Source organism: Cryptomeria japonica, chromosome 11, assembly GCF_030272615.1.
Source record: "Cryptomeria japonica chromosome 11, Sugi_1.0, whole genome shotgun sequence".
NCBI lineage: Eukaryota > Viridiplantae > Streptophyta > Pinopsida > Cupressales > Cupressaceae > Cryptomeria > Cryptomeria japonica.
Window position 1 is genome coordinate 198,178,777 of NC_081415.1, and position 144,179 is coordinate 198,322,955.

The following is a 144,179-nucleotide window of genomic DNA, read 5'->3' on the forward strand; positions in this document are numbered from 1 at the left end:
AACCAATGAATCATCGCGCACACGGTTTCTAACCCTGTCGCTCGATTTTGCTCCTGGCCTATCCTGGGGCATGCCTCTCCCAATCCCCTGAAATGATTTAATATCAAAGTAATTGGGCTTTTTGCCCAATTCAAGTTCGGCCCATAATTTCTTCAAAAAATACATCGGGACCTCATGATTGGAGTGTGGTGGATGGTCAAAGACCATCCACCATCGCTCCCAAAAGTGGCTAGCAATGCCCGGGTGCCTACACCATCGAATAGAGATCTGTGGCTTCTTCGGATATATCTCTTCACCCGTCTTAGGGTTCACAAAATATTTTTTCAAATCTTTTTTTGTTATTTTTAATTCATTAACTTGTTTGTATGTGAGGCCATCAGCGTAAAATGCACGCAATCCCTCACGCCAACTACGATAGCTATCTAGCTCGCTATCTAATGCTTGCACAGACTGTACAATGCCTTGCATGCTGTCTGCAAGGTGTAACAACCGAGGAGGTGGATGAGGCTCACGCCTAATAGTATGAATATCTCTAATCAAAGCATCAATATTCATCCTAATTGTCTGTCTCAACTGATCGGGTGGAGGTGGAGGTGGAGGTGGTACTAGACCTAATAGCTCATCTATCTCAAACTCATCCATCATGTGAAAATAATCTGTATATATATACAAACGTGAAAATTTACAATTACAATTACAAACATGATAATTTACAAAATTGAAAATTTACAAATACAATTACAAACATGAAAATTTACAATTACAAACTATTTAATTTACATTTCACCTTCCAAAAAAACTTATAATTAAATACAATTTAGCAACTTAAATATAAAAAAAGGAAACTCACATAGATCTATAATATTATTAATAGGTGGGTAATAATAAGCATCATTTAAGAAATATTATCCACTTAAATCAAAGTATAAGAAAAATTCTACAAAATAAAACATCATAATGCCCATGCAACTCAAACAATACTTTTTAACATCTAAAGATGAATTAGGATAAGTTTCATCAAAATCATAAAAATAATCATAAGTTAAAGTCATTTAAGTTCTATCTATGAACTTGTCAATACATGTAAGTTACTTTGTTGTGTTCTTTTCTAGAATCATTGGATGATTTAGTGATCGCAACTAGTAGTACTACACTAAGTTGAAGCTTGAATAAATAGTAGGTTCTCTACTCTTGGAGGAGTTAAAACAAAAAAAAAACTGTATTGATCTATATTTGATTGTTATTTTTATTAAATCTGCCACTAGTGTGATTTATTGTCCTCTTAACTTAAATCGAGCTATGTAAATTTAAAGCCTTGTAACTTTCGATAGAGAGCATATTTTTTCATGCTTCATGTGGCATTGAAAAGGTGGTTCATAAATCTTCATAGATCACACAATTATTTTCTAAAATATTCCCTCGTATTTTATATTTTATTTTTTGTGATTTCACATTCTAGTCATTTACTTGGACATCTTGGCACTTGAAAATGACCGTCTTACATGAGATGAATTTGTTTGATATGTTTGATATGTATTGATTTTATTGATCTTTTAAGTTTTTATTTGAGGAGGTATCATAGGTTTCTCTATTCATCCTTTTGTGGTAAAATTAGAAAGGGATAACTATGATTCTTTTGTAAAATGGTATCTTGATAAGTTTTAGGTGGTGTAATCATTTTCCTTTTATGTATGGAGTCATACCTAAACTAGAAACACTAGAAATTATATAATCTTGGTGTAACATCATTGACCATGTAGGAGTGATTTGATCTAGTATCAAGATCATGATTCTATGTGTATTGCATTGGATATTGATTTCCCCCACACACTTTGTAATAGACTTTAGGAGATCCATGGAGACCCACATATCTCTCCATTCCTAGAGGATCCTATTGTAGATTGTTTCATTCCCTTTGTAGACGAAGATCACATACCCTTCGATGGTGATACTTAAGAGGAAATTTATTATATCATATTAAATAATTTATTTACTTAAGATCAACTTTTATTTACATATTAAATAATTTTCAAAATATATTTTAATTATGTACATCAATTATATCAATTAGAATAAACATTTGGTAATTTGAAATACAAGCAATTATCATAAAAAAATTAGAATCAATTCATTCTAAATGTAAAATGATACATACACATATAAATATATAATCAGTTTTCTAATTTAATATATACTTGGCAAAATAAATTTATATAGAAGTGTAAATTTTTAAGTAATTTAGTGGGGTTTATAATGAAACCTATCCAAGAAAATTTGTCATATATTAGAATAAGATATTTTATCTTACCATATAAATTAAGGATCATGACTCACAAGATTGCTATATATCTATGTGTTGTAAACAAAATATGTAAAATATGTGTACTAATAAAAAACATGTTTCTTTATAAAAGAAAAGATATGGACAATTTCCTATAAGATACAAATGAAAAAAAATACATAACTCATCTACCCTATATAGACACCACCCTCAACTCTCCCTTCTTGTTGGTTCTTATTTTACTATTTCAATTAATGCTTTCACATAATATAATACATTCACTTCCAACACACACTCTACTATTTTCATGTGCATTTTGCAAACCAACCAACACTTTACTAATATTGCTACAATAAGATTGCAATACCTCAAACTCTTGATGTACACCTTCTATTTATACTTTCTTGCTTTCCATTTGAGGCAAGTAGGTCACTAAGTCCAATCCTTTCAAAAAATCAACAAACATTTCTTAGACAACCCTACCTTGACTCTCCCTTAACAATTTTCATGTCCATAATTAAAAGGGAGTCTTAAGATCCATTTTCATAAGCCTACATTAATAATGAAAATAATTAGGTTGAAGAAAAACCCCTCTTAGATAAATTTTTTTGTGATGTTACCTACCTCCATACTTGTCTCTTCTAGTGCAACTTTCATGAATCCTAGAGTTTATTTTGATTTGTAAATAAAGATTTGGTTAAACCTTTTGTAAAATAAATTATTACAGGGTTTTTGATCCTTTCCTTTCTCTATGTTTATTATACTTATCATCCAATCCAATGGAAAAATACACTCTCCTATAACAAAAAAAACTAAATTTAACTCTAAAAGCTCCAATTAAAAACTAAATATATGTCCCTTTTGATACAACACTGCTAGGAAAAACACTGATCACTAAGCACCATTCAATACCATAAGCACCAATAACACTCCTTCAAATGTTATAGCACCACCTTTATTAAGTTAATCCATTAAATTAGCATTCTACAAAATGATCACTAATCTAATGAAATTAAAACCATTTATATTTAAAACTTATAATTCTCCTTAATAGAATCCTTATCAAACCTCAATAATAGTTAAGGAACATTAATCCATGGTGTCCAACTCAATTGCTTAGGACATGAAAACGTTAAAATTTCTGACACTAAATATAGCCACCATTACAAATGCTTAAGGTGGTTGATAACATACATGTTACTCTAAATGTTTTCTTGAGCTAGGAATCATGGTATATTGCCATTATTGAATCTTAATTTAATGTTGTATTGACCAAGTAATCAACCAAGATAGTCAAATTTCTCCTGGGACTTGTTCGTTTTTTTTTCTATTTAGGGTTTAGTGTTCGTTTTTTTCTATTTAGGGTTGTTTTTCTGTTCAGGGTTTATTGTCTGTTTTTTGTGTCTAATGTTTATTGTTCGTTTACGTTTTTGTTTTTCTGTTCAGGGTTTATTGTCCTTTTTTTGTGTCTAATGTTTATTGTTCGTTTACGTTTTTGTTTTTTGTTTTTTTCCTACGGTTTAAATACTATTCATGTTTTTTGTTTTTTTCCTACGGTTTTTACTATTCATGTTTTTTGCAATATTTGAAAACTAAAAACTATTTTAAACATGAAATAAAATAAAATAAAAGACGATTTTTAAACTTTAAAACATAAAAATTAAAAAATAACAATACATTAACATTTTTTTAATGAAAAACAATAAAAATAAATAAACTAGATTATAAAAAACAACACTAAACACCTGGAAGGAGGTAAAAATGGTCTAGGGGGTCAGCTGGGGTGAAAAAACGGGTTCCTGTGCTCCTTAGAAATGCCTACCCGTTTTCCAAATAGCGAAAATGATGGAAAATAGTTTAAAAAAAAGAAAAAATACATTTAAAAAATGGGTGCCCGTTTAGCTTCAGGCACTCGTTCCTAAACGGACGCCCATTTCTTTATGGTTCGGGCACCTGAAGCTAAACGGGTGCCCACCCGTTTCTAGCGGGCTCATTTTCCAATCCGCGGACTTCTGCGGGATTGGGACCCAACTTTGTGTGTTTACCCTTTTCTTGGTTCTCCAATCCCATAGTTCATCATTCCTACATCTATTCTATAGTGAGTACAATGCTTTCCACCCCCCTAGATTCTTTTAGCTCTACATGTTTCCCAATTAAGCTTGTTGTGGAAATCAAGCCCAAGATATTTGTAATGATTCACAACCTCCAACGGATTGCCTTCAGAAAGAAATTGATATTGTTTCGTTTGATTTCTTCATAAAGAAAAGATCATCACTTTGGTTTTGGAAGTGTTTACTTGCATCCCAACGTCTTGACAAAAGGTTTCAAGTGCCCTCAAGTGTTCCCTTAAGCCATGGGCAGTTTTAGAAATTAGGATGAGATCATATCATAGAGCAAAAAAATTATTACATAGCTAGCCAGTTGAATTCCTTCTCCGCTAGTCTTGTTTAACCATTCTTCTAACTTATCAATGTATAATCCAAAACAAGGTTGGAGAGAGCGGGCAACCTTGTTTGACGCCTATATCGCTACCAAAACATTTTGACATTCCTTCTGCAGTTCTGATTTTGGTTTTACCTGCTCATATAGCCTATGCATGACAGCTCTGAGCACATTTGGTGCTCCCAATTCTTCCATTCTATTCCATAATTTGTCACGAGGTACTATGTCAAAAGATTTTCTAAAGTCTGCAAAACAACAAAATGCTTCACCACCCTAGGTGTTCCATATTTTTTCAACTAAGAATCTAAGAGTAACACTGTGGTCAATAGTGGAGTGTTTTGGTCTTAAACCCGCTTGCCCTTTAGCTCTCTTTCCTTCTCTTTTTGCCCAACTACTAATCTTGCGTTCAACCATGCTTCCAAAGAGTTTCCCCATTAAGATATTAACCCTTATGGTGCAGTAGTTTGATGGGTTATTGATATCACCGCTCTTATGAAGAGGAATCACCACACTGGTTCTCCAATTTTCTGGAAGAAAGACAGATCACCAAGACTGATATAAGAAAAAGAAACAAAGAAAGAAAGAAGATTAATGAAATTAAATGGGATAGCCCCCCTTAGACACCTATGAATGAATGTGACCAAGTTAACTGTAGTAATAATGTGATACGTTAAGACTGATCCATAATTATTTTGATCCAATTTATGAAAACTCATAACATACGTTTTGATTTTTTGAACTTTGGGTGATCATTTGAGAAGAGAGCTCCTTATAATGTAATTTGTTTTGCACAGCATCTTTAATATAAACCAAAAATAATACAATCAAATATGTATTGTAATTTTCAATTAATTAATAAATACAGTCAATTGCCAAATGTCCATTCTGCTGGATAGGCAGGCGACCTATGAGACCACATTCCCAGAAATTAGGGGCTTAAAAATAGCAAGGAAAGAAGTCGGCACATTGATAACGTGCTGTCAGCTTGTCGGCTTTATAGTTAAGGTGTTTTTTTGGGAGCTGCTGCAGACAAATCCATTACCAGGTGAGCCAACAGAAGATATAACTCGCAGCTTTATAGCAATGGAGGCGTCTTTGCTTGCCGTTCCTCCTCGAAAGCTCGGAACGCAAGGATTCCAGGTAAATTGAATTCACTTAAAAGGTTCCATAATTCTCTATCTTCTCAAATCAGAGAATTAGCTGCAAATACAATTGGCAAATTTGTTCTTAATACTATTCAGCTTTCCCTATGATTTTATATAATGGCCGTGGAGGGCTTCTTTGCCTGCTGTCCCTTGTCGAAAGCTCGAAATCCAAGGTTTCCAGGCAATCCAAACAATTTAAGAGATTCCGTAAACTTAATATTCTTAGATCAGAGACGGATTAACCGTAAATACACATTTATAAAAGAAATTGTGGGTAAATAGACAAAATTTGTTTCTAATACTAGTCAGATTCAATAGATTTATAGATAATCCAATCAATCTAATGAAAAGTAATGGCTTCTGGTTTAAGACCTAATGAGAATATTCCCTGTGTTTTCGATGAGAACTTTAAGTCGAGGAGTGTTTGGATGTGAATTCTATATAGAGTAAATGCTACAGGCAAGACGTGTCATGCTTTTGATATTTTAACTACTTGTCTTTATTTACTAGTACCTGTTCCTCTTCTGCTTCTAACAATGTTGAAAAGTAGAGCCTTGATCCCATTAGAACATTAAATCATGGGCTATGTGGTAAATCGGAGCTTATAGTAGCATAGTTGAAACAAGCTAACAAGAACCCAATACTTACAACATCCTAAATTCAGGATACTAACAATAATATATATCTCTTAAATAGATACAAAATACTAAAATATAAGATATTAATAATAATATATTTAATTTTTTTTCTTAACGATTAAAGAAGATACAATTTAAATAACTTAGCCATTATATAAATAATTTGAGCTTCTGTAAAATAAGGGCTTAAAGAGTCTCATAGTGTCATGAACTTAATCAATGTATAACTTTGATTTCAAAGCAAACAAACATTATCAAGCATTTTTAATATTATAATCAATGTATAACCTTAATTTCAAAACAACAATTACTATCAAGTGTTTTTATGATTGCCATTCTATCTTGTAAAAGGTTAAATGGATAACTAGCCTTTAACCATCAAGTTAAATAAAAAATGGTACGATTTTCAAATACAATATCCATTGATATCTCTTGAATTTTGAATTTTCCACTTGTTTGTTGAACTAACTAATCTCAACAACAAACTATATATTATAAAACTTAATATGATTAAGTGATTGAATGAATGTTTTTAATGATGTCTACGAGGCCAAACAGCCTATGGGACCCATGGATAGCTAGCAAAAAAGGCATGCAAAACCCAAACAAATCCAAACTGTTAAACCTCTTTCTCCTTCTCCTTCTGCATCTTGGATTGTAATGATAGACTAAACAACAATATATATCTCAGGACCTATAAAGATATGATAGGTAATCTTCTAAACGTCTAATAATGCTCTTCAATTATAAAATATTTCAAGATATCTTACCGCACACTGAAACTGATGTAGATTTCGAAATCTCAAGAAATTCACTGTACCACCAAGAGTATGCCTAAAACCTACTCCAGAGTTTTTGAATTCTCTATACACCTTCAATGATTGCTTATCTCGGATGAGAGAATCTATCCCCAATGGTTTGTGTTCGATACATAAGACATTATTAAGAGTTAGATATATTATCGTTAGAATTGTGAATTTAGGATACTTTTAGTATTAACTTGTTAATTTGTTTCAACTAGGCTATTCATGGATTTAATTATTCATGTTATGTGAGTGGAATCTCATGTTGTTTATTTGTTGTAATCTCTTAGCCTATGCTTTCTTCTCTCCTCCCATCTCTTACATGGACTCTCTGTTTAGTATATGGCATAACTTTCTCAGAATTGATTTTTTTTTGTATCGCATGACTTTGGATTTTAGATTTATCACGTGTCTGGAGGTTGCCCATTTGAGTTAGCTCTCAATTTGTAGAATTACTTTAGATTGTAGATATTCACTTCCATTGCTGGAGTTGTTTTTTAGCACTTCTGATTTTCTATTGCAGTTTGCTTGACTTTTGAGCTCCCTTGATGATTAATGGAAATTAATATGATTTCATCTTTTTATCTTTTTTTCTTCAACCGTGAACAGAACAGAATTCATTAATGTCCTAATCAGCTGAGTGCTACATATCATATTTAACTTAATAGAAGACTTTTGTATGTCCATTCAGGATAACCACTTCTTTCCTTTGTCCATGTACAGTTACTATTTGTGTTGACTATGAATTTTGTTGAGTTTCTACTTATGTCATTCTATCTAGATGCATAACTATTTTTGTTTTGGCTTGTGAAATTGAAGGTTTCAACACTAGGTCTAGGATGTTCTGGACTTTCGGGGGCATATGGTGACTACGCTTCAGAGGAAGATGCAACTTCACTATTCCAACATGCTTTCAACAAGGGGGTCACGTTTTTTGACACGGCAGATATCTATGGCAGATTTACAAACGAAATATTAGTTGGGAAGGTCAATTTTCTAGTTTGATTTATACCTATATGCTCTTTTCCTTGATGCATGAAATAGTTTAACTATAAACCATTTCTATGAATATTGGGTTACAGGCACTAAAATGTTTACCAAGAGAAAGAATTCAGATTGCAACAAAGTTTGGAGTCCATTTTGATAGTAATGGCAAACCTGAAATAAATGGCACTGCAGAGCACGTCAGACGGGCTTGTGAAGCTAGCCTTCAGCGCTTGGGCATGGAGTACATTGACTTATACTACCCGCACCGTGTAGACAGACAAGTTCCAATTGAGGAAACTGTAACTCCTATATTTGCTTTAATGGACTTTGAATTAAAGCAGCATCCATTTAGCAGCTTTCAAATTTTGTCTCTAAACTATTTTTTTCTAGTTTAATTTTAGGAAAGTAATTCTACTTCGGTCCATGTCATCATTTATGAATCAATGCCTGCAGCTTAGATATCTTCTGATCTAAAAGACCAGGGTCTAAATCGCCTTGGTAGCTCATCTTGCTGAGGTTCCTTTTCCCTGTTCTTATACCTGGATGAGCTCATGTGATATAAAACTAATCAATAAGAAAGAAGTGTTGATCAATTCGTTTTATAATTTATTCTTTTATTTTCCAAGTATCATTGCTTCCCTTTTTAAGTGCCTACTAAACTCTCAAATTGCAATCCATCATTAGGTAGGCGAAATGAAAAAACTTGTCCAGGAAGGGAAAATAAAGTATATTGGACTCTGTGACGCTAGTGTAGATACAATAAGAAGAGCTTATGCAGTGCACCCAATAACTGCAGTACAGTATGAATGGTCCTTATGGTCTCGGGAGATTGAAGCGGAAATAATTCCTGCATGCAGGTACTACAAATTGTTGTGCATGATTTCTCCTTTACCTGAGAAAGTGTAAATTATATTCAATTACAACATGTATATGCACTCATATTTGTTTCTGTGAACTTTGTTAGCTAACTTCGAAAGGAATTCATTCTGTATATAGCCTTATAGGTCAACTCAAACAATTTAATTGATAGCTTTATCAGGGTGGACTGGACAATTTAAATGATTGGCTCCACTCCATGTATTCTGCTACCCTGACTCAACAATAAAAGATGCTAAAGTGCTGCCAAAATTTGTAGTTAGCAGACCAATGGTTTATCTTTAGACTGAATGCAACCATTTTTTTCCTTAACATTTTTAAAAACTTGTAAAACATCATGAAGGTCATCTCTTCCTATGACCACGTACTTTGGTTTTTGCAATAAATAACAGTTGTTTGTCCAAGGCACAAACTTGCAAAGCAAAGACACAGGAATAGTTTTGAGTGTGCACTTGTATCATTTCTACTAATCTACGAGGTCTGCATTATTATGCATGCACACCATTTGGTTCAAGCTGATAAATTTAGGGCTAAATTTGAATTGACCTTCAGAAAGCACATAAGTATAATGAACTTAAACTGACCTTATTTGTAGGGATTCATTGTTCTCTAATGTTTGAGTTGATTCTTGTGGAATCACTTTGCCTTGGAAAATGTCATAGTCTCCTCTATATAGAGCTTGAATTGCTCTAGGATAATTTAATCTGAGAAATATGGAGTAGAAATAAAAATAGCATACCAGCAGAGGTGGAAATCAACAAAAATACACAAGCCTGCATGTGGAAAAATGAATTGTGAAGACAGTTTTTGTGCAGTCAAATGTTTGTCATTGGTATGCTTTTGGTATCCAACTCACCACGGTGCCCAACAGTTGGTTAATTTTCTTAACCTCATTCATGGTTGTATTTATCTCACTATGAATCAATTTCATGGCATTGTTGCATTCATCTTTCTGCTTCTCGTATTAGAATGATGTTTGTACATTTTTGAAGTAATTACTCTGCTCTTGTGATCTTGTCCCAGCTGCAATTACAATCTAATTCTATGGCAATATTCCACTAAGTGAAGATCTCATATAGTCTTTTTCTAATCCAAAGGTGAGTGGAAAGCCTTCCTGTAATATGATCTATTGCAAGGACTTTAACTCCCCTTCCCTTTTGGTATGCCCTGGATATGTACCCAGGCGTTTGGGTTCACTAGGTACGAACCCAAGTACAAACCTGGGCATATCCAAAGGCGCTGAGCACCAAAAGATAACAAAAACAAACATTTTTGACCTTTTTTTGCATCCAAAAACCCTAAAAGCACCCCTTCCATTGTTGGGTTTTTGTCACGCATTTATCAATGATGAAGTAGCATACTATTAAATGTATTTAGTTTTATAATTCTGAATATTTCTCTTAATTTTTACATAATATGTATATATATATATATGTGTATGTAAGTATGTATGTATGTATGTATGTGTGTATGTATGTGTGTATACCTATGTTACCCCGAGTTTCTCGAGCAGGGGACAGCAGGGGATGGCGGGATGGCAAATTTTTTTGCCCATTTTGGGGATTGCGGGGGGACAACAAAGGGGATGGTGGGGGGATGGCAAAGGGGATGGCTATATAAAATATAAGGAAAATTTAAAATATATAGGGAAAATTTAAATGTTCATATGCAAAATATATAAAGCATGTATATATACATTATATTCATATGAAAACATGGATAAAGCAGGTATATGTACATTATAGAACCTTAACATACCACATTTGTGTTCAAAATTCATTGTCAATACTCAATATGCATTATAATTGAAAATACATTGTCAATATGCCAACACTTGTTTGCATATAGTTCATTGTTTCTTTCTGGTTGGTGGATATTTTGATAATCTTCCATTTCTATTATGACCAACAACTGCTTCTTTATGCACTACCAACTTTTGGGTGTTTGTGAAACTCTATACCAAGCTGTCATTCATAATTTTGAGTGCTTTTGTCTATGATTCAGACCTGTTTACCTTTCATAATTGTGAAAAGTCCAATATTGCAGACCTGCAACCACTTTTTTACACACTACCGAGTTCAAAGTGTTTGTGAAATTTATTACCAGGTTGCTGCTCATTATTTCTAAGTGCTTTTGGAAGAGATTCAAACATGTTTACCCATCATGTTAGTGAAAATCCAGTTTTACAGAACTATAATAAAATTAAAAAATGTTTTATTTGAGCATTTGAGTCATTTTTTTTTCAAATGTGCTGGGAAAAGGGGGACAACTGGTCGTCCCCGGGACGGTTAGGGGACGTCCTCCAAACATATTGGGGATGGGGGGATGTCCCCTTTGAGAATCATTGCCGTTCGCAAGTTTCCGGGACATTTCCCACAAACTTTGCATTTTTGGGGATAGCGGGGGGACATCCCCTAGCCGTCCCCAAGTCCCCGGTACGGGGACGGGGGATTTTTGTCTGGGGACGCGTCCCCGGGTTACGTAGATGTATACATGTGTATGTATACATACATACATACATACATACATACATCCATCCATCCATGCATGCATGTATGTATGTACGGATGAACCTGACCCACGAACCCAAAGGGCAAAAAGTTTTTTACCCGAACCCATGAACTGGGTTCGTGTACTTGAACCTGAGCTCGAGCCCGAACCCGAACCGGTAACTTAGACAAATGGTATATTGAATTAGGTGTTTTCCAGAGAGGAGTTTGAGAGCATTCTAGCAAACAGTGATTCTTTACAAACTCTGCAAATATTGCAAACCAGTAGGCCATGTGTGAGCAACACACTCTGTTAAACAATTCATAAGCCTTTGGGTTGCTATCACATTTTTCATGCAATTCATTAAACAACAATAACATCCACCACAAAATCTGCTCTCAATTAGTCTTTCAGTCTTTACATCCTGTTCTGAAGCTGCAATCATGAAAAACAGTGCAAGTAAGCTGCACTGATGTGTATTGGTATAAAAATAAAGTCATTTACACTTGTGAATGTACATTCTTGGCACAATTTTGATGCTAGCAAAGTGTGGCTTCATCCCTGATGATTGCATTTGCTTAAAACTTTTATTGCTCATCACCAAGTCCATTGAGTTTATATCTAGTGATGAATGTCATTAATGGCACCACATTGTTGAGACATCCTGTCAAACAATTTCTCACAAGGTCCCGTCTTGGCATAATCTGGAAAGTAAAGGATGCAGAATATATTGCACCTGCCACTTCTACTTTTCATGAAAACTCCAATGCTCTTTTAAAAAGCCTCCTTGTGCATATATTACAAGCATCCCATAACATTTCATTGAGTTAGTTTGTTGAAAAAAAATTGTGACTCCATATGCCTCCATCCCTAGCTGTGCACTCACAGCTATAACAATTTGTTTCTGAAGTTTAGGTAATTCACATCTTCTTCACATGGATGGGGCTGAAACAAGAAGGTGATCCTACTATTTGATTCCATGTTTTGCATATGCCTCTGTCCAAGCACTCACAAGTACAATGATTATGTTTGAAATGTAGGAAATTCACATCCCTCTCTATATAGATGGGGCCTGACCAAGAAGCTCTACCCAAATCTTAATCTAAGGAAGAGGTATCATACTCATAATTATAGGAAGAGATATCTTAATCTAAGGAAGAGATATCTTCCATGATTTGGACCATGTGAGCAAGGGATGCTTCCGTGACAAAGGGAGCAGCTAAGAGGATGTGCTTCTATTGATATTTGAGGATCTTGGTTATATTGGTTCAGAGGGAGTGGACCATGTCAAGATGGTTTCTCTAGTGATCAGTCAAAGTGTTTGCTTCACCAATAGAAACAATAACTATAGCTAAAGTCTCAACCCGAAGTTTGGACATTCATTTTGTGAAGTTATTTCTCCATAACTGAAGTTCATTTGTTTGTCAACCCAGGGACGTATTACTTGAAATGGGTCTGCACTATATATGCACTAAGTTCTTGCGATAGCTATTCTGCATTACTGCAACGACTAAACCTATTTGAAATAAGCAAGCAAGAATTATAACAACTGAATGGCTACAGGAAAACTCTGCATTAACATAAAACTCCAATTAAAGAACTGTTAACTAAGTCCAAAGCTGACAAACAGGAGTTACTTTGTTTGCTTTGGTTGCAGGAACAGTCACAGGATCTATTTCCAGTGGCTGCAGGAACAGTCAATCGCTAGATCGCCTACTGCAACAGAAAGGGAAACTAAATTTAACAAATGCACAGGAATACTCACCAAGTGGGCCCCCTTGGATGAGTGTATCCAGGCTTCCAAAGATAACTCTAAATACTCCAAATAGCATCATTTTATTCATTGTTTTTCAAAGGTCGATACAACACACAAAATGAAAGAAAGCTAAAAAATACTTTGCAACTTTATTTCTAAATCTTCTGTCTCTCTCTACTCTAACCTCTAAGAAGAGGTGCAGACTCTATTTTAAAAGAAAACTATAACAACTTCCTACAATCTAGGTCACGCCGATGAAATGAGGCGGAAAACATTTATGACAGAAAACAGTCGGAGTTAATCCACTAAAAACGTGGATCTCTACTAAACCACAACCAAGAATATAGCATGGCGGTATTACAAGATTGATGTTTACTAAAGACAAACATAAATGAGTCTTGCGCGCCCTGCTATTCCTTTGCCGCTCCTTACGCCCATTATTCTCTTTGTTGTTTTGAATTTTTAACCGCCCCTTGCATATCTCTAACTGCCTTTATGACGTGACACAATAACCGCCTCTGCAGCATCTTACTTATTCCTGCAATTAAAAAGATAGAACATACAAGCACACACATATATCTATTTTAATTAATCATAACACTTATACATTTCACACACGATATCGCCTATGATAATCCGCATGGCAACATGAATAATAGTTCAAAACAAAATAGGATTTAATGGGTTTGGTTAACATCTAGAATGCATACAGTAAAACTCTAATACATCATATGACTTAAATACTATCCCATTATACAAATTATAACATGGCAAAAACTTAAGAGTTTTAGGAATAAAAGAGCTAATATCTCAGCTCATCATGCCCCCCAACTTAGTGTCTTGCTGATCCTCCATCAAGAGGAAAATTTTTGATCCAGGCATTGACTCGTAAGTCGCCAATAGTTCCCTGTCCTGTTCCTCCTGTAGCCAAGTTCCAATAAAACCCCTTCATCTTTTCCAGTCTAGCCCATCTGGCTTCTTTTGTAGCCTCCTCATATGGTTTGTCTGCAACCCTGCATCCCATTAATGGCCACCTAAGGATAGGTGGCTGAAATATCAAGGGTAGCTAGTTATTGCTCTTCGCCCTACCCAAATGGATGTATTTAGGAGCTCTTTGTGTAGCTGCATGAAAATTAGGCAGTGAATGGGGTTCACCTGTTTAAGGTCTTCTGGAAGATTATTCTAGCGCTGAACCAAACATTCAATTGCAGCTTCATTTTCATTTTTAATCAAGTGTTCATATTCCTGGAATGTTTCCTCTCTTATCGGTAACACCTAGCTCCTTACATCAGGTCTTGCTAACAATTTCTGCCAGTTATAATAAAGAAGCTGTGGATTCTTGGCTTCAACTCTGAGTGGTAATGGACAATCAAATTCCAAATTTCTATATGTTTTAGCCTGAGTCCCCATGTTGATTTCATTTTGTATCCATGACATTAATGCCTTTATGTGAATGTCACCAATGTATAATAAGGGATTCCACTCATTGTCAGAAGTCACAGCATAATTATGCAAATAAAATTCACATAATAAATTCTTAACAGCTATTGGAGAGTTTTGATAAACATAAAATTCTTCTGGGGTATCTAGAGAAGGACTAAGATCCCTAACAATGCGGTTTAGCTTGAAACCTAAATACTGCTCTTTTAGATATAAAGCGTAAACCCTTGGAGAAGCCCTACATTGCATCAACTCAGGAACCATACTGGCAATTGTGTCAACTTTAGCTTGCAATTCCACAATCTGATTATCCCTCTTTTCAATTTCTTTCTGTTGCTTCTCAATAACTCCATGTAACCTAGCCCTTTCTATCTCCCACTACCTATAAAATGTAAGTGCAATAGATAAACTAGTGAGAGATGAAGGAGGTCTATTAGCTGTTACCTGAGGGCGTGAGATTTCTTCAACTGGTTCTCCAAATTGTTCTGCTACATGTGCCAGATTTAAAAGTTTGTCAGCTCCATGTTCTTCCTATGATTTAATCTCTGTTTGAATTTCATGCCCTTCTTCTGATGCTTCTACATAAATTACTTCCACTACATCCCCTGCTGCTTGAGTTTTCTGTTTACCCCGCCGAGTCCTCCTTGCATACATTTTTGGAGTGGCTGCAGGAACAGTTTCTGCAAGAGGTGTTGTTGCAGGAGAATTTTCCTTTAGCCTACTCTTTTTAGCTGCAGGAGAAACCTGCGCTGCTTGAGGTTCCACTATGGTTTCTCCCTCTATGTCAATTGTCTCTATTTCTTTACCTTTCCTTTTAAAAGATGCCGCTCCACTTTGAAAATGAGTGGAGGGTTGCTCAATATTTGTTTCAATCACGATTTCTTCTGCAACAGTCAAGGCTTCATTGGCAACAGGAGGTTCATTCTCTGTAGAAACCCTAGGAGATGAGTGCTCTCCGATATCTTCCTCTTGGGCTGCTAATTCTTTTGCAGTAGGAGCATTTTCCTCTCTAAATTGCAATATATCTTCGAATGCCCCCAATGCCATTTGAGAAACATCCCTAAGAGAACGTTCTACTAATATACTAATCAAGCCATGATGACTGACAGAACGATTTCCACCCTTTTGTGTTTCCTTTGCACTTATGGAAATAACGTGATACAGAAAATTGGGAACATTTACCCTTTGGCCATGCCGTAAATGACTAAGCAATTTAAAATGGACCGAATGCAAATTTGAGTACCTTCCATCACAGGTAATGTATTTCATCACATACAATGCCCTAGCGCTTCTTGCATCCTTAGATTCAGGAAACAATTCTCCTTCCTGCAGCAACCCAGTAACTTTAGCTATCCATTGCTCTGTGGTAATGACTCTTAATCCCTTGACAGAGGCCTCTCCTTCATTGAATGTACGCATGAATTCATAGGCAATTTCTTCATTGAAATCTGTTATTTTCAGAAAATAATCAATCCACCCATACATACAGAAGTAATGCTCACACTGGACATCCTGCGGCAACATGTCATGAATTACAGGTTCATGGTGGATAGGATCTCCTCCCATGACTATTTCGGCTCTCAAAATAATTTCCATAGTAGAATGAGGGACTGAAATAACTTGCAGAATTGAATATACTTGTTCCGAAATACCTTACTTACTTTTAGTCCCTTTCATTGATTTCGGTGGTAGGATGAACTGCTCACTCATGCCAAAGAATGTCTTATTCAAAAATAATGTTAGGCAAATCAAAGCAAATTATTGACAAGGATGGATAATTACTTGACTTGGAAATCGGACCATAAAACACCCCCCCAACCTATGATGACACGTGTCCACACATGCGGTAAAGGACAGAGGGAAGGGTACGCGGATTTAAAATAGGCAATAATCATAGAAAAAAATAATAAATGCATAATTAATAAAAAATAAACAATGTACATACTTGCAGTCGTACAAATAAATGCTGCATGAAACGATTAGCTATTAAAAAGGGGTGAAATGAGATGATGTGACAGGAATGAAGTGATAGACAGAGATATGAAATGGGATGATGTGTACGATTTTTTTTTTAACGGAGAATAATATTTCCATTAGGCATGGAAATATTTTTATGAAAGCATGCATGAAGAATTTATTGATTGCTAAGAACACTCCCTGTAGAAGCTGTAGGAACCGCACCCTTAATGTCTTCTCCAGTTGCTGCAAGAACTAAGATAGGAGTATATTCGTCAGATGCTGAAGGAACTTCTCCTGTTGCTGCAGGAACTGTTGTTTTATCTTGGCTGGTGAATTGCTGTAGGAATTGTTCTTTGGTTGCAGGCTTATGATACAGGCCTAGTCGATGACCATTGACTAGAAGTTTGAATCTGACTGTGTTGTCCTCATTTTTGTTTTAAAAAATGAAGGACCATTACATGAAATTTTTGTGAAAAAATGAAAAAAATTACTCTATGGCACGCTTCCCGAGGCAGGATTTCGACTAATCCTTGGACTGGCTTAATCCTTAGTCCATCCTCGAACTACGTTTTGAATTTCATCAAATTCTGGGTTCGTTTGCTATGTCTTTCCTTCAGTCGGGTTTTAAAACCCCAACTGCAGGTGGAGAATTTTCTTCAAACTGCAAGTTTTAATGATATTCATTGTTTTGGTCTTTGTAGGGGAATTTTTGATCAATTACATGTGCACTTTTATTTCAAATATGTTACTTGTAATTTATTTTAAATTTCCCCTTTGTTGTTTTTATCTTTTTATTGTTTTTTGGTCATTTTTAGTTAAAATAGGGATTTTTTGGCTCAACTGCAAGTAAACTTGCAGTTTGGTCAAAAAACCCCTACTTTAATGGTTTTCACATGTAATAGGGATTTTAAATCCCCATTACATATGTGCAAGTAAACTTGCAGTTTGGTCAAAAAACCCCTACTTTAATGGTTTTTGTATGTAATAGGGATTTTAAATCCCCATTACATATGTGCAAGCAAGTATAACTTGTTGTGGGGATTTTATTTCCCATTTACAAGTATTTAAAACTTGCAGTTTGCTCCAAAAAACCCGATTTTGCCTTGTAAATGAAAAAGTGACAATTTAAAACTTGCACTTTGGTCCAAAAAACCCGATTTTGCTCATAAAGTGCATTTTTGACATTTTAAACTTGCTATTTGGCCAAAAAATCCCGATTTTGCCTAACATGTTGAAAAAGTGAAATTTTAAACTTGTCATATCCTCCAAAAAACCCGATTTTCATTGTTTCATACATTTTAAACTTGCTATTTGTTCCAAAAAACCCGAATTGCAAGGAAAAACATGTTTTTTGAAGATTTTTAGCAAATTTTTGTGGAGATTTTTTGGGAGATAGAAGGCGTTTTGGATTCCTTCCTATTTCCATGCATTTTTAGACACCTTTCATGCCACATGGAGGTTAAGTTTGCTGGTTTTTAGGTTTATAACAGCAAACACGTTTTTGCTAAAAAACCACGTTTTTCTTCATTAAAAATGCCACGAATCAGCAATGTTATGAATCGTTTTGGCTTGGTATGCTAAGGTATTGAGGTTAGAAAGAGTCTTGGCCATTTTCCATGCCATTTCTCATGCATTTGCTGCCACATTTTTCAGTTTTTGCCATTTTTTCAAAAACGTGGATAGGGTTTTGGAATACGGTTAATTTCTTTTTAAGAGATATTCTTCTTTATTTCAAAAGATTGATTATCTTTTGGAGAGGCATTTTCACATTGGAGCAAGGTAAGATTTATTTTCTTCTTGTTTTTTTTTTCTTGTTTTTTTTTTTTTTTTTTTCTTTCTAGTTGTAAATTTGTAAATGGTTGGTTCTTCCCCAAAAATCAGATTTTGTGAGAGAGATTTTCCCTTTTGTAAAGCAATTTTAGAATTGCATTGTTCTTCCCCATTTTCCCTCTTTACTTGTATTCGGGATTTTAAATTCCGATTACAAGTTGGATGAAAATCATTGTTCTTCCCTTACGGATAAAAGATTTAACCATCTTTTTTTTGAAATCCGGGTTGCAAGTTGAAAGTTCTTCCCATTTTTGCATTGGCAAAGTTCCAAGTGATCTTCTTGAAATTCATTTTTACCTATCCGCTTCCAATTCCTTCATCCGTACATACCATTTCATCCACTCATTTCACACCTTCATTCATTTTCCCCATTTAAAGTCTACTTGCAGTCAGCCATCCAGAACCCGAAATTGGTCCAAAATGTACTCAAAAAACACTTGAAAATGAGTTTTAAAGGTCCAATTACAAGTGCAAACTTGTAGTTACCCATTACGCATATGAAGTTGCATGTTTGTTCCCACACTTGCAAGTTAATTCTCTTGTTTATCCCACACATGTAATGCAACTTCCAAAACCCGAAATTCACTTGTGAGCCCATTTTTGCATCAATTTCTCTCTTCCCTTGTCAGTCCGGTTTGCACACACGATCTACCAAATCAATGGATTAAGGCATGGGCCTTATTTTGCAAGAAGATTTCAAGAATGAAGGATGATACAAAGAAGAGATACAACAACAATTCATGGTTGAGAGCATAGAATGCTTTCAAGACAAAGATGGTCATGACATGAAAAGAGGAAGGCAGCCCGTTCCCTCTTGAAAAGCTAGTACTACCCCAAGCAAGAAGACAAGGATGCAAGTTCCCGTTCCGGTTCAAGATGTCTTTACCAATCTATAATACTTCAAGTTCTAGCATCCTGAAGCGACATGAAGATCATCACAGACAAAGGATGATGCAGTTAGAGTCGTGTCTTTAGACACATGGAATAGTTTTAGTTATGCATTTGTAATTTCGTTTTGACAAGTTACATGTAAAAATATTTTTTGTAAAATGCAAGTTACACATTACTTGCACTTTTGTAATTACATGTAAGGCAACTACAAGTTGTGTCCGATTAGGACTGTAGTTGGAATAAGTCTTAGTTAGTTAGAGTAACTCTTAGTTAGTTAATGAAGTCTCAGTTAGTTATTGAATGAGTCTTGATGGTTGAGAGAATCTCTCAAGTTAGTTAGGATCCTCCCACCTTTTTCTCAAGGCTCCTCTTCTATAAATACTGGAGGAGTCTATTGAAATATATATCTTTTGGAAAGCAAGCAAAAACTCTGCCAAATTTACAGCAAGAAGTCTTTGAGCTTATGTATGTGAATTGAAGGTTTTGAAGAATAAGAAAGAAGGATTACTCAAGTTTTGAGTCTTTGAGCTACATGTTTGAGTTTGAATCTTTTTATTTCTTCTATGCAAAGTGTTTCTAAAGGAGCTTAGTCCAATCTGATTTGAAGTCTTTGAGCTGCAAGTAGAGAAGATTAATTAAAATAGGAAACCCTCTTGAAGGAGCAGCAAGTCTTTGAGCTTGCGTCTATTCTTGAGGAAAAATTACTGTTTGATAAGAAATAGCAGCAAGTCTTTGAGCTTGCATTAGTTCTTGTCTTTGTGTTAAAAGAATAGATTATTTCAGTCTTTGAGCTCTTATCTTTTATTCGTTGTAAAATTTAGTATAGCAAAGGGTAGATAGGACTTCCAATAGTCAAGTCTTTGAGCTTGATATTGCTGTCCCGTCCCGAAGGAAGTGACGGAAGTCTTTGCGCTTTTAGGAAACTTCATTTCCTTTCTCTCATTTCACTTGAAAGTAGTTACTGCTGTTCGTTTTCAATCGCTATCCTTTTCTGTGAAGAGAAAAGGATATTGTCTTTCTTGAAGAAAGAAGAAAGATTGTTGTTCCATCCCATTTTATTTCAGTTTTAGTTAGATAGGGGGAGCCTTCCCTTAATTAGGAGAGTTTTTACTCGTGTGCTGTGGTTGAAACCACAATTTTGTATATTTCCCCCAAGTGTACAAAATTTTCAACCAACAGACTGGAGTGGTCAAGCGAACTGCTCCATTTGTAAAAACTTCATCTATTTCATATGGGCCTAACCATCTTGTTTGCAACTTTCCCATAGTATCTTTATATCTAGAATCATATAGTAGTGCCCAATCGCCTGATTTAAATTGTCTCTCCTTTATGTACTTATCATGCCATTTTGCTCGTTGATTTTGAATAAGTTCTGTATGTTGGACGACCAACTTCCTCAGCTCATCCAAAGCATTTAATTGTAGAATGCGGTCTCTTTGTGCTTCAGAGAGAGTCATATTCAATTGAAGAGCTATTCTAAGAGTTTTGTGCTCAAACTCAATGGGCATCATTGTCGTTTTTCCATACACTATTTCAAAAGGTGTAAAACCAATTGGTGTCTTCCATGTTGTTTTGTATGCCCAAATGGCTTCAGGAAGTCTATGTGACCAATCTTTCTTATGAAGAGCTACTGTCTTGGTAAGAATGGCTTCTAAGTCTCTGTTTGTGACTTCTACTTGACCATTTGCTTGTGGATGATATTGGGTAGACTTCCTGTGCCTAATATTATATTCATTAACCAATGCTACAAATAATGTGGAAGTAAACTGTGGTCCTTGGTCTAAAACAATCTCTCTCGGAACTCCATACCTGGTAAATACTTCTTCATAGAGAAATTCAGCTACTTTATTATCTCTTGCATATGTCATAGCTCGCGCTTCCACCCATTTGGTGACATAATCAGTGCATACTAGAATATAAGATTTCCCATTTGAAGGAGGATCGATCGGCCCAACAAAATCTAATCCCCATTTATGAAATGGTGCAACTAATATCTGGGAATATAAGGGCATTTCATCAGATCTGGTAGGCCTACCCATGCGCTGGCATCTATCACATTTTCTAGTATATTGTGCTGCATCCTTCTATATTGTTGGCCAATAATATCCTGTGCCAAGTATTTTAAGTGCTGTTCTTTTAGCAACAAAATGTCCTCCACATGGCTTATCACGACATGCATGAGGGATATCATGTCTCATCCTCTCTTACACATCTTTTCACGACTTGGTCAAGTCCAGTATAAAATAAACAATAAAAAATCCATGAGAAATTAAAGCTTTTCTCAACTAACAGTCTTCATTCTTTAGGAGAAAAATGAGTTGGCATCTTATTAGTAGCTAAATAATTTGCAATATCAGCATACCAGGAAGTGTGTGCTTTTATTAGGAACAAATGTTCATCTAGAAAAACATCATCTATGGCTGCAGGATCATCTTGCAATTGAAGCCTAGAAAGATAATCTGCAACTACATTGGATTTACCTAGTTTATCAACAACTGTAATGTCAAATTCCTACATCAATAGTAACCAACGAGCTAATCTTCCTGTAATTGAAGGTTTGTTCATGAGATATATGATTGTTGTATGATCAGTGTGCACAAATATCAGATATCCTGTTATATAATGCCTGAATTTGTTGAGTGCATATATAACTGCTAACATCTCCTTTTCGGTGACAGTATAATTAAGCTCAGGCCCTTGCATGTTCCTGCTGATGAAATAAATTGCATTCTCCAAATTGTCAATATTTTGTCCCAAAATTGCTCCTATGACACAATCTAATGCATCTGTATGAATATGAAAAGGTAAGGACCAGTTCGGACCCTTGAGCACTGGTGCTTGAGTCAATGCATGCTTGAGCTTCAAGAAAGCTTCATTGCATGAGGAAGTCCAATTAAATTCCATATTCTTGGTCAAAAGAGAATATAAAGGTCCTGCAATTTTGCTGAAATCCTTGATAAACCTCCTATAATATCTAGCATGACCAAGGAAACTTCTGACATCCTTTTTCTTTATAGGTGCAGGGAGGTTTTGAATGACTTCTATTTTTGCTGGGTCAACTTGTATTCCATTTATAGAGATATGATGACCAAGAACTATACCTTCCTGCATCATCATGAAGCACTTTTCACTGTTCAATGATAAATTGTAGTCTTCACACTGCTGCAAAACTTTCTTCAGATTCTTCAATGCCTCTTCAAATTCTGAACCATAGGTGGTAAAATCATCCATATAGATCTCCATGTTGTCTTGGGAAATATCTGAAAATATGCTTATCACTGCTCTTTGAAAAGAAGCTGGAGCATTACATAACCCGAAAGGAAGAACAAAATATGCATATGTTCCCCAAGGACAAGTAAATGTAGTCTTTTCCTGATCCTCGGGAGCAATTTGAATTTGGTTGTAGCTACTGAATCCATCCAGGAATGAGAAGTATCACTTCCCTACCAAGGAATCTAATACCTGATCCACAAATGGTAATGAAAAATGATCTTTCCTGGATGCTAAGTTTGAAGCTCTGTAATCCACACATACCCACCATTTACCTCCTTTCTTTGGAACTATGAATAGAGGTGACACCCATTGACTATCCGATATAGGATAGATAAATCCGGTATTTAATAATTTCTGCAATTCCTCTTTAACTATTTGTCTTAATGCAAGATTAATTCTTCTTTGTGGCTGTCTAAGTGGTCTACAACCCTCTTTTATGTAGATACGATGGGTACAAACTGTAGGATCAATTCCATGGATATCTTTGTAATCCCACACAAAAGCGTGTTGATGACATTTAAGCAAGTCAACCAGTGTTATTCTTTGAGTCCCTGTGAGTTGATTGTTGATATTCAAATATTTGTTTAGATCAACTTCCACTTTGACAGTAAGATCAACTTGAGATGCTTCAGAAAGATGAGAAGTGCAGACTTCCTGTGGCAACAAGGTATGCAGTATATCAGTGGCTGCAAGAAAATCTAATGCTGAAATATTTGATACTAACTCCTGCGACTACTCTTGTCTTAACTGATTTGCAAGAATTTTATAGAGGATTGAATCATCATCATGAAGTTGTATGAATGGTTCTCTGGACTCCTTCCTCAAATTCTTCTCCCACGATAGGCCAAATGGCTTGCTGTTGATCAAGTTGGGGTTGAGTAGGAGAATACAGAGCCAAAGTTTTGGTAGTATTTCCATCTGAAATAGTCATATCCCCTAACCGACATCCAATATATGCATCGGTTGTAGCAAGCCAAGGTCTTCCCAAAATAACCGGATATCCTCCCAATGTGGCTTTAGGAGACAGGATCATAAAATTTGCAAGATATTCCCAGGAATCCAAAGTAACAACTACATCTTCAATCATACCATTAAGCCGAACCGTGGAACTGTTAGCAAGTTGCAGGACTGTAGGTGTAGGTCTGAGACTGGTTATGTCAAGTTTCTGCATAATATCTCTTGTCATTACATTGATGGCTGCTCCCAAATCTATTAAAGAATTCTTTAGCTGAGTGTCATTGATGACTATTTTCACAATAGGACTATGAGGATCAGCATATTTAGGAATTGAAACCTTTCCTAACATAATATTAGCCAATTGACCCATTACATGCACTGTTTGCGGATCCTTTTTTCTTTCTACTGGGTTTCTTTAAACATGCTTCCTTAATTGCCTTACCATAAATAGGGACATCCTTCATAGCTTGAAACAATGGAATTTTAACACATATGTGTTTCAGCTGATCTATGATATCAAAATTTAGTTCCTCTTCCTGTAGAATCTCTTTAGTTTGCAACCTCTGAGGAAATGGGGGTATTTGCTGATTTTGAGGTATTTGGGTTGCTGGGCTAGAGATTTCTTGTTCCTTTTGTATCTCAATTATAACTGGAGGAGACGGGTTGGGTAAAGTTGTCCCAGATCTGAGGTGAATATCACTTATAGAAAGAGAATAAGTTTGGTATTGATTAGGATCAGCTGAATAAACTTGTTGTTGTTGCTGAGGCTTGTTATTAGGATTTGGCATTGGTTGAGTGGGCAGTTGTGTAGGTTTAGGTGGAACAGTATTGGCGGCAGGAGGAGGCATTATTGCAGGTTGTTGTGGCTGTTGCATAGGTTGCTGATAACCAAATGACTGATTTGTCCATGGCTGACCTCCTCTCCATTGAGGGGCAAGTTGCCAATTCCCTTGGAATTGTTGCCATGGTCCCTGAGGTTGAGACCAATTTCCTTGTGGCTGCTGCCACTGTGGAGTTTGATTGGCAAAATTCTGCCCTTGGCCTTGAGGATTATGTCAATTTTGATAATTTCCAAAATGTTGAGCATATGGAGATTGCCATTGATTATTTTGTGCGTAGGAATTTCCACTATAACCAGAAAAAGAAAGTGGATCGGGAGGCATACATTGTCTTGGAAAATTTGGCCTCCTTTGAGCAACATAGAAAACTTGTTCATCATCACCTTGTATTGTCTTGAAATCAGGAACTTCAAGATTTGCAACCATCTTACATCTGCAGTCTCTTTTCCTCTGTCTACAATGTGGGCAAAATTCTGCAAGAGCTGCATCAGCTTCCTCATGTTTCTTCTTAACTGAAAGTGTGTCTAATTGAGTAGCCATATTGTTTATGATATCCTCCTTAAAATCCTTCAACAGATGGCTAAGCTCCATTCGAGAAACTCCATTACTAGATGTTGATGAAGAAATTCCCATCTTGAAACGCCTACTCTTCTTAGAAGAAGATCTGGAATACTTCTGACAAATTTGTCTAATGCCATTCAAGGTTGATTGTGTTATGTCACCTCCTCCCATAAGATCCAAAGCATCTGTGCATTCATCATTGATTCCTCTTAAAAATATTAACTTAAGAGACTCTTCATTTAGAGTACTATGCTTGGACTTCTTGACACTGAATAGAGATCTCTCTAGATAATCTTCTAGACTCTCATCTTCTTTCTGTGTCATTCTAAAAATATCATCCCCATGGCGGTCAGTCCCTCTACAATAATCCTTGTATTTCACAAGAAACAATCGTTTCATCTCATCCCATATAGTGATTGTGCTACTCCCTAGACTCATAAACAATCTCAAAGCTGTCTCTTTTAAAGTGGCAGGGAATATTTAGAGTCTATGGGCATCTGTAGTATAATCAAAACTCCTACAGAGGACATCAAACTCAAACAAGAATGTGTCGGGATCTTCTATCACTAATCCATAGAATTTAGGAAGGGAAGAAGCTGGGATGTTCTTGAGATTAGCATTATCATGCTGATCAGAAATAGGGAACTCAAATGTTGGAGTCACAGGTGGAGGTGGATTATTCCCACCAAGGGGTGGATTTCCTTGCATTGAGCTTTGAGGAGTTACTAAATGAAGTTCCTCTTCAGAAGGTCCAAAGAGAAAATGGAGGTTGTTCTTAGGAAGTTCAAATTCAGGAGGGTTCAAATTATCTGGGGTTTGGTACAGTGTAGCGAAAGGATTTACATCTGGGGGTTCATATGGATTGAGTCTTGTATGATTAGGACAGTTAGGAAGGAATCTACCTTGAGCATCTCTTCTTCGTCTATGCATGCAGATTCATGAGAATTACTTTAAACAAACTGAGTTATCAAAAACAACTATATTGAAAGCTTGAAAATTAATAACCATAACAGGTTCTTAGTTTGACACCATCCTTGGCAATGACGCCAAAAATGTTTGTTTCACCAATAGAAACAATAACTATAGCTAAAGTCTCAACCCAAAGTTTGGACATCCATTTTGTGAAGTTATTATCTCCATAACTGAAGTTCATTTGTTTGTCAACCCAGGGATGTATTACTTGTAATGGTCTGCACTATATATGTAGTAAGTTCCTGCGATAGCTATTCTGCATTATTGCAGTGATTAAACCTATTTGAAATAAGCAAGCAAGAATTATAACAATTGAATGGCTACGGGAAAACTCTGCATTAACATAAAACTCCAATTAAAGAACTTTTAACTAAGTCCAAAGCTGACAAACAGGAATTACTCTGTTTGCTTTGGTTGCAGGAACAGTCATAGGATCTGTTTCTAGTGGCTGCAGGAACAGTCAATCGCTAGAATGCCTACTGCAGTAGAAAGGGAAACTAAATTTAACAAATGCACATGAATACTCACCAAGTGGACCCCCTTGGATGAGTGTATCCAGGCTTCCAAAGATAACTCTAAATACTCAGAATAGCATCATTTTATTCATTGTTTTTCAAAGGTCGATACAACGCACAGAATGAAAGAAAGCTAAAAATACTTTGCAACTTTATTTCTAAATCCTCTCTCTCTCTCTCTCTCTCTCTCTCTCTCTCTCTACTTTAACATCTGAGAAGAGGCGTAGACTCTTATTTAAAAGAAAACTATAACAACTTCCCACAATCTAGGTCACGTCGATGAAATGAGGCGGAAAACATTTATGAAAGAAAACAGTCGGAGTTAATCCACTGAAAACGTGGATCTCTACTAAACCGCAGCCAAGAATATAGCATGGCGGTATTACAAGATTGATGTTTACTGAAGACAAACATAAATGAGTCTTGTGCGCCCTCCTATTCCTTTGCCGCTCCTTACGCCCATTATTCTCTTTGCTGTTTTTAAACTTTTAACCGCCCCTTGAATATCTCTAACTACCTTTATGTCGTGACACAATAACCGGCTCTACAACATCTTACTTATTCTTGCAATTAAAAAGATAGAACATACAAGTACACACATATATCTATTTTAATTAATCATAACACTTATACATTTCACACATGATATCGCCTCTGATAATCCGCATGGCAACAAGAATAATATGTCAAAACAAAACAAGATTTAATGGGTTTGGTTAACATCTAGAATGCATACAGTCAAACTCTAATACATCATATGACTTAAATACTATCCCATTATACAAATTAAAACATGGCAAAAACTTATGAGTTTTAGGAATAAAAGAGCTAATATCTCAGCTCATCACAAAGGACTATGATTCATGAGATGGAGGCCCATTTATGTAGGTTGGAAGGCCTTTATGCTGACTTCTAGATCATTGTATTCTTGGATAGATGAATACTTGGTGAGCTTGGAATACACCAAGAGTGATGCAGACTGCAAGCTTGTATTTCATGAAAGGTCAAAGCATGAGGAGATCAAGTATCACTATGTTAGAGACATGGTGGAAAGGTATGCTATTCACTAATGTATTCTTCTTTTCAAAAAATGTTTTAAATTGTAAACTCTTGTGATTGCATTTCTCTTTGAGAGAGACTTAAGGATAAAGCCCTTATCTACACCCTTTGATATGGTTTATGGTGGATGTCATGTGTGTGACTCCATGACAATTTTGGTTTAGTGCTTGATGAGCCCCTATGAACATTATTGTGAGGTGACGATCTCTCAATAGTGAACATTTGTACATCTGATCATTATCGTAAGGTGAGGATCTTACGATATTGATTGATCATACCATTATGATGGATATCATGGGACGTGATATCTATGGATATGTCATAATGGTTTATATTTCTAGTAGTAATATCTATGGATATGCCATAATGGTGGATATCATGAGATGTGATATCCATGGATAAGCCATAATGGTGGATATTACATAAAGAGATATTCATGGTGGATTTCATGTGACGTGAAATCTGTGGACATGCCATGTAGTAATATCTTTAGATATACCATAATGGTGGGTATCATGTGAAGTGATATCTATGGATAAGCCATAATGGTGGATATTACTTGAGGAAATCTCTATGGTGGATATCATGTGAGGTGATATCCGTGGATAAGCCATAATGATGGACACCACATGACGTAATGTCTATGGATATTCCATGTTGTTTGTTATCATAGTGAAGTGATACCTTTGTGACTTAGATATTGAGTAGATTACCTCCCTAGCTAAGAGGGAGTGTTGAAGATTAGCATCAGTCAGTAATATGATCTAGCAGTGTAAACTAAGTTGTCTATTATGTGACGTAATATCTGTGGACATGCCATGAATTACTATCCTTAAGATGCCATAATGGTGGATATCATGAGACATGATATCTGTGGACAAGCCATACATTATGTGGTTATGGTGGATATCATGTGGCGTGATATCTATGGATATGCCATAACCTGTGATATCACCGTGAGGTGATATCTTTCTCTCACACAATTGTTGGAGCTATTGTGTTTACTATAAGGTGTTATAACCTATTGAAGGATAGAAGGAATTCCTCCCTTGCTAAGAGGGAGTGTTGAAATTATGTAGCAACGGTCGGATGACTCTAATCGTTCAAATGTCTAATTGGCCTAACGGCCTTAGACATTTGTACGATTATTCCTTATTCCTATCCTTCACTACAAATTAGCATTCTGATCACAGATTAGAATATTGTATGATAATCGATTTAATCATTGTGATGACAATCAGATTCTACATATAATCGATCTTATGTATAATCAGTAATAATTTAAATTACTGATCATGCATAGCATCGAGTGTATTATATACTGATCTGTGTATATCCAATGATTAAATATTGTCTTCATAATCTATTATTGGTTTCACCAATTGCCAATGGATTGTTTATACTATGTTTATCAATCGGTTTAGTTTACCGATTGTGTTTGCATGTAATCCCAATTATACAATCGTTTTTTGATTGTTTGTTATACGTTGGTGATTATTGGTTAGCATGCCTCCACATAGGAGTCACGACTCTATGTGGAACCATGTCGGTTCCACATAGAGTCTTGATTCTATATTAATCGCTATGCTTATAAATCATTGACTATCACATTAAGTTGACAATACATATACAACGAACAAACAAATCATAGTACACAGTCGACATAAAGGAGTCGATACTCGTATATATCTGTGCGAAGGCAATATCATTCAATATATATAGTGAAGCGATCTGCATTTCATAAGTCTGTGATACTGTTGGGTGATCGACAGTACTTGACTAATATAATCGAACTGTGGATAGTTCGATATATAGTGTAAACAGCATTATAGTATATATATATATACTGCTGAGTATAATTCAACATTACATTGCAATCTGAAAATTGTCAAAGACATCAGTGATCCATTCTATATATATTCTGCAAACTGAAATATATAGGAAGTTACAGTGTTAGAATAAAACTAAGTGACTATAAAATATTGAAAATTACCACACACACACACATATATATATATCTGATCCAACTTTAGCATAGACAATATCTATATCACTCTATACAATTCAAGGACATTAGGTTTTGGAGGAAGAAGCCTGATAGGTCCAACCGAAACTATCCGCACACTAAGCCCAAGAGCGGTCACTTGCCCTCTTGGCCCCAATGGCAGGCAACATGGACAACCACTCAGGGTGGTCTACCTAGTGGGGTGCTTGTACCTGCTTTCCTTATCCATGCCTCAGCCTCTAAGGTGAATAATCAGTCATTGTAGAGTAGGAGAGGATATCATAATAGGAGGCCTCTTAATTGTCCTATCTAAGCCCAAGAGCGGATCTTTGCTCTCTTGGTCTCAGTGGCAGGCAACATGGACATCCACTCGGGGTGGCCTACTTAGATGGCAATCTCATATTTACCCCCCTTTCCTTCCCTGCATGATGGGGGTTTACAACAGATTCATTAACAGACATGTATTTTATATCCAATCATATGTACATATATAGATGCATATAAAGACAAATAATGCATAAACTAAATATGTACCACGAGCAATTATTCAAATTATTAGATGCTGGTTATAACAGGTCTGAATTGGATTAGTGAGAATCTGATCTTGAATATGTATCTGCTGTTTACACATTTTCTGATTCTGATTATTGTCTACTTTTGCTGATTCCTGTGATTATTTGATGATTCCTTGGAGGTCGATCTTGTCTTTTATATCTTCTTACCGAGTGTAGAGGCATGTTTCTTCTCATGGGCAATGATTTGCAAAGGGCCCGTCCCTTGTCTTCGTGTCTCTTGTCCCTTCACTAATCTTGGATAACTCGCACCTCTTGGAGTTAATCCTTGCCTTGATTAATCTTCATTGATCTTGTTCATCCTTCCTCCACGTGTTATGTGATAGACTGCTGTTGATCTGTAGTGTAGATTCTGATAGGAAATCGTGAAGTCTTGGATCAAGACGATTTTCCTTCAGTGCTGTGTCGGCTCATCTATGGTAGGGTTGTGACACAAAGCTCTCGTTTTTCTATATATTTGAGATATGCAGTGTAATGTCCCTACTAGTTAGAGATCACTATCTTGCAAAACAGATTGTTAGAATACAACAAATATATATATATATATATATATATGATTAATCTAACTTGCAATTTAACTTTAAAATACTTAATTAACATAATCACAATTCTCATCTAATAAAAAAGGATACGAATGCCATACGGAGATATGTCCTTAGGTGGCCGTGAAGCTCGCCTTCTTGGAACCCATCTTGGTTCCAAGCCATCCAAGAAATTGAAGGTGAATTCGATTCCTGTCTTGGATGTAATTTCTTACATCCAAGCCATCTAGGAAATCAAAGGTTAATTCGATTCTTGTCTTGGGTGTAATTTCTTACACCCAAGCCATCTTGGAAATCGAAGGTTAATTCGATTCCTGTCTTGGGTGTAATTTCTTACACCCAAGCCATCCAAGGAAGACCCTATGTCAATTCCTTGCCTTGGATGATGCATCTCATCATCCAAGTCCTCAGAGGGGACCAGCCAGATCCGTCTCTTCTTGGATGAACTTAGTCAACCAAGCCATATATATGCATATAGATATTCAGTATATATACTGCCTTAGGGATTACCATAATCCCTCCCTTAGACTAAGGGAGTTTCTTCCCTATAGTCTCCAACATGTAATCACATTTCTAATACATTGTTGCATTTTATTACTATTTTCCATTCCATAATCCACATTTATATTCCTGATTTAACATTTATTCCCTAACATTCATAAAAATGTTCATTAACCAATATTCACATTTATTTCTTAACATATATTCCTACTCTTCATTGATATGTATTTATTACTTATGTTCATACACATTCATTAACATCTAAGAACCTTTCATTAACATATGTATTCAGATGTTCATTATTTATATTCATTAATATATATATTAAATATTATTACTTTATCTATTTACACATATATTCTGGGACACCTCTTACTTTTCTGCACCCGCAGTCTGGTCTCCAATCTGCAGTTCCTTGTGGTCCGCAGTTTCCTTTATACCCACGCTGTCTTCCTTTCCTTATTCCCCCCTTGACCCTGCGGATTGTTTGGGTTTAATACCCGTGGAGGGGAGTGATCGTGTCCCTCCATGGGGACCCTTCTGTGGGAAGGGATGTGACAGGTCGCAGCCTAGGCTGTGACTACCGTCACATCACTTCCCTTCCGAGGGGAGGGGTGCGCTGCGACTACCATCACACCACTTCCCTTCCGAGGGGAGGGGTGTGACGGTAGTCGCAGCCTTGGCTGCAGCTCCCCGTCCCACCACTTCCCGCAGGGGGGGGGTCCACTTAAGTATGTTGAACATATTTACTTAATTAAATATAAGTATATTTAATATAATACAAACACATTAATTATTAATTATTAAATATAAAGTGATTCCTATTTCCATTTAGCATAATTTAAACATATTTACTTAATTAAATATAAGTATATTTAATATAATACAAACACATTAATTATTAATTATTAAATATAAAGTGATTCCTATTTCCATTTAGCATAATTTAAACATATTAATTATATTAAATCAATTAAATATAAATATATTTAATTAACTCTTTTCGAGTAATTTATTAGTATTATTTCCTTTCTAATATATTAACACTATTTGATATATTACATCATTTCATAATTGATTCTATCATTATTTGTGTTTAAAAGGCTTACATCATGTGGTGAGGTAGGGTTATCATAGTCCCTCCGTCTCAAATTTGCTTGTCCTCAAGCATTTTTAGATCCTCCTCTTTTTCGCAAGTGGCATCTTCATTTGCGAGATTCCTCCATTTTATCAGGTGTTCGGTAATGGTTCGGTTCCCGAGCTCTCTTTTCCATGTATCCAGAATGATCTCTGGGTACAATGTGAGTTTCCCTTCATCATCTAGGGGGGGTAGTTCGCTGCAAGGAACCAAGTGTTGTCTGAGAACCTTCTTAAGTTGGGAAACATGGAACGCATTATGTATTTTATTGCTTTTGGGAAGTTCAATCTCATAAGCTACTTCTCCAATCCTTCGAATTACCTTGTAGGGTCCATAGAACCGGGGTTTCAATTTTTTGGTCCCATTCTTTTTGAGGGACGATTGCTTATATGGTTGTAATCTTAGAAACACCAGATCTCCGGCCTTAAATGACCGTTCTGTATGCTTTCTGTCGGCATAGATCTTTTGTTGATTTTGAGCTTGTTGTAAATTCTCTTTCAAGGTCTTCATGATGTCCCTATTCTGCTAAACAAAGTCTAGTGCTTTTGGTACTTTGCTTTCTTGGGTTATTAGTTCCCCAAATTTTGTGGTCTCATAGCCGTACAAGGCTTGGAAAGGACTCATCCCTATTGACATGTGGTGTGTCGTGTTCTAACAATGTTCTCCTAAGTGTAACCACTTAACCCAAGCAGTCTGTAGCCCTGTAACATAATTCCTTAGGTAGCCCTCTATCCATTTGTTCACTATTTTAGTTTGCCCATCAGTTTGAGGATGGTAACTGGTGCTAGGGGTCAAGACTGTTCCTGCCATTCTTAAGAGTTCCTGCCAAAATTGGCTAATAAACTTGCTATCTTTGTCACTGACAATATTTAGAGGGAGCCCGTGGAGTCTGAAAAATTCCCTGAAGAATAGATCTGCTATTTGGTAGGCTTTGTATTCAGTGGAGACTGCAAGGAAATGGGCATACTTCGTGAGTCTGTCTACCACCACAAAAATGCTATCCTTCCCTTGTGCCCTTGGCAACCTAGTTATGAAATCCATAGAAATACTCTCCCACTTCTGATTAGGAATAGGTAATGGCTGAAGCAACCAAACGGGGTGGGTGAGTTTAGTTTTATTGCGCTGACATGTTAGGCATTCTTGTACATATTTTTGGATATCTCTTTTTTGGTCTTTCCATGCATATCGTTCCCTAATGTGTTTATAAGTTTTGTAGTACCCTGGGTGTCCTGCTAGGGGGTTATCATGAAATTCTTTGAGGACTTTGCTTTTGAATCTGGTCTGAGGGGTCAAGTATATCCTTCCTCTATACAAGATGAGATTTCCTTTAACTTTAAAACCTTCATTTGGAAGATTTCCCTCCAAGATTTCCTTTGCTTGTGGATCTTGGTCATATTCATTAAGGATTTCTTCCTTCCAATCTTTTGAGATACTGGTGATGGTATTGAGATGAGCCCTTCGGGATAATGCATCTGTTGCCCCGTTGTTCACTCCTTTTACATATTCTATATCAAAGTTGTAGGCTTGGATTTTGCTCACCCATTTTTGTTGCCTATCATTAAGATCCTTTTGGCTCAAGAAGAAGCGTAGACTGTTATGATCAGTTTTCACACCAAACCTCCCACAGACAAGGTATTGGCGAAATTTGGCCAAGGCATGCATTATGGCTAGCATTTCTTTGTCATAGATAGAATAGTGTCTTTCTGCGTCGGTAAGTTTTCGGCTCTCAAAAGCTATGGGGTGTTTCTTTTGCATGAGTACTGCCCCAATTCCCTCCCCGGATGCATCACATTGTAGTTCAAAAGGTATAGAGAAGTCGGGGATGGCTAATACTGGTCAAGTGCTCATGGTTATTTTAAGTTGTTCAAAGGCCTGTTGGGTCTGGTCATTCCACGCGAAAGCCCCTTTCTTAGTTAGATCGGTAAGGGGTGTTGCAATTTTGGAGAACCCTTTTACAAAACGTCTATAGTAGCTGCATAGCCCCACAAATCCCCTTAATTGTGTTAAGGTTCTAGGGGTGGGCCATTCCTTGATGGCTTTGATCTTTTCTTCATCCACACTTACTCCGGCCTCACTAATTTTGTGTCCTAGGTAGATGATTTCTCTCATCCCAAATTCACACTTGGTGGCTTTAGCATATAATGATTCAGACTCAAGAATATTTAATACCTCTTCAATGTGCAGGAGATGTTCTTCCCATGTCTTGTTGTAAATGAGTATATCATCAAAGAATATTAGAAGAAATTTCCTCAACTGTTGCCTGAATGTATGATTCATGCATGACTGAAAGGTGGCCGGGGCGTTAGTTAGACCAAATGGCAGAACCAAAAACTCGAAATGTCCATAGTGACATCTGAATGCTGTTTTGGGAATATCCTCTTCCCTCATTCTAATCTGATGGTATCCTGACCTTAGATCGATTTTAGAGAAATATTTTGCTCCGTGGAGTTCATCCATTAGTTCATCAATTCTTGGAATAGGGTATCTGTTTTTTATAGTCTTTTTATTCAGGGCCCAGTAATCTATGCACATTCTCATTGTCCTGTCTTTCTTCTTGACCAATACTACTGATGAAGCAAAAGGGTTGCTGCTTGGTTGGATGTGTCCCATTTCTAATAATTCTTTTATGGTTTTTTCAATCTCCTCTTTGAATTTGTGGGGTTGGCAGTAAGGAGTGGTAATGACAGGTTTTGCTCCTTCTAATTCAATGGAATGCTCAAATCCCCTCTTTGGGGGTAGACCCGGAGGAATGTCCTCGAAGACTTTTTTGTGTCTCTTAAGGATGGGTTGTATATCATTCTGAATGATTTGACCTTCGGTAGGAGATTTATCCAAGACCATACATTGGGTGACCCACTTTCCTTGATCATGTCTAAGGATTTTCTCCATTTTATTGCATGATACTATCTTTGGAGAGCCGTCAAGAATTCCCTTTAATGTTATCTCTCTCCCTTCATGTTGGAAGCATATCTACCGATTTGGACTATCCATGGTGAATCGTCCCAATGAGTTTATCCATGGCATCCCCAAAATGATGTCATTCTCTAGGTTCACCACAAAGAAGTTACTTGTAATTGTATGCCCCCCCAGGGTGACTTCCAATTGAGGTATAACTTTAGTGCACCTATCTATGACTCCCTTGCCCATGATCACTTCAAACTCTCCAAACTCTTGAGTTTTTAACCTCCTCTTTGCTGCTAAGTGTTTGTTAATGAAGTCATGTGAGGCTCCTGTGTCAACTAATGCGATTACTTTTTGTCTTTTGATAGCCCCTTTGAGTTTGAAGCATCTATTCTCTTTTCCTTGAGTGATGATTGCCAAGGTACTTGGTTCATTGTTTTCAAATCTGGCTCTTTTATAGGGTCTTTCCTCATCCCGTATTTCTTGTGTTATTTAACTGTCCTCTTTTACATTCATGGCCTTTCCCCCATGGGGCCTTGCATTTGAAACATAACCCTTTCTCCATGAGTTCTTCTCTCTCCTTACATTGGTGATTCAAACTCCAAGGTTTCTTGCACAAGCGGCAAGGCTTTTCCCGGCGGTCCTCTCTGGGGTCCCTCATTCCTATGTGGTGTTTTGGTTGAGGTATTCTTGGGAGCACTAAATTCGACCATCCTAGTTTTCTTAATGGCTTCTCCTAAATTTTGTGGTTCCAGGGGTTTTACAAAATTCTTAATAGAGTCTTTCAGGCCTTCTAAGAACATGTAGGTAAGCCTTCTCTGGGATAGGTTGGGGACCATTACTGACAAGTTTTGGAATTGTTCTATATAGTCTTCAATGGTTCCTAATTGCTTAAGGTGTGTTAACTCTTGGAAGTACCATTCAAAGTCTTTCTGGTCAAATCGACTGATGAGCTTTTGGGTATACTCATTGTAGGTGGAGACATTTTTGTGTCCTAGGGTAATGAGACTGTTACGCCACCAATTATGGGCTACTCCGGTTAAATGTAGTATGGCAAATTTTATAGCATCTCCTTCGGTCATGGGGCTGTATGAAAGGTATGTGTCTAGTTTTTGTACCCAAGCTTGGGCGACATCCTTCTCTGACCCATCAAAACATGGTAGGGACATTTTGTTGACTTTAGCTTTGAGGTCATTACCCATAGGTTTTCTCCTTCTACCTTCACTAGTCTTGGACTCACAGAAATCCCTGAAGGACACCACCCTCTGAACTTTTGGTTCTAATCTAGCATAAATTTGGGCGATTTCTTCCACCCCAAGTGTGGTTGGTTCCTCTTCCTCCCTCACATGTTCCTCTCTAGGAAGAAATTCAAGAATTGTTTGTCTAGAACTCTGAGGAGATTGTTCGTTATCGGTGAGATTAGAGTGTGTCTCTCTTCTAGGGTTTGACATATCTCTATTGTTGTTGTTTGTACTTTGGAGGATTAATTGGCTCATTCTTTCAAATTTCTCATTGGTTTGCTCCATGAAAGTTTGAAGCTGTTTGGCCAATTGATCGGCCATTGCTTTCGCTCCTTTCTTTCTCTGATATGTGATCATAAACTAAGAACCCTTCCCACAGGTTGGCAGGATTATGCTCTGATACCACTGTAATGTCCCTATTAGTTAGAGATCACTATCTTGCAAAACAGATTGTTAGAATACAACAAATATATATTTGTTGTATTCTAACAATCTGTTTTGCAAGATAGTGATATTTGTTGTATTCTAACAATCTGTTTTGCAAGATAGTGATCTCTAACTAATAGGGACATTACAGTGGTATCAGAGCATAATCCTGCCAACCTGTGGGAAGGGTTCTTAGTTTATGATCAATCTAACTTGCAATTTAACTTTAAAATACTTAATTAATATAATCACAATTCTCATCTAATAAAAAAGGATACGAATGCCATATGGAGATATGTCCTTAGGCGGCCGTGAAGCTCGCCTTCTTGGAACCCATCTTGGTTCCAAGCCATCCAGGAAATCGAAGGTGAATTCGATTCCTGTCTTGGATGTAATTTCTTACATCCAAAGCATCCAGGAAATCAAAGGTTAATTCAATTCCTGTCTTGAGTGTAATTTCTTGCACCCAAACCATCCAGGAAATCGAAGGTTAATTCGATTCCTGTCTTGGGTGTAATTTCTTACACCCAAGCCATCCAAGGAAGACCCTATGTCAATTCCTTGCCTTTGATGATGCATCTCATCATCCAAGTCCTCAGAGGGGACCGGCCAGATCCGTCTCTTCTTGGATGAACTTAGTCAACCAAGCCATATATATGCATATATAGATATTCAGTATATATATTGCCTTAGGGATTATCATAATCCCTCCCTTAGACTAAGGGAGTTTCCTCCCTATAATCTCCAACATGTAATCACATTTATAATATATTGTTGCATTTTATTACTATTTTCCATTCCATAATCCACATTTATATTCCTGATTTAAAATGTATTCTCTAACATTCATAAAAATGTTCATTAACCAATATTCACATTTATTTCTTAACATATATTCCTACTCTTCATTGATATGTATTTATTACTTATGTTCATACACATTCATTAACATCTAAGAACCTTTCATTAACATATGTATTCAGATGTTCATTATTTATACTCATTAAAATATATATTAAACTATTCATTATATTCATTAATATATATATTAAATATTATTACTTATATCTATTTACACATACATTCTGGGACACCTCTTACCTGTCCGCACCTGCAGTCTGGTCTCCAATCTGCAGTTCCTTGTGGTCCGCAGTTTCCTTTATACTCGTGCTGTCTTCCTTTCCTTATTCCCCCCTTGACCTTCCGGATTGTTTGGGTTTAATACCCGTGGAGGGGAGTGATCGTGTCCCTCTACGGGGACCCTTCCATGGGAAGGGATGTGACGGGTCGCAGCCTAGGCTGCGACTATCGTCACACCACTTCCCTTCCGAGGGGAGGGGTGTGACGGTAGTCGCAGCCTGGGCTGCGGCTTCCCGTCCCACCACTTCCCGCGGAGGGGGGGGGGTCCACGTAAGTATGTTGAACATATTTACTTAATTAAATATAAGTATATTTAATATAATACAAACACATTAATTATTAATTATTAAATATAAAGTGATTCCTATTTCCATTTAGCATAATTTAAACATATTTACTTAATTAAATATAAGTATATTTAATATAATACAAACACATTAATTATTAAATATAAAGTGATTCCTATTTCCATTTAGCATAATTTAGACATATTAATTATATTAAATCAATTAAATATAAATATATTTAATTAACTCTTTTCAAGTAATTTATTAGTATTATTTCCTTTCTAATATATTAACACTATTTGATATATTACATCATTTCATAATTGATTCTGTCATTATTTGTGTTTAAAAGGCTTACATCATGTGGTGAGGTAGGGTTATCACATGCAGGCCAAGATTGTTGAGTTTCTCTTTACACCTTCAAATTGCACTGTGTCTCAAATATGTTATTTGTCTGATCTTTGATAACGCTGAAATAGCCTAAGATCTGACATAGATACGTTCATCTCTTTTAATTCTAGTAGACTGTTTGAATCTTGCCTCTCAGTAATGACTTTGAAAAGGATACTCTCCAATTTTCTTCCTGAAGAGCCAATATTTTTAGACATGTTTTTAGGGCATCCCTTCAAAGAAGCATCTCTTTAATGCAGCCATTAGTCCTATGGTAACATGATTCTTTCACTTTATCTTTTTGGGGTTTGATGCTCTAGTTTTGAACTGCTAATTAGGATTGTGAAGATTAGGTTTAGATGCTCAAGCCTTAATGTATGATTAATTGCAAATAGATGGTTTCTCAATGCATCATCCAAGCTGAGTTTGTTTCCCAACTCATCCTTGAGAGTATCTTTAAGCTTACTTTCTATATTCACAGAATCAAATCTCTGGGTGACTCAACTTTAAGTTGGGAGAGGCATGATTCACCCTTTTTTCTTCCAAGATGACTTACTTATTGGGTCTCATTGACCATTGACCTTTTTTGTATCTTGAAAGCAATTTTCCTTCAATCTATTGGCATCATTGTAGATCAACCTCGTCCATTCAAGTACTCCTTAGGTCACCTATTTTTCCCACTTCGTTCAAGGAAGTTCATTATCTAGGTTGCAATAAGCAATATTTGATAGAATATTCATGTATCTTATGTCTCCACAATTTCTCAATTGCAGGATGGTTTTTCAATATCTTACGCACAAAATTTCTTATACATTATAGATAACATCATTATTCAACATTACCATCTCCAAAATCATTGGTATCTTGGTTTGAGGATTACCCTTAGCCAACCAAGGGTGTGCTCTCACTAGTTACATGATGAGACCGGCCATCATATTCTGTGGGGCAACAAGATTTGCCCTCTCTTGCCCCTCTAAGGGATTGGGTCTGAAGAGAGTGTATTAAGCTCTCCTATCTAGGAGTAGATAAAGGGAAGAAACCAACATCTATACAAAAAATTAAGTGGTTCTTTATCCATATTCTTTTAGTGCCCTGATCAGAGCAGCTTGAAATTTTTCTTCAGGAGGCCTCCATTCTTAGACAAAGGTCTTATAGGGAACCCTATGAATTGTTCTGATTGCTTAATTTTTTAATCACTAAAAACAGTAGACATTGTAAGTGTTTATTGGATATAACAGATTCACTCACAAATAGGGAGAGATCAGCTGGCTGATGTTTGTGTTTCCATAGTAATACAGAAGAATTTGATATCACTCTATTTCAATCTAGGTGGAATCGACTTGCTTTTTTTCAATAGTGAGTTCTTCCCTCTTGCTTGCAACTAGATCATAGATGCAGGCATGCTTTAGTGGTTTTTTGGCCTTTTTCTCTACCACCAGAGTTTCATTAGTTGCCAGTGTTAGAAGAGATTCTAGGGGAAGTGCCTAATTTCTCCCTAGAATTGTACGTACCCATCAGCTCCACACATTCCCCATTAGACTTTCTTAGATCCCGTGTTGGCCCTTTTGCAGTCAGTGATGATAATGTCAAATATCCTTGAGGCTTTAGCCTTGCTAGAAGAATGTAACATTATTAGTCTCTCATTGTTGTTTCCCACTCTCCTATTGAAGAGTTCCCTGCTGTACTAAGGGATGGTTGTCTCACAAAGCTATTTGTACTTAGATTTTATGCTTTGAATATTAAGCACTATTCCCCTCTTCTTATATTTGCGCTTCTTTACTTTAGCATTTAATTATTTTTCACAACCTTCTATCCCTTTACCTTAGGACTTCTCTATTGTGATTGAATGTACTTCTCGAATTCTGCTGACTTACTTTTGATTATCTAAATCTTCTTTGAATTTTAACTTAAGTCATAACCTATGGCCTTCCCTTACATGATTACTGGGGAATGAAAGGTAAGCATGCCCATGTACTACTACTAAATAGCCTTTGCTAGGCTGTTAGATAGTAAAGATTGAAGGTTTCTCTACTCTGTATCTGCATAACTTAATTTCATTTGTCACAGAGTTTAGGCTGCACCAACATTTCTATTAAAGATCCTTTTCATTTTGCAATTCCTTATAAGCATGATAAAAGATACCGATCCTCTGCAAAATTGCAAACTTAATATCAAAGTAGCCGGAAACTCCTTTGTCCCTCCCTGGGCACGCATATCCCCATATCTGTTCCCGTATCCGAAACGGATACATATCCGATACAACCCAGATACATGTCATATACTGTACCCACGCATGCCCAAAAAACCTTGATTTCCAACCTTGCTAGATACTATGTGATTTGATTTTTTAAAAATTTGATGTAAATCTTCCTAAATTTAATTTCAAAAAACTTCATTCATGCATTTTTTTAATAAAAATTGGTATAAACAAAACCTACACCAAATGAGAAAGACAAATGAAATGTTTTTCTATTTCAGTGACCCATTTTTTGGATAATCTTCCAATGCAACTCTACTAATTTTGCATATTGCAAAATGTCAAATCAGCTTATCATTATTTATGTAGCAATTATGTGTCTATATTGCTTTTGAAGTAATAAAAATCTCCTCGAATAACTTAGAAAATTGTGTTAAATATATGTGTATGTGATTTTTTTATGAATGACATATCTAGCCGTATCCATATTGGGGGTCTTAAAAAATGGCCGTATCCGTATCCGTATTTGTATTTGTATCCGTATCCATGCAACTTTGCTTAATATCAAACACAAACACTGTGGTCTCTGTTGAGACATGGACCAGCTAGGACTCGAACCTAGGACCTTCCATATACTGCTGGAGTGCTCTACCACTGAGCTATTGGCCCCTCTTGGACCAGTGAATCGTCGGTTCGGGTGTGGCTTATTTCCAACACCAACACCCCCCCTTAAGCCACACCTCTCGTGTGCTTGGGACTTCTAGCCTGGACCTGGCGCTGATACCATGTTGAGACATGGATCGGCTAGAACTCGAACCTAGGACCTTCCATATGTTGTTGGAGTGCTCTACCACTAAGCTACTGACCCCTCTTGAACCAGTCCATCGTCAGTCCGGGTGTGGCTTATTTCCAACACCAACAGTCTCTACATCATTATTAGTCCCCAAAGGAATGTTCAACAAGAAGGCACTCATCAATACTCCTAAACCTCATGAAACAACTAACTCTGGCAAGGTTTCTATCTGAGGCCCCTTTTAGAAATTTTCATACACTCCTGGGATTGTCACTTCCAATTCATGGAGGTAATTTTTTGGCCTATTTGTTCTTACCTCTTTATCGAAGGGAATGAGAATGGAATTCTTTGTAGGGATTCCATTTCCCTAAGCATTTTCAAAATCAGAGAGGGTGTCTTCAATTTTAGTAAAAGACCGGCAAGGGCTTTCTCTCCTTCTTGAAAGGTTTTAAGGTTTCCATGTTTCCATATTTCCAATATGACCAAATTAGGAAAGGCTTTTCCGATTAATTCAAGAGTCCTTTTATTTCCTTGACTTTCCAATGAAGAGAGCAAAGAGAGAATGTCTTGCAGTCAGATTCATGCTTCCCCAATTTTTGTTTAGAGTTAGGCGCAAATTGTCAATACTACTTCACCATGACTAGCAAGTGCTTAGCTGTTTCTTCACTCTTATTACACATCATATAAACACGGGCTCTACCATCCCATCCTCTTGACCGTGTCATGGGTAAGGATCCACTTTTGAGCTGCCATCCAGGTAAAGGTATTGTGTAAGAACCTCAAAAGTCCCTCAACTTTGACAACTGAAGTTTAGTTGAACCTGTTGCGTTTAAAGTTTGTTCTTTGCAAATTTTTGAACAAGAAGTATAATTTTGACTATTACAAGCTCAAAAAGCAACTATGGGGAATTGCTAGAAATCAATTATAATTCGATAGTAAACTGATCAAACCCTTATTACATTCATTCAACTTTTATTTATCCTCAATACATAAACAAACAATGCTAGAGAGGAAACTGATAAATACCAAGAAATTCTGAAACCCCATATTTCCTTCTTGCTGGTCATACACAGTCCATTATGACAGCATGCTGTAATTTATTCCAGACTAGCCCGAACAACTTGCATGATAGCTTAATGGAAGAGTCCAGGCTAGGTGCACCTTCTACTTATTTTTAATATATTTTTGCAACCCTCGAGCATGCAGATCGCAGCCTCCTTCAGGTGATTGGCGCAACTCCCAAGCAACCGTACAATCCTCATAGCCACCTAATAATATCCTCTTTGTGTACCTGGGTTTCCCTCTCACTGCTGCAAACAAAACACTGAAGACTGACGGTGACTCTCTGATTAATTAGCACAAACTTGGTCCTTGAATGAAACCAACTCAATAAACAAGATCAACTGATATTTCACAGCCTCAGATGTTGTTGTACAAGAACCCCACGTTTTCCTGCACCGATACCTCCGATCACTGCAGAAGAATCTTTTGTTGAAACCCTTGGCCAAAAACTCCTCTCAGAGCTCAAATCCAAAATATCAAAACTCAACATAATGAAAAGACCTAAAATCTTCTTTTACCTTCTCCACTTAGGGTTTGGCGCAATTCCTAAGAAAGGTGCGATTTGGCATTAAATGATGTTTTAACTTTTATTATTTATTTTTGACTATTGAAGTGTCAAAAATAAATCACTTTCAATTTAATATAAAACTGGCCCCATCTGATGAGAAATAGACCCTCACTTAAGTTATAACTTAAAGTGACTTTTAAAATATTAAAACATTAAAGTTCGCCAATTAATATTTAATTAAAATAATAATTAAATATTAATATCTCTCTAAGTATTCATCAGAATTGCCTACCGTCAGAACTGGAGATTGCCAAACCATACTCTGCCCCTGCCCAACCCACTGGCTATAAATAGCACGATTGCTAAAAATAGAAAATATCTCAAACGGAGTCCTGGAGACCTCAAACGAAAACCAGTCCTGGAGTGCTCACTCTAAAGATGACGAATCAAACTTCGGAGGACCCTCTAACCAACCTCATCAGCCTACGAGGGTCAGTGATAGGCTAATCTACTCAGCTGACAGATGTTAACTAGAAGGGGACATCACATATTGCCCTTTGGCAAACCTTTTCCATTCCAGATTTTAAAATATTCTACCTAATGTTGAATAGCAGAAGGAAGTGGCAACTTATTCTGATTTCACAATATAACACACGATTTTGTTATTGACCCAAGGACATCTCAACCTAAACATCGTGTTCAACAACTCTTTTCCCGAGAAACCCTTTTGTTGCAGTGTCTCTCCAATCTTTTTTTGGGCTTCCTAGATCCTTGATTGTTCACCAATAATTCTTACCCCCGGGCTCTAGACAAAATAAGATAGTCTGTTTGTAGACTAGGGACAAAAGACACTAGCCTTTTTCACATCCACGAGTTCTACCAAAAATTCATTGTCCTCCCATCTATTACCTTCTACCTTTAGTATTCTCACATCGAGTTTCTACAAATTTGGATAATGTTCCAAGTTTAGGATATCTGATGCGCCAACTTGGATGTGAGGATTTAGATGGACTTATATCATCCAGATATTTCTTAGTGATGAATTTAATGGGTTCATCCTCCTTATATCTGCTCTTCCAACACTTTTTAGTCTGCATACCTATTGATGTGTCTTTTGTACACGATCAAACATAAAATAAAATACCCAAAGGTACCTTATCCTCTCTTGAACAAAGCTTCTCCGAATGCTGAAGATTTCGCCTAAGGATCAATGGGAGCAACTCCAAGGTTCTAATATGTAGGTTCTCTACTTGTGGATAAGCACCAGTGTTCATTGTGTTTGTTGTTTCATCAAGGGGCCTTACGTACTTTCTATGAAAGTTGGTTCTTTTAACTACTTTTCCAATGAGGAACTGGATTTTCCTAATACTAACCGATATTTCAAAAAAAAGGCAAAAGATAGGGGATTCAAGAAGGCTATGCTAAATTAAGCCTAAGAATGACTAAATGAAGGGCGATCTTAGTGAAACTCTACCAATCTCAGTATTGCCATGAAACACCATCTCTACTGGAATCGGTGCAATCTTCTAAGGGAATTCAAAGATTTTCGAATCATTAATGAACATAGATACTATCAATAGGATACATATTAGTATTCAAATAATGATTGAACTCTAAACAATTTCAATATCTCTAGTTGACCACATAGGGCACACTTACAATCAGTAAGAGGCTAGTGGTTTGAACTATGAGCTTCACTAAAAGGTCAGACACAACATTTATCACTCAATATAACTCTAACATCTAAATACTATCTTCAATAAGAGTGATTCAAGAAGATGAACAACCGTGTAAGAAGCCACAAAGATTACAATAAAACACCATAACTTCAATATTTCATTGATCTCATGGCAAAATAAAACAACAATTGTTCAGCTTTCTCTCTTCACCAAATTTGTATAACTACTATTCTTCTCTGCTACCAATAAAAACTTTTTCTTAATGAAATGAGTGAGAGCTTATATAGCATTCCCAAATACAATGAATGGCCCAGATTTAAAGAAGATCAAGGGCTGAGATTTTGACACCTAAACCCTAATTAGGGTTTGCTACAAAAATAACCCTAATCAGATAAGCATTATCATAACATAGCCAATAGAAATTGGCACAAATAACAAGGAAACATCGTCCAATAGGAATTGAATTGCCACATCATTTCATAACAACTTCTCATCGAGAATTTTGTTCCCTTTCCCATGTTCCTTTCTAGCATATTCAATGAATCTGGACGTAATCCTTTCAATCTTTGCAATGGGAATCTCAGGCAGGTTCTTCATTCGCTCTTCCAAGTGAAGGACCTCATCAAAGGCTGCAAGAAGAGTCATCTCCCATCCATGTTCCAACTCTTTTGTCTTCTCAATCATGAACATACTAGTATACATCTGATCTTGCTGCTCTTTTGTGATTATGTCTTCCTCTCTACAAAAGATGACCTTGATCCTATCTTCCAATTCTTGGATGTCCACATCTGTTTCAATCTCTATTCTTCTATTAAGGATTGCACATAATACATCAAACACCTTATCCTGAATAGATTTGGCTGCATCTACTATTGATGTCCTTGAATAGAACTTCCTTCATTTGGAGCAAAGTTGACCATTGTAGAAGATTGTGGGTTCCTCCATCAATTACTCTCTCTTGTGCTAAATCCTGTCTTGATGTCCTTCTTACCACTTGCAATACTGGGATGACAATGTCTCTAGTGTGAGTGAATGCATCAACAATCACCACTAGATTATGAATGATCTCAAGGAATTGGATAGCTCTGTGGATTGTCTTCATCATTCTTGCTACAAATTCCATGGCTACCTTGTAGGATCCATCAATCCATGTATTCATGAGTGGGGCTAAGTTCTTAATCTTTTCTGCCTGATTTATTGACTCAAGTGGGAGTGCCTGCAAGGGTGAAACTACTAGATCCTGTCGTCTCAACAGATGGTTAAGGTGGCTAAAATAATTCCTCCAAGCATTAATCTCCTTTTCCAACCTTTTATTCTTTTCCATTTCTTCCTTTAGTTTATCATTAACTGCCCTTACTGAATCAGTCGCATCTTCCATGGCTTGCTCGGAGGTAAGTGGACCAAGGTTAAATGTCTCTAAATCATATTCTTCTGCCATAATCTCATTGTCGTACTTGTCCACTGCTAGTGTAGCTATCTATATCTTTCTGGATCCTGCATCATCTCTAATTACCTTTGACATCTTTGTAGTTTTCTTCCTTTCAATCTCCTCTTGAGAATTGCCTAAAAGGCTTTCCAAATCAAATACTTGCGCTTCATCCTCAACCACAACTACCTTTGTAAGTCTTTCTCTAAGCCAATCTGGAATGGAAGACTTTCCTTCTCTTCCTTGCACTTCCTCAGGCAATGGCTTCTCGCCTCTAAAGGGAGATGTTGCTTCATCATCATTCTTTCCTTCTTGTTGTTCATTAGCACCAACTTGAAAAGGAAGAGACTGGCTTGATGAGTGCTGAGGTGTCCTTCCTTTGTCTTGTTTGTCATTTTGTACTGTGGATTCCCTAGACTTATCTATCTCATACACCTTCTGTCTTTGATCCTCTCCTTGACTTATCTCCTTTTCATGTCTAGAAGAAGCACTCGAGGGATGATCAGGTTTCACTTTCTGTCTCTTCTTGCACGATTCTCTCTTTTCAAGTCCCTCCTTTCTTTTCGACCCCTTAGAATGAGAAGTGTTCTCACTTGCACTCGCCTCTCCTTCTTCCGTTCTTGTTTCTAAGCTGAATGCCATAGCTATGTTTTGTTCCTTCAACTTTTGATGTTGGACATCCACCCATCTGCGAGTACAACTCAGGACTGGATCCATCAATGCTCTTAAGTCTGCTACTTCTTGCTCATCCCAATCTATCTTCACTTCTTTGTCTTCTTTCTCATAGGAAGATTGAATATATTTGCCACTGTCTTGCACTTGATCTGCTATTCTATAAACTTTGCATTTCTTGATAAGATCTAAGGGCAATTGAGAGTGCATCTTTCTTTTTACCTCTACATCATCCTGAACATTCATCCAGAAGTCCTCCACTTGAAATACATGCTTGTACTTCTTCCCAACTGTTTCTTCCATATGACCATTAGGATCAAATTTTTCTCTCGAGGCAAAAGATGTGAATGAGTAGAGAGATAGTTCCTTTACTGCATCTTCAGCTGCTTGAGAATTAGGACATACTTCAATTGAATTTCCAAGTGAAATAGGTATAGGGATACCATTCCCATGCTTATGTCTTGATGCCTTAGCACAAGCTGCCAGCTGTCTAGTCACCTCAAGTAGTACTATTCTATCCGTAGGATACCTTGGCAACATATAAGGAGGTGAAGGACATCCATGGACCCTGATATAGGTGAATTTAGGAAACTGAATGAAACATGCACCATGCTTCTTCACTAGCTCCTGTGCTTCTGGAGACAATCGATGGTGAATCCCTCCTTGTAATGTTCTAGTGATATGCATTGTGAAGGTGTCATTGACTAGCTTGTAGTAATTCGTAGGCGGATGATGCAATTGAGCATAAGAATCACATACTCTAATCTCTTAGGACCCTCTCCCAACAACTCCTCTATGTGGTAGCCCTGCATACTTGAAACATCTAGCTAAAGAATATATAACATATGAACTCATGTGGAATGACTTAGTAGGGACTAGCCTCCTCAACTGCACATCTAGGTTGTTGCTAATAATTTTGGCCCAATTGAACATTCCTTTTCCTTGAACGATCACTTGTATAAAGAAGAACATCCACTTGTCGAAAAAGAAGAGTTGAGAGGCACCTACAATTCGATTGAGCATGGTTATCAAGTCCTTGAAGTCCTCTTGGAAATCAATTCTATGAGGTGTATTGGGTATCTTATTCAAGCGAGGCCTACATTTGAGTAACCAATTCTTATTGATGAAGTTCAGACAGGTGTTAGGGTAATCTTCGTAGATAGACTTAGCACCTTCTAGGCTCTTGTAGACCATATCCCTCTGTTCCGGAAGATGAAAAGATTCACTTATAGCTCCTTCTGAGAGATAGGCGAGGATAGTTCCATCTTTGGCTATGATTGTCCTTGAATGTGAATCATAGTGCCTAGCACATTACATCATTAGCTCATGACATTTGATTGCGGGAGGGAAGCCTGCAGCCTTGATGATCCCACTCTCAAATATCTTCTTGGCTATGGGCGATGGCTTGCCTATGTAGGGTGCTTCTCGAAACTTCTTCACATTGAAGTTTCCTAAGTTGGTGTCTCCAATATTGCTCCATTTGGATACGATCCTTGTCTCCAAGTCGTCACTCTTTTGATCTTCTTTAATGAGAGCTTGTCGGGTAGAGGATCCACTTGCCTTGGGGGCCGCCATTTGCTACCTACAAAAAAGCTTAAGTTAGTGTTGTCCTCATTTTTGGATTCTCAAAAATGTGACAACCCCACAAATTTTTGCCTAAAAAGTGTCATTTTTGTCTCCAAGGCATGTTTTACGAGGTACGAAACTCACATTTGATAGTGTCAAATCATTGGGGAGTGTCTTTGCCATCATTGTCTAAGTTTTGGTGAGTTTTGGTCTTCCTTTTCCTAGCTTTCTGTGCAATTTCGGGTTTCAGAACAATCATTGCAAGTTGAAGATTTTACTCTATGACACGCTTCTCGGGGCAGAATTTCGACTAATCTTTGGATTGGCTTAATCCTCAGTCCATCCTCGAACTAAGTTTCAAATTTCGTCAAATTTTGGGTTCGTTTGCTATGTCTTTCCTTCAATTTCAGGTTTTAAAATCCCGACTGCAGGTGGAAAATTTTCTTCAAACTGCAAGTTTTAATGATGTCCATTGTTTTTGTCTTTGTAGGGGAATTTTTGGCTTATTACATGTGCACTTTTATTAAAAGATGAATACTTGTAATTTGTTTTAAATTTCTCTTTTATTGTTTTTATTATTTTTATTGTTTTTTGACCTTTTTTAGTTAAAATAGGGATTTTTTGGTTAAGTTACAAGTAAACTTGTAGTTATCTCCAAAAACCCCTATTTTAATGGATTTTACATGTAAATAGGGATTTTAAACCCCTATTACATATGTGCAAGTTATTAAAACTTCTTGTAGGGATTTTATTTTCCCTTTACAAGTAATTAAAACTTGCACATCTCTCTCCAAAACCCGATTTTGCCTAGAAATGAAATAAAGTGACAATTTTAAACTTGCTATTTGGTCCAAAAAACCCGATTTTGCTTATAAAGTGCGTTTTTGACATTTTAAACTTGCTATTTGGTCAAAAAAATCCCGATTTTGCCTAACATGTTGAAAAAGTGAAATTTTAAACTTGTTATATCCTCCAAAAAACCCGATTTTCATTATTTTATGCATTTCGAACTTGCACTTTGTTCCAAAAAACCCGAATTGCAAGGAAAAACGTTTTTGAGGATTTTTAGCAAAATTTTGTGGAGAATTTGTTGGAGGAGGAAGGCGTTTAGGATTCCTTCCTATTTCCATGCATTTTCAAACACCTTTCACGCCACATGGAGGTTAAGATTGCTGGTTTTTAGCTTTATAACAACAGCCACGTTTTTTCAAAAAACCACGTTTTTTAAAAAACCACGTTTTTTTGCCATTTGGAATGCCACGAATCAGCAATGTTATGAATCGTTTTGGCTTGGTATGCTAAGGCGTTGAGGTTAGAAAGAGTCTTGGCCATTTTCCATGCCATTTCTCATGCATTTGCTGCCACATTTTTCAGTTTTGGGCATTTTTGCAAAAACGTGGCTAGGGTTTGGCATCTTTGATTGTCTCTATTTATTGGATTGTTTTCTTCATTTCAAGATTGATTAATTATCTTGTTGAAGAGGCATTTTCAGATTGGAGCAAGGTAAGATTTCTTTTCTTCTTGTTTCTTTTCTTCTTGTTTTCTTGTTTTCTTGTTTTTCCTTTCTAGTTGTAAATTTGTAAATATGTTGGTTCTTCCCCCAAAAAATCGGTTTTGTGAGAAAGATTTTCCCCTTTGTAAAGAAATTTTAGAATTGTATTGTTCCTCCCCATTTTCCCTCTTTACTTGTATTCGGGACTTTAAATCCCTATTACAAGTTGGATGAAAATAATTGTTCTTCCATTACGGATAAAAGATTTAACCATCTTTTGTTGAAAGTTCTTCCCATTTTCTTGAAGATGATCTTCCCAAAATCTTTTCATATTCATTTCCATCATCCGTACATACCATTCATACCATTTCATCCACTCATTTCACACCTTCATTCATTTTCCCCATTTAAAGTCTACTTGCGGTCAGCCATCCACAACCCGAAATTGGTCCAAAATGTACTCAAAAAACACTTGAAAATGAGTTCTAAAGGTCCAATTACAAGTGCAAACTTGTGTTTACCCATTACACATATGAAGTTGCATGTTTGTTGTTAACTTTAGTGATCAGATTGCAGAGAACAATGTGAATGCAAGAATACAAAAGAGACAAGACACAACACATACCCTGGGAAAACCTCCCTCTTGGAGGAAAAACCCAGCAACAAATCAGATCTAGATCCTTTTATTAATTGTAGAATACAATGGCAATAAAGATCAGATTACTTATCTGATATAACTGTCAACCTAGGGTAGAATTAGAGTTACAGTCGTAACCCAACTAGGGCACAATGTAACAGCAGAAGATAGCAGACTTATCTCTTTCTTATATAAGAATATCATCAGCATACAACTTCCAGCTCTTCGTAGTTCTTCACTGAAGATTGCAGACCTAATGGTGTTTGTAGACCTTCAAGAGGAACTCGCTATCCTCTTCAATGTATTCACTGTCCAAGATCGCATGTATGGCAAATGCTGATGGCAGAAGTAATTCGCTGATTCCTTGATCAGAATTCGCATTGACCTTTTATTGCAGAGCACAGGGTCTTCACATTGATTGTCTAATATTCAGATTGCTTGATTGCATTTTCGACTAGTGATATGCTTGTGCATATATACAAGAGGTGAGCCCTATCTTGGGTCGGCCCAATCCATCCTTGGGGCCAACACTATAAAATTAGTTCCACACGCCACCATAAGCATGGGACCTAAACAATATAGTTTCCATGTTACAAGAGCCCACGCTACATAGAGATGTGCTAAAATAAGATATAGGACCATACGTTTGGAGAAGGGATGCATCCTTTTAATAATACAATCATTTGGGCCCAGCCCATCATAAATGATCAATACATAAGACTATACGCCACAAAATGTGTGTGCTGGAGAGCCGTCCACACGTTGGACCTAGAGATGCGCCCCTTTACATGTTAGGTCCAGCCCTTAATGGTTTTACACATTACATATAAATACAATAGATAGGGCCCTGCCCTATAAGGATTCGGATGATGCCTTAAGGCAATCCGAATCCTATTTATTTTCCTATCCTAGTTACACAAAAAACCAACATTTGTTCTCCACAATTGCAAGTTAATGCTCTTATTTTTCCCACACATGTAATGCAACTTCCAAAACCCGAAATTCACTTGTGAGCCCATTTTTGCATCAATTTATCCCTTCCCTTGGCAGTTCGGTTTGCACACACGATCTACCAAATCAGTGGATTAAGGCATAGGCCTTATTTGGCAAGAAGATTTCAAGAATGAAGGATGATACAAAGAAGAGATACAATAAGAATTCATGGTTGAGAACATAGAATGCTTTCAAGACAAAGATGGTCATGACATAAAAAGAGGAAGACCGCCCTTTCCCTCTTGAAAAGCCAGTACTACCCCAAGCAAGAAGATAAGGATGCAAGTTCCCATTCCGGTTCAAGATGTCTTTACCAATCCAGAATACTTCAACTTCTAGCATCCTGAAGCGACATGAAGATCATCACAGACAAAGGATTATGCAGTTAGAGTGGTGTCTTTAGACACATGGAATAGTTTTAGTTATGCATTTGTAATTTCGTTTTGACAAGTTACATGTAAAAAATAACATTGTAAATGCAAGTTACACATTACTTGCACTTTTGTAATTACATGTAAGGCAACTACAAGTTGTGTCCAATTAGGACTATAGTTGGAATAAGTCTTAGTTAGTTATTGAATAAATCTTGGTGGTTGAGAGAATCTCTCAGGTTAGTTAGGATCCTCCCACCTTTTTCTCAAGGCTCTTCTTCTATAAATACTTGAGGGGTCTATTGTAATCTTTATCTTTTGGGAAAGCAAGCAAAAACTCTGCCAAATTTACAGCAAAGAAGTCTTTGAGCTTTCATGTGTAAATTCAAGAATTGAAAGGAATAGAAAGAAATTGCTCAAGCTTTGAGTCTTTGTGCTACATTCTTGAGTTAGTGTTTTATATTATCTTTCTTGCAAGTGTTCCTAAAGAGCTTAATCACTTCTGATTTGCAGTCTTTGTGCTGCAAGTAGTTGAGTTTAATATAGATTAAATTAAATATTTTGTTGAGAGAAGTTGCAAGTCTTTGTGCTTTCACTTGTTCTTAAGAGAATTTAGCAATAGATTTTGTGGGAAATAGATGTGAGTCTTTGAGCTTACACTACTCATTGTTTTAAAGAAGAAAAGAATAGTGCCTTTCAGTCTTTGAGCTGTTATAACTTGTTCTTTATAGCATTAGTGTAGAAAAGGGTAGATAGGACTTCACATAATCAAGTCTTTGAGCTTGATATTGTCGTCTCGTCCCAAAGGAAGTGACGGAAGTCTTTGCGCTTTCAGGAAACTTCATTTCCTTTCTTTCATTTCATTTGAAAGTGGTTACTGTTGTTTATATTCAATTGCTATCCTTTTCTGTGAAGAGAAAAGGATATTGCCTTTCTTGAACAAAGAAGAAAGATTGTTATCCCATCCTGTTTTATTTTCAAAGTTGTAGTTAGATAGGGGGAGCCTTCCCTTAATTAGGAGAGTTTTACTCACACACTGTGGTTGAAATCACAATTTTGTATATTTTCCCAATTGTACAAAATTTTCAACCAATAGTTAGGTTTAGGTATAGCAACCTAGATAGGTGATTTGAGATTTTTAAAGAAATAATTGAACTTTAATTTGAAAATAAAATAATAAACCTTTAAAATTATGAATTTTCAAATTGATATCAGTTATGAATCAAACCATATTATTGAAGACTTAACCCCAAAAAGATTGATAGAAAATTGAATCAGATCTTCAATACACCTTCAAAAATCAGATTGTACATACCTTAATCTTGATTTCTAGCTATCAACCTGAAAAGATGGGTAAAAGGGGAGATTGCTGCTGGATTTGCCTTCTTTCCAAGTCATGTTCAAATGAATTTATTCTGCTAAAAGCTTCAGGTCTGCACCTCAGGCTCACCCTTGCTGATTTTCTGAATTGCCCTTGAGAGGATCAGGTCTGAGTTTTGAAAGGTTAAATCTGCCTTGACCTGCCTTCCTAAGTCCAGAAATTCGCCTATACCTGCTGGAATTCGCTTCTCCAAGTCTGCTCCTTGAATTCGCTTTAGGAAGAATGAATGAATGAATGATTAATGGTTCCAAAATCCACCTTCCTTTATAGGGCGCTTTCACCTTTCTCCCAAAAGGCCGACCTTGCTAAAATAAATAAAAAAATTAAAATTCCTACTCCAAGCTGGCTGACTTATCATTAAAGTTTTAAAAAAAAATACTTGGGCGCCAAAGGGTGAATTGTTTGATTTTTTATATTTGATAAGTGTTTAATCAAGGCGAATTTGCTTAGTTATTCAAAATGATGTTTGATGAGCGATTTAAGAGGAGTAATGTGTCTTGAAGAAATTCGCTTGTGAACCCTTTGAAGAGACATAGGCGAACCTAGGAGATGTTGAAGTTTCATCAATATTTGATGAAGGCACACTTAGTCTTTTAAGGTTTATGATGCTGGAAAGGTTTAAACCACCTTCAAGGAAGCTTGATTGGACATCGCAACTAGCAAAACACCTCTCTTCAAGAAATTTCGCTCTGGACCCTTTGGAAGGGTCGGGAGCGAAATTTGCCATTTTGCTCCATTTACTCCACATTTTCATCATTTCACAATCTTGATTATATCTTTCAATCCTCTTGCCATCATGATCTTACAACTAGCCTTTTTCCTAGCTCAAAAAAGGTTAAAATAGGGAGTTTAAAGGATTTCGCTTTGAACCCTTTGGAAGGGTCAAGAGCGATTTTCATGATTAGGTCTAAATTCCATCATTTCCTTACTCCAAATTGCTTCTCAAGGAAAGTATATACTAGTCTTCTCTCCACCAATGCCAAGGAATCCATATCTTGACCTCCATCATGAGCAAATTAGATTTTTTCAAGAATCTCGCTCTAGACCATGGCCAAGGACAGGACCCATAAAGAATTTCGCTCTGGACCCTTTCGAAGGGTCAGGAGCAAAATTCAAGTTTTAGGCTTAAAATCTTCACTTTTTGTGATCACAACCCATTCAAATGCATGCCTAGGGGTATCTTCAAGTTCAATTCACCCCCATCAATGTTTGGCTCAACACCAAATCGGAAGAAAAAGGAGGTTTTGAGAATTTCGCTCTGGTCCCTTTGGAAGGTCAGGAGCGAAATTCAAGTTTTAGGCTTGATCCCATCACTTCCTTAACTTCAATCCACCTCAAAAGGCAAGAATACATCATTCTACCCTCAACCACGCCATAAGAACTAAGGTTTTGACCTCATACAAGGAGAAAATAGGTGTTTTGAGGAATTTCGCTCTGGACCCTTTGGAAGGATCAGGAGCGAAATTCATCCTTTGGGCCAAAATCCTTCATCTCCTTCACTTTCAATCACTTCAAAAGGCAAGAACACATCACTCCACTTCCAACTATGCCCAAGGAACAAAGGTTTTGGTTTGAACAAGGAAGAAAAGGGTGCTTATGGGAAATTTCGCTCTGGACCCTTTGGAAGGGTCAAGAGCGAAATTCACACTTTAGGCTCACTTCACACTCCTCTCCTCAATTCACTTCAAACTTGATTTATCCAAGTCCTATTTCCATAATCAAGGCAGTCCACCACCAAATTAGCCCAAAACAAGGTCCTTCTAGCGTTTTAAGCAAAATAGAGGGTCTAGCTAAGGATTTCGCTCTAGACCCTTTGGAAGGGTTAGGAGCAATTTTTGCATTTTAGGTCCATTTTCACCACTTCATTGCTTCAAACTACTTTTCAATAGGAAAGTACGCATCAAATCCTTCCCCATCATGCCTTAGAAGTCAAAAACTTGATCATAACAAGGAGCAAATAGGGTTTATGGAAAATTTCGCTCTGGACCCTTTGGAAGGGTCAGGAGTGAAATTCATCCTTGAGCTCATTTCACACCTCCTTTACCCTTTCCTTGCCTTGGATATAACTTCTCAAACCTTCTCCTATCATCATTAAGTCATCTTGCTCTCAAAGTGGTGTTTTACCTCAAGGTTTTGTGAGGAAATAAGGTCCTTCAAGAATTTCACTCTGGACCCTTTGAGCTCAAATCTTGACTTCATCTCCAATATTTCTTTATCCAAACAAGTTATTTGCCTTTAATAATGCCTGGGAATGAGTTAGTTCTTAGTTTTGGGCAAGGTAGAATGCCCTATTGAGAAATTTGCTCTGGACCCTTTGGAAGGGTCAGGAGCGAAATTTCTCCTCTAGGCTCAATTCACCTTGAATTTGACTTGACTTCGCCCTAGACTCAACCCTTGATGCATTTCCTTCCAGAGTCTTGCAAATCAATCCAACCATTCAATGACTTAGGTGAAATCTTAGGTCTTTGGGAAATTTTGCTCTGGACCCTTTGGAAGGGTCAAGAGTGAAATTCAAGTTTTAGCTCACATCCTTAACCTTTTCTTCAAATTTTCAAGTCAACTCCTTATAATTACATCTCTCCAAGCTTGTTCATGCTAGCACTCGCCTTTCGAGCCTATACTTTGATCACTAGCTTCATTCAATCGACTCTGACTCGACAGAAGACAAGACTCTGGCCCTAAAACTTACAACCTTGACCCATCCTGACTCAAACTTTTCAACTTCTTTGCAAAATATACATTTTTCATCCTTCAAAGGCAAGATCCCTCTAAAATTACATCAGGGCTCTAGGCACAAAACAAATGACTTTCCCAAGCCCAGGTCAAATTTGGCTTTGAAAGGAACCCTAGGCAGGCTCTGTGAAGGAAACTCTAACTTACCCAGCCTAGGCGACCACTAAATCACTCAAAACACCTAGCAAGCAGAGAAAACTAAGCTAAGAGAAAGCAAGACCAAAAAAAGAGAGGGGGTCCCCATTTTGATGGGGCGATGTGTGAAATGGTCACAACAATACCTTCTCCCATATCAAAAGAGGAATTTATCTATCCTTTAAGATCCCCTGTCACTAAAAGTTCTGCATTATAAATGTCATTATTGAAACGCCTATCTTAAGTGCTTTTAAATAGGAGAAGAGACATATACAGGCTTATAGCAATAATTGTAGCGTATAAGCCTCAGAAGTTGCAATAACTTCATTCAGATGGATACCTATATTTATTGCTTGGATTGTAAACTAAACGCATTTGCTTATAGGATTTATTTCCAGATTTATCACTTTCAGTCATTCATATAAATTATAAAAAATGTAATGATAACTATGGTTGGCTGATATTCTTTAGTTATTCAAAATGTTGAGATGTGTTGGAAAAGGGTTGGTTCCATGTAATCAAGTTATTTAGCTTATAACAAATAAAGATAAATTCTCTGACCTTGTGTTATGGAGGCATAGAAGAGCTTTGGAGTTTTTTGGTTTCTTTTGACTGTGTTGCATTTTAGATCACATTATTGGAATCTGAAGCAACATCAATTGTTCCTTTTTTTCGCTAGGGAACTAGGCATTGGAATAGTGCCCTATAGTCCTTTGGGTCGTGGTTTTTTCTCTGGAAAGGTTTTCAAAGCAACGACTTACGAGAACACGCGGTGGGTACGTTCAGCTATTCCTTTATTTACTATGGTTTTTCCTTTCTTACTGCATTTCTGATGGATTATTTATTTTTGATTCAGTTTTCTGATGGAGAAATATTTTCTTTAAATCAGGTACTGTAGTATTTTAGATCTAAATGTGCAAAAATAATTCATCAAAAAAACCCACCTTTTACGAAGGAATGAAGGGGAGATTTATCAAGGAAGAGATATTCATCCCACATATTCTAAAAGGACAATATCTGCCCTTTAATAATTAGAAAACCAGCATTTCTCCAAGTTTTAGGGATACAATTTTCTTTCCTGAATTTCAGGGACAATGTGGGAAGGGCTTGTAAAATAATAATTAAATTTTTTAAATACCGATAAATAAAAAAAGTCTAAAAATAATATAAGCAAATCAAAAGAAGCTCAAATTTTAAAATAATCCATCTGATACGCTGATCGTAATAGACATAACATGAAGCATGAGATGTATGGATAGATCCCTTATAAGGAAATATTTTATCATTAATAATACTAGGTTCATTGAGCAATAGGCTAAGAAATCCAAGTCATCATCCAAATGATATCTTGGAAGCTGCTCCTTATCCTCCTCTTTTGGTGAATGCAGCACAACAAAGGGCATGATTTTAAAAATTTTATTTGGGTTGGGAAATCTTGTTGGGAATCTCTTTTATGGTTTTCCTTGTTTTAATTTTTTTTTTCCAAATAGACTAAAAATGGCATGACCTCAAAGTTTAAAAAATGGTAGGGAGAGAAAGCCCCCTCCAAGTTCGTAAGACATCACCCAGACACACATGGATGTGTCCCTATGAAACTTTTGAGAAAACAGAGTTGTAGATAGAAAAAGCAAGATAACTTACCAAAAACTATGATTAAGTTATTAACCATGCTTCTTGCTATATCCACTTTGAGAATTTGTTTCCTTGCAGAGGGTTGCAAAGCAAAGCCTAATCAAGCACAACCAAGGCATCAGATATGGAGACACTTTCTGAAATTTCAAGTGAGTTGAATATCCCCACCTTTTGAAGAAGTTGGTAAGAAATCATCACATCCAACGACAGCAATTGCAGAGATAGATGGTCCTATATCCTTAGGAAGCAATGGATTGGTTTATAGTTGTATGACAATTTGGTTTCTTGGGCAGATTTGATCTCCCCACCTCTATTGGAATGTGTGATGAAGCCAAGGGTTTAACTTCTTTTGTTTGTCATTTACAACCTAATGAAATATTTCATCTCGAGAACATTTACGCAATGGGGATACTTTTTTCCTTAAGTTTAAGGGGAATGAGTGGGAACTCTAAAAGCCTTTTTTTTAGTGCAAGCTGCTATCATCTTCACATGCTCATTGTAGATGGGGCATCAAAACACGAAATTCTCATAATGTAGTTGCTACGTTCATCATTTCCCTCTCAATTTTTGGATAGCTTTATTAGGAAGAATGTTGATGTCTATGAATAGTTAATGCACATCTTTCAAGTGTGTCTTGTATTGTCTTCAGTGCAGTTCGTTCCAAATACAAAAAAGGAGTTGAAGGTTATGGATCTTGATCCATAGTCTGATAGGTGTGAAAATATTGAATTGAAGAATCAAAATGTAAATTAGGGGTCAATATTTGACCTTTAAGGATCCTCCAACTATCATTAAAATGTTTGAAATTGCACAAAAAGAAAAACCTTTGAAAATTAAATTTGTCTCATAATTCCTAAATAATTATGTGCTTTGTGGCCTTAGTTTTCCACAATTGAGATTCTTGGATAAAACACATTGAATTTACAACTTAAAGCCATGCCAACAAATGTGTACCCATATGAGATCCCAGATCATGTTTGACAACTATGGAGCATTAAAGACAAAGTGGAATCACCCCATCAAATTTAAGAGGACTGCGTTTTTCTATGGAGAAGATTGAAGCATCATATTCTTCTGAAATAATTGTGGGAAGAAAACCAGAAATGCTTAGGTGCTTTCTCTGTTTACTTCCTTTCTCAATTAAATTTTTTCATAAGTAGTCAACTTAATAATGATATAAATAAATGGAGGATTTTAGGTCACTTCCAAGCTAGACAGCAATCTGGTATATGAAACCTCACTAGACAATCTCATAAGGGATTTGTTTTATCATATACCTTATATAGTTCAAATTTATACCTTTTTGGATTTCAACACGTTAAGCAATCATGTGATAATTCCCAGGCCCATCAATCCATCTAAGGTCCTTAAATTATATGTGTTCTTTTCTATTCTCCAGCTCAAATGGTTGAGTTTTACATAAAATGATATGCTCAACCATCCACCATTGTAGTATATTGTTCCCAACCTAAATGACTATTTGATCAATTTGTTGAATTTAATTTCTGTGAATGGATAACTTTTATGTTATAAAAGGGAATTAAAGAGCCAATTAGAGATAAATATGGTTAAGATTGACTCCCCATGCACCTCAAAAAGCGGTTTCTGTAAAAATAAAGAGCCTAAAGTGCAAACAGTAGACCTTGAAAGCATATAGACCGGATCCAGCTTAGCCTCTTCAACCATTCGTTATAGAATGATCTACGTTAGAGGGCAAAAGAATCCAAAAGTACATTCATTAATTGTAGGAGGAGATTGATCATTGCATAATGAACTTGATTCAGGAAAACTATTGAGAAAAAGGGAATTGCACGCTTCATTGGAAGTCAAATACAGTGGTCATGCAAGATACATGAACCTCAACACATGGGTAAATTATTCCTTCCCTTGCTTAATTTTCAGAAGGAAAATTGAAATGATCCTGATTTGGATGCATTTAAATTCATTTATATAGACATACCAACCCCATCATATTGGTGGGATATGATCCATAGAGTTACAAGGTTGATGAAAAAATGAGATGATTGTTGGTGTAATATTTTACTTCGCATTATTTTTTTGATGGAGGTCCAGACCTGCAAGCATGACAGCCCAGAAAGGGCATGAAGCCCTCGAGCTGCCAGCCCAGCGAGGGCCTTCACAAAGTATTTTTTGCCACCTAAAACGGGGGCACGAGCCAATAGAGCCAATTATGTTTTTTTTAGACAAATAAATTTTATCATAGGCAGCTAATAACAAGTGTCTCTAAAATCTAGGCCCATTATGAATTTAAGTTAATACATATACTATAATTGAGATATATATTATTAGGGTGGTTCATTGCTAGAGTTGGTATGACAAGGGTTTGGGGGTTGTGATATATAAGTGCTTTTAAATCAAAGATTTCCATCAGGTGATATATTTGTTATAACTCATCTAGGTTTTCTGTGTTTAGGCTTTAATGTAAGAAATGACAATCAAAATTGGTTTGGAGTCAGACGTAGATGTGGGTAGTGCCCCTTAGCGATAGGGTACAAATTGTAAAGGATATGAAAATGTATCAAAAAAGGAATATATGGATATCTAATGAAAATAGGGAGTTATTTTAATTATACTAATATAGACAGAGGCAATTATCTAAACCATAAATTTGAGGGGTAGAAATAAAATTAAAGGTGTTTATTAGTACCCTATGAATGCATATATTATGTCATTGGTATGCTAAGTGAAGCTTCCAAAGTATTTAGTTGCAAAAATGCTATTCTTTAGTTTATGTGAGAAAATTAGCAAATCAATAAAATTTTATCATTTTCATTATCAATGGACATATATATTAACCCACATTAAAAATTAGCATCTCTTTATAGTAAATTGAATGTCCTTACTACTTGGAACAGTCAAAATGTTGGCTCTTTCTTATTCAATTTTTTTTTATATACATAGATAATTGGCATCTTTATATATTAAATTGAATGTGCTTATCACTTGGAACAGTAAAATGTTTGTTCCTTCTCATTCAACTTTATTTATATACACCCACATGGAATACTCAAATGTTGATTTGTTCATGTTCACGCAGTAACTTTACATAAATATCTCAAGGTTTTGTATTGCTCTTGTAATTGAAATATTATCACAATTAATGACACCTTGATTGGATACCTTTTGCCTTTGCAATCATCTTATTTCACTTCAGCTAGACGTGGGGAAAATTTAATTCAAATTGGTTTTGGTAATGGAAAATGTTTTGTTCACCATACTGGGCTTGAACAAGTTTATAGAAAGGGCACTTAAAAGGACTTACACACTATCATAAGCAATGCATAGGCGTCAAGCGTATGGATTGTAGTTTAATAGTATTGAAATTTCCTAATTATAGGACGCAAATCTAATGATTTAATAATCAATGGTCTTTTGAAATATCAGTTACATTTACATTGTTATTAGCTGTCTTTCGCTGAAGCAACTAGTGTTCTTGTTAAAAGCAAGATTTACTTGAATAAAAAATTGGCAAGCTAATTGACAATCATTAGTTTAAAAAAATACTGACATAGTAAGTGTTGGCGTGGCTTGTAATTGCCAACTACTAGGTATTGGACATTTTGATAGCAAAGTTTTGTTGAGTCTGGACAAAATTTAGAGTGCTATAAGTAAGTGTTGTCTATATCAAAGGCTATTGGTGAGGTGACATTAGTGTTTCATACTTAGATTGCAAGGTTAAAGCAAAATCAATGACAAGTCTCTTCATTTTCAATTGCATATCGATTATATATATCTTGATCATTTGAGCATCAACATGAGACCAATACAAGATCCTTACGAGTGGACACAATAGAAATCACCTATAGAAGACCAAAAGTCACTACTTAGAAATTCACTTTTATTTAGAAACCACCTCCACGATAGAAGCCAACTATGGAAGACCAAGAGACAACTTAGAATTTCACTTTAGATGTCGCTACAGAGAATTGAACTTAGATCTCCACAATGAAAACTCAATGTTTTAACCAATTAAGGTCAACCCCTTGGACTTTGTATTTTTTAATATAGAAAGTATTCTTTTCTTATTGGACCATAGGGAACAGGGGATGCCGTAGCTGTTCTAGAGACAACAAGGACTGCTAGCCATCCCCACGATGGCTAGGACAACCATTTCCTGAACAAAAAAGACATCTCAGAGAGTGTTACCTACAATTTTTGTAAATCAAGAATGTCGGAGAGATGTTTTTGACTTGTCCTCACATCTCTAGAATATCGTGGAAATGGCTATCCAGCCATTAGGATGCACCATGGCACCAATGGTTGGATGCTACATAACTAAAGTTTTTACTTCTCGTTGATGAGGACTGCTGTTATTCATTTGAAGCGATTGTATATTGTGAACAAGCTATAAACAATCCTCATTGATGAGAAGCCAAAACTTTGATTATGTAGCATCTAGCCATGGATGTCATGGTACATCCTGATGGCTGGAGAGCCATTTCCGAATATTGCCTATAAAAGACGAGTCTAAAAATACAGGTGACATGGCCCCAAGTGCATAAATAATCTCATTTTTCTTGTATGGAAACTGCCATAAATGATGCTTCTTGCATTGCTAAACATGCATCTAAAACTTGTGCTTAACGAGAGAGTCAAACTCGTAGATAAAAATTCATGTTCATACAAACATAAATAGTTAAAACAAGTTTGTCATTCTCACATCAGTAACAAATGTTCAATGGTAAAAACGGAGTTTTTAAACCTAATGTTTGCAAACCATTATAGCATAACCAAATTCTGCATACCAACTTTACAGATCCATATCGTTCAAGATTCTAGAGCTTTTATTGGAACTGTATTTTTTTCTTTGCTGCTCTTCCGGTAGAGCAAAGTCTTCACGTTTCTTTGTAGTTTTTTGGAGAAATAATAGTAGACTACAGTTTCATGAAGGAAAATATATTTTCCTAGCAGAGTTACTTTGCTCTTTAAGAAGTGTTTCTTGTTGCATTGACGTTAAAACTATTAGTTTCACTAATTAGATGTTCTTTATGATTATAGAGTAATCGCTCGAGGTTCCAGCCAGAAAATCTGAAGAAGAATGAAATTTTATTTGAACGTGTCTCAAATATTGCGAAGAAGCATAATTGCACAACAGCTCAGCTAGCTTTGGCATGGGTTTTCCATCAAGGAGATGATATTGTACCCATTCCAGGTAAATGAAGTCATTGATACAGACCATCAGAAATAGCTCATTATAATTGGGGTACCACTAAACTCACAATCATTTTATTTGTACAGGAACGACTAAAACGAAGAATTTGGATGATAATATTGCATCATTGAGCATAAAGTTTTCAAAGAGTGATCAAGATGAAATTTCAAATGCAGTCCCAGAAAATGAAATTGCAGGTTTAAAATGTAGCGAGGAGGATAAACACTCATGGAAAGTTGCCTTTACACCTCCATGTGCATGAGCATGCATCAAGTTTATTGCCCATTACAAGTACATTTGTTATAATACATTTATTGCATGACGGACATATAGATCTTGACATATTCGAGGCATCAACTGTCGTTGATCATCCGACTCAAACATGTTGGTTTCAAATATTTGTCAAAGTGTATCTTTATTATTTACAGTTCTACTAGTTATCTTTCTGACTTTGAAGACGATAGATAGAAGTCGATGGTGAAATAAGAACTTATGCACTATTTGAAGTACTACGGAGTTTCAAAACGTTTGAATTGATTGCATATTACTCTTCACCAAAATCCACCAGCGAGTGGAATCAGTACCTGATGAACATTTCAAAAGGATCTGATAATGAATAACTTAAGCCTAAAAATTACTAATGTAACAATGTTGCACTGAATATCTGTAACTTACGTTGAATAGAATGAAATTATATTAATTCCCATGGATACATCACCGGAACTTGAATACATAACCAGTGAAACAGAGAGCTAAGTTGAGATTGAGAAAGACAAGATTTGAAAAGAGTTGGGCTTTTGCCAAGGTGTTTGAGGCTCTGACCATGTTCATGGCAACGATCACTTTAATATAGTCATCTCTGTTGAAAAATATGTAGCAACGTGTCGGATGACTCTAACCGTTCAAATATCTAATTGGCGTAATGGCCTTAGACATTTGTATGATAAATTCTTTTATTCCTACCCTTGATCCCACTTCACTGAATATCCGTATTCTGATCACAGATCACGATTTGCTCCATAATCATCTATATGACAATCGGATTATACATATCGATAATAGTTTATATTACCGATTATACATAGCATTGATTATACTTGTATATCGATTAGCAAGTGCGATGATTAAATGTTGTTTATCAAATCATAGTATCGGTCACACTAATTATACCGATTACAAATTATTTGATTAAACGTTGCTTATTATTATCGATAGTTATCAATGGTCATTGCTCCACCTAGGAGTCACGACTCTCCACATAGAGACGTGACTCTATGTTGACCTTAGAGTGCATATATCATCGGCTCTATTCCATTCGATTGAAACATATGAGGTTGATATTATAAAGTATGCATTCGTTATTATTAAGAGTACAATCGACATCATTGTGGCATAAGTGAGTGATCTGCAATACACTAAGTTTGTGATATTGTGCAGAATATTGTGTGATCTACAGTTACATAAATAATATAATTCAAACTGTGAATAACTCAATATATATAGTGTAACCGGGTTTAAAGGAAATCCCGATTCATATATACTACTGTGCATAATTCAATATTACATTGCATTCTGAAAATTTATCGAGACATTTGTAATCTATATTATATTCTGTAATATAGTATTAGATTAAACCCAAGTGACTATAAATTTGAAAAGTATCATATATATAAATCTGATCCAACTTTAACATGGTATCAGAGCAGGATTGAGCAAAGATCAAGATCAGATTGACATAAGCAAGATTATTTTCTATTATTGTCTACAAGTTTATCTATTTCTATCAATGTCAATATGGTGTATGAAATTAGAGCTGAGAACAAACTTGAAGGAGCATTAAACTTCGTATCTTGGAAATTTAGAGTTATGATTGCCTTGGGGGAAAATGAATTAGACGAATTCGTGAAAGATGTCATACCGGAACCAAAAGAAAGAAAGATGAGGAATCAAATGGTGCTCCTACACACAAAAGAAGGAAGGACATTTATGAAATCCAATGCTTTAGATGTAACAAATATGGTCACTACGTAATGAAATGTCCAACCAGGACTATGCCTCAAGCCTCCATTGTGGATGTTGGTGAGACTATTCTACAAAAAAGATTTAGATGGATTCATATTCTGATTTGAAAGAGATAAGTTTTCTTTTGGTTGAATAATGTTCATGAATTTAATATGTAGTTTTTTGTTAATTCATGCAATTATATTATGTGTGTTATTTGTGAAACAACTTTGTCAGTAGATGTTCGCTTATGACAAACTGCATTTGGATATCTTGTGTTTTACATTTCTTCAATTTACTATGAGAAATTTTTCCTTTACATTTAGGACATCTTTAGAATCACAGTCTGTTGCTTTTTAAGCTATGGAGTTTTGAAGTTCTATTTGTGATTGAAGAGATTAAAATCCAAGAGGAATATGCAGAGGACTTTAGTGGAGATTTTGAGATTTTGCATTTCCATTTTGGGTTAGTGCAGGATCAAGGGGGGCCAAAAAGTGGCGATGTGAAAAAAATAGCCTTCTTCACTTGCTTAAAAATGCGAAAATCCGTGTTGACTTTTTGCTTGGCCTGAGTGTCAGTACACCTTGGCTTGGTAATTACCTATGCAAATCGGATATCTGATTTTATCGGATATTCGATTTTTATTTGTAATTTTAATTTAAAAAATATATTATATGTTACATATTATATAATATATAATCTATTATTATATTATATAATATATATATAATATAATATAATATAATATAATATAATATAATAATGTAATATTATATTATATATAACATAATAATATAATATAATACAATACGTATTATATAATATATTATTATATTATTGTACGTTAGGAAATAGGGAATCATCACAAGCAATATAAACATAAATCATTAGCTCAATCACGGAAGCACATTGCAATGATCAATCCTAAACAACACTCAATAGAGACATGAAATAAAAACATTCAAAACTAGAAATTAAGCAAACCAAGGGTATGCTTTGAATGCTCCTTTCATGCGGCTCCATTGTTCTTCTTTCCTCTCCAAATAGCCTTTGTTTGTGGATCTCACCTTCAAGTGCATACACATGAGATGAAAGCAAATAGACAAGATTATGGCGCAAGAGTACTCGAAATGTGATTGTTTTGACAAAGCGATTATTTCGACAAAGTAATTACCAATTGATTGAAGAAAAATCATCCAATTTATAGAAAAATTGGAGAAAAGATCAAATTAGCATGAAATGGATATTAGAAGCAATTGATTTCAAAATGGCAAAATTGAGTGAAAAGAAGAAGGTTATGACACCTTCTATGTCATGAATTATGACATATTGCCAATACAATGGTTAGAAGACTAGAGGCTTATGACATCTTGCTATGCCAAGAGTATGACGCATGAAGCACAAAAATAGGGAGCACTAAAGACAAATTAATTAGGTGGAAATTGAAATTAGGAAATTAGAAAATAGGTGGAAATTAGGAATTAGGAAATAATGAAATTAGGAATTTAGTGAATTTCATAATAATTTCTCATTTATTAATAATTGACAAAGAGGAATAATTAGCCAATTAAATGAACATTTAATTGTAATGAGAAGACTTAGGATAAATAAACAATTTATTAATCTTAAAGGAAGAAATGACACACACAAGGTTAAATGATTAAATCACGAAACCCTAGAAGATGAATTAGGTCTTGAAGGATAATTGACTCGATTCGATTTGATTTTGGATTGATAACTGACCAATGTGATAAATGATTTGATTGATAAAATGCGCCAATTGACGAGGAACAATGACTAATTGATCCAAATTGACACGATTAAGAAGGATGACGATCGATGACAAATCGATCGCGAAATGACAAGATTGACAAAAAGACAAGGATTGATGACAAAATAAGTTGCAAAACGACAGGATTGAAAATGACCACGACTGATGACAAATCAATCGTAAAATGACAAGATCGAACATGACAACGATCGATGACAAATCGATCGCCAGATGACAAGATTGAAAATGATAAGGATTGATGATAAATCGATCGCCAGATGACAAGATTGATAAGAGGACAACGATCGATGACAAATCGATCACAAGATTGACAGGAGGACAAAACCCTAATTAGGATTGACGATGTCCAAAATGATGACAAATGAGTACGCACATTGATGCGACAGGATAAAATTGATCAAAATCATGATTGGATAGTATTGTCGATAAGACCAAATTCGAGAACGAGATAAATGAAGAATGTAGAAGAATGACTCGATGCTCGCAAATGATAAAAACCAAGTGCATGACATAGGAGAAATGTTAATGCGATGCAAAAACCTAAAATGAGGCAATGCGCAAATGTTAAAGTATGACTCCGCAAGCGTTGACCATTTTTAGGTGTCTACAATTATATATGTTATTTAAAAATAATTTAAGTATAAAAATCGGATATCTGATTTTCTGAGACTTTTATATTTTGACAGTGGCAGCCTGTGAGTCATTTTTAACTCATGGGCCGCGCGATTTCATCACAATCCGATATCCGCTCCATCCGATATCAATTTTTTTGACAAAAAAATTGCTAAAAGATAGATTCAGAGGTAAGAATTTTATCGTTTTGAATTATTTTCATTCATTTTTTGTAGTTTTTGTTAATGTTTATTTGATTTTTCATTGAAAATATGGTTTTTTTAATGGAAACTAGGTCTTTTTAAATCAAATACCTAATTGTTTAAGTTTGTTAACTAAATTTAATTGTTTACATTCAATTAGGTTAAAAATGGGGGATAACAATGAAAACACTGACGAACACCAACTGCAACAACCAAACCCTCATTTGCCAAACCCCCCCTCAATTCAGGATTTGATTGCACAAAATTTGAATGAATTGAGGGGGATTGCAGAAGTATATCGTAGGATCCCTCGTCTAAACCCAATGTTTGATCCTCTCACGTCGATCATAAAAAGTATGGAAACCATGACTGAGGAGCATGATGCCGCCCTTTTGTGGTGAGATTCTATGAGGGAAAAATATGCAGATGGCTTGTCGTATAAGGATAGCAAGGATCTTGAGATATCCAAAGCCGAAATCGCCTCATTGTTTGTCAATCCCCGTACTGGTCAACCCGTAGATCCCAAAAAAATAAAACTATCTATTAAATGGTGCACAAATGATGGGATTGTGAAAAACTTTTGGGATCGTTGGTGGATGGTTTTCGACAAACCACCCAACAACAATCTTGATATCCCCTTCTATTTTATAAAAAAATTGTATGTTGAGTTTGTTTTACACAAACATGTGAACTACTTTGACATCCAACCTTTCCAGGGTGTAGGTTTAGGTATGCCCCAAAATAGACCTGGGGCAATCAGAGTAGTCCAGAGTCGGTATGTCCCCCCTCCTCCTGTTGATCCCCCACCTGCAGTGCAACATCTCGATATCATTCGTGAGGTGGCTTCACGGACCATATCGGCTATTCACTTTTTGAGTAGCCTTTTGGTTTCTCAGGCCGCGTCAGTAGCTCAGCCTACTATTGATGGTAGTCGCGCATCCGGTGGCGTTGACACGTCATCCTCGGCTCCACACATATGTGTGCCCCATAGTTGTGTCATGTGTGGGCACGTATGCTTGGGTCCAGTAGGACAACCCGTCGATCATCCTGTGGACAGTGCAGATTATGAGGTGCATGAGATGCATGATGCACCAGATGTTATTACACAAACTGGAGGATACCCTGGGGAGTCCTCACATGCTAGAGGCGAGGAGGCACCGTTATCATACATTGATGATGTAGTGGTAAGATTTGTATTTTCACAGTTCATGTTATATTTTAATTAAATATTTATAAATTAGATAATATTAAGTACTAATTTTTATTTAGATGGTCTATTTAACAGTTGATGATCGAGGATGAGTTGAGACAGATTCAGGAGGGCACCTTGTCGGCCATTTCATTTGGCCTTGATAGCTTGACGGTACATATATTATTGCACCTAGTCGTTTGTATTTTGTTGTACATACATGCTCATCATTTATATTGGTATTAATTAGATTATGTAGTAACTTGCATGTATATCTTATTTTACTCTTGTAGGGCACAAGCAGCATGAGTGCAGAGCAGTGTGATTTAGGATTTGGTAGTGCAGTTGGAGACAAAGGAAAGGTAATTGAATGCAAATATGATTTAATGAATAGTTTAAATAACTTATAGTGATTATACATGTCTAGACATAGATTGATAGTTTCATATACTTGTTGTGTATATATACAGAGAATCCTTGGCTTCACATCCTTGATGACTACACCTAGTATACCTGAAGAAGAAGAAGAGATGCCTCGAGTAGATGTGTGTTTATTTTATTTTTTGATTAGTAGATATAATTTGTTATTATCAGTGACAATTATATGCTAACTTGTATCAATGTCATGTTTCTGAACATATGTAGGTTGTTTATGAAAATATTCAAAACATACCTCCTCTACTGAAGACATACATCAAGAGTCCTGCAAAGCTGAAGAGAAAAAGTGGAGATGAGGTAAATATGAATAGTTCAATTATAGTTCATTTTTATGTTAACTTTTCGAATGTGAATTATATAATATAACTAATATTAATCGTGGTTTGTTTTTCTTGTGCAGGATCCTTCAGAGCCGAGCAGTGCAGCGAAGAGGATCGATTTTGATGATCCATCAACAACTTAGGATGTTATAGATAGTTTTGGGATGCTTACATGTCTAGTTGGCATGTATATTTTGTATATGGACATACATTCACGTATTTAGACATACATTTTGTTTCAGTTGGCATTTATGCCATATTTGTGTATGGACATACATTTGTAATCATTTGACATTTTTATATATATGGAAGTTGATATTCTATCATATAAATTGTTGCTCATCTGTGCGTGGTGTTATCATGGAAATCTTTAATCTTCATTCCAATAATTAACAATGGTTAATAATGGCTATTTAATGAACAATACAATTCATTTCATCATAAGTGTTGTTTTTATAATGAACAATATAATTCATTTAATGAACAATACAATACAATTCATTTAATGGACAATACAATTTATGAACAATACAATTCATTTAATCAAGAATACAATACAATTCATTCAATGAACAATACAATTCATTTAATGAACAATACAATACAATTCATTTAATGAACAATACTTGATACAATTCATTATTACCCTATGCATGGTCCTATTTTGCCCCCCCACCTCGGTCGAATGTTCGGAGTTTTATTAGGGCAGCAATTTTTCGGTTGGCAAAAAAATTGTCAGTCTCACTCAATGGAATGTTGTCGCGTGGCCGATTTCTTGTTCTACTCATCGCGATGACGAACCATCGGCTCCGACATGTCTAGTTAGGCATTATTACCCTACGCATGCTCCTATTTTTCCCCCCCACTCGATCGAACGCTCGGGGTCATACCCTACGCATGTGACATCCATAAAGGGATATGAAAGGATATTTTGTAAACAATCAGAAACCTTTAATGATAATCAAGTTGAAGCCTTGAGATTTATGCAATATGGTTCAAGTCCAAAACTATACCTTGAAGCCACACACTCTTCCCTCTCCCAGCATACAGTAATGAGTCACAAGTTAACATAGAATTTGGAAGGATTTGACGAGAGTGTTTTGATTTTACTTACTTCTTGTGTATTATAATATAGACCAATTTGCCAATGTGACATCTTCATATGAGAGAAAAGCTTCATTTTAGCTTTGCTCTCAATATAGTCGTACCTATTTCATTATTAGAAAAAATAAATAAGTTCTGCACTAAACTGTAATAAATAAATTAGTATCCTCTATATTATGGATTTGAATTGATGTTCTCGATTAGTTATTATTCCTACACCTCACACTCACAAGATTAATAATGAAATGACATTTATGATTCATCAAATGCTGACAAAGTCTAATCAAAGTTCAACTTCAACATGTATACAACATATCATATTCAACTTTAAGATGCATACAACTTACCATATTCAAGCTCATGCCAACCACCACTTGGATATTGTTATATGTCGATTAAAGTACAATATATGTAATAAAACCATATAGTCTTACAAAAAAGCCATCATAGACCATCTATGTCGATTAAAGTACAATTCATTTGTAACAGGGGCACACTCACAATGTGAAGTTGAAGCATCAAAATAGAAATTTACTAATCTGACTCATACTACTGTCAAAAGCATCAAAGATGCTACTGCTAGAGAACACCATGCTCCATTGTGGAGAGAATATTAGGTGCATCTGATGTCAGCGTTTGAAAATGAAAGAATGTTATTCAATTGCCAAAATCTAACCGACTTTATTTTATAAACCATTAATGAATAAAAATAGACAAGGTTACCTGAGTGAAAGTTCAATGACCACCTTGACTAGTCAATGTCAAATGTTTGATTCAATAGATCATCTGTCATGATAATTTGATCCACTGCAAATGTGTCCTGGCCACATGCATTTGAATCATCTTCATGATAATAAACACAACAAGACCCACAATTTAATCTCATTAATGCACAAAGGAATATGTACCATCACCAAGAGAGGGCCTTGTCAACGACGAATGAGCTAGCATGAACTTGTATTTTTAAGAATTGTTAGTCTACACATAAATTGCATGGATGAACATAAGTGGTGTTGCAAAAATACGTCCCTTCCAATTATATCGAGTGTACTCGCTATGTGCATGCAAAAACCGTGTTGCCCAAAAAAAACATTCATCAATAGACCTGCATTTTGAACACATCCTTAATATACACGTAACAAACTTGAACATTAAGGTTTAATGATCATTGTTTGAAATGAAATGCATGATAAAAAAATAAGGCACCATTAAAGACCTACTACTCAAGTGTGCCTAAAGGGTCATCTCTTTGTTTAAGAGTATCCAGTATTGCTTCATGATCAACAGTAGTCACTGTTCATAGCTCTTTGGTCTTTGGTTTTGCTTGACGCTTCAACAAATTGACATTTGTAGCTATAATAAGGTGTGAATACATTATAATGGTTTTGTGTCTCTCATAGTCTTCAAATGCAGGTATGCCATTCTTTCTAATCATATATGTTCGCAACCAAGTTCCCACAACAACAACTGAACCTGTAGGATATGTGAACCCATCATCATCTGTCACTGGTTATGTTAGCTTTTGTTTTCCCTGTACACACCGTGTCAACCAATATTCTGATCTCTCTTCATTCCCTTGCGGTGCAACAACTGCAAAAACATGTCCTGGCTGTACAAGATCTGATAGACGATCATACTCAAGTGAACTTTCCATGTCATCGTTTGACAAGGATATTGTTTGAGATAAAGGAGTTAGATAGTGGGGAACCCACGTATCAACCCACTCACTTCACTCGCACTAATCCCAATCACACCGAAGACAACTCTGACAAAAACAAGCCAACGCTCATGTCCAAATGGTCCATATACTTGCTTCTGAGCTGAGAAATGAATGCATCTTTGAAGAATCTTTAATTGTTTGACAATCCAATCTATCTCCCACTGTTCCCTCCTCAACCAACCAAAAGAATCTTCTCACTACTGAATCAAGAGTACCTCCATGTGACAATGCTGAACTACACCAATCAACAATAGAACGTGCATCAGAGAAATTTGCACCTGAAATCCTCAATTGCTCCTTAACTAGAGCTCTCTTCAAACATGCACCTACTCCATCATGCTCTCCCTTCCCATGCCCTGCCTCAAAAAAACACCAAATATGAGGTATACGCCTCTCCACATGCATTCTACTCAACCAATAAAACATACAGGCATTCTTGAATTGACTCGTAAAGTTATCTGACCATATTATATGTCGTTCAATTGCAATATCTTTCTCATGCAAGAACTCAAAAAAATTCTCAAAAGAATGTTGCACATACTCGGAGGAGTGTGATCTATCATCACTCATATAAAAATGATACTCTTTGATTATCTTCCTGTCCTCTTCTGTACTATCAGGAGCATGTATATATGTAATGTGGCAATCTGGACTGAATTGTAGTACTGAGACTGTACCTCATTCTGTGGTTGCAATGTATAGTTCTTTGCAAAATCAACCACCGATACAATAGTGCCAATCGGGAAAGAGTTCTTACACATCCTGAACTATTGATCCAACCACTGAGACCTATGGGTGTGCCTTGCATACTTGTAGAAAATATTTTCCTTAAAATCCAAAATAAAATCAGCAATACTCACTTCTCTTGAGACTAATTCGCATCTAGAACCTTCACCTCCACTCTTCAAATTATATTTCATTGTCTCGTATCTTTTTTTCTCAACATAATTATTTCCAAACTCGTGTTTGCTACCCTCATGAAAACATGAAACAAACTTTGACAACCCACCGCATTCTGAGCACTTCTCATTCAAACAATCATTTCTATAGAAATAGCAGCCATCATCTCTAGGGCATAAAAATAGATCTTGCAAGTCTCTTGATGATCTCGGAAATAGCATTGCACCACACTCCTGCAACATCTCATTAGTATGCATCGTAGAACGAATATGACATAAAAGTTCATGGTACATTAAAAACTCCACATGGTACTTGCAACAACAGGTATTGCGAATCTTAAGAGGAACACAATAAAATGGTTTCAAAGATTCAAAGGCCCTTTGTGATATTTGCAAAGTTGGATTTAATTCACAAAAAAATTTGTACAACATTGTTTGGCTTGATTCCAAGAAATGTTTGGGATGCGGTGTGCGGTCTCGGTTGCCGATTCTTAATTTCAAAACGTCCTTTACATTGGGTGACACTCTAGAATTAGAGTGCCAAAATTGTTGAATCTCTTCCTTCACATTGTCAGTCAACTTTCTATCAACACGTGGAAGCCTCCCACCAAATGCCCATGTATCTTGTTGAAGTGGATCGTCAAGTCTTTGTCTGCGTGCAAGTGCTCTATCCAAAGTTTTACGGTTTATGTTAAAATCAACACAAGTTTGTCTCATTTGACGAGCCTTCCTCAATTGATGGCTTACTAAGGAGGTTGTAATCACTCTTCGAGCGGCTCTCTTATCTCTTTCTTTGGTATTCTTTCCAATAGAATTAAGAGCGTCAAATAGATTTTTTGCAATAATAGAATTTATCTCCGTCTTCTTGTTCATATGAATCTTCAATTTGTTTAGCAATGGTCTCATCTTTATCATCTTTAGCAATTGAACAAAGAGTTGGCATTGCTTGGTCAATGTCTTATTGCTAAAATTTTGATTGAAAAGTTCTATAGCCCACAATCGAACAGTTCTTGTTGACCTCTTGCCTTCAAGATTCGCAATAATGTTCTCATCGATTTCAAATAACCATTTTGGGGTTCTTGAAGGTCTTGGATTTGGAATTTGTCTTTCATCCATGAGAGGGTCTTCATTTCTAAAGTAATTAGGTGTTACATATGGTTCACTTGGTGAGGCAATTCCACCTTCAATGTTAAAGTTTTCCACATTTTCACCTCCTATGTCAAAATTTTCCACATGTTGAGCATTTTCATTATCACTTTCAACATTTTCAAAATTTTCAATATTTTCACTTTCAAAATTTACATTTTCATTTTCAATAACTTGTGGCACATTTTCAATTTCAATTTCCTCTTTAGTTGAAGTAACATTAGCAATATTTAACATACCTTGTCTTCTCTTCCTATGACATTCTCTATCTCTTTCTCTATACACTTCAACTTGGTCATTTGAAAGTTTTCTTTTGCGTTTAGACTTCCGATGACTACTACTCCCCATTTCCCTCCACACATATGCTCCTTTGTGATTGACAATGTAAGTTTTCACTTTACGAATCTCCCAAAAGCACAAATTTGTCTCTAGCTGTCTGAAACCCCGTGATCCTCGACAGAAAACATAGGACCCAGATTGTCATCGTTGGAATCTACAGAATGGCCCACAAACCCTTTTTTTCTTGGTTTTTAGTACTAAAATCAGATTTTATCCAATATCCGATTTTTGTACAAAAATATGTGGTCCCCAAAAAAAATTCCTGTTGTCGCCATTTATGAACTAAATTGCCACATGGTAGAAATCCGATATCCGATTAAATCGGATATTGGATTTTATTGGTCATATTTTAGAGAGAGAGAGAGAGAGAGAGAGAGAGAGAGAGAGAGAGAGAGAGAGAGAGAGAGAGAGAGAGAGAGAGAGAGAGAGAGAGAGAGAGAGAGAGACGAGGAGAGGGAGAGAGGGAGAGAGAAGGAGAGAAGGAGAGAAGGAGAGAAGGAGAGGGAGAGAGGGAGAAAGAGAGAGAGAGAGAGACGAGGGGAGAGAGAGAGGAGAGGGAGAGAGAGAGACAAACACAATATGACCCCTAATGTTATGATTTGGTGTCTTAAGGGGTCCTATGGTGTCGTTAGGGGTCATATGGTGTCTTGTGACACCATCGGACCCCTTAAGACACCAAATCATGTCGTTAGGGGTCATATTGTGTCCTACAACCTCGTAGGACACAATATGACCCCTAACGACATGATTTGGTGTCTTAAGGGGTCCGATGGTGTCACAAGACACCATATGACCCCTAACGACACCATAGGACCCCTTAAGACACCAAATCATAACATTAGGGGTCATATTGTGTGTGTGTCTCTCTCTCCCTCTCCTCTCTCTCTCCCCTCGTCTCTCTCTCTCTCTCTCTCTTTCCCCCTAACGACATGATTTGGTGTCTTAAGGGGTCCGATGGTGTCGTTAGGGGTCATATGGTGTCCATAGGGGTCATATGGTGTCCCATGAACCCTTATGACCTCTTAGGACACCATATGACCCTTAATGGCACCATATTGGGTTGCTTTGGGTCATATTGTGTCCTAAGGGGTCATATTGTGTCTTAAGGGGTCCTATGGTGTAAATATGACCCCTAATGAAAATCATGTCGTTAGGGGTCATATTGTGTCCTACGACCCCGTAAGACACAATATGACCCCTAATGACATGATTTGGTGTCTTAAGGGGTCCTATGGTGTCGTTAGGGATCATATGGTGTCTTGTGACACCATAGGTCCCCTTATGACACCAAATCATGTCATTAGGGGTCATATTTACACCATATGACCCTTTAAGACACAATATGACCCCTTAGGACACAATATGACCCAAAGCGACCCAATGTGGTGTCATTAGGGGTCATATGGTGTCCTAAGAGGTCATAAGGGTTCATGGGACACCATATGACCCCTATGGACACCATATGACCCCTAACGACACCATAGGACCCCTTAAGACACCAAATCATGTCGTTAGGGGTCATATTGTGTCCTACGACCCCGTAAGACACAATATGACCCCTAACGACATGATTTGGTGTCTTAAGGGGTTTGATGGTGTCGTTAGGGGTCATATGGTGTCCCATGAACCCTTATGACCTCTTAGGACACCATATGACCCCTAATGACACCATATTGGGTCGCTTTGGGTCATATTGTGTCCTAAGGGGTGATATTGTGTCCTAAGGGGTCCTATGGTGTCCCAAGACACCATATGACCCCTACGGACACCATAGGACCCCTTAAGACACCAAACCATGTCGTTAGGGGTCATATGGTGTCCTAAGGGGTCATAGACCACAATACCCCTTAGGACACAATATGACCCAAAGCGACCCAATATGGTGTCATTAGGGGTCATATGGTGTTCTGAGAGGTCATAAGGGTTCATGGGACACCATATCACATAACTATCATTAGGGGTCATAGTTATCGGTCGTAAGACACAATATGACCCCTAACGACATGATTTGGAGTCTTAAGGGGTCCTATGGTGTCCCAAGACACCATATGACCCCTAACGACACCATTGGACCCCTTAAGACACCAAATTGTGTCGTTAGGGGTCATATGGTCTCTCTCTCTCTCTCTATGACCAAATCCAATATCCGATTTAATCAGATATCGGATTTCTGCCATGTGGCAATTTACTTCATAAATGGCGGCAAAGGGAAATTCTCTGGGGACCACAAATTTTTGTACAAAAATCGGATATCGGATAAAATCCGATATCCGATATCCGACTTTTGTACTCAAATTTTCAAATTTCAAATTTCGGCTCGGGAATGCTTTGGTATTAGGCTTGGAAGTGACAAGCCTGGAAAGTCAACTGAAAAAACGTGTTTTTCAGTATTCCTTGATTTTCCAAACTTTACACTGGTGGTTGACGACTTTTTTTGTAGCCAAAATTGATAAAACGAAAAGGGTTTTTTAAGGACGTTCCTAGCTTTCCAACAATATAAGGCTTGTCTTATTTTGACTTTAGTAAATAATTATTATTTATTTTCTAATTGAATTCTGACAATAGTTCTGATTGATATACTGATTGAAAAACACTCATAACTTTCAAACGGTATAACATTTTTTGAAACCGAAACATGCGTCACATCCTATGCTTCGTCTACTATAGGGAAAAATTATTAAAAAAAAAAAATTCATAAGGTTTTGACCAAGTTAAGGTGGTCAGACGTAGGAGTTTCTGAATTTCTGAAAAGCTGTAGTAAAAAAATCATAAATTTTTTTTAAAAAATATGTGTCACATCCGGACATGAGTCTAATACTTATATTATAAATATTATAAAAAATAATTAAGATTTGACTGTGATTAGGGTGGTCAGACATACGTCTACTTCTGATTTTTTTCCTGAAATTTTAGTACCATTGCATTGAAATTTGAAATTTTCATCAAATAGGATTTTTTTTTCCCAAAAAACAACTAGTAGCTTAGAAACTACATTCAATTTTCTATATATTCGCTTCTTACATATTTTAAAAATAATGTTCACAACTTATTCAAATTTTCATGTCAAGTTGCATAACTTTGATTTTTCTGAAATTTCATTGCCACTTAAGGGCCTGTTTTGGCACACCATGATCCTGCACATACCCTTTTTATAAAACAAATATCTACCTGTAGAGGAGCAACAGTTCACTTGTGAAAGCCATAGAGGCACTTTTTCTGGTAATGATATCATCTAGGGTTACATAGCCAAGATTGAGACAAGAGGGCTCTCTCAGTGAGAGGGAGCATACTGAAAGGGAATTTTGTTCTAAATCTCAAGATGATCATATTCCTACCTAGGGCTTGATCTTATGATAGTAGATCCATGGCGGTTTTTAGATCTAGCACTTCCAACCATATGAGAATCATACCAAATGATGAGAGTCTCCTAAAGCAAGATATCTTCCATGATTGGGACCATGTGAGCAGGGGATGCTTTTGTGATAGAGGGAGCAACTAAGAGGATGTGCTTCTATTGATATCTGAGGATCTTGGTTATATTGGTTCAAAGGGAGTAGACCATGTCAAGATGGTTTCTCTAGTGATCAATCAAAGGACTATGATTCATGAGATGGAGACTCATTCATGTAGGTTGGAAGGCCTTTTTGCTAACTTCTAGGTATTGATATTCCTAGATAGATGAATATTTGGTGACCTTAGAATACACCAAGGGTGATGCAGACTCCAACCTTGTATTTCATGAAAGGTCAAAGCATGTGGAGATCAAGCATCACTATGTTAGAGACATGGTGGAAAGGTATGCTATTCACTTAAGATACTATGTGAAAGGCCTTCTAGAGACATGGTAGAAAAGTATGCTAATCACTAATGTATTTTTCTTTTCAAAGATGTTTTAAAGAGTAAACTCTAGTGATTCCATTTCTCTTTGAGAGAGACTTTAGGTGAAAGCCCTTATCTACACCGTCTAATATGGTTCATGGTGGATGTCATGTGTGTGACTCTATGACAAACATCACATGAGAGAGTCTGTGATGATTTTCTTATACTTGTGTGTTTACCCTTTGTATGAGCCATGGTGAATATCATTGTGAGGTGACGATCTCACAATGATGAACACTTGTACATCTCACCATTATTGTGAGGTGATGATCTCACAATAATGGTTGATATCACATGAGGTGATATCTATGAATAAACCATAATGGTGGATGTCACATGAGGTGATATCTATGGATATGCCATAATGGTTGATATCACGTGAGGTGATATCTATAATGGTGGATGCCACATGAGCTGATATCTATGGATATGTCATAATGGTTGATGTCACATGGGTGATATCTATGGACAAATCATAATGGTGGATATGACATGAAGTGATATATGTGGATATGTCATAATGGTTTATATCTCTAGTAGTAATATATATGGATATGCCATAATGGTGGATATCATGAGACGTGATATCCATGGATAAGCCATAATGGTGGATATTACATAAAGAGATATTCAAGGTGAACTTCATGTGATGTGAAATCCGTGGACATGCCATGAAGTAATGTCTTTAGATATACCATGATGATGGATATTATGAGACATGATATCTGTGGACAAGCCATAATGGTGGATATCATGTGATGTGATATCCGTGGATATGCCATAACTCCTGATATCACAGTGAGGTGATATGTTTCTCTCATACAATAGATGAAGCTATCGTGTTCACAATATGGTGATATGACTTATTTGAGGGATAGAAGAATTACTTCCTAGCTAAGAGGGAGCATTGAAAAATATGTAGGAATGGTCGGATGACTCTAACCATTCAAATATCTAATTGGCCTAATGGCCTTAGACATTTGAATAATAAATTCTTTTATTCCTACCCTTGATCGTACTTCACTGAATATCAGTATTCTAATCACAAATCACAATATTATATGATGATCGATTTGCTCCATAATCATCTATATGACAATCAAATTATACATATCATCGATTATATGTATAATCGGTAATAGTTTGTATATATTTTTTGATAGATAATGGGTCGTTGGCTGAATAATTATACTAATTGAATGAAATTACATAAAGTTTACGACCCGATTCAGTGTGGGCACCTGTAGGAAAGAATCAAGTGAAGAAAACCTCCGATCTTGTCCAAGGAAAAAATTTCCTAGAAATAATCAGATAATATACAATAAGTGGCCAATTGCCATTCCAGAACAATAGATTTGATAATTCATGTCAAATACATCATACTAATTCCAGCGATGATGGTTGCACAATTTGACTGCAATAATGCCATATTCTGATAATGTTGGGATGGGGCAGTTCTGAATAAAACATGTCGAATACCTCCAACTGAATCCTGCAAAACTAGATTGCCAAAACAAACTACGCATTCTTCCTGCATACTGTTAGACTAGTCTCAATAAGAAAGTAAATGCAACTATAACCAAACTTGTTAAATTCCCCTGTTTTATCTAAATATAAATATTTTCCATAGCTTTCCAATGTGAAAACGCACCAAAAGATTGCCCATAAAAGATCATATTACTCTCGAGCCAACCTGACCAATTCTAACCAACAGATAGAAGAGTAAATTGAGGTAAAGAAAGACTTAGCTAGTAAGAGCTGTTGAATCTAAATAAACAAAGCATAACCCAGGCCATGACAATTGTAGACTAATTTAAGAATCCTAGCCAAAGTAATACTGACAATGTGTGTGTGTGTGTGTGTGTGTGTGTGTGTGTGTGTGTGTGTGTGTGTGTGTGTGTGTGTGTGTGTGTGTGTGTGTGTGTGTGTGTGTGTGTGTGTGTGTGTGTGTGTGTGTGTGTGTGTGTGTGTTTGTGTGCGTGTCTATATATATATATATAAATAAGAATAAAGAATAAATCTCTGAGCATAAACAAGGATGAAGAGCAAACAAGCAAACAAGGGAACAAGAGCTAGAGCAAGTGTCAAACGGATGGATGAATTTTGGAAGAATGAATTAGGGGTGGTACTTGGTTTGGAGAATAGAGATTTGTAGAGAAAGGATGAAGAGGACAAATTTTACCATGAAAGGAGAGACTTATCCCTACAATTGATGTAGAAAGGTTAGCCTTCCAAATCCCGATTTGTTAATTTGATTTTAAGTTTGCTTTTGATTTAATATTCCATTGGAGTTAACTCAAACTTAAAGGCTTTACTTATTAGAAAATCAATCCCATGTGATATAATTATAATGTTGAACTAGATAAAAGAGTGTGTTATTAACATTGTTCCACAATCAAATTTTAATATTAATTTTATACTATGGACATGATATTCAAGTAGTACTTGAATGACGAATTTTATTAACTTAAGCATTACAATTATTAGCTTAGTGAGGTTATGTCCACTTTGTATTATTTTAATTATAATATAGCTCCAATTAATTAAAGATTAAATCCAATTTGTGCACTTTAGTGAGTGAAACTATGGTATAACTATTCTTATTTTGTTGTGACGTGATTTAATTATCATATCTTCAATCGAACAATACATCGTTGGAGTCAATAGTCATTTGTTTTTTTGGAGTTGTGTCGTGTTCACATGTGTTAAAATGTGGGCATGACATGCTCAACAAGCTATCCAAGCTAATTTCCCAAATCTATGATGCTCACATGCACAAATTCATGAAGGCATAAGCATTTGGAGTGGAGAGTTGAATTCACGGCCTTATTGTTGTCTATAACTAGAACGTGCCACTAAAAGTTCTTGACGATATATCTAAATGCACTTTCTCTTTCTACAAAAGAAGATAGACCTTGTATATGACTATGAAATTAATTACATAGTTCGTACATCATAATAACTAGTCCATAACATGTACCCAATCAACATAGAGAATAACACTAATACAATTTGAATTTAACTAGTACTCAGTGTTTATAGAATTTATCTTCAATCATCTTCTTGTTATTGAAAATAATAATTAATCATATGTAACCTACATTACCTGGGGACATGTCCTCGAGCTAAAATCCCTCTTCCCCATACCGAGGACACTTTGGGGATGACCAAGGGATGTCCCCCCGTCGTCACCAGAATTGCAAAATTTATGAAAAAAGTCCCAGAAACTTGGAGATGTTGGCGATTCTCAAAGGGGACGTCTCCTCATGCCCATTATAGTTGGGGTTGTTTGTGACGTCCTCTAATTGTCGCGGGGATGACCAGTCGTCCCCCTTTTCCTAGCACATTTAAAGAAAAAAAGACTCAAATGCTAAAAAAAACAATTTTTAATTTTATTGTAGGTTTGTAAAACTGGATTTTCACTAATATGATGGGGTATGATTCAGACCTGCTTACCTTTCACATAAGTGAAAAGTTCAATATTGCAGACTTGCAACCACTTTTTTATGAACTACTGAGTTCTAAGTGTTTGTGAAATTTATTACCAAATTGTTGCTCATTATTTCTAAGTTGTTTTGGAGGTGATTCAAACATGTACTTGGTAATGAATTTCACAAACACCCAAAACTTTGTAGTGCATAAAGAAGTAGGTGTAGGTCATGAAATATCCTCCAACCAGAAAGAAACAATGAACTACATGCAAACAAGTGCTAGCATATTGACAATGAATTTTCAATTATGAATGCATATTGAGTATTGACAATGAATTCTAAATTATGAATGCATATTGATTATTGAAAATGAATTATAAATTATGAATGCATATTGAGTATTGACAATGAATTTTGAATACAAATGTGGTATGTTAAGGTTCTATAATGTACATATACTTGCTTTATCCATATTTTCATATGAATATAATGTATATATACTTTCTTTATCTATTTTTCATATGAACATCTAATTTTTTTTTATATATTTAAAAATTTTCCTATATTTTATATAGTCATCCCCTTTGTCGATCCCCCACCATCCCCAAAATTGGCAAAATTTTTTGCTGTCCCGGAAACTCGTCCCACCGTCCCCTGTCGTCCCCATCCCAGAAACTTGGGGTAACATAGTATGCAACTTACCACTTGGCCTTACCTCAACTTCACCCTTTAACTTAGTTTCATCTAAATCCACTCATACACGTGTATGGTCAATTTGCAATCCTCTTTGAACTATTAAAGATTTTCCCCAACCTCTTTCTCTTCTCCATTGTTTCCTCATCACAATCAAGTCAATGCCTTAGTAAAATTCATTAACCAAGAATACCTCCAAACTCTTTTCCTATCCACTAATTCTACCCACCTTATGCTTTTGTTTTCTATCTATTCTCAATTCACCAAGAATTGCATTCAATTACTAATTCATTGACATTCAATAAAGTATAATAAACCATATCAACTATCAATGTCTAGTTTATAAACCCAATAATTCTAAGACATAACCATTTAAATTTTCAACACCATTTGAATATGAATTGTATAATATAAATTTTATAGCTAATAATTTAATGCAATCATTTACACAATTAAAAATATCATTTTCAACATGGTAAGAGAGAAATTAGGAAGTATACCTATATAGTTCACCAACCCATATAATTCATCAACATGATCCAAAACACATCTTGCCTAAATAGGCCACACAATTCATTACTAAAAAGATCTCTTGTAAGAGTTGATGCCCTGCAAAAATGGCACAAGGTTAGCAAATGATAAACAACACCAAAGACACAAAAACCGTTAGTGTTAGTCAATCAAAAACTAATCTATGAAGGCATACCAAGAGAGACACTAAAAGCATGCTAATGTATCTAATAAACGAAACAAAGATTATGAGGCATCTCCAACTGCCTCTTAGCATAGCCTTAGCTCCTTCTCCCTTGTTCCTCTCCTCTCCAAGTTCCAAAATAGTGTAGCTCTCAGCAGCTTTTTGCACTATGGATGCTTATGGAGGATTGAGATTTAATATTAAGCTTCAAATATGAAATGAAAAGCTAAATACTATGCTATTGATGCTAAAATGATTGATTTTACCAAAAAGACAAGATGTTAGATTGCTTATGCTAAATGCTCTCTAAAATGTCTATGGCCTAAATGCATACAAGTTTTCAGGATCTGGATTATGAAGGAATGGGCTCTATTTATAGGAAAAATGGAGCAATGGATGGCCAAGATTGAAGGGTTTAATCAAGGGTGAAGCTTGAAAGTTGGGGATCCATGTGCACAATCGGCACCAATAAAATAGTGACAAGTGTCAACACAGAATTGGGTTGAGAGAAGAGGTTGGAGGCATTAAAGGCCTGAGAAGACCTCATGGTTATCTAAAGGCTAAGGGTCAAGTCTAAATTAGGATTACCCACTGGATTAGGAGTTAATGCAAGGATAAACCTTTGTGCAAATGATTAAGAGATAATCATGGTCAAAGCATTAAAGGCCTGATGAGACCCTTGGGTTGGGTAGAGGTTGAGTCAAAACAAATGTTTTAACCATGTGGGAGGGTTTGGGTTAACCATTAATGGTTTTTGAAGACTTTGTGGATTAAGTGGTTGAAGGTTGGAAGCTTTCAAAGGTTATCCAAGACTTTGAGACATTTGGTGGTTGAAGGTTGAAAGCCTTTAATGGTTATCAAAGACTTTTAGGCTTTGAGAAGTGACTCCATTTTGTTTAGAAATGTGACAATAATTAGGGGATGGATTAGACTAATTAGGAAGGGGTTAGAAGAATCTAGAAGGGGATTAGATTTTGCAAGTGGATTTGGTGGGTGAGGGAAAATAGGATTTTATTTAAAATAAAAATTCATTTATTTCAAAATGCGTGCAAGTTGCATTTGTAGGAAAATGCAAGTGGGGTGGGGATAATGATTTAAATAAATGTTTTATTTAATTTATTTAAAAGAGGAAAAGGGAATTTTAATTAAATAAATAGATTTTATTTATTTAATTGAATGGAATTTGATTTAATGAATTAATTAAAATAAATGGAATAATTTATTTAATTAATAGAAGAATGTTTGGAGATGAATTAATTAAATATTTATTTAATTAACTGATGGCTAGTGGATTTTTAATCAAATAAATACGAAATATTCATTTAATTAAAATGGACAGATTTGTGTGACTACATTTGCCCTTTTTTGAGACGGTGCGGTTTATCACGTCGTTTCAAAGAAAGAAAAATAGGTGTGAAGAAATGCCCCATAAAATGTTAATTTAATGGGTGGTATGCCCCCTCGAGAGATGGGCCGAAAAATTTCGAAAAATCGGGCGATCTCTCGAAAAAGAATGAAAATTGGTAGGGTGGTAGAAGAGAAGAAGTTAGCAACAATGGTGAAAGAATGGAAAAAATAGAGTGAATATGGAGAAACAACAAGCCAGTGAGTACCCTGAGGTCATGCAAGAGATACATAGTAGATGTAGTGTGGGGTTTGGATTGATGCTATACAATTGATCAAAATTGGTTGGACAATCTGGTGCAATCGGTTTAATTGCCCCGGTCAAGTCAAAGTGTGACAGTTGATGTCAGTTGGTCGCTTGGACATGATAAAGTCTGAGTAAGTGAATCAAAGTGACCTGATGTGACTTAGACAATTGATGTAATTGCCCGATGAAGTCAAGGTATATGAAGCAAAATACTCGTTGAGACGTAGACAATTGATGTAATTGTCTGATATGATTGTGTTTGATTGGTTGATCAATTGATAGTGTGTGCATGTGATGGATGGTTGTGGGGAATCATGGCAACCCCGTTGAGACTAGGTCATTATGATAAATGCCTGATGTAGTCTAGGATTACCATAATCGATTACCTGTTGAGACCCGGAGATACTTGATCAGAGTATCTGTTGATAGTCTAGGTGTGTGGGAGTTGATGTACCTATGTAGACAGAGTAACTTGCTTGGCTTATTGGATAATTTAGCATAGGAAACACAATCCCTCCTATTTAAAGATGGATGGTGACGAACGTGGCTTGATTGGGTGGATTGGGAAACGATGTAGGGTATGTGATGCTGATTATCGAGATGGGGAGGGTGAGGGGGGGGTTCGATGTTAGATAGAAGAAATGAAGAACCTATGACTCATTCCTATGGAAGAAGAGGAAAATAGAGTATGCATTATTATGACTATGTATGCATGATATGCAGCTATTATGAATGTATGGATGGGTGGAATGCAATGAAATGCAATATATACAGATGAGATGAGATGACGATCCATAGTGCTCTATTTTCATCATTGAGCTTTAAAATGTTGTAAGAAAATACAAGCAACTTGACATAAAGATTCAAGATGACCAGAGTATTTCTTACATGGATTTGATATAGCAAGTTAATACAAGCAACTTGATATAATGGATCAAGTTGACCTGAGTATTGCTTGCGGAACAGACAAGGATTATCTCCTTTCATGCATGACTTGGATCGTCCTCCTTGATCTTTAGGCTGATCATATCCTGAGACAAGTGCATATCATACTAAGAGATAAAAACCTATATCCAGTTTGGATGAGGTAGGAGGAACCAAAGGAAGAGCATTGTACCTGCAAACAAACAATATATACATAAAGAATAAAGAATATGGATCCTTGGTAATGGTTCATGTCCATATGGTCGAGGTATACGCTGTAGTCAACAAGCCGTAGTGATCTATGACTGTATTTGGCATAAGATCACGTAGCTTGGTGAACTTCCCACGTAGACACCATTAGTACATGCCCCAGATCTTCATCGGAAATAATGCGCAAACGATACAAAACAATGCTGCAAGATCCTAATACAGATAAACGAACGATTGTACTCACAAATCAACCAAGTATTTGATAGCTTAACATAATTTTCTTGTCAAAGAAAATGTCACTTTTCTTTATTTTGGTAAGGAAGGATGCATCCTTGTTGAAGACAGTTTTGATTGTTGATGTTGATTGTGTGGTCGATTGATAAGTGGTCATTGTGTGAGTAGTTTGTCAATGTTTATTTTGGTATCTGCATGGATGGGTATGTACAAGGTGTTGCCATGTTTTTGTGTGATTTTTCAATGGTTTTGTCGATGTTTTTGGATTTTGAATTGTTTTGAATGTTTTTGGTATTTTTGCGAGATATTTTTGAATGTTTTTGGATTTTTGAGTCATTTTCCAATGTTTTTGAATGTTTTTGGATTTTGATGATTGCTTGAATGAAGAACTTAATGAATCATAAGACAATGTAGAATCCACTTCCATCAATAGGTTAAAGGCATTGCCCCCAGTTTTAGACATGACTATGAAAAAGCGGGATGCTTAGACGCATGAAGTATTTATCATAATTGCAGAGAAATAACAAGCCATGGTTTTCGGATGGATGGATGTATGTATGAAGTAAATGTGATCGCAACAAGCCTGAAAGATACTGGAGCCATTGCCTTTACGAGTGGCGCCTGTTTGCCAGGTTTTCACCACCGTACTTACCCAAGGTGCCACCGGAGTGGTTGTTCACCGTTTGGATGCATGATTTTTCTTTGAATGTTTTTGTATTTTCTTCAGGACATTTTCTGAATGTTTTTGGTATTTTCTAATATGTAGGGGAGCCTGATGCTCTGTACACCTTAGGTATAAAACCGTTTGAGGTGCATGCTATGATTGGATCTGCAAGCGGTTCTCCTTCTGATGTAGCCAATTGATATGCCCCAGACCCGAACACAGCAGTGACAACATATGGGCCCAGCTAGTTTGATTCAAACTTGCCCTGATGTTCTCGGTTTGGTTGGTTGCGAGGATTCTCTCGAAGAACAAGATCTCCTACCTCAAATGTACGAGGTCTAACTCGGTGATTGTAGTTTCTGCTCATGCGCTACTGATAGGCTTTGAGGTGATTATATGCAGCTTGTCGTTTCTCATCAAGTAACTCTAAGTCCTGAAGACGTGAGACTCTGTATGCTTCATCATCGATGAGATTGTGCAAGGAAACCTGTAATGATGGTATCTCAACCTCAATAGGTAAGATAGCTTCAGCACCATAGACCAATGAATAAGGAGTTGCACCTATAGGGGTTCGAATGCTAGTTCGATATGCCCATAGCGCTGGATTCAATTGAACATGCCAATCACGACCGACATCATTGACTGTTTTCTTGAGGATCCTTAATATGTTTTTATTAGATGCTTCGGCCTGACCATTGCCTTGTGGGTAATAGGGGGTGGAAAAGCGGTGTTGGATATGAAATTTTTCACAAAGTTCACGGACATCCTGATTTTTGAAAGGGAGACTGTTATCTGTGACGATGGACATGGGCACACCATACCGGCAGATGATGTAGTTGAGGATGAATGAGGCGATCTGCTTGCCGGTGACTTGGGTAAGTGGAACAGCTTCGATCCACTTTGTGAAATATTCGGTGGCGGTAATAATGAATTTGTGGCCATTGGATGAAGATGGATGAATCTTACCCACAAGGTCAAGGCCCCATTGACAAAAAGGCCATGGTGTTGTGATTGGTTGCAGTTCCTGAGTTGGTGCATGTATCAGTTCGCCATGAACTTGACATTTCTTGCATTTTCTGACAAAGTAGTAAGAATCCTTTTCCATAGATGGCCAATAATATCCAGCTCGCAGGAGTTTCTTGGCTAGTGACGGACCACTTGAATGAGTCCTGCAAATTCCTTCATGTACCTCTTCCAAAGCCTTTGTTATCTCACCTTGTTCCAGACATAGAAGGAGAGTACCATCAAGACCGCGTCGGTATAGGGTTTCAGCAATAATGGTATATCGAGCAGTTTGGCGAATGAAGGTTTTTCATTGGTTATTCGATTGGTTGGGAGGAAGGGTGTGATCGCGGAGATAGGTGTAGAACTCACCGTACCATGGGGATTCAGGACCGACAAGGTGACATATCATCTTGGATTCAGGGATATCATAAGCGGGGATCCAAAGCTGTTCTACCAAGAACTCGTAGCGTGTTGAATTTTGTGGAAGATCTAGGAGAGATGCGATGGTAGCCATAGCGTTAGCAGCTCGATTCTAATCTCTTGGTATCTGCTCAAAAGTGATAGTAGTAAATAATGTCATTAGAGTGGCCACCATTTGCTTATATGGCATGAGTTTATCATCCTTTGTCTGATATTCATCTGTTGCTTGTCGAATGACCAGTTGTGAGTCACCATATACTTGTAGTTCTTGTAATTTCCATTGTACGGCTAGCCTGAGTCCTGTGATCAAGGCCTCATACTCTGCTATGTTGTTTGTGCATGGAAATGTGAGCCTGTAAGACTTCGGGATGCTATCACCTTGAGGTGTGATAAACAGAATGCCTGCCCCCGAGCCGTGCCTAGTGTATGAACCATCAAAATATAGTTTCCATGGTTGTGCTGTTGTGATCATGAATATCTCTTCATCTGGAAAATTGGAAATGAGAGGATGCTCGTCTATGAGGGGTGCATCGGCCAACTGATCTGCAATAACTTGACCTTTGATAGCTTTACGGTCCACGTACTCAATGTTAAATTCACTTAGAATCATCACCCATTTGGCCAAGCGACCTGTCAATGCTGCTTTGCTGAGTAAATACTTGAGTGGATCAATCTTTGCAATGAGTTGTACCTTGTGTGTTAACAGATAGTGTCTCAATTTTGTGGCTGCTAAGATTACTGCTAGGCAAGCTCGCTCAATAGGGGTGTAATTGAGTTCATAGCCTACCAGTGTGCGAGAGATGTAGTAAACAACACACTCTTTTCCTTCTGCATTATGTTGTGCCAGTAATACACCTAATGCTGTACTTGTTGCCGAGATATAGAGTAACAATGGTCTACTTGGATCTGGTGGCATCAACAATGGTGGATTCATGAGATAGTTTTTAAGCGTCTGAAATGCTTGCTGGCATCGGGCATCCCACTGAAAGCGGATGTTCTTGTGTAGCAGATGTGTAAATGGGTGACACTTATCGGCCAATTGTGCAATGAATCTTCGGATGGATTGAAGTCGTCCTTGTAATGTCCTTAGCTGACTGATATTCTTTGGAGGTGGCATGTCTATGATTGCCTTAACCTTTGCTGGATCGACCTCAATGCCTTTGCTTGAGACAATGTATCCTAGAAGTTTCCCGGAGGTTACTCCAAAGACACATTTCTTTGGGTTGAGTCGAACATGGTATTGTTCCAGTCTATCAAAGATTTTATCTAAGATGTGGAGATGCCCTTCTCTGGTGAGTGATTTTGCTAGTAAGTCATCCACATAATCTTCCATCATAGTATACATCATGTCATGGAAGATGGTGGTCATTGCTCTTTGATAGGTTGCTCCTGCATTTTTTAGACCGAAGGGCATCACATTCCAGCAATATGTGCCCCATGGACATGTGAAGGATGTCTTATGTTGATCTCCTGGTGCGATCTTTATATGATTGTATCCTGAAAAGCCATCCATGAGTGAAAGCATGGCATGTCCCGCTGTTAGATCCACTATGATGTCGATACTTGGTAGGGGGAAGTCATCCTTAGGACATGCCTTATTCAGATCTCTAAAGTTAGTACAAATGCGGATGCCCCCTTTTGGTTTGTCGACAGGCACAATAGTGGAGATCCATTCTGCATAATCAATTGGCCTAATGAAACCAACATCCAGGAGTTTCTTGAGTTCTGTTTTGACTAGCACTGCAATCTGGGGATGCATCTTACGAAGCTTCTGCTTGACAGGTTTAGCTCCTTCTGCGACGGTGAGGTGATGCATGACTAAATCAGGATCAAGCCCAGGCATGTCTGCATATGACCATGCAAAGTTGATCTGACGCTGCTGGAAGAACTCTATAAATTTAGGCTATTCCTCTGGAGTGAGAAGAGATGCCAGATGTATGATATGAGGATTTTCAAGACTCCCCACATTGTATTCATTGGTTTCCTCGATGAGAATCGTTGATCGTTCCTGTTGTGTACTATCAGGGAGAATGTCAAACCCTTCATCCTCAGGCGCCTTAGAGAGGTTTTCACCGTTGGATACACTCTTTCTTTTTACTTTTGTCGGATCAAACAGCGCCATAGTGTGGTTTTCACTGAAAGATCCATGTTTTATTGTTATGTTTTTGCAGCTGAAGGGTTTGGCATCCGCCCTGAAGTATGCTGCGCTATTAAGTGCAATGGCGAATCCAGTTTTGTGATCCCCGCTTGGTAGATTATCCCGTAATTCCAAAAAGTCAATGATAGCCTCATCGTTCTGAAAGAGGTCAAGACATGGGGGATTTGATTGGTTCCATTCGATGAGTTCAGGGTGGATAATGGGCATTACTTCATCGATTAGGTTAAGTTCGTTAGAGGTATCAGTGAGGGTTAAGAAAGTGTGGTGAAGGTCGTTGATGGTACTCTCCCTGTCAGAATCAAGCGTAGGATGAGACGTAGGGTCTGTGGAAGATGTTTCCAGCTCAGGAACCCAAGTGGTCTTTATCTGTGCTTCTCCATAAATAGGGATGTCTTTGCGTGGTGGAGGTAGTGATGTGTCTTCCTCATCTGAAGTGTTAAGCTGTACTGAATCAAATTCCCATTCATGTGAGTCGGTCTCTGAATCACTTTCTAGCATTCGATTGCTATACCATACTGGGATGTCTTTTGAGTTAAACACTGCAGGTGTGATTGGTTGATGTACCTTTGTAGTAATCGATGTGGCAGGAAGTTTGATAGGGATGAAAGGATTTGTTACTGGAAGTATCGGCAGTGTTGACTCAATGACTTCTGCTGGAACTACTGATGCCATAGATGTTGCTGCGGGTTCTGATACAGTTGCTGCTGCTAATGGTACCCCTGATGGAATTATGAGTTCGTTTGATGGGATGAGTGACATTGGTGATGGTGGAGTTGTGAGCCTCGATGGGGCAGTGGGGATAGTGCTTGATGGTGCTTTGATTATGAAAGGTGTCCTCTTTGTAGTAGGTGGGAAAAATGGTTTGCTGGGTTTTCCTTTGAATCTGAGTTTAGGAAGGATCTCTTTTTCAAAGCCAAGGCCTGTATTACCTTTGGGCTTGAATTCTGGTAGCAGAGGTTTGTGTCGTCCTTGTTTGCAGTATCCCAAAGCACTCTGACCATCATATCCCATTCTTTGCATAATGAGAAGGCCTTTGCCATACTGTTCCATAGGAAGTGTAACTTGCGGTATATCAGTGGGGATGGGATCTTTATAGATCCATTTCGCTAGGTCCTCATCTTGTGTCTCTTCCTCTTGACTCTTTCCAAGGATGAAAGGCGTTAAGGCACATGCGGGCGTGATTAGTGGTTGTTGGAGTAACTGTTGTGGTTTACCATGTGTTCTAGGAGAAGTGGGCATTTGTCCCACAAAAAAGAGCTGACTCAAGTTATATTCTCCAGGACCTTCCTCTGCTACCTTCATTTTAAGCTTTTCTTGCTTGGGCATAGTGGTGTTCGAACTGGCAAGAGAGGCGGGACTTACATATGATGTGGAGGAAATGGCTTCCCTATTATTAGGAACAGTAATCTCTGGTTGATGGTTGATATTATGGCAAAATGCAAAGGGATTTGCATCGCCCAGGATTGTGATCTCTGTACCGTTATGTGGGAACTTGATACATTGATGGTAGGTAGATGGAATAGCTTGCATGGCATGTATCCAAGGTCTCCCTAATAATAGATTATATGGCAGAGGAAGGTTCAGAACCTGACAAATTATGTGCTTTACCACAGGACCGACTCGGATTGGTAGTACCATAGTTCCTTTGGATGAACGCTCTGCATCATCATAGGCCTTGATGGTGATCTTCTTGCGAGGATCCACTGATTCTATTGCATATCCCAATGCTGTGACCAACTGTAGTGTGCAAATGTTTAGGCCTGCTCCATTATCGATCAAGACTCGCTTGATCCTGTGTTGGTTGATAAAGCCTTCAATGTGTAGCGAAGCATTATGAGGTTGTTGGAAAGAAGAGTTGTCACTTTCGGAAAAAGTGAGACAAGGTGATGACTTTAGATTTCCAACCATGGCTTGAAATTGGTCCGTATTTAGATTTGCGGGGACTGATGCTTCTTAGAGTGCTTGATCCAAGATAGTTTTATGAGAGGGTGACAGACGCAAAAGCTCCAAAATGGATATAAGTGCAGGGGTTTTGTCTAATTGTTCCACAAGATTGTACTGCTTTGGGATGGAGGTGGTGCCTTGTGGAGCTGCCTTGATGGTGACCTTGCCACGACATGTAACAACATTGCAATTTGAGGTGGGATTTTTGAAGGTGATAGTTGCAATTTGTTCACTGGCATCATACAGGTGATTTACAGTGTAATTATACGCAGCCTGTGTATAATCAGTGGTATCAGTGCCTCGCCGGGAAGTGGAAGGACCCCTTTGATCTTGTGATGGAAGTGGATTCTTGAACATTAGATGATCATTATTGGTTGTTTTTGGGTCATGTCCTTCAATTTCAATTTCTCCTCGATCAATAAGATCCTGAATGAGATCTTTCAATCGGTGACAATTACTTGTCTTGTGTCCTCTTCCTTGATGGAATTCACAGTGTTCAGTATCTCTCCACCATGCCGGTTTGACCTGAGGCTCATAGTTTGATAGCTTAGGTAGAGTGACCAAATTTTGGGAAATGAGTTGTCGCAACATTGTTTCAATGGGTTCCCCTAAGGGAGTGTATGTTCGTTTTTGTTTTTGCTGACGAGGTCTTGTTCATCATGAGACGTGATGAGACCTTGATTGGAAGGAACATTTGTGTTATTCTGAGGTGGAGGGTTTTGTCCTGCAAACCGAACCACAGGTTGTGCGTTTTGGATAGTCCTGGCATCCACAACCCCGTCATTGACAATATTCTTGTTTTTATTCCAGAAGTTCGGTTTATCACTATTGAAGCGCGGGCGAGGACCATCTTTTGGTTCATTAAAGATTTTGATGAGTCCTTTCTTGATGAGTGCCCTTTCACATTTTAAACCCTTGGTGATCATATCGTTAAAAGAGTCTGTGTCTTTGATATCCAGGTGAAATTCCATTTCTTCGTTTAAGTTGGAAATGAAAATTTCCACTAGTTCTTGTAATGCCCCGCCAGGAAACCCCGAAGGGATTAAGCCATAACTCAAGAATAGAGTGCAATAATTTTTTTTTAAAAAAGTTACACCACATTAAGATACAACAAGATATCAAAGATTCAGATTACATAGCGGAAGACATCAACTAACACCTAAAGAGTTTCCCAACGAGATTACTTAAATTTCACAATTCACTTAACTCACACAATTAATCCAATATAGCTGATTACCTTAATAACGAGATAATACTTAATTAGGATAATTTCTTTCAAAGGATGGAAATATAAATCACAAGCAATGACTCATCCATTAAGATCTATTCATAATCTTCATTCAAGCTTTTCATTTAAAACTACAAGCCATACATTTAATATTCTAACACACTAGAATTTCAACATAAACATAAGAGATCTTTTCCAGCATATTTAATTTCCTAACCACAACTGAATAGATTTCATTACTCTAAGTTACATTCATTCATATTCCAACTTATTGCATTTTAAGAGATGATTGCATACTAGCATCTACGATAGATTTCATCTAAACCACTTACGCATTCAATCAACATGCCATTCAAGAAAGAACTGCATATAAACATTTAAAGTTAATTCCATTTATCCACTTAATCATTCTAACATGAGCTAATCATACATGATAAAGATGAATAAAGGAAACATAAGAGAATACATCACATAACACCATAATGATCTCGGAGTTCACCCTTAAAGGGCTACATCTTCGGGTCTGCTCAACTGCAAGACCCCTCTGATAATTAATAAAGTTAAGAATACAAGAGGTTACACCATTTACAATCCAGCCATCAAGGCGAAACATAAGCAATATACAAACGACCATATCGGTCAATAAATACATAAACGATCCCTGAAAAGAACAGGATCCAGCTGAACATAATCAAAGCTAAAAACATAAGTCCAGAAGAGCATCCACAAAACTGAGCCATCACCACCCAAGGTCTAACATGAAACCGACACTCACAAGGGCAGAGACAAAAGAACGACCCACAAAGGTACTCAAAACAGGACAAAACGACAACACACTAGCGAACGTAGGGACAAGTGTCATCACACGACCTGGTATGGTTACCATGGCAAGTCTTCATAGGTCCCGGTCCCATACACTGGGTTACCCTGGCAGCCTAATCCGAGCTTCCGGCCCATCCAAGCGTCATGTGGACCCACACATTCTCTCGTGAAGACAAGAATGATGGTTTGCCATTTCAGGCCTTCTCATAGCATGTCGAGTCTATGTTAGCACTCGTCCCATGTGTGAGGCACAATTATCTTACTTAGAGATTACATTCTAATCTACTTAAAGGTTATCACTTATTAGACTCACTTTCGACGGGTTACCCAGCAGCCACTTTGGGCGCGACCCCCAATCGAAAGCCACTTTCCCATACGACACTAGACTAAACTCAGACGAACTCAAAACCAGGGAATACACATGGTCAGACGAATGGAGTTCAAGAAGAAGAGGACAACCATTTGGTCAAACACGACTCAAAGATGAACACTTACTGACGGTACTCTAACTAGAGACCTGACAAACTAAGGTCAACCATGAATCATCATTCGACTCACACAAAGAGGATATGACCAACTACGACGACACCACAAAACAACAGTCAACTCAAAACAGAGGACTGAAACAGGTACCCCAAATCATTTCATACGACAGGGTCCTACCAAACAAAGCAAAACCTGCCATTTCATAAGCAAAAGCGAATACAGCAATTAAACTCGCATAGGCAATGATCAACAGATACAATCTTTCCGCATTGATCTAAACATTAAAAGTCGATCAAGTTTTCTACAAGATTCTAAATCAGATTACAGTTATCTACCTCAACTAGGGATAAGTTGTTCTTGGTTTTCTAACTTTTTAAGGTTCAAAGCATAGAACAGACATATAAGCCATGATGAGTTTTTAAACCAAATTCATATTCATAAAACTCAGACAACCATTAATCATATAAATAAGATATTTAATCTCCAACAAAACATCATTAACATACTGGTCTAAAACCGACCTCTACAGTTTTGTATTATTTCTCAAGCCCAGATGCATTATACGGATTACGGAAATAAAAATGTAGAAAGAGAATCTAAATGGAGATAATCATTTCCAAAGCATATCGTTTAAATTCAAATACCCAACGATAAATATTTCACTTACTTCTCAATTACTCAAATGATATGTTCTATGATAATATTTAACATCATCAATTAGTAATTACATCATATTTCAACGATTTTCCAATAACATATTATTCTCTATTTTGTTTTTAAACAATACTACCTTAGTTAGCCAAATGCTCTAATCAGCTAGAAGGTAAGATCTAGATTTATTAATCCAAGATCAATCAGAATGTAATCAATGATATTCGGTTGCGAAATTACAGTTTTAAAACTTAATCAGAAAGAGAACATAAGTCATGAAATGAGATTGAATAATGATTAACCTATAAACTCCATTATAAAATTAATCAGTATCAAATCAACGTTTATCATGCTTATGCCACCTTAATCATATTTAAGCAACTAATTAAAGCTTATCATTAAAATAACTTACGTTAAAATAATATTAAATATTATATGCATTTTTTTTGAATGATAAAAAAAATACATTAAAAAAAACCATTTTTTTAAAAACTATGTTTTAAGAAAAAAACGCATTTAAAACACAAGAGGCGAGGGCGGGGCCCACCTCCCAACTGGGATGGCTGGGCGCCCAACCCTAGCCACAGGCGCGGGGAAAACTCGTGGGCGGCGCCACGGTGGTGCCCACAAGTGCCGCGGCACCCTACGGCCACCGCCGTGAGCCGCGGCCAACGCACAACGCAGACCACCAAGGGACGGTAAAGGAGGAGAAGGGGGGGGACGTGCGGGGGAGGGGAGGAGGAGCAGGTGGAGCTCCGCTCCCCGCCCTCCAACCCCAAACCCTCAGTCTAATACATACGCCCAGGCCGAAACAAAACCTACGCCTGGCTCGCATAAAAAAAATAAATATATATATTTTTTTAAATACACACAGTCCGAAAATTAACACAAACGCCCAGCACAAAAATTTGATAAAAATTCCGATTTAATAAAAGTTCGGTTTAAACGAACTGGGTTTTGGTACCATGTTTTCTTTGATAATCTTCATTCTCTCCAAACACAATGGGATTCCAAACCACCTAAACAGCATTGAGGAATAACAAAACCTCAGATAAATCTCCAGCCAAACTCAAAATGGCCAAACAAGGAACTATTTTATTTTATTTTTTTATTTTTTTAAAAACCAAATGGTTAAACAGATCCTACCTGATCTCGCATTCCTGGCAAGATCTGCCGAAGAGTCCAAATCTCCAGCTCCCAAATCCTTCCTTCTCCATCCAAAACCCCCAAATTTCAACCCAAAATTTCTTTCCAACCAAAAATTCTCCAAAATGTCCATCCTCCCAAATTTTCCCCAAATTTTGGGTTATATGGAAGAGTTGACCAAAATTTCTATTTTTGGAATTAAAAATTTTTTATTTAAAAATCACTCTCCAAATTAATACTTTTCTAACTATAGCAACACATTAACTTGCTTTTCAAATCCAAAATCGATTTCCTCATTTAATTAAATTTAGCCTTTCAAATTTCAAAAGTCAACAGAATACAATCAATCTATTGCGATAAAATACAAAACTTTCTTTTCAACAGCATATACGAAATGCATTTAATATTCGAAATCAGTTATTTAATCGAACTCACTCCCAATTTAAAATAAGCAATTCATATCAACGAAAATCGCATAACGAAATCCCGATTAATTTAGCCCATTAATCTCTAATGCACAAATACATAATTAATCAAAATAATTACTAAGGGCTAATTAATCAATTTAACCATACACACCAAGCACGCAAACTGAGAAAGTCAACCAAACAAACGACTCGCAAACCCAAACAAAAAGGGATACTGACGACGACTGACGATGCTCACGTGAGCACGACTAAGGTCGACTAGGGTCTTACGACCACCTAATCCAACTCTAAGGATAAAAGAGGTACACTCAAACCTGCAAATCCAGGTGAAGACGAACCTCGCACTCATGCGGCATTGTACCTGAAATCTCCTGCAACCAAGAGTCATACATGCATACATATAAAAAATTTTAATGAAAGCGTTAGCCCGATATTAATACCACGAAATAGGTACACTAACAACTTGCATACAACTAGTGTGAAAATCACATCAACGGCTATGCGTTAAATCAAACATCTGACTATAACATTAAATTAAGATAAACTAACCAAAATTAAACCCAGATTAGAGATTGGTTAGGGCAGGGGTACTACAGTTCTCATTCAGGTAACTGAAGAGAACGTCTGCTAGACATTTGGCGCCATCGTTGCAGGAATACTGAGAATAGTTCACCTGGTTTTTGTTTGGTGTTGCACAGATCAGCCATGGTGATGTCGCGTTCAATGTTATAAGAGTAATGAGATAGGAACTTCTGGATGAGTTCCTCAAACGTTCTAATGCCACCTAGTAGTCGGGAAAACCATGATGTGGTTGTTCCTCCCAAGCTTTGGGGAAAAAGGCACATTAGGTATGTGTCTTCATATGCCACTTCAAGACAAGCGGAATGAAATTTTCGGACATGATCACGGGGATCCCCCTTTCCTCTATATTTTTCAAATTTTGGTGTTTCGAACCCGCGTGGAAAGGGTGGCATATAAAGATTCCTATCAAAAGGATAGGGACAGATGTCATTGAGTGAAAATTGGTTAATCTTGACACCACTATGAAGTTATTGGGCGAGATTCTCGACTTGTTGCCGCAACATCTCCATTTCATTTGGAGGAGGAGGTGGTGGGTTACCTCGAGGAATGTTATATCTGATGGGATCTCTACCCCTTTCCTCTTCATGATGACTTTGTCTTTCTGATGCTTGTCTTAATTGGGCAAGATCAAAGTCAGAGGGGAGTTTGGCTCCTTCTTGAGCGAGTTTTAAAAAGTGAGCATCTGCGTTGCTCCTGAGTATTTCATCAAACAATCTGTTAAAATGAGGGTTATGCTGAACCCTTTCGATTGTTGAAGGAGTGGGAGTACTTGGGTTTTCATCATTTATATTTCCTCCAAGTGCTTCTTGAAATTCATTGAGATTTTCGTCTTCTTCTTCCTCAATTTCTATTTCTCGTTGCCTTGACCGTGATCGAGTTTGAGCCATTTTGTTTACAAGTTTTTGTTGAAGTTGATCAAAGATGATGATGAGTTGTTGATGAAATGAAAGATTGATGATTGGTGATTTGTGTTGTATGTGGATCTCTAGCACTTTAAGGTAGATGTAACCAAAATTCTTTCTTTGAATTGCTTGTTTGTTTTGATAAGATTTGATGTGATAAGGTGCAGAGAAATCTGAGATGTGTTACAGATTTAACTAACTAGTAATGAGAAGATTCACTCATGAACTAGTTTTAACCTGCGTAGATGTGTCTCTTAGGATGAGCTTATCCTAGATGTAGAAACAATCTAAAAAGTGATGTGATGTGTTTGATTTCAAGCAATATCTAAAAGAGAACTTGGGACAAGAACCTCTGAATGTTTTGAGAGTTGGGACGGATTGATGATGAAGTGATGATGTATGAGTGAGATGATGGATAAAAATGTTTTCAATTTCAATAAAAACTTTGTGTTACAAATGGGACAAACTCTACCTCTTCCCTTTCAGGTGTTGTAGGTATTTCTCGAGCTGTGTTGTAGGTGATGCAGATGTTTGGGAAGAAATTGGGATTAATCTTTCCTCCTTGATTTTTGTGATAACTCAGAGCTCTATATTGCATAAAAGCTCTGCGGTTCAATGATTCTGAATCAAACTCGTTTGTTTTACCTTGAAGGTATAGATGCATGCGATGTAGAAAGACTCTATGGGAGACAAAGATTTGTCGATTGATATAGAAGAATTTCCTGCTTTTGATTAAAGCCTTTGAGCTCAATGGTCTTCTTTTCAAGTTGACATTCTGATGACACTTCTTCTTTCGCAAGATGTGAAGAATGGTCATAAAAGTTGTGACTCTGTGTTGTTTGCACTTTGTTTTTGGTATTTTTGGTTGTGTTGACAGATGTTGGATGAATACTGTGTTTGTGGGATTGATTTTTTTGATTTTTCTTTGACAAGAAAACAAAGCAAGCACATAAACACAAGAATGTTGCCTAAAAAGGCACAAATGAGTATGGGTCTAGATTAACCCAATCCTTGGACTTGTTTTTGACCCTTCCTTTAGATGTATTTTAAGGTGTATTTCCAAAGCCTGAAGTCGGCTCAATTTGCACTAGGTCTGTAAAACGAACACACTTCAAACACTCTTTATCCCTAAGGTCAAATGGCCAGTTGTGATAAATTTAGCCCACATCTTGATATTTCTTCGACTTTGGTACTACATACCTTATGAATCCTGCCGTGGCAGGTAAGGATGTGATATACTAAGTCTTGCACGAGCATAACAAATAGATGATCCCTATGATGGGGGAGTCACCACTTTTATCAAGCCACAAGTGACTTTTCAAAAAGCTATGTTTCTACTCAAGGAAATATGTATGGTGAGTATCTTGGGAGCAAAACCATCTATGCTCTTGCACTAAATTATATCTCAAATATCCTCAATCAATAGAACAGGTGGGCTACTACTTAAAGGTGTTTAGTCATGTTTGATGTTTTTGGACATAAGTTCATTCTGCAGTGACTCACTTAAGAGCCTTGTAACTGGTGGTGGGGCCCATTTGTCCTTTCGACCAGTTACACTGTAGGAACAACTATACCCAAGGCTACAACTTTCGCTCTCACCTGATTTCTATAGCGGCTCGAAGGATTTACCGCTCGAGGTCGTTCCCAAGAGTATCGATCCCTTGGCAGGCCTCTCTTAAAAAGATAAAATGTGAGCGTTACTAACACTTTTCTCTTGCACCTAGGACCACGAAAGCCAAGGGAGAGGATAGTGTGTGTTAGAGGTAGGACCACTCGACTGACTTTTGTGCACAAGCGTGCCAAACACGTAAAACACTTGTTCTTTTTAATCCAGCATTTTGCAAATGTGATCTAACTATTTGGAGATGTTGCTCCAACAGTCATGGTGTTCTTTTTAACTTCAAAAAGCAATGTGTTTTGTATTCTAGAATTTGAAATCCTGGTCAACTTAATGGAAAACACGTTTGCATGAAGTAAAAATCGCTTGCAAAAATCAAAACAAGTGGATTGTTCTTTTTACTTGCCCAAAATTGAAGTGTGGATTGTAAATTTTAGGTCCGAATTGATGCAAGGAAATTAAATTTGTGTTGTTGATTTTAAGCACCAAAAAAGATGAATCCTAACTAGAAAACAATGGAATTTTTTATTTTTATTTTTTTGTGTTTTTCAAGTTTTTAAAAGCACCAAAATGAAAATTTTATGATTTTTAGGGGTTAGTTTTAACCTGCAAAAACCACAATTTGTTAGTAAAATTTATGTCCAAGGGGGGGCTTCTACAAGCCTAAGATATTCAATTTTTCGGTTACAAGGCGACTTGGACAACACTCTGTTGCAATAGCGCTAGTCTGTGCTTTGACAGAAGCGCTATTTTACACAGTAGCGCTAGTCTGTGTTTAAACAGGAGCGCTAATTTAGATAGTAGCGCTGAAAGAACAGAAGAGACAGAAAGGCAAAAGCGCTAGAAGTGTTCCGATAGCGCTAGAATAATCACAGAAGCGCTAAAACAATTCCCAAAGCGCCAAAACTTTTACAATAGCGCTATTGTAAAAACAATAGCGCTAAAATAAAAATTGTCGGTAGCGTTAGAACGTGTTCAATAGCGCCGAAGCGCGACCTGTGTGGCACTTTCAACAAGCAAATATGTTAGTTACAAAAAAAAATAGTATGTTTTTGGTGGTTTGATTCACGTCGGGTTCACCAAATGATGCCCTGCAAAAATGGCACAAGGTTAGCAAATGATAAACAACACCAAAGACACAAAAACCGTTAGTGTTAGTCAATCAAAAACTAATCTATGAAGGCATACCAAGAGAGACACTAAAAGCATGCTAATGTATCTAATAAACGAAACAAAGATTATGAGGCATCTCCAACTGCCTCTTAGCATGGCCTTAGCTCCTTCTCCCTTGTTCCTCTCCTCTCCAAGTTCCAAAATAGTGTAGCTCTCAGCAGCTTTTTGCACTATGGATGCTTATGGAGGATTGAGATTTAATATTAAGCTTCAAATATGAAATGAAAGCTAAATACTATGCTATTGATGCTAAAATGATTGATTTTACCAAAAAGACAAGATGTTAGATTGCTTATGCTAAATGCTCTCTAAAATGTCTATAGCCTAAATGCATACAAGTTTTCAGGATCTGGATTATGAAGGAATGGGCTCTATTTATAGGAAAAATGGAGCAATGGATGGCCAAGATTGAAGGGTTTAATCAAGGGTCAAGCTTGAAAGTTGGGGATCCATGTGCACAATTGGCACCAATAAAATAGTGACAAGTGTCAACAGAGGATTGGGTTGAGAGAAGAGGTTGGAGGCATTAAAGGCCCGAGAAGACCTCATGGTTATCTAAAGGCTAAGGGTCAAGTCTAAATTAGGATTACCCATTGGATTAGGAGTTAATGCAAGGATAAACCTTTGTGCAAATGATTAAGAGATAATCATGGTCAAAGCATTAAAGGCCTGATGAGACCCTTGGGTTGGGTAGAGGTTGAGTCAAAACAAATGTTTTAACCATGTGGGAGGGTTTGGGTTAACCATTAATGGTTTTTGAAGACTTTGTGGATTAAGTGGTTGAAGGTTGGAAGCTTTCAAAGGTTATCCAAGACTTTGAGACATTTAGTGGTTGAAGGTTGAAAGCCTTTAATGGTTATCAAAAACTTTTAGGCTTTGAGAAGTGACTCCATTTTGTTTAGGAATGTGACAATAATTAGGGGATGGATTAGACTAATTAGGAAGGGGTTAGAAGAATCTAGAAGGGGATTAGATTTTGCAAGTGGATTTGGTGGGTGAGGGAAAATAGGATTTTATTTAAAATAAAAATTCATTTATTTCAAAATGCGTGCAAGTTGCATTTGTAGGAAAATGCAAGTGGGGTGGGGATAATGATTTAAATAAATGTTTTATTTAATTTATTTAAAAGAGGAAAAGGGAATTTTAATTAAATAAATAGATTTTATTTATTTAATTGAATGGAATTTGATTTAATGAATTAATTAAAATAAATGGAATAATTTATTTAATTAATAGAAGAATGTTTGGAGATGAATTAATTAAATATTTATTTAATTAACTGATGGCTAGTGGATTTTTAATCAAATAAATACGAAATATTCATTTAATTAAAATGGACAGATTTGTGTGACTACAAGAGTTATAATAAGTTCACATAAGGGTGGGCATTACAAAGCAAATATGTTCCTTGGAGATGCTACACTAACTGAGGGAAACAAATTTATTGCTCGAAAAATGACCATACTTATAACCTTTAGAAATATTTTGAATTGTCAACTAGTAGAAAACAAAAGTTTGGCATGACAACTACAAATCCAAATCTTTGTGGAAATTATAGTAGAAGGTATCCTTTTCAGCTCTAGCATGGTTGAGCCTCTCACATAGTGGAAGAGCCAGCAAATCAAGGTAAGCCACAAGATTTGAAATTAGTAAGCCACCCCATATAAAAAGATTATAGATTTTTTGAAGAGGGTTGTTGAATTTTTGAAATGCCATAGAGATACTTTTCAAAGGAAAGCACAATCTTTCAAAGGGAATGTCATGGAGGAATAGGCATGCAATTGATGAGATATGAGTTGCCAGAGGATTATGAAGTCCATGTTTGTCATGTATAATATGTTTGGGTGGCTTTGACAACAAGATGTGAGCTGGTAGTGGAGAAATTGTACTGTAGCAATATTTGCCAACCTTTGGAGGTTCTAAGTTTTTAAACAAGGCAAAAATCATTAAACAATATTAGGCATGAAATTCAGTAACAGTTTAATAGGCTAGTGTAAAAAAAAATCAAATATACAAGAATGTGCAAATGCAGGGGAAGATGAGTCACCCTTTGAATTGTGTGTTCTTGAGGTGAAATCTAAGTTTAGCTTTTTAATTTTTTAATAGCTTCATAGTTGTAGGTTTTCATTATAATTTATTGTTAGTTTATATAAAAATTATCTTAGTTGTAATCAGAGTGCATGATCAGTGGTACCCGACACTCTTTATAAAACGTTTACATTATGGGGGGATATGTTATTTCCTTATAATTGACAAAATGACTCTAAAAGCCAAATTTTCTAAGTAGCAAACCAATTGGAAGATGAAGGCAGAAGAGGTTGGAGTACATTCAACGACCTCTTGTTAGTCACTAACAATGAGGTCGTGAAATTGCATTAGTGACAAAACTATTTGTGCCAAAATGACTAAAACCAAGATTAGTTTCCAAGTGACATAAACAACAATCTCATATCATTTATGATCAGAGTGATAATGATCTATAATGGTGGTTGCATACATGACAACAAGGATTTGTTGTTCAATCTTTTTATGTTGTGGTTGGATGTGCATGTCCCCAATCACATTTCTTAGTTGTTTGCAAATGGTTGTGTTTGTCCCCATTCATGAGATGGTATAAGTGATTGGAATTGCTTGTTCCCATTCACAAGAGTTGATGATTATGATTGGATGTGTTTGTCCCCAATCATAATTGTTGTGAGTAGATGTGTGTGTCCGAGATTCATAACTTTGGTGTTGGATAGATGTGTTTGTCCTTATCTAAAATTAATGTTTGTCCCTATCCAAAATTAATGTAAGACCCCAGATAGATGTGTTAGTCCCTATCCATGATTCCATGGGTAGATGTGTTTGTCCCTATCCTTGGATGAAAGCACAATAAGCATATTGAGGCTAGTTCCACTATTGCTTGTCACGAGTAGATGTGTATGTCCCAATTCATAGCTTATGATGAACTACTGAACTTGGTCATCAAGTATTGTTGGTCTAATTATCCCCATTTGGAAAATGATGCAATATTGGGGAGTGTTAGGAATATTGCATCATATATAGGATGCATATAATAACTATTTCTTAGGTTTGTTAAAGTTTGTTTAACATCCTATTATATTAGTTGTAGGAATGCTCAATTGTTAAAACAACTCAACATAATAAGGAAAGTCATTTAGGTGTTTTATAAAATAGATTTCATGAATCCTATAAATATGTATATGTATTCAATGAAAAGAAGAGAATCGCATATAATCTTGTTTTTAATTTTTGTAGCTTTTGCTCAAATTAATTAACACTAAGGGTAAAAGTTTAGTTCGAGTGGATATGTTAAGAAAGTATGTATTCTATATTGTTGCAGTAAAAGGAAAATTTATGGAATTATTTATTTAATTACTATTATTAATTTTTCTCTATTTGAAGCATACATAATTTAAATTATATATATATAATATGACTTAAAAAATTACTATATTACTTCAAAACTGTCGAGCATAGTTAGAACCATAACTCAAATAAAGTAGAGAACTATTAAAGGTGTAACTTCTCATTGAGAGTTCACAAAAATGAATGTCTCTTGGAGAAAAGTAAATGGATAAACACAACGAGGCTTTCTTATGTTTAATTACTACTTTCTGAATTATTAATTTTTCACACATCAATGTATTTTGTTGAAGTTTCAAAACTCTGATACCATGTTGAATTTCAAAGCTTTGATATTGTGTTGAATTTTCAAAGCTCCGATACCATGTTGAATTTTTGCAACACAAGCTTGCAAGAACAAACAACAAACTATAACACCTTTCACAAACAAGAGCTGCACAAATGAATGCTATATTACTCAAAAGAAAAGAATACAAAATGAGTTACAATTATACAATGAGATTCTTATAAAGAAAGAATGAAGCTAAATTTAGGAGAACTAAAGTGCAAGCATGAGGAGCTATATAAAGTTCAACTCTAGCTAAACTAGATGCATAAAAGCTAAACTAGGTGCACAACTAAAATAAGCACTCCTAAGTGAACTTAAGCAAAAAACATAACTAGCTGTAAAAAAACAACTAATAGCTAAATATGCTCTAACATATTTAAGGTAGCATTTTTTCCTTTTTATTTATATATGTGTGAAATTATTTAGAATATCTATCTCCTTAGAGGAAGATAATTTAAGGGAGACAAGACCTAGAGTTACAACATTGATACTCTCGTGAATTAGGGCAAAAAGTATTTGATTTCATATTGTCTATGTGGCATTGAAGGTGGAATTGTATCTTAAATATCAATGTCTTTACAACCATGCTTATATGAATGTTATTGAATTTGTAAAAGTTTTCTAGAAGGGATAGATTTTATTTGATTTAAGTGAAATTATGTCAACTTATGAACGAGTGCCAAATATGGGGAACAGGGAAGGGTAGATCTCTAATTTGATTTGTCTATCGGTGGTTGGCATAAAATTTTGGCCAAAGTATTTTTAAATCAATTTGATACCCGATGATTGCATTTCCACACCTTATCATATCATGAAAATTAGAACTGCATGATCTATGTAATACATTAGTTAGATATTTTCATGTTGCTCTAGGATTCCATCCCACTTGTTGGTTCCAGTTTGCTAAGAGCTTCATGCAAGGGTTGGGAGATCTTTGTACTCTAAGAGCACCAAGAAAGCAAAATCTTTGTGGCTGGGTGGAAAAAGAACCTAAACCACATTTTTGTCTCACATGAGTAGATGGAGAGGAGTTTGCGACAACTAGAGATAGATTGTTATAATATCTTAAATTTTGTCATTCCTTATATCACGACCTTATTCTCAAATTGTCATATGATATAATATCGACCTTGTGGTCACTTGTATATGTAATCAACCTATATGATCTCATATTTTTGTACTTTATCTCTTGAGTATAAGGAAATTGTAATTTGCACTCACATATTTATTCGTGATTTGTTAATATGTGGAAATTATGAGGAATTCTCTGAATTAAATTTTAATTATGAAAATTATTTGAATTTAGTTATTATAAAATGTGTAAACGTAAAGATACAAATTTTTTATAAATTCAAAATTCCTCATAATTTCTAAATATTAACAATTTAAAAAAAAATACATCAAAATTTAAATTACAGTATCCTTCTCTTCAAGAGAACAAGTACAATAGTGAGACCATGTAGGTTGAATACATAACAAAGTGACCACGAGGTTGATATTACATCATATGACAATTTGACCACAAGCTCTAGATAAGAGATATAACATATACAATGATACTATAACAAGATGTCTCTGGTCACCATGGACTCCTCTCCATCTACTTTCGTGAGACAAAAATGTGGGTCAAATGCTTTTTCCACCTAGCCACGAAGCAAATGCTTCCCTGGTGTTATTTAATGTACAAGAGCTCCCGATCCTTGCACACGGTACCTAGCTGACCGGAATCGGAAGACAAGATGGAATCCTAGTGCAACATGAAAATATCTAAATAGCATATCACATATGATCGTGCATTCCTAATTTTCATGATATGGTAGGGAGTGAGAAATGTAATAAACTAGTATCGAATTAAATTAAATCAAATCAAATCAAATCAAATTAAATTAAATCAAATTAAATTAAAGTAAATCAAATTAGAGATCTACCCTTCCCTATTTGTCCATATTCGACACTCATCCATTTAACATACATAATTCCAGTAGAATAAAATGAAATAAAACTACCCCTCCTATATACTTAAATAAGTTTGCTAACTTCCTAGAAATACATTGTTATTTAAACATGCTTCTTTGAGGTAAATCAATTTCTAATTCCTACAACATCACCATATCTTTAAATCAAATGTTTACTTTGGTAACAACCCTTTTACCCATCTTTCTAGAATGAAATTCAAATTTTTGAATTTGACTGTCACCATATGGTGAAAAGAACATTCCTTCTAGCACATTCAAAGGATTTCCTATATATATAATCTTCTATGCCAATATCAATATCAATATTAATATGTCCTTACAACCACATTGATATGAATTTTAGTGAATTTGTAAAAGTTTACCAGAAGGGGTATATTTTGTTTGATTTAAGTAGAATTATGTCAACTTATGGATGAGTGTCGAATATGGAGAACATAGAAGAGTAGATATCTAAATTGATTTTCTTGTCGGTAGTCGACATAACTTTGACCAAAGTATTTTTAAATCAATATGATACTAGTTGATTGCATTTATAATCTCTACCATATCATGAGAGTTAGGACTACGTGATCTATGTGATATGATAGATATTTTCATGTTGCACTAGGATTCCATCCTACATGCTGGTTATAGTTCCCCGAGAGCCTTGTGCAAGGGTCGAAATATTTGTACTCTAAGAGCACCAAAGAAGCAATTGCTTTGTGGCTAGGTGGAAAAAAAACCTAGACCACATTTTCCTTCCATAGAAGCAATTGGAGAGGAGTTTGTGACGACTGGAGACAAATTGTTATAGTATCTTATTTTTTGTCATTCCATGTATCGTGACCTTATGGTCAAATTGTCATATGATGTCCTTGTGGGTCACTTGTATATGTTATCGACCTATACATGGTCTCATGTTTTTTTACTTTGTCTCTTGAGCAGAAGGATATTGTAATTTAAACTCTGACATATTTATTTGTGATTAATTAATTTAAGAAATAAATATATTTGAATTTAAATTACATTATCCTTCTCTTCAAGAGAACAAGTACAACAATGAGACAATCTAGGTCGAATACATAACAAAGTGACCACAAGGTCAATACTGCATCATATGGTAATTTTACCATAAGGTTTGGATAATAGATATAACATATACAATGATACTATAACTAGATGTCTTTGGTTGCTGCATACTCCTCTCTATCTACTCCCATGAGATGGAGATGAAAATGTGAACCGGATGCTTCTTCCACCCAACCACTAAGCAAATGCTTCGGTGGTGCTCTTTAATGTACATGAGCTCCAGACCCTTTTGTGAGATGCCTAGTTGACAAGAACCAAAGGGCATGATGAAATCGTAGTGCAACATGAAAATATCTAACTAACATACCACATATGATCATGCAGTCCTAATTTTCACAATATTGCAAAGTAAGAAATGTAATCAACTAGAATCAAATTAATTTAAAAACAATTTGAATTCTAATTTTCCTATTTGTTTTCCTTTTAACCCCACAAACTTCCTAAGCTTGAACGGTTAGGAAGAGATAACTCTACTCCTATTTTGAAATATTCTTACTCAATTAACTCGTAGAAAACAATTATTCTTGCAACTTGTCTATGTAATTATCTTTTAATCTCCAATGCAAGGGATAAGGTAATATTTTTAATTAGAAAACTTATTGTCTTATTATTAGCATTATGACAAAATAAAATAAGAAAAATAAGGTTCCATTTAGTTGTAACCAGTCAGCATATTTTTCCATTAGTATCTATAATAAAATAATGTTAATTTAATAAAAGAATAACTATTTAAAGAAAAATCTAATTTTCATGTTTTAATTCAGAGTGATATATGTATATATATCCTATAAGAAAGAAATAAATAGCATAATTAAAATTAAATTTTTCTTTTAATTCAAAATATAAAACTACCAATTCTAGTCATTCTTTTGAAATCGTGTATTCATGCAGTTATGAGTGTGTGCAATTCCATTCACACAGAAGTTACCTTAAAATTAAATTTTTCTTTTAATTCAAAATATAAAACTACCAATTCTAGTCATTCTTTTGAAATCGTGTATTCATGCAGTTATGAGTGTGTGCAATTCCATTCACACAGAAGTTACCTCTGCCTGGGCCACATTTTTGTTTTCGCACTGTGCAAATCACTCATGAACTCAATGGACATTAATAGGTCAGCCCAAAATTTCCATCATTAAACTTCGCATGCATTTTAATTAAATTATAAAGAACAATACATTACATAATGCAAAACATATCAGTTACTGTCTAACGTGCCAATTATGTCCAAATATTAATTTTAATTAAATTTGATAAAATTCGGGTTGTGACAGTAATAAAAAAGTTTTAGCATTCTAGTAATTCAAGTGGCATGTTCATAAGTCCGTTAACAAAGCCACATAAGATTCTTTATTTTATATAGAATATTGATAAATATTCCAAATTGAATTAGATTTAATCTCTTGTTACAATTCAATTAGTAATCAAAAAGCTCTAGCATTCTACTCAGTTCTATAGCATGTTCACATGTTCATCAACAAAATCTTTCATTCATATAATAAATGATCCAAATAAATTTAGATTCATCTTTGCAAATAAATTTAGATTCATCTTTGCAATTTGATCAGTAATTGAAAAGCTCTAGCATCCTGCTCAGTTATGTAGAATGCTTACAAGTTAATCAACAAAGTGAGATAAGATTCCTTTTTGAATTAATATGGATTACCAAGAAAAAAACTCAGACAATACAATATCAGTCACAAATCAAGAGGAACATCAAGCCAACTGGATCTGAGACAATGTCATAAAGCATAGATACCTCACAATGGAAAGAGAACATAAGTATGCTAATAAACTAAAGACTAATCCTGCTAACAAAAGATGATTAGTTCACTGAAATTGCACTGAATATGTCGCACACACTCTGCAGAAACAGATGCCTATATCCACTGTCAAGATGCAGCAGGTCTGCTACCAAAATGAAGCAAATCCACTGTATTAGTGCTGTATAATTCTTTTCAAACTGAAGAATATTCATTGCCAAGCTGTCGCAAGCTTTGGACATGATGAAAAAACCACAGACCAAAAAGCATTCATACCGGTATAAAGATCAGCCTCAGAATGAGACATTGTTGTCAAAAGGTAGCAAACACTGATTAAAATTTTTAGGCCAAGCTTTCACTGTAGACATCTCTAACTTCCCATCTTAAAGGTGGTTCAATGTTTTGCAGCATTTTCAGTCACTTTGACTTTCACTCTACTGTCACTGGAAAAGGATACTCCACTGAATAAGCAAACTGTCCCATTGTCTAAGAGCAACATGCCCTGAGCCTGCATCATGCCCTGGATTGCACCCCTGATCATATGTTCACATTGGTTCACTAGTGGCAGTGGCTTTCATACAGAACACTTGTGAGATAAGTTATTAAATTTGAAGATATTCCTGCATGAGAAAACCTCTCTGCAATCTCCACCCCTGTAGATACATATCGACTCAACAGTTGCAATTTCCACTGTAGACATCTAAATTATTCCACCCAAAAGGTGGGTCAATCTTTGAAATGTTCTCATTAGCCTCACTACCTCAAATGCTCTGTCTTCATCAAAACCTGATCATGTTGAAGCAATTCTCAAGTCCTACAGCAATCTTGCAAAGGCAAATCTGCTGCATGTTATCTTGAAATTCTTCTCCACTCCTTATAATCCTCAAGGAAGATTGCATGATAGTGGAATATATGCACAGCTTCTGTCTCAAACTTCTTTATCTGCTATGGAATATCTGTTCTTTTCAAACTTAGACTCCTCGCCGTGTTCATTGTTCTTTCCAAAACTCAGAAGACCATTTTATATAAAGTAATGATAAACGTTCAAATAAAATTAGATTCCACATCATTATTTATTTTATTTTATTTTTATTTTTGACAAAACGCATTAAGCCTATATGTTTATATTAATATAAAGATAGATATTCATACTACAAAATATTTAGCCAGTATTTTCAAATTCTGGCATATGAGCTATCAAAAGCAGAGCATAGCTATTACAGATCGAATACCAAGCATATGTATGCTGAATTTTAAGAAACTCAATATGCTAAATCCCTACTGATTTGTACCATTCTATTCTTGCATTGCATCAGTCGATTGCATGGCATCGGTCGATCCATCGTTATTTACTCAATCATATAGAATTCTCGCTTAACATGATGTAAACCCTCACTTCAAAAACTAAAAATATTATACACACACTATAAACTCTTTTTCACTATAAACTCTTTTTCCCTTACTTTCTAATGCATGGTTTTTGATATTTAAAGAGTAGCATCTGGGTTGGGTGGAATAGCCTCACTGATGGTAAATGCTTGGATGTCATTCTCAAACTTATAAAAAGAAATGGGGAGCATCTCCGAAGAAGTGGAAGAGTTTTCTGTATCATTCCCTGCTTTTTCCCTACAGAAATCCATACAATACAAGTACTATCCACACTCCTCCCAGAACACTGTACTCACAATAGGAATCTCTTAGAATTTTCATATCTGGTTTTTAACCTTGGTTAGAAAAAACTAAACATTGATTAGAGCTGATGAGAAACAAACATTCCCAAGACGATTTTCCAAACAAAAATTATGGAGTCTATGATTGCTACAATAATCATCTCCAATGGACTGAATGGCAAATACAGGCCCCTTTATCTTCATGCATAGTCCTTAATGAATTTAATAGAAAGGAGCGTGTATTTGCCACAGGATTCAGTCCATTGGAGATGATTATTAGGGCAACCTTTGTGATAATGTCCATTCCAGCATATACAAACTGTAGCAATGTCATGCATATATATGGTTTTGATGTCTCAAACAAATCCATCCACTTCCCCATTGATAAACCCAATTAATGAAGTTCTAAAAGATTTTCTCCTCTTCAAAGAAAATCTTAATAGTTATAGATAAATCCTGCACAGTCCTTGCACAGGCTCCTTTATCTTCATGCACAGTCCTTACACGGGCCCCTTTCTATTATATTCATTAAAATATAATATTATTTATGTGCAAGGACTGTGCATGAAGCCAAAGGGGCCTGTCTTTGAATACCTCTCAAGGAAAAAGGAAAAAGGAGCAAGCACAGCAGTAGCTACAGCATGCCTGTATACCACCGGAACAAAATGACTCATTCCTCGGTTTAGAGCAACCTTTGTGATTATGTCCATTCCAGCATACCCAATTTGCAGCCACGTCATGCTTATCTATGGTTTTGATATCACAAACATATACATCCACTTCCCCGTTGATAATCCCGATTGATGAAGTTCTAAAAGATTTGCTCCCCCGATTAATCAAGTTCTAAAAGTTTTGCTCCCCTTAAAGAAAATCCTAATACTTATACATGAAAACTGATCTTGATCTGTAAATTGAAAAGCTGGCTAAGTATAACCAGCACATACCCAGTTGAATAAGTTGAACTTAGAATTTTCTTTGAAGGGGAGCAAATCTTTTAGAACTGATTTTAAAACTAAAAATTGCTGAATATGACCAGCACAAACACAATTGTTTACACTGAACAGATTTGTCCCTCATCAAAGAAAATCTGCATATTTATAGACAAGGATTTCTAAAAACAAAATTTGAATGAGAAAGATAATTATTATTTTTTATATCATTTTACTTTAATAACAGAGATAAATTTGGGTTAATAAAAATAAAAATAATTATTTATCATTTTTAGTGGAGATGAAAGATAAAATTACTATCAAATATTTGATTTCTAAAATATGTAATACTTACATAGAATGAAACATAATATTAAAATGACTTCTTTTCAAACTTCACCCAAAATTAATCAATCAAGTTTTGTGTTGCATGTGTTGCATTTTCCTTTTAATTAAAAGATGTCTGCAATTTGTATCAGATCATGTTTAGGTGAGCGTCATGTTGGCAGTGCAGTACAAATACTGCGTGGAATGGAATGCAAATGGGTACCTAATTACAGATTGAATTTCTGTGAGAGGATTACTACCAGACCTTACAAGCAAAGCATATATAGAGATTGTACTTGATGAGCTTTTCAAACATCTTTTTCCCTCTTGAATACAAAAGGAAATGTCACCGAATTCGCATTTCACACTAAATAAACTTGCTTTCCACTCAAAATAAATTGTTTGCGTTGAGAAAAAGTACCATTACCCCTCAGCCATTAATGAAATTCGTTAATACACTTCAATTTCCAGAGTGAGATGTTGAAGATGACGTTGATGATATTGTTTCCAGCTTTGGACATTCCGACAGACTGAAGCCGTGTTACAGAAGATAACCCTGATATTCTTTCCAATTTGGGCCATCGCTACACTTAGATTGAAGCCCTATATATCACTGGTCACTATCCATCTTCTCCATCCTTATCCCAAATCTCTTATTTTCAGGGGTGAAATCAAAACCAAAAAATCTTCTTCTGGTACACAACTCTATTTCTTTCTCCTCAAAAAATCTTCTTCTGGTACAGTACATCTTTCTGATTTAAATCTATTTGCAGACTGTTTTTTCTGAGTGCCCTATATTATATCACCATCCTTCTGCTTTATCCTTACCCCAAATGCCTTATTTGAAAATTTTCAAGGGTGAAATCAAAACTAACAAATCTTTTTCTGGTACACAACTTTATTTCTTTCTCCTCAAAAATCTTCCTCTGGTACAGTACTTGATTTCTTTTTCATTGAAAAGCAAACAGATGTTATGTTTAAGCAGACTGTTTTTAACTTAAATGAATCTTTTCCAGCTGCCAACTCATTCTATTTGAAGACTGTTATCCAACAACAAAAGCATGACCCAGTTGTATGTGCTGCACCAATTTAGAAGAGCGCGGGAGTTTAAGCTGTAATAAATGTTTTTTAACATTTTTTCTTAACTACAGGTTATAGGCGAGTTAACTATTGATTTTTTAATTATTAAACTCTAGACTTTGATTAAAAAGAGCCAGGGTGTGGAGAGGGTTTAGAGTCGTTTCCAAGTTATTTTTAGTTTAGATTATAACTTTTGTTTTTTAAAATTAATTTGTAAAGTAATTTTTTTATATAGCTTTTTATTTTTTTTTGATAAAAGTGGATGACCCACTGAAATTATATTAAATCTTTATATTTTTTACATGGTGTCTAGTTCAATGAGCACTGAAGGGAAAGAACTAGTAAGAAAACCCTTCAGTATTGCTCAAGAAAACAAAAGCCTATCTATCCATTACAATAGCCCATAGGCGACCCGAATACAACCCCAGATTACAACATCAATCGCATTAGATATAAAGGAAGCTTTAAAAAGCTTGTAGGACCCAGTGAGGAAAAACATCCCAAAATGAAGCCACAATAGCTTAACTTGATGCATGCAAACTAGATGGTTAAGGTGAAAGACAAATTTTCATTCGAAATAACATGTTTGTTGTAGAGATGAGGGAGAAAGGTGTTATTAGTAGATTCATCAAGAAGTTTAGCGGGGAGTGAATCATGAGATGGATGAAGGAACAATTGTGCGGATGTTTTGAGCCAAAATTCATTTTGAAGGGCCTCTTCTATGTGGAATTTTCAATTGAATCAATGAGGGATGAGGTCCTTATGAAAGGTCCCTGGCTCTTAGAAGGATCAACAATGTATCTTCAAAAATGGGAACCCAACATTAATCGAAGCGATTATGTCCTAGATTCAAAACCAACTTGGATTCATTTGTATAATCTTTCGTTGGAATTCTGGAATGACAAATGGTTGCGAGCAATAGTATGGGAGTCTTGCTACCATGGATCTCATCTAAGCTAAAGAGGATTGTCTTACAAAATGTCCTTCACAACATGAAATCTTCCAACATCCTTAATGTGAATATTACTATTGGTTAGTTATTTAACCTATTGTGAAACCTCTTTCTCAAGCAATCTCAATTTGATTTATCCCCTAAAAGATGTTTTGACATTTCTTGATGTGTTTTCTTTAGGTTTTTTGGTTTGCACCTTCATTTTGAAGGCCTTTATTTTGGTTTCTTTTTTCTATTTGTTAATCCCAATGCCATTTGGTTTGGCTTAAACAACACACTCTAAATTTTGATTTGCTTAGATAGGCTATCTAAAATGACTTAGCTAAAATCACACTAATATATGAGTCCTACTGAAAAAACTAATGTAATTACTTATTTCACATAAGCCACCTAAACAAGTCAAAACTTAAAATGTGCTATTTAAATACTAAGTCTTCCAAATATTTACATTTTGAACTTCCTTTCATCCCAAAGCCCCAAAAAGTCTTAAAAATCTAGGTTTAGTGCCTTTTCATTTGAGAATCTAGGTTCAAGTGCCCAAAGGACCCTAATTGCTCTGGGCCTTTCTAGTACAAAGCGTAAAGAGATGCCAAATCAGATGGAACTAAAGTTAAATTTGAAGTCTATGGAATTTTAGTTTCACGTCTGTTGGATGAAGCAAACCTTTATTCTCAAATCTGGTGACTCTAAGACCCTAGGAACCATGACAATTACCAAATGAGATTCACAAAGATATCTGATCCATAGGATAGTTACTAAATAATAATATGACTATTTTAAAGATTTTTTTTTAAATTGTCCGTCAATCAATTACTTTTTAGAAGCGTTGTGTATTATAAAACCTATCAACAATATGATATAAGAATTCAGAATAACAATATATGTTTATAAGAAGAATTAGACTTAATTGTGTGTTGCAATTCGTAATATTGAAAAATATTCCAAGTCAAACTAGATTTAGTCTCTTCAATTAGTAATTAAAAAGCTCTAACATCCTACTCAGTTGTGTAGCATGTTCACATGTCCATCAACAAAATCTTCCATTCATATAGAATAATAATAAATGATCCAAATATATTTAGGTTCGTCTTGTTTTTGCAATTTGATTAGTAATTGAATAAAATGCTTACAAGTCAATCAACAAAGTGACATTATTCTTTTTTGAATTGATGATAGATTACCCAGGGAAAAAAAAAATCAGAGTACAATATTGGTCACAGATCAAGAGGAACATCAAGCCAACTGGATCTGAGACAATGCCATAACGCAGAGATACCTCACAGTGGAAAGAGAGCATAAGCATGCTAATACAGTAAAGATTAATCCTGCTAACAAAAAGATGTTTAGTTCATTGTCATCGCACTGAATATGTAGCACAAGATCTGCAGAACCAGATGCCTATATCTACTGTCAAATGCAGCAAGTCTGCTACCAAAATGAAGCAAATCCACTGTATTAGTGCTGTATAATTATTTTCAAACTGAAGCATATCCTTTGCCAAGCTGTTGCAAGATTTGAACATGACGAAAAAAGTTTAAAACCACAGACCAAAAAGCATTCATAGTGGTATAAAGATCAGCCTCAGAATGAGACATTGTTGTCAAAAGGTAGCAAATACTGATTAAAAAGTCTAGGCCAAGCTTTCACTGTAGGCATCTCTAACTTCCCATCCTAAAAGTGATTTTCAGCCACTTTGATTTTCATTCTACTGCCTCTGTATGCGCACTGTCACTGGAAAAGGATACTGCCACTGAATAAGCAAACTGTCTCATTGTCTAAGAGCAACATGCACTGAGCCTACATCATGCCCTAGATTGCACCCCTGATCATATGTTCACGTTAGTTCAGTAGTGGCAGTGCCTTTCATACAAAACAGTTATGAGATAAGTTATTAAAAATTTGAAGATATTCCTGCATGAGAAAACCTTTGCAATCTCCACACCTGTAGATACATATCCACTCAACAGTTGCAATTTTCACTGTAGACATCTAAATTATTCCACCCAAAAAGTGAGGCGATCTCTGAATTGCTCTCATTAGCCTCACTACCTCAAATGCTCTGTCTTCATCAAATCCTGATCATGTTGAAGCCTCAAGTCCTACTGCAATCTTGCAAAGGCAGCATGTGATCTTGAAATTCTTCTCCACCTCCTTATAAACCTCAAGGAAGATTGCATGATAGTGGAATATATGCACAACTTGTGTCTCAAACTCCCTTATCTGCTTATGGAATATTTGTTCTTTTCAAACTTACACTCCTCACCATGTTCATTGTTCTTTCCAAAACCCAGAAGGCCATTTTATATTAAGTAATGATAAATGTTCAAATAAAATTATATTCAAAATCATTATTTATTTTATTTTATTTTTATTTTTTGACAAAAGACATTAAGTCTATATATTCATATTACTTTATGTTAGCTTGTCGGTTCGGGTTCGGGTTCTTTTGAAAAGGGGTTTGTGTTCGTTAGTACAAAAACATGATATATATATATATATATATATATATATATATATATATATATATATATATATTTGTGCAGCCTGTAAGCATGAATTAAGATTAGCATGTTAGATAGCATCATATAAACAACAAAACAAACATAAACTTGTAATCATAGCATCATGATCATACCACAATAGCATCACATGCATCAAGTTTAATATCAAAATGACAAAATATTCAAGTATCATTGTTTCAACTTTCAACAATATAAAGTTTAATCATCAAATGGATCAACTAATTCATCCTCCTCATCATTGACATTGACATTAGATAAGCCAACACCACTTGCACTTGCACTAAAGTTTTCTCACCCTCCAAGTCATCAAGTGTCAATGCAAGAAGCTGAGAAGCGGGAGTATCCAAATCAGTATGCTCTAGCTCCACATCCCACATCTTCGTTTCCCCTTGTGTGTAGTCACGTTGTTTGTGTGAAAGAAGATGTAGGTTGGAATGCTGGAATGCACATATACTAAATTCTCTACTCTTTTTGATAGCAACCTATTGCGCTTTACTGAGTGGATGAAAGAGTATGTGCTCCAATTTCTTTCTGAAGTAGATGAAATAGCAACCTATGAAGACAAAGTAAACAATTAAAGTTATACATTAATAAAATTACAATTAAAAATTACTAGCAACCTATGAAGACAAAGTAAACTATAAATAAACTTGTGATAAATTTTAATTAATTAAACTTGTGATAAAACTTTTACAGCGAGGGGTTGTAGGTGTTGGAAGCACAACTAGCTATGAGCATCCTTCTTGGATCTATAACGAAGTGCCTCAACACTTAGACCATTCCCATTTGCGAATTCTATGAACTCATTTATAACAATATCTCGCAAATCATCATCAGGATATAGTCTAAGAAATACTGCCTTGTACCCATCAGATACTTCTAGATCTCTCCATGGTGGAATCCTTCCTAGTTTATCAAGAAATTGATTGCTATAGTACTTTGGTGTCAAGGCATAGGCAAGAAGATGCAAAGGAGTGGTCATCTTATTCTACCTTTCTACAATAATTGCTTTCACTTCTTTGAAGAATTGCTCCTCGGGGTCATTCTCTTTTGCATTTATAGTGAACTTTATTTTTTCAAGCATTGAGTCAATGCCATCATAAATATCACCAATGTAAGGCCTATCCATGTCGGTATAGCGAATCATACTCATAATGGGCTCAGTGATACTTAGGAGATATGTAACAAGATCCCACCATTTCTCATTCAATATTCTCTCCCTAATTTTTTCTGCCCTCTCACTGCTACTCTGCTTCCATACAGTTCAATTATTGTTGATCACCATATTGCATAGTGCCACTTTAACTTTCACAAGTCGTCCTAAAACGATTGTGTTTGATGCAAAACAGGTCTCAGCAACCTATTAGAAAAATTAATGCCAAAATAATTAAAAAATAAAGCAAACTTTAAAGAAGAATACACAATATAGCTTACACAATGATATTATGAACATTGAAATTAAAAAACTAAAAAAATGTAAAATTAAATTACTATTTCACTTACCTTTAATAGCTCCAAATTCGAAAAGGATCTAAAAATCCCTTTGAGACACGTGGTGGTTTGTGATGAACATCTGGATGTCCCTAGCCTCTGCATACACATCTCTGATCCACTGTATTTTAGTCCCAATCCTTTGTAGCATAAGATTGAGTGAATGGATCGCACAAGGTGTCCAAAAGATGTGATCATAGCGTTCCTCAACCAACAAACCAGCAACTCTACAATTTCTTGCATTGTTTGTTATGACTTGGACAACATTGCGGGGTCCCACTGACTCAATGGCGGAGATGAGAATTTCTGCAATAAATTGGCCATCTTTTACTTGGCCCTCACAATCCACAACTTTCAAAACATTGCCCCTTTAGGGGACACCACTATGACATTGATCAAGGGATGATTTTTAGCATCTTTCCACCCATCTGAAACAATTGTTACACCTGTCTCAGCCCATGAATCCCTTATGGGTTTCAATGCATCTTCAACCCTCTTCACCTCTTTATCCAATAATGTTCCACATACCTTCTCATAACTTGGGCCCTTATACCCTCTTGGAGCTTCATTAACACTTTTTATCATTTGCTTCCAATATGGGGAGTGAACAACATTGAAAGCCAACCCATTTGCACAAATGCACCTTTCTATATCTTGGTCAGCAATGTCTCTACTCTCATTTTGAAATTCGGTTTCTAAAGGCCCCTTTGTTCTTTTGCGTGTCAAGGGTGGTTCATTTTCAAGTTCATTTGTGGAAAAGAAGGGATGGTCTTGTACTACAACATCAAGATTAGATGGGGCTTGCATTCCCCTTGTTTTCTTTGTTGTGGTTTGATTCAATCTACGGGCTTCTCTCTCTTCTGTCTCCTCATGCTCCTTAAAATATTTCATCACTGTCTCATCTGGTATAGGTTTAACATCTTTTCAAGGGCATTTTTTGATGCCTCTTCCTTTTATTCCACACAAATGGCCTACCAACCGATAATATGAACTATTACGTTCAATACCACATCCTTGGCATCTCCAACGAAATCTCCCACCTCCTAGAAGTGGGTTTAAAATGTCAACATACTTCCATAAGGGAGAATTCAGATCATTTCTTTGTTTTGTAATTGTTTGTTCATTGCCAACGGAGGAAGAGGTGGATGCCATTCTAGTTCCTATGGCAAGAAATAACATAAACATATTAAAAAACAAAAACAAAATAATGAAAAACAATTAATGTTTCATGTTTGACAATTTGTGAAATAAAAATAGTTGGAAAAAAATGTTAAAAAAACTACCTTTTGTAGCTAATGGGAGCTTGCAAATGTATGGAAATGATGCTGCAAGACTTGTTAAAGCTTCAAAAATCAGTCTTCAACTCCTCCTATTTGATCTTGGAAGCCAAACTTTGTTCACCCTTTCTTCAACCTGTTGTCCAAAAACTTTTATTTGCAACACAAATGAGGAGAAATGAGACAAGATTATGTTTTAGAAGTCACTTTTAGAGTATAAAATTGACTTTTTACATGTTGGATTTCAAAAAAAAAAAAAATTGCATAAAAAAACCTGTTTTGGGCTGCCTAGCCTTCCGGGTTCGACCAAGGTCCGCCTGGGTTCGGCCTGGTTCGATCTTGGTCCACCCGGGTTTGAACCAGACCAAACCCCCTCTGGGAAATTTGAACCCTGGTTGAACCAAGGCCGGACTAGACCCAAACCATACCGGACCCGAACCAGGGGTGTCTAAGGGCGAACCCGATAAGCTAGATATAAAGATAGATAATACAGAATGATCGAATACCAAGCATATGTATGCTGAATTTTACTAATTCCCAACTGATTTGTACCATTCTATTCTTGCATTGCATCAGTCGATTGCATGGCATCGGTCTGTCCATTGTTATCTTAATCATATAGGATTCTCGCTTAACATGATGTAAACCCTCACTTTAAAAAATAAAAATATAATATACACACTATAAACTATTTTTCCCTTACTTTTTGATATCTGCAAGAACAGTATCTGAGTTGGGTGGAGTAGCCTCACTGTTGGTAAATGCTTGCCTAGGAACAATGTGTAGGAGGAGCAATGGTCATGACTTTCTAGAAAGGTCTTATTCTGCCCAGTTTTTGATGCTATCAAATGTTCTCTCCTCATTCACCCTTGATCGAGCGATTATCATGGATGGATGAGGAGACAACGTTTGATGAATTTGATGAATTACCTTTGTAAAAAGAAGTCATCACCATTGCTCCTCCAACACATACTATTGTTCCTAGAATCTTTGCTTGACTATGCAGTTCTTCAATCTTCACCTTCTCCATTCTAGACAACACATACAATCTCATTAGATTATTTATTGAATTTCTACAATAAAACACAGTCGTGTTTTCTTTTTTACAAAGTGGTGTTTCAATATGATTTATGCCATGATTTTATATGGGATTGAACATGTAGTATTGAGTTATGTATCTTATAATATAAAAGTAAAGAAACAGAGAAGAAAAACCAGACCCAATAAAAGCGATATACTTAACCCAACAAACCCAGTGCAAAAATCTGAAAAAGCATATTAAATGTGATTCTGGGCATCGGGTTCCTGCAATGATAAGAGCACTTCTGGTCTCTTCCACCTAGAGCACTTTGCCCACATGAGATAAGAGCTGAGGTAAAAAGGACATATTTCACCTTAGGCCATCTAGTAACAGAAACTGCAAGAACCTCCTCACTTAAAGATATCAAGAGACAATTTAACGGCTCTACAAATTGAGTTTACCACATTCCAAAACTGTTTAGCAATGACACGCTTTTCCATAGAGTAGGTTTCAAAGAAAACAATGAACAACCCTTTTGGATCATTCAAGAAAACGAGATATGAATCCCAAGCTTTTTCCCCACACAAAAGTAAACCATTCATCAAGAAACATCCTACCAGGGAATTTATTATTATCCAAATCCACAAAGAACATAGAACTGTTTCTAAGCTTGTGGACTTATTTATTAAAAGCATCAAGCTTATCATCGTTAAAAACTACAGCTAGGGTATTCAGGCTGGAAGAAAGATGCTTTCCGTTTACTCTTCCAGCATCTCCACCGCCTCTGATCCATCCATCATGACAGACTTCAAACCTCGTGTAGGCAGGAGTCCTTTTTTTTTCCTCACTCGAAACCACATCCCCAAAAGACTTACCATCAATGTTAACCCTACCCTAAGTCCTTTGTAGCTCAGGTGGTTCCCCTAAGGCACCACCGCCTCTGAGCATTTATTATCCTGTCCAGTCACCTCAACGAAGGGAATATTACGCATTCGAGAATATTCATAAACCAAAACATGCATGGAAGAAGAAACTAACAAGCACAAAAAACCATTAACCAGAACACCCCAAAGCACAAAAAAGGAACCATATAATCAAACGAAGAGGAAGCAGAAAGCAAGAGCAAGGTCATAACAGGCCTGCAATGGAGGGTGCAATGGAGGGTGACTCTTCAACTCCAACAGACGTGAGAGCTCACTCCAGCCAAACCTCTAAGAGAATGAACTAAAAGTGGACAAGATCAAAATATCAACAAGTTAACAAGTTTATTAAACACAGGCTGCCTTTCTCTTGATTGAAACAGTCTATAAGAAAGAGACAGTAGAACATATTTTATGTATGTCTATATATTCTGATGATTGATTGCCAAATAATAATTGCAGACATGAAGGACGCGATACTGTAGTTTCATGTCTCATTACAGGCATGATATGGGTATCTTTATCTCACAAGAAACTAGTATTTATATTTTAAAAATTTTAGATAAAAGACGTTTAGAGATATTAAACCCAATTAATGATGTTCTAATAGATTTGCTCCCCTTCAAAGAAAATCCTAATACTTGTAGATAAAAACTGTTCTGTAAATTGAAAAGCTACCTAAGTGAATAATTTTTTAACTGATTTTCCCCTCTTCAAACAAAAATACATACAGAAAAACTGCTATCTAAGCTAGAAACTGCTGAATATGACCAGCACAAACCCAATTGTTTAAATCGAACAGATTTGTCCCTCATCAAAGAAAATCTGCATATTTATAGACAAGAATTGATAAGAACCAAATTTCAATGAAAAAGATAAGTACTATTCTCAATATTATTTTACTTTAATAATCAGAGATAAATTTTGATTAATAAAAAATAATTATTTATAGTTTTTAGTGAAGATGAGAGAAAATTATTATCAAACTTTTGATCTTTAAAATATATAATACTTAAAAAGAAGGAAGCAGAAGAGTAAAATGAATAATCAATGATAAATTTTGGTTAATAAGAAAAATATTATTTACCATTTTTAGTGGAGATGTGACGCAAAATTATTATCAAATATTTAACTTCTAAAATATATAATATTTAAATAAAATGAAACAGAATATTAACCTAAAATTAGTCAACTTGTTATTTAATAACAAAAAGCATGATCCAGTTTGTCGTGTATCCAATTTTCCTATTAATCAAAAGGTGTCTGCAATTTGTGTCAGATCTCGTTTAGGTGACCGTCATGTTGGCAGTGCAGTACAAATTAATTACCCATTACACAAACTTGCAATACAAATTACAAATTAATTACAGATTGAATTTCTATGGTGAAGTTTGAAAACAAGTCATTCTAATTAGAGATCATGTAATTACAACATGACGGTCCCCTAAACAAGATCCGACACAAACTGCAATAAACTGCACTGCCAACATTGCATGGTCATCTAAACAAGATTAGAATGACTTGTGACCGTCATGTTGACAGTGCAGTTTATTGCATGGTCAGATATTGTTTAGGTGACCGTCATTCTAATTACAGATCATGTAATTAAATTGACCGTCTGTTTAGGTGACCGTCATGTAATTACAGATTGAATTTCTATGGGATGAAATTCTCTTTTCACACTAAATAAACTTGCTTTCCACTCAAATTAAATTGTTTGCGTTGAGAAAAAGTACCATTACCCTCAGTCCATTAATGAAGTTCCGTAATACTCAGGCACTTCAATTTCCAGAGAGAGATGCTGCAGATGATGTTGATGATATTGTTTCCTGCTTTGGACATTCCGATAGACTGAAGCCCTGTTACAGAAGATAACGCTGATGTTCTTTCCAATTTGGGGTATCGCTACACTTAGACTGAAGCCCTATATAACACTATCCATTTGCTTCATCCTTATCCCAAATGTCTTATTTTCAAGGCTGAAATCAAAACCAAAAAATCTTCTTTTGGTACACTACTTAATTTCTTTCTCATTTAAATCTATTTGCAGACTGTTTTTTTCTGAGTGCCCTATATTATATCAGTAATCACCATCCTTCTGCTTTATCCTTATCCTAAATGCCTTATTTTCAAGGGTGAAATCAAAACCAAAAACTCTTTTTCTGGTACACAACTTTATTTCTTTCTGCTCAAAAAATCTTCTTCTGGTACAGTACTTGATTTCTTTCTCATTGAAAAGCAAACAGATGTCATGTTTAAGCAGACTCTTTTTTTCCTCAATGGATCTTTTCCAGCTGCCAACTGCGGTCTATTCTTTTTGAAGACTGTTATTCAACGACAAAAGTATGACCCAATTTAGAAGAGCGCGGGAGTTTAAGAATTATAAATGATTTTTAATTTTTTTCCTTAACAATCAACTACCCATTATAGGCGAGTTAACTATCTACTTTTTAATTATTGAACTGTAGACTTGTGATTAAAGAGAGGCAGGGTGTGGAGAGGGTTTAAGAGTCTTTTGGAGTTATTTTAGTTTAGAAAGTTATTTTAATTATATTTTTTGTTTTTTTAAATTAATTTATAAAGTAATTTTTATATATAGTTGAAGTTATTTTAGAAATAAATATTTTTATATATAGTTTAACTTGCATGCATGCAAATTAGGTGGCAAAGGTGAAAGATGATTTTCCATTCAGAACAACATGGTTGTTTTAGAGATGAGGGAGAAAGATATCATCAGTAGATTCAACAAGAAGTTCAGTAAGGAGTGAATTGTGAGATGGATGATGCAGATGTTTTGAGCCAAAACTCACTTTGAAGGGACTCTGTGAAATTTTCTACTGAATCTGTGAGGGATGAGATTCCTATGAAAGGTCCTTAGCTCTTAGAAGGATCAACAATGTATCTTCAGAAATAGGAACCCAAATTCAATCTAAGGGATTATATCCCATATTCAAAACCAACTTAAATTCGTTTGTACAATATTCCGTTGGAATTCTAGAATGATAAATGGTTGCAAGCGATGAGCAATAGTATGAGTCATGGTTGAAGTTGATGATAGTTATTAAGGTGGCGCACATTAAACCAATCCCCATCTGGCTGTACATTGACACTTTGCATGAAAAATGGATCCAACCCACCACAATCAACAATCTTCTATTAGACATGCAAAAGCCGCAAACATTGGTAAGACAATTTTCCTTCTAAGGAGAAATCACAATTACAAAAAACCGAATGGCAACTGAAAAATAAGGAGCAGGAATGGCCGCTAAAAATTACCAAAGGGGAGGTTCCCCTAACAGGGACATAGTTGCAAGGGGAACAAATTGCCAAGAAGGCAGATGATTCAGAGGTGAACAACAATGATCCTCTTCACAAGGAAAATTAAGATACCATGGGCAAATCATAGATGCCTTCATTGGAGCATGCGAATCCTACGAAGAAAGGCTCGGAGGGGGAGGAATGGTCAAAAGAGGATGCTTAGGAGCAAGATGAGCTTGGCATTGTTGATAAAAAATGCATTAGTCAATCTGCGACTAAGGCTTTAAATCAAAGACTTAGGGTTGGAAAGAAGAAAGGAAAAAAAAAGAAAAAACAGAAAAAGGAAGAAGCAACGATAGTGAAGGGGGTGTCCAGTGTTAAGGAGTATGCTTAGAGCCAAGAGAAGAAGCACCTTTCTTGGAAAGAAATGAAGATCGCCTGTTGAAATGTTAGGACCTTAAATGCCCCTAACAAATGATCAAGCACCAACTCAATAAAATGCTGGTCGATATGCTTTTGCTTCAAGAAACAAAATTGAATTCTTTAGAGGCTTCAAAGTTTCTAAAACACTACAAGTTATGGGATGGAGTTTTTAGCGAACCGGTTGGGGTTGATGGAGGTTTACAAATGTGCGAGTCTTAGACACCGAGGCCCATCATTATTGGAAATTTGGAAAGGTTATCCTTTTCTCCTTTGTTCTATCTTTCTTTCTGCTAAATGTTTATGGTCTGATTAAAAATGAAGACAAGAGAAGGCTTTAGGATGAGTTATCTAATAAATTGGGCTCTATTTGGGGAGGGCAAATTTGTTTTGGTCAAGAGGGGTGGGGGAGGAGAGGGGTGGCAAGGTATTCAATGTGATTCGAGAGAAGAGCGGTGTGCTACACAGACAAAGTGTAGCCATGGTGGATTTTCAAAACTTTATTGACAACAAAAATCTATTTACATAAACGAATATAAGATCTAAGTTCACTAATATTGTAAAGCGATTGAACCATTTTTTTGATATCGTCGGATTGATTTGACTGCCAAGCAAGTGTGGAAAATTACATCCTGCCAATATCACTTTCAGATCATTACCTGAGTGTGTTGGAGATTTGTGTATATGGTAGACAAGGAAAAAGTTACTTCAAATTCAAAAGGATGTGGTTTAGAAAGGAAGAACTGGTGGATCTCATCGAGTAATGGTGGAACGAAATCCCTAGATCTAGGGGCAATATAAGCTTTCTATTCTACAAGAAGCTAGATCACATAAAGAAGAAACTGAAAGAATGAAATACATTATCATTCAAAAACACATTTCAGGAGTGTGTGGAGAGAGAACTAGAAGAGCTAAATGAGAGGATCATCAAACATGGAATATTTCAGGAAGATTATCTCAAAGAAAAGGAGTTATTATCGGAAAATTCATAATTGCTTGCAAGAAAAAGAATATATCTAAAAGCAAAATCTTAGAAAAGTTGGTTAGAGGCAAGGATTCTTAATACGAAATATTTCCATAATTTGGTCAAGGCTAGAAGATTGATCAATAGAATAAGCAAAATCAATGTTGTGGATTCCAGCATCACTGGTGGGAAGGAGATTATTAATGCAACAGTCAATTTATTTGAGAACCTTGTAGCTCTAGGCAATAGTTCCAATCCAATTGACAACAATAGAGTACTGGATAGAGCATGTTTGACCTCGTGTGAGTGAAGTAGAGATAATCAAATGTTGATGGCACCATTCTCGGAAGAAGAAATTAAAAAAGTTAGCTATCTGTGTACACTTCGATAAGATCCCTGGGCTTGATGGTTTCCCATCTCTTTTCTTTCAAATTTGTCAGGGATGTCAATAGTATAGTAATTGCAATTATACCCAAGAAGAGTGGCTATTAGTCATGCAAATTTTAGATCGATTGTCCTATGTATTACCGTATACAAAATATTTTCTAAGGCGATGGCTAACCGATTGAAAGTATTGTTGAACAAAATCATTACAGAGAACTAGAATGGGTTCATGCTAGGAAAATAAATTTTGCATAGTATCATCCTCTCCAATGAGACCATACATTCGATCATGGTATAAAAACAAAGCAACATGATGATAAAACTAGATATCAGTAAGGCCTATGAACATGTATGGTTGCATTTATTGATGCTGGTATTGGAAAAATTTGGTTTTTAAACAGTTGATGGATCACATATATTATTGCATCTTTACTATTATTATGTCGAGAGGCGTCTACAATGACATCAAAGTGTCCGTAAACAAAAAATCAATTTTGAAACAATTTGACATGCAAATGACAGGTAAATGCATGACTTATGTCATCTTTTGGTTTTTTGTGGAGGCGTTATTTTGTTACTCTAAATAAACAGAACCCTCGCCACTTGTCTCTAACTATATGAAACCGTCACATTCAAATGATAGTGGAAGAGTGCCATAATATTTAAAAGGGAACAACCAATGAAATCAAGTAGATTCCTTTTTATATTATAAGATATCTCTCAGCATAATTTACCTATATTTTTTAAATATAGATATACTAGTTAGGTAGTGGATGATAATTATGCCAAGAGGTATACAAAAATCCATTTTTGAAACAATTTGGCATGCAAATGACGGGTAAATGCATGAAGTATGCCATGTTTTAGCTTTTATGGAGGTGTTATTTTATTACTCCAAATAAAATAGAACCCTCGCCACTTTAATGGATTTGTATTCTTGGTGTTTAGTATTTTAGAAGAACATTTATTTTACAGATGATTCTCTTCTATTATAAGACATCTCTCGGCATATTTTACATATATTTTTTAAATATAGGTATACTAGTATATTTAGTAGCAATCAATGGGGCTTTGGGAGGTTTTCTCGAGGCATCTTAGGGATTAAGGAAAAGGGGGCCCACTCTCCTTTTCCTCTTTGTTTTAATGGGTGATTCACTTGGAGGTCTAATAAACCATAATCGACTGTCAAGGGGAAGGAATGGGGTTAAAGTGGTTAGAGGACTAGATCCAATCACCCATATCCAATTTGTTGATGATAAAGTGTAGTGTTTGGGGAAGTTAACTTGTGGAAGGCAGAGGCTATCAAAGATACCTTGGACACACACAATGTATACTATGGGTAGAGTTTAAACATAAAAAATTGAAGATCATCTTTTCAATAGCAAAAAGTGGTAGTAGATAAGGAGAGAAAATCATTTTGGGTTCTCGATTGAGGAGCTTCCCTCTAAATATTTGGTTGCTCCAATCTTCAGTGGGGCAACTAGAACCAAACTCTAGGAGGGTGTGATTGAACAAAGTAGAATTAAGGTTGCCCCATGGAGAGGGAGATGGATATGTTTGGCTAGGAGAGTAATCATGATTAAGGTTGTCATTGGGGTTGTCCCAACTTATGTCATGTTTTTCCTCAGATTTTGAGAAAGGCTACTATTGCATTGGAATGTAATCTAAAAAAAAATACGGGAGGGCTCTAATGAACATAAGAGATGAGGTACATGGAAGGGAACAATGTAAGCTACCCACTTGTGAAATATCAATATTCTGAATTTAGGTGGACAATCAACTACTATAACATCCATTTGAAAACTTTGTTTAGGTAAGATGCTAATTGGACCTCTACATCACTTACAAAATCAATAATGTTTACCCTCTAGAGTCCATGATAAAACACTTATAGATTTAAACACTTGTAGACCAAATTCATTCATTATTTCCAATGAAATGACATTACTAGATGCATCCAAATCCAAAATCCAATCATGTAGTGACTACCCATTGACAATCAATGTGGTATAGAAATGATCCACAACAAGTTGGTTGTTCAGAATTGATGCACTAGGGTATACCTCCATTGTATCTTCTACCTTCTTCTCATATTCAACTGAAACACTAGAATGTGGTTTGCACAACCTTTGAGATAAATTACACAACATGTGCTCTATGTTCTAGGACTCTAAGAACTTAAAATAATGGTATGGAAACTCTTACCTAGTTTGAGACCATTCCTATATCAATTGCAACATAATGTGGTAAAGGAAGGGTTGGTGGTATAGTCACCACATCTGTACTTGGTATACATGATATCATCTGATTATAAGGGATTTTATCTTTTACCTCTTTTCCACCTTGAGTAGTGGTTAGTATTAGGCTCATAATTGCCCCTTTTATTTCTTGGATTTATTTATGATTGAAGCCTTGTCCCCACAATCAATTTTATCATTTGCTTGTGTATGTTTGTATTAAACCTTGGGGATTTATTTATTTTTTACTTTACTACTACATTGGGGTTTTTCTTTTAGTAATAGACTTCTTAGCTGGAATATGTTTATCATCAATAGTTTTTTATGTTTAGCAATATCAACCTTTTGTGTCATAACACTTGACTTACTATTTTTCTATGGTTATACTAGGACGATACTATTCTTTAATTGCATACCACTTTGGGATTACAATATATAGCTACATTAGTGAGAGCCTTGGTTTCATCAATAGATGGTCTTTCCCTCTTACATCTTTGTTGCATAAGAGACCTCACATGCTCAAATCGTAACTTGATGATCAAGATCCTCATCCTCTGCTTGGCATAGCCATGGTTGCATAATTATGTATCAGGGCTAGTCCCTTTTGTTTATTATGGTTGGACACATGGGTTTACTTTCTACCACCCTCCATTTTTTGTGAATATTATACTCTTTTCTTTTTATTAATGCAAAGTTAAAAAGCATATATTCACTAAGAAAATTGTTGAATTGATCTAACGAGGGGCTTGACCAAAGAAGAATATTTTTTTCATAGTCAAGTTTTCAAAAGGTGTCTATAAACACCATTCCACTTTGAACATAAGTAAAAAAAACTAAGGCATACCTCGTATAATCATCTACTTCCTAGGTCAATTCATTATCATGCGTTCAAATACAATTCCATATTTACTCATTTTCAAAGGTGTGGAGATCAATTATGTGAGCATAAATTAGAAGCATAGCAATGACCCTTTCAATCTAACTAGGATAAAATAGATTTTCATTGAAGTTTACAAAATAAGTCTATGTTTACATGTTATTCCTTGTGATTCCTCCATTCATCAAAGTGATTGCTTGCTTCATGTCTTTGTTCTTCTTGCTTGTGAGAATGCAAATTGCATCCCCAACCAAGCCTTTTGTTGGGTTCCTAATCAAACCAATGAGCATCAATGAAGTCACAACCCTATAAACTAGATTCACCATTTGTTCCCTTTCAAAATTACTCATAGTTCTTATAATGTTATATAAGATCTTTTCTATTAACTCTGCATTATGGATGTGTGAATGGGAAAGGTGTTTGCTCCCAACAATACTTTGCATGACCTTTTCTTCAACTTCGACCTTTATTAGGAAAAGCTCTTTCAGTTGGTCAATGATGCGCTAGGAACATCTACGATTAATGGTAATCGACATCAACCAAATATATTTACATTGTATGCTTTGTTGGATTTTTTGGCTTTTGGTGAATTTTTGGTATTTATTAAGCCAAATATTTTTATAAAATATTTTGGCATTGGTTGAAATAAACCTATGGTTACATTTTCATTTAATTTGGTGGTATTTTAATTATTAAAATTCAAATATTGCCAATATGAGTGTTGAAAATTGGTGGACCTCACTACACCCAAATGGGAGCCAAATAAGATGAAAATTCAATTTTTTGGGAGTTAATGTATTTAGAAAGGAATCTAATTCAAAAGGGATGCCAGGAAGGAGTTATTGGATAGTTTGTAACTTGGGGTCATGTTGAGTGGAGTAGGTGGCCTAGTTGACTAATATTATTAGCAAGTTTTGAGGTGGAGTTGGAAATGCATCCAATTGTCATTTAGTGAAATTTCTAATGGGAAATAAGCTTCCCTCTTGTTTCCCACAAGTTCTTTAGTCTAGTATTACCAAACCATTATGGGAGGTGATTCATGTGAAGTTTAAACAACTTCACTTTAATCTTTCCATTCTAGACTTGCAATTTTTGGGTTTTGAAGGTGAAGATTGGAGAGCTTGGGTGAAGACTTGTCGAAGCCATATGCTTCTATAAATCACCATTGTTGTATGTATATAGCAAAATTATATCAATTTGGGAATGTGTATTGTGAAGGCAACAAGCTCACCTAGCTGTATTGCAAAATTGGTGGAAGTTCCAATAAGAAATTTGAGTTTTGTTTGCATCAATTTGTTGCTCATTTCTATATATTTTGTTGTCATATATCAAATTTGGCTGTATGTTTAGAGTGTTTGTTTGAGCCAATTTTAAAGGGATTTACACCCCTTTACATCAGTGGCATAAGAGAAAGTTGATCTTGAGTGTGTGAACAAAATGCCAAGAGAGGTAGTTCACACTAGGATTGAGCTTGTGGGTATTGAAAAAAATGTATGCAAGAGGAGCCCCATATGGTAGGGGTAGAGGTAGACGAAGAAATGAAGATATTATCCATGGTGGTCATTTCAAAGCCTTGAGAAGGTACGTTGAATTATTGTAGGAAGAACTTAGAAGAGAGTTTGTTCAAAGAAGAGAACTAGAAAATGATGAAGAAGAATAACCCTCAGAGGTTGCAAGCCAAAAAAGTAATTGACGAAATGCAACAACAACAGTTGTCAATGACCTGGTGTTGGTTTCCCTATCAATGATAGGAAAAAGACCCAAAATTGAAGTTCCTACATTTAGTGGGAACCTAAATCTAGAAGAATTCATTGACTGGATAAACAACATGGAAGAGTACTTTGATTTTGAAGAAGTTGAAGACCTTGACAGGGTATGATTTGCAAAGACAAGATTGAAGGAACATGCCTTAATTTAGTGGAGAGAAATTCAACTGGAAAGAGGAAGAAGATTAAAGGATAAAATCACAAAATGGGATAGAATGATGGACAAGATGAAAAGACAATTCATCCTGGTAGATTTTGAATTTGATTTGCTAAAAAAGATGCAAAGCCTTAGACAAGGAAGTAGAACAATAAAAGAATATATAGAAGAGGCCAACAAGGAGAAGGTAGTATGTTACATTAATGGGTTGAAGCCAAGCATTCAAGAGGAATTAGCATTGGTAAGAGTAAATACCATGGAATAAGTATACTAGTTTGCCTTGAAGATTGAAGAAAGATTGAACAAGAGATTTGAGAACAAACAAAGAGAAAGAGGTTGAGATAAAAAGAAAGAGTTAAGATCATATGGAGATTGGGATGGGGATTCAGATCTGAAAAATTAGAAAAATGAAGATCATGGCAGCAATAAAAATTGAAAGAAAGATGATTCATACCCCTGTGAACAAGATTCTAGAGGAAGAGGAAGATCAGGTAGAGGGTTTAGAAGAGGAAATTACAAAGTAACTTGTTTTGGATACAGACAAGAACACAAAGCATATGAATGTCTAGAACATGGAAACATAAAAAGAAGAAATGAAGGCAGAGGAAGAGTTGAAAATGTTAATAAGGAAGTTGAATCTTCCCAATTAGAGGGTGCTAAAAATGGAGAAGTGCTAGTCACTAGGAGAGCCCTATTGAATGAACCAGTTCAAAGAAAGAACCTATTTACAATAAGATGCAAGTGTCAAGACAAGGTATACAATGTTATCATCAATTGTGGAAGCACAAACATTCTTGTATCCAAAGAGATGGGTAGTAAATTGCAGCTAGAGAGGAGAAAATACTTGCATCCATATAGGATAGCTTAGCTACAAGAATACAAGAAAGTTTTGGTCAAATTTAATATGGGAAAGTATTATGATGAGATAATGTGTGATATTATGTCTATGAATGTTTGTCATGTTTTGTTACAGAGGTTTTGGCAATTTTCTAGGAGAGCAATGCATGATGGGTATGCTAATGCATACTCATTGATGAAGGATGGAATCAAACACAAGTTGAAGCCACTAGAAGGGGTAATTGAAAAAGTATGCAGTAGTGCAACCTAGTTTGTTTAGTAGATGACATAGATTCAGTATGAAGCAAGAACATGTTTGTTTTGCTAAAACTAACCAAGAAGAAGTTGAGAAGGGTGATTTGTTGATGTGTATTGAAGCAGTTGATAGAGAATGGGAAGAGCTAATTTTAGGTGAGACAACTTGGTTGCAACAAAAGGTGAGGTAAAATTAGATTTTACTAGTTTCTTTGGTGTGAATTAGAGTGAAGAGATAGATAAAATTATTGCAGCATTAGATAATTTTGATAAAATTGAATTTGAGGGACATGATGTGGAGGTAAATGAAGGGTTTTTTATGAATCTTTATTCGAGAATGGTACAAATGAAAGTCCCTTGATTAGTGATCTTGATTCCTTTTTAGGAACTAAGGAATTTGAGTCACTTGATTGTTGTACTAATGTTGTTTTGAGGGAGGGAAACTAGGTTGCAACAATAGTATGTCTTTCAGAAGACATTGAAACAATGAAAATTTATAAAGGAGACAAGTTGGAAGGAGAGGAAAAAGTTAAAACATCAAAAGAGGTAACAAGAGACCATTATTTTATTGAAAGAGAAGGTACAAATTCACTTATTTTATCTACTTTTGATAGTGTGTATTGGTGGCAAGTCAAATTTGAAAATTTGGATTCCATGATTGATAGAAGAGGAGTGGGGATAAAAGGGAATAATATTATGAGGTTGTAGAAAGTGAAGAACAAGAAAACAACAATGAACAAAGTAGGGAAGTGGATCCAAGACAAGCATAGGGTCTAAAAATATTTATGAGTTTGACTCAAGAAACATTTTCTTTCTACCATGGGTGTTTGATGCATGAGCATCCACGATTAATTGTAATTGGCATCAACCAAAAAGATTTACATTTTATGCTTTGTTGGATTTTTGGCTTTTGGTGAATTTTTGGTATTTAATAAGCCAAACATTTTTATAAAATATTTTGGCATTAGTTGAAATAGACATATGACTATATTTTTATATAATTTGGTGACATTTTAATTGTTTAAATTCAAAAATTGCCAATATGGGTATTGGAATTGGACTCCGCATACACCCAAATGGGAGCCAAATAAGGTGAAAATTCAAATTTTTGGGAGTTATTATATTTGGAAAGGAATCTAATTCAGAATGGATGCCAAGGAGTTATTGGATAGTTTCTAACTTGGGGTCATGTTGAGTGGAGTGGGCGGTCTAGTTGACTGATATTATTAGTGGGTTTAGAGGTGGCATTGGAAATACATCCAGTTGTTATTTAATGAAATTTCTAATGGGAAATAAGCTCTCCTCTTGTTTTCCATGAATTTTTTAGCCTAGGATTACCAAACCATAGTGGGAGGTGACTCATGTGAAGTTTTAGCAACTACAACTTTGATCTTTCCATTTGAGACTAAACAATTTTTGGGTTTTGAAGGTGAAGATTTGAGAGATTGGGTAATGGCTTATAGAAGCCATATACTACTATAAATCACCATTGTTGCAGGTCTATATCAAACTTATATCAATTTTGGAAGGTGTATTGTGAAGCCAATGGGCTCACCTAGTTGTATTGCAAAATTGTTTGAAGTTCCAATAAGAAATTCTTGAGTTTTGTTTGTGTCAATTTGCTGCTCATTTCCGTCTATTTTGTTGTCATATATCAGATTTGTATGTGTGTTTAGAGTGTTTTTTGAGGTAGGATTGAAGGGATTTACAACTCTTTACGTCAGTCGACCAAGTTACACTAGTTGCAACCACACTTGTGTTCTTTGATCGAGATAAATTTTGCATTTTATGGATTGGTATTGCCTCGCTATGGTTGTTGCCTTATGGGCTTATCATCCCTCCAGACCATTTATAATACTCATGAATGTTAGGAGCGAAAGTCTTGTTGCCATGGATCTCATCTAAGCCAAAGAGGATTGTCCTCCAAAATGTCCTTCACAACATGAAATTGTCCAACACCCATATGTGGATATTACTATTGGTTAATTATCTAACCTATTGCAAAACCTCTTTCTCAAGAAATCTCAGTTTGATTTATCCCCTAAAGGATGTTTTGGCATTCCTTGATGTGTTTTATTTGACTTTTTTGGTTTGCACTTTTATTTTGAAGGCCTTTCTTTTGGTTTCTTTTTTCTATTTGTTTATCCCAATGTTGTTTACTTTGGCTTAAACAACACACTCTAAATTTTGACTTGTTTAGATGGGTTATCTAAAATGACTTATCTAAAATCACACTAATATATGTCCTATTGAAAAACTAATGTAGTTACCTATTTCACATAAGCGACCTAAACAAATCAACTTAAAATATGCTATTTAAATATTAAGTCTTCCAAATCTTTACTCTCTAACCTCCTTTCATCCCAAAGCCCCAGAAAGTCTTAAAAATCCAAGTTATCTAGTGCCTTTTCATTTTAGATTCCAGGTTCAAGTGCCCCGAGCTTTCTAATTGCTTTGGGCCTTTCTAGTACAAAGTGTGAGGAGATACCAAATTCAACAAAACCAAAGTCAAAATTTAAAGTCTATAGAATTTTAGTTTCACGTCCATTGGATGAAGTAAACCTTTATTCTAAATTCTGGTGACTCTAAGACACTCATAAGAACCAAAACAATTACCAAATGAGATTCACAAAGATATTAGGTCCATAGGATGCTTCTAAATAATATTGCTATTTTAAAGATTTAATTAAAAATTGTCTGTCAATCAATTACTTTTTAGAGGCTGTGTATATTATGAAGCCCACCAACAATGTGGTATTAGAATTTAGAATAACAACATATGTTTATAAGGAAAATTAGACTTTAATTTTGTGTTGTAATTATATTAGTAATTAAAAAGTTCTAACATAGCATGTTCACTAGTTCATCAACAAAGTGGCATAAGATTCTTTATTTTATATAGAATATAGATAAATGTTCCAGGTCAAATTAGATTTAATCTCTTGTTACAATTCAATTAGTAATTAAAAAGATCTAACATCCTACTCAGTTGTGAAGCATGTTGACATGTCCATTAACAAAATCTTCCATTCATATCGAATAATATAAAATGATCCAAATAAATTTAGATTCATCTTGTTGTTACAATTTGATCAGTAATTGAAAAGCTCTAGCATCCTGCTCAGTTCTTGTTTTAATTGATAATAGATTGCCAAGAAAAAAAACTCAGAGAGTACAATATCAAGCCAACTGGATCTGAGACAATGTGGAAAGCAGAGATACCTCGCAGTGGAAACAGAACATAAGCATGCTAATAAACTAAAGATTATCCTGCTAACATAAAGATGTTTAGTTCACTGCCATTGCACTGAATATGTAGCACACGCTGTGCAGAACCAGATGCCTATATCCACTGTCAAGATGCAGAAAGTCTGCTGCCAATATGAAGAAAATCCACTGTAATAGCGCTGTTTAATTCTTTTCAAGTGAAGCATCTCCATTGCCAAGCTGTTGCAAGCTCTGAACATGATGAAAAAACCACAGACCAAAAAGCATTCATACTGGTATAAAGATCAGCCTCAGAATGAGACATTGTTGTCAAAAGGTGGCAAATACTGATTAAAAATTTTAGGCCAAGCTTTCACTGTAGGCATCTCTAACTTCCCATCCTAAAGGGGGTTCAATGTTTTGCAGCATTTTCGGCCACTGACTTTCACACTACTGTCACTGTATACACAGTCACTGGAAAAGGATACTGCCACTGAATAAGCAAACTGTCCCATTGTCTAGGAGCAACATGCTCTGAGCCTGCATCATGCCCTGGATTGCACCCCTGATCATATGTTCACATAGGTTCAGTAGTGGCAGTGCCTTTCATACAAAACACAAGTTATTAAATTTGAAGACATTCCTGGATCAGAAAACCTCTCTGCAATCTCCACTCCTGTAGATATGTATCCACTCAACAGTTGCAATTTCCAATGTAGACATCTAAATTATTCCACCCAAAAGGTGGATCAATCATTGATATTTTCTTATTAACCTCACTACCTCAAATGCTCTGTCTTCATCAAATCCTGATCATGTTGAAGCAACCGCCAAGTCCTACAGCAATCTTGCAAAGGCAAATCTGCTGCATTTGATCTTGAAATTCTTCTCCACCTACTTATAATCCTTAAGGAAGATTGCATGATAGTGGAATATATGCACAAATTGTGTCTCAAACTCCCTTATCTGCTTATGGAATATCTGTTCTTTTCAAACTTGCACTCCTCACCATGTTCATTGTTCTTTCCAAAACTCAGAGGACCATTTTATATAAAGTAATGATAAGCGTTCAAATAAAATTAGATTCAACATCATTATTTATTTTATTTTATTTTTATTTTTGACAAAAGGCATTGAGTCTATATATTCATATTAATATAAAGATAGATATTACAGAATATTTAGCCAATATTTTCAAATCCTGGCATATGAGCTATCAAAAGCTATTACAGATCGAATACCAAGCATATGTATGCCGAATTTTAAGAAACTCAATATACTAAATCACTACTGATTTGTACCATTCTATTCTTGCATTGCATCAGTCGACTGCATGGCGTCGTTCGTCCCATTGTTGTCTTAATCATATAGGATTCTCGCTTAACATGATGTAAACCCTCACTTCAAAGAGCAAAAATATGATATAAACCCTATAAACCATTTTTCCCATACTTTTCTAATGTATGGTTTTTGATATCTAGAAGAACAGTATCTGGGTTGGGTGGAATAGCCTCACTGCTGGTAAATGCTTGCATGCCATTCTCAAACTTATCCTCGGAACAATGTGTAGGAGGAGCAATGGTCATGACATTCTGGAAAGGTCTTATTCTGCCCAGTTTTTTTGCATTCGAGTAACCAAAAACATGGCACCCTCGATCGAGCGACTATTATGGGTGGATGAGGAAACAGCATTTGATGAGTTGCCTTTGTAGAAAGTCATCACCATTGCTCCTCGTACATATACTATTGTTCCCACAATCTTTGCTCGACTACGCAGTTCTCCAATCTTCACCTTCTCCATTCTACACAATACATTCAATTATTAGATTGTTTATTGAATTTCTACAATACAACACAACACTATGTTTTCTTTCTACAAAAGTGATGTTTCAATATGATTTATCCCATGATTTTATGGGATTGAACATGTAGTATTGAGTTATTTTACATTGATCTATGTATCTCCTAACAGAAAAGAAAAGAAACAGAGAAGAAAAACCAGTAAACGCAATAAAAGCAATATACTTACCCCAACAAACCCAGTGCAAAGACAAAACATGTAAATATGATTCTGGGCATCACGTTCCTGCAATGCTAAGATGAGTAGGTAGTTGCATGCAAGAAGCAAGTTAAAAATTTAAGGTATGTTTGCATGGAATCAATTCTAATACCTCTCAAGAAGAACGGCAAAAGGAGCGAGCACAGCAGTAGCTACAGCTTGCCTTATACCACCAGAACAAATTGACTCATTCCTTGGTTTAGAGCAACCTTTGTGATAATGTCCATTCCAAACAAGCTTCACAATGTCATGCTTATGTAGGGTTGTGATGTCTCAAACAAATCCATCCACTTCCCCATTGATAAACCCAAAGTTCTAAAAGATTTGCTCCTCTTCAAAGAAAATCCTAATACTTAGATAAAAACTGATCTGTAAATTGAAAAGCTGCCTAAGTGAACAAGTCGAACTGAATTTCCCCTCAAACAAAAATACATACAGAGAAAAACTGATATCTAAGCTACAAACTGCTGAATGACCAGCACAAACCCAATTGCTTAAATCGAACACATTTGTCCCTCATCAAAGAAAATCTGCATATTTATAGACAAGAATTGCTAAGAACAAAATTTTAATGAGAAAGATAAGTATTATTTTTAATGTCATTTTACTTTAGTAATCAGAGATAAATTTTGATTTATAAAATAAAAATTTATTTATGTTTTTTAGTGAAGATGAGAGATAAATTGCTATCAAATATTTGACTTCTAAAATATATATGCTTAAATAAAATGAAATGCAATATCAAAATGACTTGTTTTCAAACTTCATCCAAAATTAATCAACCAGTTATTCAACAACAAAAGCATGATCCAGTTTGTTGTGTGTTGCATTTTCCTTTTAAATAAAAGGTGTCTGCAATTTGTGTCAGATCCTGTTTAGGTGACCGTCATGTTGGCAGTGCAGTACAAATACTGCGTGGAATGGAATGCAAATGGGTAATTACAGATTGAATTTCTATGTAAGGATTTCAAACATCTTTTCCCTCTTCAACACAAAAGGAAATGTCATCTTTAAATAAACTTGCTTTCCACTCAAAACAAATTGTTTGCGTTGAGAAAAAAATAGTATTACCCTCAGTCCATTAATGAAATTCCGTACCCCTGCATATCAATGCTCAGGCACTACAATTTCCAGAGTGAGATGACGTTGAAGATATTGTTTCCAGTTTTGGACATTCCAACAGACTGAAGCACTCTTACAGAAGATAACCCTGATATTGTTTCCAATTTAAGAGACTGAAGCCCTATACATCACCATCCATCTGCTTCACCCTTATCCCAAATGCCTTATTTTCAAGGGTGAAATCAAAACCAACAAATCTTCTTCTGGTACACTACTTAATTTCTTTCTCATTGAAATCTATTTGCAGACACTTTTTTTTCTGAGTGCCATATATATCACCATCCTTCTGCTTCCTCCTTGATTCCTTATTCCAAATGCCTTATTTTCAAGGGTGAAATCAAAACCGAAGAAATCTTCTTCTGGTACACTACTTAATTTCTTTCTCATTGAAATCAAACAGATGTTATGTTTAAGCAGACTGTTTTTTCCTCAAATGCATCTTTTTCCAGCTGCCAACTGCAGTTCAGTCTATTTGAAGACTGTTATTCCACAACAAAAGCATGACCCAGTTGTATGTGCTGCACCAATTTAGAAGAGAGCAGGAGTTTTAGTTGTAATAAATGGTAGAAGGATTTTATTGTTCTTTTTTATTTGTTCTTGATTAGGTAATCTTGGTGATTCTCTTTGTTTATTATCTTGGGGTTTTCTATTTGTTTTTTGTGTTTTATTTTTCAATTTTTGTGATTTTAGATTAAAAGGACTCATAAACCTCCAAAACATATTATCATATTGAAATGGCTATCCTGAATGACCCACTTGCTAGTTATTAAAAGTGCTTGACTATCAAATGAAAGAGCCATTCTATGGATTGGATAAGCATATAGAATTGGATAAGCATCACCTTATCATACAAGGGAGCTAAAATTCTTATCATAGGAATATCATCAAAATTTCAACAATTGACACTACAAGTTCACCATAGCCCTAGTTGAAAAATGTTTTGTTGATGTTTGCAAGTCTCATGAATGGCGTATTTTGCACCTACCTAAATCATAATATTTTTTTGTTTCTTGATGAAATTTTGGTCCATTTGAGGATAGTGGAGGAGCTTGAGATATACCTATACCAAGTTTTGTGGTGTTTGCATGACAACCAACTTTATGGCAACTTGGTAAAGTGCGAGTTCTTCTAACATGAGGTAAGTAATCAGGACATCGGTTATATCTAAAGAGGGTATCTTTGTAATTCCTTACAGATTCGGGCTATTATGGATTAACATATGCTCAAAATGATTCTAAGATTTATAGTTTCATGAAGTCAGTCCTCATTTATACTACCATTTTATTACAGACTTCTTAATAGTGGTGCATTCAATTACTTCTCTTTAATAAAGAGGGAAGAAGTGTGTAGTTGGAGAGTGTGAGAGACTTTCATATTCTCAAAGAGTGACTTATGAGTGCACCAATCCTTGCAATGCTAGATCTTGTTGTAGACCTTGTGAATTATGTAGATGCTTCTCTGAATGGTTAAGGAGTTATTGTTATACATGAGGGACAAGTTTTCTTTTGAATCATGGAATCTCAAGGACCATGACCTTAATTTCCATACCCATGATCTTGAGTTGGCAACTATTAGAGATTTTTTAATGGCTACTATTCACCAATTGGCTAATAGTTAAAATTTGGGAATCAAAATTTGGCTAATAGTTCAAGATTTAAGGCACCCTGAATAACCTCATTTTCGCAAAATTTTGTTTTAGTCTTATTTAAATTGCCAAATAATTTATTTTATTAAAAAAATCAACTCAAATATTTGTCACAATATTCAATGCACGATTAGATTAGATTCGCCTAAATTTTATAAGTTATCGTAAAAATATAGATTAATTTACCAATAATATATCATAATTATTAGTTATTTTAAGGCCATATCACCAATCTTTAGTTGCCACTATTGATTTAGAATATAATCTAACGGCCCTCATTGTATTCCATGAGGTAAAATGTACCTATAATTTGTAATGCTCATGGGGGCTTAAATTTCGTTTGGATTGTTGATCTCAATTGAAATCAATGGTCTAAATGAAATGTCCGGTTTGATGAGAATTACAAATTGTAGGTAAATTTTATCTCATAGAATATAATGACGGTTGCTAGATTATATTTTAAATTAATGGTAGCAACTAAATATTATAGATTCTACCCCTCAAACCCATCAATGATTTCAACCTTCAAGCCTCTACTTTTTTATAAGAATTCTATTTTTTTTTAAATAGAAAGATTTGTCATGGTAATTTCAATGCATTTGCCTGTAATTGTCCAAGATTCGCCAATACTTTTTACAAAAAAATGTGATTTAAAAAAAATCACCAATAAAACTAATAGAGAAAATTGCCAATGAAATTATACCAAGATTTTATATCTTTTATTTTTAGGGGGGTTACTTTAAGTTATCCCTAGCAACTTTTGTTCATACACTATTAAATAGGAAACACTTCCTTTGGGCCATCAATTTGAGTTGCATACTAACCATCATGGCCTTTAGTACATCTACATGTGCATCTAAACTTGAATTTGTGTTAGTGTTGATAAATGGGATTTATATTTGAGTACATGAATCTAATTCTCAATACATTAAAGAGAAGAAGGAATTTGTTGTAGATGCCTTGAGAAAATGGTGATATGAAGTCTTCTTTTTATCTTTACGCATCATTTTTTTAGGCCACATTCTTGAGTGGATTTTAAAATATCCATGGTATAAGAGGTTCATGCAGAGATTAATTCTTAAGGGGCACCGGTGGACAATATTTTTGGCTTTTTTATCTTGAGCCTAATAGCTTTTGTAATATTTTGGTTGTATATGTCCATATGCCAAGGTTTCTCACACAATCATGATGTGTGATGTGTACTATGCTCTTTATGTAGCACATCCTAGGGTGAAGAAGATGCATTCCTGCCTACAATATATATTTCAATAAACATAGAAGATACATTCTATTGCTAAATTTGTCGGTAAATGTCTAAATTGGCAAAGGATGAAGATAGTGCACAAACATCCCACTTGAATTTTCCAACCACATGACATTTTTGAGTGGAAATGAGATGTATTGTTTCTATAGAATTTATTGTTGGTTTGCCTTTGTTTTCTGCTCATCATGGTGATTGTGGACAACCTAACAAATGTTACCCTTTTTGAATCCATGAGGACCTACTAGAATGTCGCATTGGTAATATGTTTCTTCATAGAAGGTGTCATTTTATTGCATAGAGTTCCTCACAAAATCATTTTAGATCATGATCTCACATCCACTTCTTCATTGTGGACTTCCCTACAACATGCAGTGTGCATTCAAGTCAGTGTTATCTTAACCTATCGCCAAGAGATAAATAGTTATGCTAAGAGAGTGAACCAAGTGCTAGAGGATATGATGCCCATGTAATTCATAGATCAACAATCTATGTTGGAGGAATATTTATAGCTTGTAGAGTTTGCTTAAAATAATTGGTGGCATAGTTCCCTTGGTATGGAATCATTTCAAAAAATGTATAACTTTCATTGTCGGAATTTGTTGATTTGGGATATAATTAAGCATCGTGTTGCCTTTGGTTCGGAGATGCTTCAATTTATGGATTAGCAAGTGGTTTGTATTAGAGAGTAGTTGGTTTCTCAAGATAGAAAGGGAAGCATTTTGATGCCAAGAGAATAGATCAATAGTTCTTGGTTGGTGTGTATAAAAGCCCAATTTGTTATGGGAGGGGTTCTAATATTCAACAACATTTTGTTGGACCATTTGAGATCCTAGATCATATGGGTTCTAATTTGTCATGCTTCAAGATCTTGGTTTTGGCCCTCATTTCATTCAAACAGTCTAGATGCTCTTTGTAGATGCTTTTGCTTGCTTTACCATCTCAAGTCATCAATATTCCCTGTTTGGACTCGTTCAGCCCATCATAAAATCTCATATGCCCTTGCTCCAATTCTTTATTTTAT

General features: G+C 35.9%; 2 protein-coding genes and 1 long non-coding RNA gene across 3 annotated transcripts; 2 read left to right on the top strand and 1 right to left on the bottom strand.

Moving 5' to 3' along the window:
* Positions 1 to 5,584: 5,584 nt before the first annotated feature.
* On the top strand, positions 5,585 to 63,816 carry LOC131041111 (probable aldo-keto reductase 1). Its single transcript, XM_057974090.2, has 7 exons — positions 5,585 to 5,863; positions 8,129 to 8,296; positions 8,392 to 8,595; positions 8,981 to 9,153; positions 57,182 to 57,278; positions 63,154 to 63,307; positions 63,394 to 63,816. The coding sequence occupies exons 1-7, from the start codon at positions 5,600 to 5,602 to the stop codon at positions 63,567 to 63,569; spliced, it is 1,236 nt and encodes a 411-aa protein (XP_057830073.2). The 5' UTR covers positions 5,585 to 5,599; the 3' UTR covers positions 63,570 to 63,816.
* A 4,133-nt stretch (positions 63,817 to 67,949) lies between these two features.
* LOC131859849 (uncharacterized) lies at positions 67,950 to 69,478 on the top strand. Its single transcript, XM_059214027.1, has 2 exons — positions 67,950 to 69,278; positions 69,398 to 69,478. Exon 1 carries the CDS (start codon positions 68,323 to 68,325, stop codon positions 69,139 to 69,141), a length of 819 nt encoding a protein of 272 aa, XP_059070010.1. The 5' UTR covers positions 67,950 to 68,322; the 3' UTR covers positions 69,142 to 69,278; positions 69,398 to 69,478.
* Positions 69,479 to 138,384: 68,906 nt separating this feature from the next.
* LOC131859979 (uncharacterized) lies at positions 138,385 to 139,617 on the bottom strand. Its single transcript, XR_009359551.1, has 3 exons — positions 139,240 to 139,617; positions 139,098 to 139,154; positions 138,385 to 138,870 (listed from the first exon to the last, which is right to left on the bottom strand). It is a non-coding gene; the product is annotated as an uncharacterized LOC131859979 (long non-coding RNA).
* Between the last annotated feature and the right edge of the window lie 4,562 nt (positions 139,618 to 144,179).

What these genes read in the sequence shown, in the direction of transcription:
- LOC131041111 (XM_057974090.2), top strand. Translation starts at nt 5,600, where the DNA reads ATGTCCATTCTGCTGGATAGGCAGGCGACCTATGAGACCACATTCCCA. An exon ending in CTTACGAGAACACGCGGTGG is followed by an intron (nt 57,279 to 63,153) that starts GTACGTTCAGCT and finishes TTATGATTATAG; the next exon opens with AGTAATCGCTCGAGGTTCCA. An exon ending in TGATATTGTACCCATTCCAG is followed by an intron (nt 63,308 to 63,393) that starts GTAAATGAAGTC and finishes TTATTTGTACAG; the next exon opens with GAACGACTAAAACGAAGAAT.
- LOC131859849 (XM_059214027.1), top strand. Translation starts at nt 68,323, where the DNA reads ATGAGGGAAAAATATGCAGATGGCTTGTCGTATAAGGATAGCAAGGAT.